The 127,740-nt window shown below is 42.7% G+C and overlaps 8 protein-coding genes across 15 annotated transcripts; 3 read left to right on the top strand and 5 right to left on the bottom strand.

Annotated features, from left to right (window-relative positions):
• Nucleotides 1-3,825: 3,825 nt before the first annotated feature.
• On the bottom strand, nt 3,826-13,214 carry LOC110508929 (protein ABHD8). Of its 2 annotated transcripts, none has more exons than XM_021589844.2 (5): nt 12,475-13,214; nt 7,580-8,379; nt 7,054-7,224; nt 6,532-6,748; nt 3,826-6,302 (listed from the first exon to the last, which is right to left on the bottom strand). In XM_021589844.2, the coding sequence occupies exons 2-5, from the start codon at nt 8,368-8,370 to the stop codon at nt 6,087-6,089; spliced, it is 1,395 nt and encodes a 464-aa protein (XP_021445519.2). In that variant the 5' UTR covers nt 8,371-8,379; nt 12,475-13,214; the 3' UTR covers nt 3,826-6,086. The 2 variants fall into 2 exon arrangements, with proteins under 2 accessions (XP_021445519.2, XP_021445520.2); XM_021589845.2 differs by lacking the exon at nt 12,475-13,214 and adding an exon at nt 8,937-12,102.
• Nucleotides 13,215-13,876: 662 nt separating this feature from the next.
• Nucleotides 13,877-15,383, top strand: LOC110508928 (mitochondrial ribosomal protein L34). Its single transcript, XM_021589843.2, has 2 exons — nt 13,877-14,057; nt 14,494-15,383. The coding sequence occupies exons 1-2, from the start codon at nt 14,002-14,004 to the stop codon at nt 14,810-14,812; spliced, it is 375 nt and encodes a 124-aa protein (XP_021445518.1). The 5' UTR covers nt 13,877-14,001; the 3' UTR covers nt 14,813-15,383.
• Nucleotides 15,384-15,690: 307 nt separating this feature from the next.
• On the top strand, nt 15,691-19,926 carry LOC110508927 (DET1- and DDB1-associated protein 1). The gene is made up of 5 exons (XM_021589842.2): nt 15,691-16,294; nt 16,716-16,796; nt 17,020-17,071; nt 17,274-17,335; nt 17,459-19,926. The coding sequence occupies exons 1-5, from the start codon at nt 16,286-16,288 to the stop codon at nt 17,561-17,563; spliced, it is 309 nt and encodes a 102-aa protein (XP_021445517.1). The 5' UTR covers nt 15,691-16,285; the 3' UTR covers nt 17,564-19,926.
• A 190-nt stretch (nt 19,927-20,116) lies between these two features.
• Nucleotides 20,117-40,824, bottom strand: LOC110508926 (anoctamin-8). 2 transcript variants are annotated; one of them, XM_021589840.2, is made up of 17 exons: nt 40,553-40,824; nt 34,626-34,736; nt 33,848-33,980; nt 32,038-32,176; nt 31,819-31,915; nt 31,616-31,732; nt 31,286-31,413; nt 27,776-27,937; nt 26,822-26,974; nt 25,091-25,217; nt 24,387-24,442; nt 24,178-24,252; nt 23,410-24,072; nt 22,972-23,163; nt 22,499-22,630; nt 21,913-22,023; nt 20,117-21,483 (listed from the first exon to the last, which is right to left on the bottom strand). In XM_021589840.2, exons 1-17 carry the CDS (start codon nt 40,698-40,700, stop codon nt 20,809-20,811), a joined length of 3,219 nt encoding a protein of 1,072 aa, XP_021445515.1. In that variant the 5' UTR covers nt 40,701-40,824; the 3' UTR covers nt 20,117-20,808. The 2 variants fall into 2 exon arrangements, with proteins under 2 accessions (XP_021445515.1, XP_036821846.1); XM_036965951.1 differs by lacking the exon at nt 40,553-40,824 and adding an exon at nt 39,830-39,981 and having other exon boundaries at nt 20,122-21,483.
• A 13,140-nt stretch (nt 40,825-53,964) lies between these two features.
• On the bottom strand, nt 53,965-61,986 carry LOC110508925 (plasmalemma vesicle-associated protein). 2 transcript variants are annotated; one of them, XM_021589839.2, is made up of 6 exons: nt 61,014-61,986; nt 60,091-60,169; nt 58,723-59,423; nt 57,041-57,647; nt 56,869-56,958; nt 53,965-54,132 (listed from the first exon to the last, which is right to left on the bottom strand). In XM_021589839.2, the coding sequence occupies exons 1-5, from the start codon at nt 61,401-61,403 to the stop codon at nt 56,894-56,896; spliced, it is 1,842 nt and encodes a 613-aa protein (XP_021445514.2). In that variant the 5' UTR covers nt 61,404-61,986; the 3' UTR covers nt 53,965-54,132; nt 56,869-56,893. The 2 variants fall into 2 exon arrangements, with proteins under 2 accessions (XP_021445514.2, XP_021445513.2); XM_021589838.2 differs by having other exon boundaries at nt 56,898-56,958.
• An 8,646-nt stretch (nt 61,987-70,632) lies between these two features.
• LOC110508217 (nuclear receptor subfamily 2 group F member 6) lies at nt 70,633-90,526 on the top strand. 2 transcript variants are annotated; one of them, XM_036967077.1, is made up of 5 exons: nt 70,633-71,482; nt 71,795-72,575; nt 73,933-74,027; nt 79,220-79,795; nt 87,952-90,526. In XM_036967077.1, the coding sequence occupies exons 2-5, from the start codon at nt 72,307-72,309 to the stop codon at nt 88,224-88,226; spliced, it is 1,215 nt and encodes a 404-aa protein (XP_036822972.1). In that variant the 5' UTR covers nt 70,633-71,482; nt 71,795-72,306; the 3' UTR covers nt 88,227-90,526. The 2 variants fall into 2 exon arrangements, with proteins under 2 accessions (XP_036822972.1, XP_036822971.1); XM_036967076.1 differs by having other exon boundaries at nt 79,217-79,795.
• Nucleotides 90,527-90,646: 120 nt separating this feature from the next.
• Nucleotides 90,647-112,181, bottom strand: zgc:154006 (Occludin_ELL domain-containing protein). 2 transcript variants are annotated; one of them, XM_021589837.2, is made up of 8 exons: nt 112,073-112,181; nt 108,853-109,622; nt 108,308-108,469; nt 97,392-97,546; nt 92,834-93,064; nt 92,403-92,574; nt 91,765-91,806; nt 90,647-91,503 (listed from the first exon to the last, which is right to left on the bottom strand). In XM_021589837.2, exons 2-8 carry the CDS (start codon nt 109,600-109,602, stop codon nt 91,402-91,404), a joined length of 1,614 nt encoding a protein of 537 aa, XP_021445512.2. In that variant the 5' UTR covers nt 109,603-109,622; nt 112,073-112,181; the 3' UTR covers nt 90,647-91,401. The 2 variants fall into 2 exon arrangements, with proteins under 2 accessions (XP_021445512.2, XP_021445511.2); XM_021589836.2 differs by lacking the exon at nt 112,073-112,181 and adding an exon at nt 111,677-111,869.
• Nucleotides 112,182-112,445: 264 nt separating this feature from the next.
• LOC110508922 (MARVEL domain-containing protein 2) lies at nt 112,446-124,539 on the bottom strand. Of its 3 annotated transcripts, none has more exons than XM_021589834.2 (6): nt 124,342-124,536; nt 116,753-117,949; nt 113,800-114,008; nt 113,445-113,616; nt 113,088-113,138; nt 112,446-112,765 (listed from the first exon to the last, which is right to left on the bottom strand). In XM_021589834.2, exons 2-6 carry the CDS (start codon nt 117,869-117,871, stop codon nt 112,649-112,651), a joined length of 1,668 nt encoding a protein of 555 aa, XP_021445509.2. In that variant the 5' UTR covers nt 117,872-117,949; nt 124,342-124,536; the 3' UTR covers nt 112,446-112,648. The 3 variants fall into 3 exon arrangements, with proteins under 3 accessions (XP_021445509.2, XP_021445510.2, XP_036822968.1); XM_021589835.2 differs by having other exon boundaries at nt 112,644-112,765; nt 113,107-113,138; nt 124,342-124,539; XM_036967073.1 differs by having other exon boundaries at nt 112,644-112,765; nt 113,081-113,138; nt 124,342-124,538.
• Between the last annotated feature and the right edge of the window lie 3,201 nt (nt 124,540-127,740).

Here is a 127,740-nt window from a genome sequence, read left to right as displayed (position 1 = left end):
TTTTATACATTTTTGCAAACATATTGAAAATGATATACAGAAATATCTCATTTACTTAAGAATTCACACCCCTGAGTCAATACTTTGTAGAAGCACTTACAGCTGCGAGTCTTTCTGGGTAAATCTCTAAGAGCTTTTCCACAATTGGATTTGCCCCAAACATAACACTTTGTATTCAGGACAAAAAGTTAATTGCTTTCCCCCAAACAAATTCACTATTACTTTAGTGCCTTGTTGCAAAAAGGATGCATGTTTTGTAATATTTTTATTCTGTACAGGCCTCTTTCTTGTCACTCTGTCAATTAGGTTAGTATTTTTGAGAAACTACAATGTTGTTGATCCATCCTCAGTTTTCTCCTATCACAGCCACTGAACTCTGTAACTGTAAAGTCACCATTGGCCTCATGGTTAAATCCCTGAGCGGTTTCCTTACTCTCCGGCAATGGCGTTAGGAAGGACGCCTGTATTTTCGTAGTGACTTGGTGTATTTGATAACCAATCCAAAGTGGAATTAATAACTTTACCATGATCAAAGAGATATTCAATGTCTTCTTTTTTTATTTGTACCAATCTACCAATACAGAAGGTGGCCTTCTTAGCGAGGCACTACACTATTATTGCACACAGAGTAAGTTGATGCAACTTATTATGTGACTTGTTAAGCACATTTTTACTCCTGCATATATTTAGGCTTGCCATAACAAAGGGGATGAATACTTAATGACTCAAGACATTTCAGCTTTTCATTATTAATTCATTTTTAAACATCTCTAAAAACATCATTCCACTTTGACATTATGGGGTATTGACTGTAGGACAGTGACAAAAACATCAACATTTTATCCATTTGAAATGCTGGTGGAACACAACAAAATGTGGAAAAGGACAAGGGGTGTGAATACTTTCTGAAGGCACTGTAAGAGAGACTGGGTTAAAACTAGATTATCATTGGTTGATGCATGATCATTGACAACGATGAGACAGCCTACAGGGAGGAGGTCAGAGACCTGGCAGTGTGGTGCCAGGAAAACAAACTCTCCCTCAACGTGAGCAGAACAAAGGAGCTGAACGAGGACTACAGGAAAAGGAGGGCCGAACACGCCCCCATTTACATCGACAGGGCTGTAGTGGAGTGAGTCAAGAGCTTCAAGTTCCTTGGTGTCCACATCACCAACAAACTATGGTCCAAACACACCAAGACAGTCGTGAAGAGGGCACGACAACATATATTCCCCCTCAGGAGACTGAAAAGATGCACAGCTGCACCACCGAGAGCATCCTGACCAATTGCATCACCGCCTGGTATGGCAACTGCTCGGCATCCGACCATAAGTCGCTACAGAGGGTGGTGCGTATGGCCCAGTAAATCACTGGGGCCAAGCTTCCTGCCATCCAGGACTTCTATATTAGGCGGTGTCAGAGGAATGCCCAAAAAATTGTCAAAGCCTCCAGTCACCCAAGTCATAGACTGTACTCTCTGCTACCACACGGAAAGCGGTACTGGAGCGCCAAGTCTAGGTCCAAAAGGCTCCTTAACAGCTTCTACCCCCAAGCCATAAGACTGCTGAACAATTAATCAAATGGGCACCAGATTATTTACATTATTTACATTATTATATTAGATTTGCATTATTTTACTCTGCTGCTACTCGTTGTTTATTATCTATGCATAGTCACTTTACCCCTACCTACTCATTCAATGTTTTATTTTTATTTTTTACTATTTTCTACATTGAGGAATAATAGTGAAGACATCAAAACTATGAATATAACACATATGGAATAATCTAGTAACCAAAAAAGTATTTAAACAAATCAAAATATATTTTATATTTGAGATTCTTCAAATAGCCACCATTTGCCTTAATGACAGCTTTGCACACTCTTGGCATTCTCTCAACCAGCTTCATGAGGAATGCATTTCAATTAACAGGTGTGCCTTAAAAGTTAATTTGTGGAATTTCCTTCCTTCTTAATGCGTTTGAGCTAATCAGTTGTGTTGTGACAAGGTAGTGAGGCTATACAGAAGATAGCCCTATTTGGTAAAATACCAAGTCCATATTATGGCAAGAACAGCTCAAATAAGCAAAGAGAAATGACAGTTCATCATTACTTTAAGACATTAAGGTCAGTCAATACGGAAAATGTCAAGAACTTTGAAATATTCTCTAAGTGCAACCGCAAAAACCGTCAAGCGCTATGATGAATCTAGCTCTCATGAGGACCGCCACAGGAATGGAAAACCCAGAGTTACCTCTGCTGCAGAGGATAAGTTCATTAGAGTTACTAGCCTCAGAAAAGGCAACCCAAATAAATGCTTCACAGAGTTCAAGTAACAGACACATCTCAACATCAACTGTTCAGAGGGAACTGTGTGAATCATGCCTTCATGGTCGAATTGCTGCAAAGAAACCACTACTAAAGTAGACCAATAAGAAGAATAGGCTTGCTTGTGCCAACAATGGAAATTAGACCGGTGGAAATTTGTCCTTTGGTTTGGAGTCTAAATTGGAGATTTTTTGGTTCCAACCGCCGTGTCTTTGTGAGACGCGATGTGGATGAACGGATGATCTCCGCATGTGTCTTTCCCACCGTAAAGCATGGAGGAGGAGGTGTTATGGTGTGGAGGTGCTTTGCTGGTGACACTGTCTGTGATTTATTTAGAATTCAAGGCACACTTAACCAGCATGGCTACCACAGCATTCTGCAGCGATACACCATCCCATCTGGTTTGGGCTTAGTGGGACTATCATTTTTTTTCAACAGTACAATGACCCAACACACCTCCAGGCTGTGTAATGGCTATTTTACCAAGAAGGAGAATGATGGAGTGTTGCATCAGATGACCTGGCCTCCACATGCCCCTGACCTCAACCAAATTGAGATGGTTTGGGATGAGTCGGACCGCAGAGTGAAGGAAAAGCAAACAACAAGTGCTCAGAAGGTGGGAACTCCTTCAACACTGTTGGAAAAGCATTCCAGGTGAAACTGATTGAGAGAATGCCAAGCTGTCATCAAGGTAAATGGTGGCTATTTGAAAAATCTCAAATTTCAAATGTATTTTGATTTGTTTAACACTTTTTTGGTTACTACATGGTTCCATATGTGTTATTTCATAGTTTTGATGTCTTCACTATTATACTGCAATGTAGAAAATAATAAAAAATAAAGAAAAACCCTTGAATGAGAAGGTGTTCTAAAACTTTTGACCGGTAGTGTACATATACAAATGACCTCAATTACCTTGACTAACCTGTACCTCCACACATTGACTCGACACTGTTACCCCTGTATATAGCCTCTGTTATTTTATCGTTACTTTTTTTGCTTACGTTTATTTAGTAAATATTGTCTTAATTCTATTTTCTTAAAACTGCATTGTTGGTTAAGTTAAAGGCTTGTAAGTAAGCATTTCACGGTAAGGTCTACCTGTTGTATTGGGCGCATGTGACAAATACAATTTGACTTGATATGATTTGATTTGGTGGCATCTTTCTGTGAGGAGGTGAAAAGGCTTGTTTCTTATGATGGACAAGGACATCTCCTTTAGGCAATATGATGGGGCAAAATAAAGAACACTGAGCCACATAGTCAAAAATGTTACGATATAAGATAGCCTCACAAGCCTAACAGGAGGGGGGCTCCTGGGGGGGGTACCCAGGCCTCAGAGCCAGTAATGTACACTCAAAGCCATCGTTACTTTTGTCTGTCACAATAAAATGGTCCTAATTCATTAATTCACACATTCATTTACATTCAATCATTTTCATTCATTAATTTTCATTCATTCAGTCATTAATTCACAGAAGAACAAAAACAACCATATAATGTAAACATTTGTTTTATTTCATGCCAGGAAAGGCACATTCATACACTCAACTGAACATGTCCATATATCTGAACTGTATGCACCTACATTCAGGCAGTGCATGAGTTCTGATGTCTAGGAATAAATGCATTAATGACATTTACACATTTTGAACCACAAATGATAGCACACTGGATAGGAGAGACTGTTTTTTTAGACATTATGCGGAAGAAGCGAATGTGCGCCCTTCAATCCATATAGCTGTCGGAACAATCTATACAGAGCCTAAGCAGACTGGATCAGCAGCACTTCATGGTATTTTTAACAGTCTACATGAATACATCTTCTTTTCAACAGCCAATTCAAACTCATTTGTTCCTCAACCTACTTGTTTCCATTACTTATGCATTATCTTTCTGTACAGTTCATAACTCATCTCCTTAGAAATTGCATAATCATCTCTGATCCTTTCTCAGGATAATGCATATGTGAGTAAAGCATGTTAACAGTCCGAGAGATTGAATCAGATACATGTGTTACTGTGCTTCCTACTTCTTAATCACAGATCAAATCACACACTCTCATTATGAGACAAGAAAACGTTCACAAATGAGCACCTGAAAACTTATGTCCTTTAGCTTATTATCATGGACGAACTTTGACATTGCAAGCACAAACAGATTGACTGGAGGGTAGTGGAGGACAATGCTTTGCTATACTATCTGGTAGACAGAAGAACAACATCATTCATAATGGTGTTATATCAAATTCAGAGGCAAAATTAGTTGCCCTATTGTTAGTTGAATAACTAGCATCAGTATTTAAAAATAATTGTTATGGACTACTCTTACATTATTTGGATTGCCTATCACCAACGCTTTGGTCCAACTTCTCCTCTGTCCATAATGCCACTTAGATTATACTCTCAGAGGACAGGGGAGGTTTTTGGATTTCTCAACTGTATATTGACAAGAAAATTCTCTAATATCTTAAAAGCCTATTCATGCAGCAACTTCAAATAGTCCAGTTAGGTTAGATAATTCATAACGTAGACACAGAGTAAGCATAGGTTTCTAAATGCATAATATCAGATAACACCGCAAAATGTTCTTGAGGCAAAATGCTCCATGTTGTGTATAGATGAATCACTATGTTTCAAAAGCTGTATCCTAGACTGCAGGTGTGAATGAATGCACAGACAGATACTGACTGCAACTGACAGATATTTAGTTTGCTTAAGGACATGTTTTAACAGCTTTACTTTGGCTTGATTATATTTTATGAGGTTGTTGAACTTGTATGGCCCATTTGTTTAGGTGTGTGGTGTATGTCTTGCAGTAACTTGTTGCCATAACAATTACCAATCCATCCACCACGTCCATCCAGTCAACACTTTAGTCTATAACCTGCTTAATAGGGGATGATTACCATGATGATGACCTCATGCAAACTGGATCGCAATGTGGCATGACAAATCTTACTCCCATAATACACCAGTCACTCATTGACTTGTATTTTTTAATTGTAATTTTTTTGAAAACATTTATTTAACCTTTATTTAACTAGGCAAGTCAATTAAGAACACATTCTTATTTTCAATGACGGCCTACCGGGGAACAGTGGGCTATCTGCCTTGTTCAGGGGTAGAACGACAGATTTTTACCTTGTCAGCTTGGGGATTTGATCTAGCAACCTTTCGGTTACTGGCCCAACCCTCTAACCACGAGGCTACCTGCAGCATTGTCTGGACAGTTTCACAGTTTCCCAAGTGAATTATTTTCCGCTTTGAAGTGAATCCATAATATGGACCCAGTTTTATAAGATCATCATTTCGTCAGGACACCAATCAGCAGTGAAATATTACTCACAAGATAATGGATGATAGGTAGCAAGGCGATCCACACACCATTTAATGGTCATGCCTTCCTCACTTTGGTTCACAATGGTCCACTCACCAACCAAGTTTGGTACTCGAGAGAATTACAAATGGATGTTGTGTTTTAATAACATCCTCTGGACCCGAGGTCTGTCTGATTACATACACCACATGATGAAGCACAGACAGCTGTCAAAGGGGAAAGAGAAACACGCATCTCTGTCAGATTCCTCTAGATAACTCTAGCTTGGAGCACCAGGTGCCTCCCCTCCACTTCCACAACAAACTCTGGCCCAGTTAATAACAGCTCTCAGCCTGCGAGCAGCCTTAAGACCACGTGCCACCTGCCAAAGACAGGCCCTCGGATTGGGTTTGGTCATGTAAAATGAGACTCATTATTGGTTATTTGTCCATGGGCTTGTTTGGTTTTGGTGTCTGGGCGACAACACCATTGACTATGACAGTCTTGTCAGGATCAGTCTTGGCGGCGTTCTTTTTGGACATGTCAGGCTCCCATAGGAAAAACTCGTGCAGGAGGGTGTTGACTGTGTCAGGGCACTCCATCATCACCATGTGACTGCCCTCCTCGATGACTTTCAGAAAAGCAAACAGAAGGATCTGAAATTAAAAGGATAATAGCTACAGTCAAGATATACATTTTTTTACAATACGATATTAGTCATTGAATATGATGGGCTTGATATAGGGACTGTTCGTAATTCATATCATAATTTAATTTCATAACAACTTCAAATTGAATTGATATAATGTATATTTTATATATGGGTAGTAGAGCTTCCTTACTCAATAGACATGGATTGGTATTCATAAATGTATGTCTCCTTACCTCGGCCATGCGTTGGTCCTCATCAATGGGCACAAACTTGTCGTACATGCCGTGCACCAACAGGATGGGCACGGTTAGCTCAGCGTGGTACACCTCATCCCCCTCGGGCCAGTACTGCCCGCCCATCATGGCACGCAGCACGAATGGATTCACGTTGAAGGCATTGCCCTGCTTCAGCAGCTGCTTCTCTTTGGCTCCCTGATGGGCAAACCCAGCCCTGAACATGTTGGAAAGACTCATAGCCATCAGTATTACTTGACATTCGAAATTATGTGTTACAGTAAATTCCTCTTACTCTTTGTATGCAGTAGAAGCTAAGCATTGACACTGTACACTACAGTATACATTCTGTACGAAGAGTATCTTGGTTTTGTTTTGTCTACAGCAATAGGTTGTTGTTCTATTTGTAAAGCGATGTGTTGTCATTTTGTCTACAAATGTTGTTTTGTCTGGAAATGTGTTGTTGATTTGTCTGCACTTCAATATTGTTTTTTCTACAAATAGAAGAGATGATTTCCTTACTTGAGAAAGCTCCAGGCCAGGCAGGGAGACAGGCAGTGCAGCACACAAGAAGGCAGCTGGAAGATGGAACAGAGGCTGGGCTCCAGAGCTGTGGGCCCCCCTCCATTGATCATCACTACCTTGTGAACCTGGTCTGGATACTCATGGGCTAGGAAGGTACAGAACGATACCCTGAAAGGGATATAATCAAACGTGTAAAAACAATGTATTGGGAACCTGCTGTCTAATTGGTCCCTTCATCATCACATCGTCATAACCCTGTTCTTTGATTGGTCCCTTCATCGTGACATCGTCATAACCCTGCTCTCTAGTTGGTCCCTTAATTGTGACATCGTCATAATGCTGCTCTTTGATTGGTTCTTCTTCATCAGTCATTGTCAGCACCAGTTTATTATGTGTTTCAAGGCATGTTCAAATACTGTTATTCATTTACTATCATGATATTCCGTCTGTTAATTGACCTAAGACATAAGATGATACTTGGTAATCAATTGACCGTTCATAACAGAGAAGCAAGCATACTGACCCATAGGAGTGCCCAATGAGGATGTTGCGTTTACGGGCGTATTTCTTGAAGATGGCACGTATGTCTTCGGCCAAGGCGTAAAAGGTGTAGGCCGCCGCAATGTGGGGGGCCGTGCTGGCCCCGTGGCCCGCCAGGTCAGGTGCGATGATCTCATACCCTAGCCGCGAGAAGAAGTCCAGCTGGCTGCCCCAGATGTCCAGCGAGCCACCGACCCCGTGCACGAAAAAGAGCGCCACGTCCGAGTGCGTCCCCTTGCAGCTGGAGATCTCCCTCTCCGAGTCAATCATCACCATGCGCTTGGGCTTTCGGCGGCGCCGGCGAGGCGGGGGCGCGGGTTTCTGCTCCCCGACCATGGACAGGGGAGGCGCAGGTTTGGGTTCAGGAGATGTGGGCACTTCCTTATAGTCGGCCAGTTCCACCTCCACGGTGCTGCAGGGCTCCAGGTCTCCATTCTGGCACTGGACAATCTCAGAGTGCAGCACGTCACCAAGGTTCTCAATGACTAGCTGGCCGTTGCGGTAGACAGTGATCTTGCGCTTGCAGTGCACACTGCTACTGTTGTTGCTGTTTCCACTGCCCTTCTCCTGCTCTTGCTCCTTTACTTGGTCCTCCTCCGTCACTACTAGTGCCCGGCGCTCGGGCATGATGTGGCGAACCCTGAGGACTCTCCCAGGCTTCACTTCTACAAACTCGAAGGTGTCCGCTGGCTCAGAAGAGTCGACAGGCATCACCAGGCTGGCAGCCTTCCCAGTCAGACAGCACAGGATCCCATCTGTAATGCTGGTCAGCATGGTGCCTGCCTGCAGAGACAAATCCATGAGAAATGCCAACGAGCTATCTTTTTCATTGAGAAAATGACATTTTCAAATGGATAGGTAGTAAGTACTGTGGTAAGAACATGAGGTAATCACAGGAGGCTGGTGTCATTTCAATTGGGGAGAATGGGCTTGTGTTAATGGCTGGAACGGAATAAGTGGAACGGTATCAAATACATCAAACATGGTTTCCATGTGTTTGATGCCATTCCATTTGCTCCATTCAAGCCATTATTATGAGCCGTCCTCACCTCAGCAGCCTCCACTGTAGGTAACATAATCTGAGTGTCGACAAAGTCTCTGATTATAACATACCGTATATACACAACAAACATAGTATAACAACCTAAAAAGGAGTTCCCCCTGGCTCTCACCACAACAATTCACCAAACAGAAAACTACAAAACAGTTATTTGTACATGACAATTGCTCCATGATAAACACCCTAGGGTTTCTCAATCATTAAGCTTTCAATTCAAAAAGTACCAGTTTCACACTGGGTTCAACATCAGTCCATATAAAACAGTAAAAACAATACCCACTTTGTCTTAGTGTGGAGAAGCAGAATCCATTCACATAATGACCTAGACACAAACTAAGAATAGACAAGGCTCTTCTAAAATGGCCCCTGGACCCTAGGGTATAAATAGAATGTTAGCAATGGCACAGCTGGGTTCATGCCAACTGCTCACTGGCTGTATGTATTCCATGTGCCAATAGGGTTTGGTTTTCAGTACACCAGCAGACGATGGTCTTTCCGAAGACGGTTATGTCCAATAATGGCTCAAGAGGTTTTTGGCAGTCGGGTACTGGAGTATTTTATATCACACTGTTTAAATATAGATACATAGACTGTCAACAGGAAGCAGAACGGAAGTGGCATATCAACAATATGTGTTGGAACTTGGATCCAGACTTCATTGTTTCCTATGTACAGTAACTGTGTCTCTGCTAACGTAACCTAATTTAAACTGTTGGTCTATCGTTTAATTATCTTATGTAAAACTGGAGTTTATGATCTATTTATGCTTAGAAATTATGATCCCGGCCATGCAAGACATTTGATTGAGTTTCCAGTCAATAACGTTCACCGATATGATTAAATCATGCTCATAGCTACAGTCAGTGAGGTCTGGGGAAAACTACCACAGCCATTTTCAATTCTCAGGAAAGTGTTGCCTACACAACAGGGAGGTTTTTCTAATGATGAGTTTGTGGAAACCATTCCTATAAAAGCTGACCTGACACACTGGCTTTAATCAACATTTATATTTTGCTCCTGTTATTCACACCAAGGTCACACCATTGACTTATATAAATGTCAAGCCACACACACGCGGACGCACACACACGCACACACACACACACGCACACGCACACACACACACACGCACACAATAATAATGGCAGAGCTCTGACGGGAAGGGTGATGTGACTCAAGTTCACCCTTCTCTCACTCACTACCCACCTCCAATCACCTTCAACCCCGGATTCATATTCTAGCTTTACACATTATTTATACACAATAAGGGGAGATGTGTCTAAATGATTAATACTCGCGGGTGCATTTTAAACAGACTAAGTCTCATTGTTCTATCTCTTTACTCTTACATGTAATTGAAATGTCCATCTGTGTAATGCTTGCCATTAAAATGCTGAATAGCAGCATATAAAACTGCTGTGTACGTATATTCCAATTCCCGACCCAGATGTGTATGCTAATCGCTGACGCTGACCTAGCGAAGTTTATTAAGAAAATGAGGTGCACTGGGAGATGAGAGGCTTCTTATGCCAAAAACAAGTTTTGTTTAGCTTAACGATTTTGAGAGTGCAGGTTTGGCGAAGGTAAGTTAATGAAGTTTGGTTTAATATACCGATGGGACATCAGAAAGCAGGTAATAGGGAGAGAGGAGGGGCCATTGATCCTGGTAAATGACACCTCTGCATGAGGTGCAGCTTATTGCTCACTCTATCCCTGCCTCCACACACACAGGGGAGTTCATTAACGTATTGAAGTGGCACACAGGGATCAATGTTTGGCTGAGGGGGAGAGGGATTGAGAGAGGGAGTGAGATGAGAAAGAGGGAGTGGAGGAGTGAAGGTGGATAAGGAGAGGGAGGCAGGGACGGAGATGGTGCGAGAAAAAAGGAAGGAAAGAGAAATAGAGTGAGAAAGACGGAGAGAATTTATCGAGAGTGTTGTGAAGGTTGATGCATCCTGTACTGTCCTGTTTCATCCAGGAGCCAAGTGAAATGTGTGATTGCCTTTCCTTGGTGGGTCAATATGGTGAGCTGCTACAAGCAGTGAGTGAGTCATTAATCATATGAACATCTGCTACCATCACAACATTCAATAGACACATCTAAATGTGTATTTATTTAACGTGATGACCTCTAAATCATTACATTAAGTTTAGGGTTCAGGATAGTGGATAATATGTGTAATAGCACTGCGAAAGCCATGACATATAGGCATATACTGCATCTCCCTTATGTAATAGCATATCATATTGAGGTTATTATATCATCTGATCGTATCAGGCATGATATAAGACTGAACAGAAAGTATGTTGGAGGTGGACTTCCCTCCACGGGGTGAGGTGATGATTGATAAACCTCGAAGAGACTTGCACTACACTCGTGTGAATACTCTATCCGCACACCGTAGCTCACTAAACAACGCACCGTGGTTCGCCAAAAAAAGGGTAGTCTCGGTTCCGATTCAATTCGTGCCGTGGTGCGGTTGGTGAGAACGCAGTCCGTACAATGGAAAATACTATGGTTATTGTTTGACTGCGAGCATTTGATGAAATACACGCAGCATCATAACCTGAGATCTCTGAAACGTTCGGTGAGTAGCAGCGCATTTAAGAGCGCATCCGATGAAGATTAGGGGATACCGGGGCTATACCAAGGATATAGGCTACTGAATTCACGTCGCAGTGCTGTTTCCTCCCGTCAGCCCAAAGCGAAAGTAATATGAAGATTGCGACAAGTGATGCTTCATGATAATCACAAAGGGTTTTAACGTGAGCATTTTTGTCTAATAAACAAATTACTGGCAGGGACACGTGTTTTTTTTTTTAGGAATTGTAGTTCGTTTACATTTGGCAATGTGAAACCAACCGGACCAAATTATAAAAAATACAAACGATAATAACAATAGTCGAACTCTGATTTGAACTATAGCTCAAAACTATGCGCGAAAACGACCTAAAATGCAAAGGACCATTCGACTCAACGTTCCCTGACATTTAATCCCACGTATTAAGGTCGAAAATTAAAGTGAGATTTGAATATGAATTCTCGAGCATTCTCGAACATGCAACGTTATGGTTGTGGGTTCGATTCCCGTAGTGGCCCAGAACTGTAAAAAAAAAAAATACGAAAATGTATGCACTCACTACTGTAAATCGCTCTGCATAAGAGCGTCTGCTAAATGACTAAAATGTCAATTGCAAGTGGACTGCCTCTATATTCTCTCACCCATGTTACTCAGCCATTTTACTATTTGATCTGCAATGCAGAATTAGGTTGATTATCAAGCGTCATGTTTAACACACATTTGGTAGGCTATGTGCTCTAGTTTTCCACCCACACACTAGGCCTCCAGTAGCCTAATACAGTATTCAAAATACCTGCTTTGGAGGACCACTGAATCTACGATTACAATAATGTATCAAGTCTGTAAAGAAATGCAAATGTGCAATTTATAACTGCAATTTGTACTACCTATAAACATATAATGTACCACAGAGCGCAGTCAAATTCAGGTAAAACAATTGAGCATACGATCATTTTTTTTTTTTTTTAATTCAAAACTATTATGAAATATTTAACCATTTGCCAAATAGCCACTACAGTAGCCTATATATATGGTAAGATACAGTATATACCAACAACATAAATCAATATTGAGTTGGTGTGTTGCGCATTAATGCATCATGATTGACATCTATTTATCTGAATTCCCATTATGAAACACAAAATATACTGTTTCAGATATGGTATCAATTTGAAACAACATATAGTAATAACGTTTACTGGTGCACACAGGCCTATTTTTAAACGAAATTCTTACCTTACTGATGATGATTAAGGATGATCAGAAATATGATGCTCCTCTCCCATAAAACGATAGTCAATAGGTTGTTTATAATTAACTGCAGCTGAAAAGTCTGTTGCATTGGTTGCAATATTAGTATAATTCAAAAGCAACCTGCCAGATGGAGAAGTTGATAATTGTCTTTACCTAGAGATGGTTTACATCTTACCAATCAAACAAATGGAATAAGGCTTTAAATCGAAGTAATGCACACTAGGAAAGTGTGCCAATTGCAATTTTAAAGTGACCATAGTAATGACAGATAGCAATGCTTTTTCCATCAGCATCCTTCCGCGCTGCGCACACGGGCAAGATGCTACCAACCCTTTTGCCCTTGTTGTTTTCCGCATCCACGGAATTCTCCTCTCAGCTTCCTTCTGCTGTTGAATGACAAGAAATATAGCGAATAAGCCACAAACATTGGTTCTACTAAAGCCAATAGGATGTCTTGTATTCCTGTTGCTGAGGCCGGGTGGGGAAATGATCAAATCAAGAGATTCACATTCCATAGGCATGTGTGTGTGTGTGAGTGTGTGTGTGTGTGTGTGTGTGTGTGTGGGTGCGTGTGTATATGTGTATGTGTGTCTTGATTTTTATATAAGTCAATGTGACATGTAGCTAGATGGGTGAATGGATGGATGAACCCATACAGATGAAATAGAAATGTAGAAAAACATGTGGAAAAAGATGTGCGTGAGATGAGCAGCATCAACACTGCAGCATCTGGGACTACATGACTCCTTCTTCTGTCTGGTAACTAGATCATTGGCCAGGTCCTTTCAAGGGGAGTCCTGTAGCATCCTGCAGCCTTCTTCAAGAGGTCACAGCGAAATCAGAGAAATAACTGACCTCCACCAGCCTCTCCACTGCTACAGGTGGAATTGCATTATTCTTCCTATTCCAAGCCGAAATGAACCATGAAAGACATTTAAGAGAATTAGAAAAGCACCTGCATGGCAAGATGGTGCTGGGGGCCATGAAAAAGGTTACCTACAACCCCCTGAAGTTTCACAACTTAATTATCATCTGAATTATCAAAGAAATGGCACATAAAGTTGTAATTAATTTAGCATAAAAAGCATAAAACAACTACTCACCCACGTGTGTAATACTATCATATTCGAAGCTCTGGCTGTAAGCGATAACAGGCTGTAGAAAATATGTTACTATAAGTAATATATCGAAATGCATGGTGATAAATAAAACATGCATTTAGATATATGTTGTAATATATCTATGAAATAGATAAAATGATTTTTAAAACGTTAAAATACAAGTACTTAAATACGCATGTATTTGTCAAAAAATCTCCAGACTTTAAGTGGATTATCTCCATTTCAATTCAACATCTTTGCGTTCAAACGCTTGTGACCTTGCACTTCGATTGGATGAAAAACGAGAGCCAATCGTAGCTCTGAATGGAACGAGGGTGCTTAGCAAATACCCCAGTGGCCTAGCTAGCTATCCTAGTCAGCGATAAAGCCGTCTAAAATATTGTCTAAAATGAATATTATCAGGTCGTCATTTTTCCGGTTTCATGGAGTGATATGCTTCACCAGGTAAATTAGCTACGATCTTCTAATGAATATGAAAAGTGTATGTTTTAGAAGTCCTCGTGGCATGACATGTTCGGGTTCCTCGTATACTAGGTAGCTAGCTACTGTAAGATGGCTAACTTTCTGGATATGTGAATGATGTTGCTGGCTTTCTTTGCACGTTTGATGCCACCCTCCACGTCTTACCACATCAAATGTGTTGCATACATGGTTGGATTTACTTTAAAAAATGTTTGAATGTTAAGTGAACTAGCTATCCATGAACTGATGCTAACTAACTCTCATGACAAAGTCTGCTTTAAAAAAAAACTAAACTAGCTATACATTTTCACAAACCAACAGCCATATTTTCCTAAAGCTTGAATGCGTTCCCACTCTGCTGAATAGTTTGCATGGTTAAATCATAAAACTAACATCCCGTACGTTTATTATCAAACAGGATTGTTGCACCACAGCTTCCAGCATCCAGTGGCCACCAGCCACGAGCACTGAGTGGTTGGGTGCTGTCCCGGGCCAGTTTACCTCCCCAGACCTCTCGGTGTGGACCTCTCACATCACAGGCAGAGGGGGCAGGGGTGTTTCAGCAACTCCCCTGGTACCACCAGCAGATTCGCACAGGGAAGCGGGGCACAGAGTATCAGCCCAAGAATATAAAGCGTAAGAGGACCCATGGCTGGATCAAGAGGATCAGCACTCAGGGTGGCATCGAGGTGATTCTCCGAAGAATGCTGAAAGGGCGAAAATCCCTGTCACACTAAGCACCCAATGGACAAACGTTTTTTGGTGAACTTATTGAAGTACCCAGGTTTTGCCACCACTGTTGAGAAAAAGCATAACAACTTCAAGACTTACTGGCCCAGTTGTGTGTAGAACTGAATGTCAGTTATTGGATATGCGAAGGCAGATGTTTGTCCATGTAAATATATATATATATTTTACACACTTTGACAAATGTTTTCCCATCATGTATTTCAGCAACTATCTTGTAGAGGCTTAGAAGTAGTTCAGAGCCTTGCTGTTGCAATCAGTGAATTTGAAATGGCTTATGACCTTGTTAATTCATGCAGGATGAAAGTTGTGATAAAAGACCCAAAGTTGTACATGTCAACATACAGTGGTAGGGTTGAACTAGGTCCAGAATTTGAATATTGTACTTTAATAAATAGGTGCTGGGTTATAAGCATCTGTGCTATTCAGTTGCTGCTATAGATATAGATAGACCTTCTGACCTTCATCAATTTTAAAGCTAATACACGTGTCATTCAAGTCTTTGTCTTGCTCAAATAAAAGCTGTCTTGAGTTTCTGAATAAATAAACTTTGTAAAGTTGCATGAGCGTGTGTAGTTGGTACAAGTCAGTGGGGTTTGAGATGATGCAACAAATTAAATATATACATTTCTGGGAATAATATCTACTTGTTAGGAAATTACCAATTTGAAAAGATACTTGAAATTAAAAAATAATTAATTTGTTGGTACTGCGCATGTTTCTGACCACCTTGTTGCCGTGACGTTACATGTGAAGGCATCTGCAGTAAGGGTCAAAGCTCCTCTTCCCATTGGCGGGCTGGTTTCTCACGGAAACACTAGTGGCCCAATGAGCATTGTACTATGTCATTCTACGATTGTCCATCTTCTCCTGTAGCCAATGGAGCATCAGACAAGAAGACGAAGAACGCCCATACACGGACTAGGAACAGAAATGGAGTAGATGGACTTGTTATTTTATACCGCAGCTCTTGTTACGCTAAGTTGCGTGCTAAGCTAGCAATCAATCAATGAAGTACAGTATGCTTTGTAATTCGATGCAACACAGTTTTATTAGTGTCTAAGTCAAAACTAATTTGACAAGTAACACATCTTTATTTGATTGTAGCATATTCTATTCGAATTTGTAAACAACCAGTGATTTCTTAGCTACGACAAAACACTGGCTATAATAGTAGCTAGCTAACGTTAGCGAGTTGCTAGCTGGAGAGACAAGCTTGGCTAGTTAGCTAGCTGGTGGTCAATTGCTAGTTTATTAAATACTTGGAAATGACTTGGAATTTATGTACATATTCGATGTACTTTGTGTAATCTTGAATATTTGAGAAAGCCACGGCTAAATATCACATTTCATAGCTAGCTAAGCAGGTTCGTGTTGTTGCTAGCAGATTTTCCACGCGCATCAGCTAACGTTAGCTAGCAACTTTTTTTGCCTGTGTCGTCTTTCTGGGGTGAAAAGCCACCATGGATAAGGTAACGTCTCTTTAATTTATTTTAGGTAGTTATCAAGCTAAACATGTAACAGTTACGGTATGGGGGGGCAGTTGACTGCTAACTAACGTTAGTTGGCTACCATGTTTTTAGTTTGAACTCGCTTACGTAGTTAGGAAATGTGTTTACTTTTGGATCCTCAACTGACTTAGCTAACTGGATATGACAGTTAGAAAATAGACATTGGGCTTATATCATAAAACATATTGTCCCTTGCTAACTACTCATCTTATTTATTATCTCACTAACTAGCTATGTCATTTGTGTAGGTACAGTAATTGCTCAGTTGGCTATCCCAGGAACATGTTTCCCAATCCTACTGTTCAGACTTGAAGCATCCTAAAAAGTTTGAAAAGTCTGTCAGCCTGGGTCATTTCTCACACTTGCCACTTTTCCTAAACAGGCAGATTTTTTAAAAGGACTACCTGTCTTCAACAAAAGCAATTTCAGCAGATTTCACGCAGACTCTGTCTGCAAAACTTCAGTAAGTGTTATCCTAGCCATACAATTTCTGTAAGTCAATGCAATCTCAAATGAATGGGATTGTTTGTCATTTCACCTGTATTGGAGATCATGAAATGCTAAAGTCCAAAATAGATATTGTGCCAAACAATGCCATCATTTAGTTGAGCTTTGTTATATTTACTGATGTTTGAGACTTATACTTGATTTAAACTCTTTATCACTGATTTCTGTATTTGTTTCAGAACCGGAGGCCCTCTGTGTATCTTCCAATTCGGGAGTATCCATCAGAACAGAGTGAGTGTCCCCTCCGATTCAAATGGTACTCTGACACAGTATCTGTGCTGTTGCCACAGTATCTGTGCTGATGTGTACTTTGGATGAGAATGGTGTGAAGTTTGAGTAATAAAGGTTACACATTATTGATCTATATTTACATCGTTAATGCATTCTTTGTGATTTATATTGGTTTTGATCTAATATATATATTTCCTTCAAGTCATTGTCACAGAGAAGACAAATATTCTATTGAGATACCTTCACCAACAGTGGGACAAAAAGGTAAAGTAATGGGAAAGTTGATACCTTGGAAAGTCATAATGTATTGTTCCTTTACATGATATGGGCACTGTATTGTTTCATATATGTTAGCTAGTTTTCCAACCCCTCTCCATGTCTTAACAGAATGCAGCCAAAAAGCGGGAGCAGGAGCACAGTGAAGGGGAGAACACTGCACCTCCCCGGAAAATTGCCAGAACGGACAGTCAGGAGTTGAATGAGGACTCGTAGAGTGCTGTGTCATCAACATGCAACACACACACAATTATGGATAGAGAAGCACACAAGCAAAGTGCATTTGACAGACCGGACAGACCACTGCCTACATTGTTCAACATGAACTTGGGACGCTGACAGTTTTGTCTCTTTGTATTTTATTTCCTTTTGTATTTTTCTTTTCTTTCCCTTAACTTCGATTGGCACATAGCTGAAAAGTTCTTCCTTGATAACAAAAGGCAAAATAACATTATCTCCTCCCCCTAAAATTCATTGTTGCTTGACCATGTTTCTACATTTCTATTGCTCTGTTTGCTTTCATTAATTTAGTTGTACTTCATCTGTACTTTGACCTGTGTTTTTTAAAGTCATGTCCATTTAATCTATTAAATTGCATGCCATTTATATCCTTCTGGGCTTGGAGTGAATAGAATATGGTCTCCATTGCCTCAGTTTAAGTTTGTGATTATACTGTTACACTGAAAGATGCATGAGAGATCCCCAACAATTATTACGGTGACTGGAAAATGACGACAGTGTTTAGACTTTAGATTGAATTAGTCTCAGGTTGTTATGGGGAATGCTGTATTCGTGAAGGTGTTGATGTCTCTCCTGGTTTGAGTGATTAATTGCCTTAATGGAAACGTGTTTCTTGGTCATTTAAGGAACCTCCCTCTGTTTACATTGTGATGTCATTGGAGGAAATACACACTGTTAATGAGAGTGAGGATATGGAGAATGCTTCCACGGGGTCATATTGGGGCTCATTTAAAGGCATACCAAATGCAAACCTTTAGAGCTCGCCAGCTTGTACTCCTAAAAAACTGAGCCCCAAAGGTGTTATATTCCTATGGGAGAAAGAATGGGGTTTTGGTATAAATGGTTTAGTTCAATGAGATAATGAGTAAGTTAACATGACTTTTTTGAATTATGAAGCCTTTATGTCCTTGTTTTAATTACATAAATGCTTAAAAATTCACAAAAAGTGACATTAGCTGATTAATGTTATTTCATAAAAGAAAAAGTATACGATTTCCAAAACCCCTCCCAAATCCATATTCATTTCCCCATAGGCTTTGGCCAACGAGCCATGACTGAGTTAGTGCCTACAAAAGACGCCATTACTATTGCTCTCTATACAGTATAAAAACAGACCAATTTTGTAGCAACGCATAACAAATGATGCTCAATGTGTTTGTCAAAACTTTGTTTCCCCTTAGACTAGCAGCTAGATTGCCATCACATCTAGAAACATAAGTGTTTGTGGATATTATAACACTTATGACTGTTAACATGGTATGGCTCCACAAGTAAACCTATAGCTAGCTGCCAAGACTAAACTTGGCTCAGGTACTTTGATGGCTCCACAAGTAAAACCATAAGCTGCTAAGTTCCAACTTGGCATAATCGATCTGTGTGAACCTATAGTATATGTCTTGCTTTAGTCAATATGTGGGATACATGTGCAATTCAGGTGTATACAACCTTGTCTCAAAGTGGTCTGCCGTATAAGGCGTGCTGTTAAACTGTTAATGTGGGGCATAGTTGTGTTTATAACATTATCGACAGCTGTAAATACACAAGTGGAGAGTATTGTTCCTGATCCGCTCTCTATCCTTCTGCTGCTACTTACAAAGATCTGGTATTGTCTAATGAGTCGTTAATCCTGTCCAAAACTATGAGTTATAAAAGTTTGTGTGTATATGGTTTGCTTCTTCAGACCATTATCAAGTAATAGTTCAAGGACTTGCAGGGTCCAGAACCTTTAGATAATTAGATCCTTGTATCATACCTGTTTGAATGCATGTACAGTTTAAACTCTGCAGGCCATATGTTTAAGGTGGTGTCAGCTCATCTTGTTTGAGTTTATCTTGAGGCTGGCTGACGATCAGCTACCATTATGTTCCTTGGTGAAGCTAGCTGTCTACATGTGTTAATGTTGAGAGTTCTTTCCAAGTGTAGACACGTGTTTTGAAGATGATGCACTCCCTCCCTCATTCAGTTCTCAACCGTAAACTGTGTGATGACCTGTATAGACATTGTGTGCTGTGATTTAAACTGTGTGAATGTGGGGCCATGCCATATAAAAGCACTTGTCTTGGGACCTTACTCCTGTTGATTTCAATGAAAACGCTTTAAATATTTGCCCATGAAATTTTGAGGTCATTTTTTGACCATTGACCTTTCCAATGGGCAAAAGTTTATTGATTGTTTCTCTTTAAAACCAACAGCTGCAAGCTAAAAAAAAACACATTTTTTGGTTGATTCCATATGGCAATGACCCTCTGCAAAGATGTGCTTTCAAGAGTACTTTATGTTTCAATACTTTGGATCGTTGGTCTCAATAAAGTGATCTGGGAAGTGTCAAGTTGCTGATGAACGTTTGTTTGTACTGTCTGAGCCTCCATGACGTTTGTGTTTCCTTATAATATTGTAATTCACCAAAACATTTTGCATACGCGCAAAGGTGGCTAGTAAATGAATATAACTACAGACGACAGGAATAGGCAGGCTACATGATAAAGTTGCCATGGTAGCTGTGTTAAAAATGTGATGCGTTACATTTTCTGTGGTCTCATGATGAAGTTTATTGAAGTGCGTTTTGCATCATTGAGGTACATTCACTACTTCATGTAATAAAATAATTCATAGAAAAACAAAGTCAAGAAAAATAGAATATCTCTTACAGTCACAGTGAATGTACTTATTCTGTCCTATTGCAGGAATATATGATGGCTTGGTTTAGAAGGTGCTGAATAACTGAAGACATTTATTTCAGGCATGCAGATGATTCGCCATGCTTTTAAGACATCAAATCTGGTGAATGGATTGACAAAATCTTTACTGGAAACTGCCATCCAGATCTTACAGGAATGCTTTACGATTATCAGAACCACAAGTCATGCAGTCTTATAACTGTATTTAATGACGGTACTTGGGCTTCATTCAAGGGGTTAAACTGTTACAATTTGTACATAGTATCCACTTATACAGTCAGTATATAGAACAGATATAGCCTATATTTACTGTCATTTGGATTGTGGAGAATTATCCCAAAACCTGCTGCATTCTGACCTTACATTTCATAATTTAGCTTGTTCAGGATGACCTACAGGAAGTGCATTTACCACGGTGACATTTTAACAAGGATAACAATTTTATCATACTCTCCATCTAACATGGTGACATTTTAACAAGGATAAAAATGTATCGTACTCTGCTTCCCTTTCTTAAACGTTCCATGTTGCCATGACGATGGACTAACACTTGGAGCCAGAATTGTCAGTATCGCTAGATAGTCTCGTTTCTCCCTTCTCGCTCTCAGACGAGGGTAGCTCCTCGCCTGACGGAGTTGTGTTCAAGTCCTGCCTGGTGGGCTGGGTGTTAGGAGCGGCCTGGGGGCCAGAATCACCTGGTTTGGACGGCTGAGCTCCGTTTGCACACACCACTGCGCCCTCTGACCTGCTGAAGCTGAACAGCTTCCCTGGGCTGAAGGTCCTGCTGGGGGATTGAGACTTCTCCTGGTTCATGGAACCAGTCGTCACCACGGTCCCCGGCGCTGGTGTTACTGACAACGGCTCCTTCTTCAACTCCGGAGACTTCCGGAACTTGAAGCTGAGGAAACCTGGTAGTTTTGCTTCTGCCCCGGTTGGGGACTGAGGGGATCGGGCCGTGCCCGTAGAGAACTTCCCCTGCTGGGGGAAGATCTGCTTGAGCTTCATCACGTTGTTGTTGCCCAGCAGAGAGCTGGGTCTCTTGGGCTTGTCCCCAGGCTTGCCCTGTGTCTTGTCGTGGTGGTGCTGGTGGTCAGCCTTGTGGTACTCGCTCTCCTGCCGGGCCTCGGCCTGGAGCTCAGCCTGACGCTGCAGCTCCTCCTCCTCACGCCGCCTCCTCAGCTGCTGCTGGAAGTGCTGCTGGGCCTGATGCTCGTGCTTCTGCATATGAACAAGGTAATATGCAATATGTGGCATAAAGAGAGCAAACACTTTCTATGACCAGCTTTGGTTCGTGTCATGACTGTGTAAAGTGAAACACCATATGCTGACATCAACTTTCATGACTGTATGAAATCTGTTAAGTAATTAAATTATAATGACAGTGTTATGTAGGCCAACGTTACTGGAGAGTTCAAGTGAAGTGTCAGAGGCATATCCTTTTGATGCATTCGGTACAAAAAGATGCCCTGATGGACTCAAACATACTACAGTGTCTGTATGATGCAGGCATACACGATTCAAATATTTGTTTAAACGCTAAGAAGACACATAAAGGACACAAACTTGGAGGATGATAGTGATAGACGCGGACAGTATATAACAGCTTGCTCTGTGGATTTAGCCGTGTTTCAACCTATTCAACTGCACCTTGAAAGCCTCCCTTCGACGATACTCCAGCTTGGCCATCTGGTCTGCGACCCATCCAGGGATATCAGGGATGGCCACATGGATGACGCATTTGAGGAGGATGGCAAAATGCTGTCAGTCCCAAAACAACAAACAAACAAACAGTGACATAAAAACACAGAAAAGTGTAATTCCTCTATACCAGAGTGGAGAGTGTGACGATGCCATGCTGTGTGTGTAGAGGGAGCTGCTTGATCTTTTCAAGCCGGCAAGATCAGTTGGTATAGCCTAAGACTCTTAATCACAGGGTTGTGGGTACGAGCCCCACGTTGGGCTCATGCCTTTCAGCAGCTCTTGTTCTTCTCAATTACCTGTCAAGTCTTTTTCAATTTTAAAAGACAGCACAATATGCATCTACATTATTGTACAACGCTGAAATTGATTTTCAAAACAAAATGCCGTATTTGAGTGAAGGCTGTTGACTTGTGCTTAAACAGCCCCCCCCCCCCCCCGCATTGTGTTATAGTCCGTACTCTGTGTGATTTATGTACAGCCTCCTTGGTTTTGAGAAAGGTGCTAAAACACAATGTCCACTGCATTATTTTACCTCCAGTACCACGATGGAGATGATGACCATCTCTGGGCTCAGCCAGGGGAAGAGACGCTGCAGCTGACCACACTGGCCAATGAGGTAACAGTTCACCATGATGGCTATCAAGCCCATGGCCTCCATTGCAGTCTGCACACAGAAAGAGAAGAGATTAAAATATCTCAGAGGGAAATTATCTTTATGAAAGAAATAGCTGTTGTCTTGCGTTTTTGAAGAATTGCATGATTTTAAAATGGTTCTCTAAGTTTAAGCTTAATTCCAGGTGAGGTAAATATGTATTTAAATATATGTCCTGGGACATACTGTACCATGATAAACTAATAATTGGAGAATAGGAGTGATAGTCTATGATTTTTGCCTTTTAAATCACAATGAATAAGATTACAGGCACTAGGGGGAGCTAATCCTAGATCAGCACTCCTACTTAGAGATGTCTTTGAACACGAGCCCAGATGTGAGCGACCACTAACCTGCCACTGTCCGATGCTTTCCACCCTCTGGCCAAAGGGCCTCTGCAGGCCAGTACAGAGCTTCAAGGCGTCACTCCGGATCTCTATAATGTTGTTGATGAGTGCGCACATGGCAGCCAATGGGAAGGCAGAGGAGAAGAGCACGACGTAGCCAAACTGGATGAACATCTCCTGGTAGTCCTGCAGGGTGTCCTGTTGGGTCAGAGGTCAAAAATCTAAGTCATATAACTGCATGGGCTGTCATTGAATAGCATTTGTGTTTAAATCACTTTTTACTTCAAATCTGAATGCACTATGCTTTGTATGCACCAAATACTAACTCAAGTCCATTCAAATGAAACTAAACATGTGTACAATATAAACCTAATGCACTGTGTTGCATTGATACACAGACAGCAGATCCAGTTCATAACAACAGATCTGACAACTTAGCCATACCTCATACGTCTGCATGCAGCTCTCCATCTCTGCTTGGGTAAGGATGACAGACTTGGGCTCCTCAGGCGGGTCAATCCAGGACTTTGTGGATTCTTTCTCTGGGATTGGATTTTTCCGTCTCTGACATACTACTGTGTCATAGCCACTTGGTGGGGAGACACTAGTCTCCTTGGTCTCAGATAACTCATAGTCACTGTCATCGTCGCCCATCTCAAAGATGCTGGAAGGATCCATGCCCTCCTCCACCATCGTGGGACTGTCCTCCGGGAAGCTGTCCTCGGGCTGGGTCGCCATGGCAACATCCCTGGCAACATCCACCTTCTCATTGAAGCTAATCTTCCGCTGCCTCAATGTGTCATTTATGTCCCACTCTTCCTCTGTGAACCTGTAGCCAGCCTTTAGATCTCCTCTCTTGTTCTGTTCTGTCTGTCCATTCACAGGATGTGTGGCAAGGCCTTTGGGGCCTAGCAGTGATTGGATAGTCCATGAAGCCTGGGCCTTTCCTAGAGCCAGGCGGCTGTACTTGATCACTATGGCCTGGAGAACTTCCCACACGATCTTGGGAGTAAATACTCCTAGTTTGTGGTGCTCGTACAGATAAGGCTGGAGCACCTCCTTGATGTTCTGGAGAAACTGGCGGAAGATCAGGAGAGTGGCTAGCATCTGTGAAGAGATCATTTGAGTGATTCTGTTATTGCTGATCTTTTAGCGAGAATAATTTTGTACAATCATGTTTTCCATTTTTCAAACCTAATTGACAGATTTTACCTCCTTCAGTCGCTCCATGTCCTTGAGGTAGAATCCGATGTAGAAAAGGCTAAGGTAAGAATTTATAAACTCAAACTGCAAAATGAAGAGAAGGAGTCTGAATGAGACATGACATTTATAAACATATATACAACAGTGTTAGTCAATAAAACACCCTTTGGGTAATAGAGAACAGTAGGAATAAAATACACATGAAAAGTCTAACTTACAAAAAACATTTTAATGATGAGATTATTCTCATAGGCACTCTGAAGTCTGTAGTTCTCTGTAACAAAGTGATAAGAATCATTAAAATACATCGCTCCATTTGATACTGATTACTGAACAAACCTGTATGATCACTTTGTACTAAACCTGAAGAGATCAGAGCCAGTATTCGTAAAGCGCTTGCCTTGTAGATGACATGAACAGGGAGGACCTGATCCCAGATCACTACTCCTACTCTGGAGTCGGGCCCTCACTGCTAGTCTGGAAAACCTGACCCTAGGCAACACATAGGGTCTGGTTTCAATCTTTTGGCATAGAGGAACTATGTCACTGCCTACGTCGTTCAGGGGAAAATATTCCGGAGACTCTCCCATCAAACCACGAGGCAGACATGCCAGAATGTGGCGATTCAAAACATAAGTTTGCAGGCAAAACCATTACAGTTGTTTTAGTGAAGGGTAGTTGATGTAAACTAGCCATTTGTGAAATGCACTCTAAAAACAACCTCTGTGATCTCAATCTTGCTAGCTACTATTTAGTATTTTATTCAAGCGGATAAAGTAGTGATGTAGGCAGTGATGTGGTTCATGTCATAAAGAGTTCATCATTGAAACCAGATCCTAGTCGCTGTTGCCTAGGTCAGGTCATTGCTCCGATCATTCCTCACCTGTTGCTCATATCAGTGAATCTCAGCTGAACGGCTTACCCATATCATTGAGCCAATGGGCGATCTTCCTATACACCTCACCACATACAGTCACAACGATGGCCAGCAAAATTTTAGGAATGAATCTTGTGATACTGGGTAACTCCTTAATTTCCATCACAAACTCCTATAAAAAGAAAGAAGAGATCAACCAAAAAAATAGACAAATGTAATTACAGCAAGACAGGTTAATTAACCCTTGAGCCATCATCTTTGATCTTAAAAGCACTTATCCCTGAAAAGTTGTGATTTAAACGGCAGTACACACTAACCATTTCTGACACTAAGGGATCCTATAGAGCGATTGTAATTTAAAGGACATATTCCCACGTTAGTCGAGACTGCATTTACGGTAAAAGTTGCATACAGTGCATTCAGAAAGTATTCAGACCCCTTTTTTCACATTTTGTAACTCGTCTCCCAGTCCCTGGTGCTGAAAAACATCCCCACAGCATGATGCTGCCACCACCATGCTTCACCGTAGGGATTGCGACAGGTTTCCTCCAGACGTGACGCTTGATATTCAGGCCAAAGAGTTCAATCTTGGTTTCATCAGACCAGAGAATCTTGTTTGTCATGGTCTGAGAGTTCTTTAGGTGCCTTTTGGCAAACTCCAAGCGGGCTTTAATGTGCCTTTTACTGAGGAGTGGCTTCCGGCGGGCCACTCTACCATAAAGGCCTGATTGGTGGAGTGCTGCAGAGATGGTTGTCCTTCTGGAAGGTTCTCCCATCTCCACAGAGGAACTCTAGAGTTCTGTCCGAGTGACCATCGGGGTCTTGATCACCTCCCTGACCAAGTACCTTCTCCCCTGATTGCTCAGTTTGGCCGGGCAGCCAGCTCCAGGAAGAGTCTTGGTAGTTCCAAACTTTTTCCATTTAAGAATGATAAGAGGCCAATGTGTTCTTGGGGACCTTCAATGTGGCAGAAATGTTTTGGTACCCTTCACCAGATCTGTGCCTCGACACAATCCTGTCTCGGAGCTCTACGGACAATTCCTTCAACCTCATTGCTTGGTTTTTGCTCTGACATACACTGTCAACTGTGGGACCTTATATAGACATGTTTACTGCTGCTCTTTAATTATTTGTTACTTTATTTCTTATTTTGTTAGGTATTTTTCTTAAAACTGCATTGTTGGTTAAGGGCTTGTAAGTAAGCATTTCACTGTAAGGTCCACACCTGTTGTATTCAGCGCATGTGACAAATAAAATTAGATTTGATTTGTGTGCCTTTCCAAATCATGTCCAATCAATTGAATTTAACACAGGAGGACTCCAATCAAGTTGTAGAAACATCTTAAGGATGGTCAATGGAAACAGAATGCACCTGAGCTCAATTTCGAGTCTCATAGCAAAGGGTCTTGAATGCACTGTACAGTATGTCGGCTCAATCAGAAATTACATGTACATTTGTTTTGCGCAATATTGTACTGCTGAACCTCCGCGATATGGATTGTATCGAGCCCTAACGATACTTAGTGCTTTTTGACGAAGGAGCTCCTTTGAAACATGTCAACAATAAATATTATTAAAGAGAATTAAGCTGCAGTCCTCAACCTTCTTTCAATACTTCAATAGTGGACCATGCTTGATTCCGATGGCTAAGGGCTTGCTTCAATCTGTAGCACGGTTTAAATTTAAAGGTCATTTCCTACTGTGCCGACATATGCAGCGTTTAAAAATGCCTTTAAATGTCAATATAGCTATTTTCTGTTGATTTCTGTCTCTTACCTGCATCTCCAGACAGACAAGCATGGCCAGGAAGACAAAGCAGAGACAGAGGAGACAGATGGGGAGGCTGACCATCCACCTGAAAATCGTCCTCTTCCAGGGTGGGTAGTAAAACTCCTCACAGTCTGTTATGGGGCTACACCGCTTTACACCCTGAAAAACACACACACAGTCAGACACACACCAACTAAAATGCTTAGCACCCAACGTGGGGCTCGAACCCACGACCCAGAGTTTCACACGCTACCAATTGAGTTAGCCGGACCTAAGGAGGACAGAGACAACTTCCCCTTTAGAAACCCCAGGACCCCTTGGAATTCACACAACACTCTCCAAACCTATATCTCATATTACTTATCCCTGTAGACCTCTAAACTCTGGCCCTCTAGACCCGTAAACTCTGGCCCTGTAGACCCATAAACTCTGGCCCTGTAGACCCCTAAACTCTGGCCCTGTAGACCTGTAAACTCTGGCCCTGTAGACCCCTAAACTCTGGCCCTGTAGACCTGTAAACTCTGGCCCTGTAGACCCCTAAACACTGGCCCTGTAGACCTGTAAACTCTGGCCCTGAAGACCCGTAAACTCCGGCCCTGTAGACCCGTAAACTCTGGCCCTGTAGACCCCTAAACTCTGGCCCTGTAGACCCGTAAACTCCGGCCCTGGGACAGCTGAATGAGGTTGCTGATGGAATTTCTACTTTGGCCATTGTCCTGAAGGAACCAAACAGCACTGGTAGTAATCTAAGATCGGGATTCAATCCATGATGCGTTGTAGAGCGCTGTCGACAATGTGTCTTTTAAAGGGAATGTTCTCAACGTCTGCAGACATTCATGGTAACAGGGCAGATTTCAGCTCAATCGGAAAGTATCTTTAAATGTCAAGTGCTCTACAACGTGCCCAGATTGAATCTCGGCCTAACTCTGAATGAATAGGATGCAATAACAAGACGCTCACCCGAAACTGGGGTCTAGGATCTTCAAGGGACTCGGCAGGAGTGTCCAGTGTTCCCCACCTGTATGCTAGCTCAGCTTCTCTCCGCTTCCACCTCTCCAGGAAGAGTGTCGCCCACACCACGTTGAAGAGGGCAAACACCACACAGCAGATGTCCTGGCTGGTCTGTGGGGGAGTGGAGAAGTGAGTGAGCCACATGAGATACATACAGAATAGGGGAATCTTTCTACTAAATATCAACAAAAAATAACACTGGACATGTATCACAGAGCACAGAGATGGTAAGTGCTATGGTGGGTGAAATACAGTTTTGTAGTCTAGGCCAACACATCCATATTTTTTCACATTAATTTTTATGTGGTGATTAGGAGAGAAAACACATACAAATAGATTTCAACAAATCCAATCAAATCAAATGCATTTACAGTGGGGAGAACAAGTACTTGATACACTGCCAATTTTGCAGGTTTTCCTACTTACAAAGCATGTAGAGGTCTGTAATTTTTATTATAGGTACAATTCAACTGTGAGAGACGGAATCTAAAAAAAATCTAGAATATCACATTGTATGATTTTTAAGTAATTAATTAGCATTTTATTGCATGACATAAGTAGGAAAACCTGCAAAATCAGCAGTGTATCAAATACTTGTTTTCCCCACTGTATATAGCCCTTACATCAGCTGATATCTCAAAGTGCTGTACAGAAACCCAGCCTAAAACCCCAAACAGTAAGCAATGCAGGTGTAGAAGCACGGTGGCTAGGAAAAACACCCTAGAAAGGCCAAAACCTAGGAAGAAACCTAGAGAGAAACCAGGCTATGAGGGGTGGCCAGTCCTCTTCTGGCTGTGCCGGGTAGAGAGAAACCAGGCTATGAGGGGTGGCCAGTCCTCTTCTGGCTGTGCCGGGTAGAGAGAAACCAGGCTATGAGGGGTGGCCAGTCCTCTTCTGGCTGTGCCGGGTAGAGAGAAACCAGGCTATGAGGGGTGGCCAGTCCTCTTCTGGCTGTGCCGGGTAGAGGGAAACCAGGCTATGAGGGGTGGCCAGTCCTCTTCTGGCTGTGCCGGGTAGAGAGAAACCAGGCTATGAGGGGTGGCCAGTCCTCTTCTGGCTGTGCCGGGTGGAGAGAAATCAGGCTAGGAGGGGTGGCCAGTCCTCTTCTGGCTGTGCCGGGTAGAGAGAAACCAGGCTATGAGGGGTGGCCAGTCCTCTTCTGGCTGTGCCGGGTAGAGAGAAACCAGGCTATGAGGGGTGGCCAGTCCTCTTCTGGCTGTGCCGGGTAGAGAGAAACCAGGCTATGAGGGGTGGCCAGTCCTCTTCTGGCTGTGCCGGGTGGAGATACAAGTGAGTCATTTGAATAGTTACATGTAGTCTAGTTCTAGGTCTGTTCGTGCTATCTTGCAAACTCCTACACTCTGTCATTGTCAGATTATGGACAAGGCTAAACTACATTGTGAGTCTTAGGAAAAAAGGTGCTACTTAGAACCTAAAAGGGTTAAATAACCAAATCCCTTTTTGCTCCAGGTAGAGCCCTTTTGGGTTCTATGTAGAACCATTTCCACAGAGTGCTCTACATGAAACCCAAAAGGGTTATACCTGGAACCAAAAAGGCTTGTACCTGGAACCAAAAAGGTTATCCTATGAGGACAGCTGAAGAACCCTTTTGGAACCCTTTTTTCTAAGATTGCACTATTGACAGGTACACTACTGGTCAAACATTTTAGAACACCTACTAATTCAAAGGTTTTTCTTAATTTGTATTATTTTCTACATTGTAGAATAATAGGGAAGACATCAAAACTATAAAATAACACACATGGAATCATGTAGTAACCAAAAAAGTATTTAACAAATCTAAATATATTTTATATTTGAGATTCTTCAAATAGCCACCTGTCACACCCTGACCATAGTTTGCTTTGTATGTTTCTATGTTTTGTTTGTGATCTGAGTGGGCATTCTATGTTGTGTGTCTAGTTTGTCTGTTTCTGTGTTTGGCCTGATATGGTTCTCAATCAGAGGCAGGTGTTAGTCATTGTCTCTGACTGGGCACCATATTTAGGTAGCCTGTTTGGTGTTGGGTTTTTGTGGGTGATTGTTCCTGTCTCTGTTTGCACCAGATAGGGCTGTTTCTGTTTTTCACGGTACGTTTATTGGTTTTTGTAATTGTTCTTTATCATCTTGATTAAAGATGTATAAAGATAACCACGCTGCATTTTGGTCCGCTTCTCTTTCACCAGAAGAAAACCGTTACACCACCCTTTGCCTTGATGACAGCTTTGCACACTTTTGGCATTCTCTCAACCAGCTTCACCTGGAATGCTTTTCCAATAGTCGTGAAGGAGTTCCCACATATGCTGAGCACTTGCTGGCTGCTTTTCCTTCCCTTTGCGGTCCGACTCATCCCAAACCCTAACCCAACTTAATGAAGGTCAGGGGATTGTGGAGGCCAGGTCATCTGATGCAGCACTCTATCATTCTCTTTCTTGCTAAAAAAGCCCTTACACAGCCTGGAGGTGTGTTGGGTCATTGTCCATGTTGAAAAACAAATGATAGTCCCTCTAAGCCCAAACCAGATGGGATGGCGTATCACTGCAGAATGCTGTGGTAGCCATGCTGGTTAAGTGTGCCTTGAATTCTAAATTAATCAAAGACAGTGTCACCAGCAAAGCACCACCACAACATAACACCTCCACCTCCATGCTTTATGGTGGGAAATACACATGCGGAGATCATCCGTTCACCCTCACCGCGTCTCACAAAGACACGGCGGTTGGAACCAAAAATGTCATTGGACTCCAGACCAAAGGACACATTTCCACCAGTCTAATGTCCATTGCTTGGGTTTCTTGTCCCAAGCAAGTCTCTAATGAACTTATCCTCTGCAGCAGAGGTAACTCAGGGTCTTCCTTTCCTGTGGTGGTCCTCATTGAGAGCCAGTTTCATCATAGCGCTTGATGGTTTGTGTGACTGCACTTGAAGAAAGTTTCAAAGTTCTTGAAATGTTCCATATTGACTGACCTTCATGTCTTAAAGTAATGATGGACTGTCATTTCTTTTTGCTTATTTGAGCTGTTCTTACCATAAAATGGTAAGAAGCAAATAGGGCTATCTTCTGTATACCCCCCTACCTTGTCACAACACAACTGACTGGCTCAAATGCATTAAGAAGTAAAGAAATTCCACAAATTAACTTTTAAGAAGACACACCTGTTAATTGAAATGCATTCCAGGTGACTACCTTATGAAGCTGGTTGAGAGTGTGCAAAGCTGTCATCAAGGCAAAGAAAGGGTGGCTATTTGAAGAATCTCAAATATAAAATATATTTTGATTTGTTTAACACTTTTTTGTTTACTTTTGTACATGATTCCATATGTGTTATTTCATAGTTTTGATTTCTTCACTATTATTCTACAATGTAGGAAATTGAAAAATAAAGAAAAAAGCCTTGAATGAGTAGGTGTTGACCAGTGTGAGATCTCCATTAGGTAATGTGATGCTGCACCACCTACCTGGTCAGCCTCAGCCAGGATCCACAGCAGGAAGCCGATGACTGCAGGGTACAGCATGGAGTTGGTGTAGAAACCCAGCCAGGCAAAGTACATGCCAATCTTCACCCCAAAGTAATCACAGATGTCATCTGACACACAGACATGACACCAACAACATGACAGACACAATGGGTTATTGGCTTCGGTTAGTAAATTAGATTTTTAAGAAATGTGTATCTTTCCATTGATATTGTATTTGTAGTGCAAATTATATGATCTTATTCTATGATAGAATGATCAATTTATTGTAACAATTAAGCATGCTATATTGTCTCAACAGGTGCTGCTCACCCAAAGGCTGTCTCTCACAGACAGCTTGGACCCATGACGTCATCAGCTGACTGAGGATCCGTTGCTCGTGTAGAGGAAACAGTTGATAGATTACTCCTCTGGCCATCAGCTCTGGAACTGATCAGTCAATAACAAAGCTGTCTCAGATTTTATTGTGATGCTGAAGAGTCAGGCAATGAGTAAATACAAAAACAATTGTTTACTGATTGGTTGTCCCTCCAGGAAGTGGAAGTTGTGAAGGACTTCTCCTTGTTTGGCTCGCAGGTTGTCCAGCCAGTACTTGATGATGCTCTGACGCTCCTGAAGAAAAGATGTGATCGAACAACCACGGAGTTTGTGGGAACAAGGTAAAAATCAGCAACAGGACATATATCAGAGCTGTTTAAATATGTTTGGAGATCATAGCCATAACTGATACGAACCTGGGAGGTGAAAAAGCACAGCTCGCTCTCTATGTTCTCGTATATATTATCCTCTGCACAGGAAAACCTATGTGTTCCACCTCCGTATTGTGGTTTGACCACTTTGCGCATCCCCGTCAGCTCTGCACCACGCAGCAAGCTGAGGAGAGGAAGACAAGAGGGGAGAAGGACACAAAGCTTTATTTGACAGTCCTGTTTCAGACGCTATTTACCTGGTCCCATATCTGACTGTTCTGTCTTGTCAACTCCTCCTATGGTCATTGTCAAACCAACCAACAGAGCACAAACAGATCTGGAACCAGGCCACTATTTATGAATGTGATGTTTACGAATGATGTGGTAACAATATTTTTTTATTTCACCTTTATTTAACCAGGTAAGCTAGTTGAGAACACCTTTATTTAACCAGGTAAGCTAGTTGAGAACACCTTTATTTAACCAGGTAAGCTAGTTGAGAACAAATTCTCATTTGCAGCTGCGACCTGGCCAAGATAAAGCATAGAAGTTCGACACATACAACAACACAGAGTTACACATGGAATAAACAAAACATACAGTCAATAATACAGTAGAAAAAAGAAAACAAATTATATATACAGTGAGTGCAAATTAGGTCAAATAAGGGAGTTAAGGCAATAAATAGGCCATGGTGGCGAAGTAATTACAATATGGCAATTAAACACTGGAATGGTAGATATGATCCAAAAGATGGATGTGCATGTAGAGATACTGTGGTGCAAAAGGAACAAAATCAATAAATACAGTATGGGAATGAGGTAGATAGATGGACTGTATACAGATGGGCTATGAACAGGTGCAGTGAGCTGTGAGCTGCTCTGGCAGCTGGTTCTTAAAGCTATTGAGGGAGATGGGAATCTCCAGCTTCAGTGATTTTTGCAGTTCGTTCCAGTCAGTGGCAGCAGAGAACTGGAAGGAAAGGCGACCAAAGGAGGAATTGGCTTTGGGGGTGACCAATGAGATATACCTGCTTGAGCGCGTGCTACGAGTGGGTGCTGCTATGGTGACCAGCGAGCTGAGATAGGGCGGGGCTTTACCTAGCAGAGACTTGTAGATAACCTGTAACCAGTGGGTTTGGCGACGAGTATGAAGCGAGGGCCAGCCAACGAGAGTGTACAGGTCGCAGTGGTGGGTAGTATATGGGGCTTTGGTGACAAAACGGATGGCCCTGCGATAGACTACATCCTGTTTGCTGAGTAGAGTGTTGGAGGCTATTTTATAGATGACATCGCCGAAGTCAAGGATCGGTAGGATGGTCAGTTTTACGAGGGTATGTTTGGCAGCATGAGTGAAGGAAGTTTTGTTGCGAAATAGGATACCGATTCTAGATTTAATTTTTGATTGGCGATGCTTAAGGTGAGTCTGGAAGGAGAGTTTACAGTCTAGCCAGACACCTAGGTATTTGTAGTTATCCACATATTCTAAGTCAGAGCCGTCCAGAGTAGTGATGCTGGATGGCCGGGCAGGTGCGGGCAATGATTGGTTGAATAGCATGCATTTAGTTTTATTTGCGTTTAAGAGCAGTTGGGGGCCACGGAAGGAGAGTTGTGTGGCATTGAAGCTCGTCTGGAGGTTAGTTAACAGTGTCCAAAGAAGGGCCAGAAGTATACAGAATGGTGTCGTCTGCGTAGAGGTGGATCAGATAATCACCAGCAGCAAGAGCGACATCATTGATGTATACCGAGAAGAGAGTCGGCCTGAGAATTTAACCCTGTTAGGTAACGACCATATAATTAACATTTAACCATTACAATTCCGACATAAATGTCATGTAAGAAGTGGAGTGTCTTACTTCTCAAATGTGGTTGTAATAAAGAATGCGTAGCCCTGTGTGTGTTGATGCTGTCGGATCTGGATTGTAACTTGTGGGATTCCCAGTCGGATGTGGTTCAGCAGCCATAGCAAGGTGTGGTCGTCTATGGTGTCTACAAAGGAGTAAATTGTCAGTTTCTATGTCAGAATTTGTATTTCATTTATTTAAATCTATATACAGCCACAGCCTAATTGCCATGAATTAATACTGAACCTCTGTCACAGTCATTCAATGCTTGACATTTTTTTAACACTTCACATTGTAGTAATTCATCAGACTGATCACAGACTCTTGGAACATTCAAATAAGGAGGCTGCATCAACAACATTCTTCAATGCTTGACAGAGGTAGCAACGGTAACCGTGGGAGGGTGGACCCATGAAAAGGTCAATACAATCAAATTAGGTAACCGCCCTAGTGTTTATGGGGTCTTCATTTCATCCCATCCTGCAAGAATGAGTGTAATAATTCATATCCAACCCAATTTTAGTTGGGATCCATGTGGCAAACTTGCTTTGACCAATGAGATCCATTTGTGTGAACCCACACAGCATGTGTGCAGAATTATAGAGTGCCTAACTCTGAAACAAACATACAGGTAATGGATATTATTCAATCGTCCCTGCGGACTGTTCTGTGTCACATCAACGAGTGATTGGCTCATTGCCCACATCGGCCAATAAGACTCCCCCTCGAAGTTTCCCATCATGATTGAGGAGACTGAACCGTGGAAGGTGAAGGTGGTGATTTAGCGTACCTGAGAATGTCATTAGGATATCACAGTCTTCCGTGGGCACCATTTTCAGCCAGGATTTATGGGACATGATGTACTGTCTGGCCTGCGAGAGGCGTTTCCCAAACAAATGATCTAAAGGGGAAGAGGTAGAGGGGAGGAGAGAGAGAGAGATGGAGGGTAAGAATAGTCCACATACAGTGAAATGGGGACATCATTTCTGGTCCTAACTTGTAGACTTGTTTACGTGCTGCTGTGCGGTTTGTTGCTAACTGCCAACTTTACGGTTTTTACTTTTTAATTAACGTTTCATATTTACATTTTTTCCCTCCCAACTTTTTCACCCGGAAGTTTTATCGTCAGGACCTCCACCAGCCGAAGCTAAGTAGTAACATTAACCTTCCAATTGCTGTATTCATAATATAAAGGAGGACGCCTGATGGTGAGGATAGCTGTGCTGCAAGCCCAGCTTCAGACACAATCGTTAGGAAAGGGTCATTTAAGTGTAGGAAAGGATGAAACAGCGTCTGTGCCACAAATAAGTACAGATAGTATAAATCCCCTCGCACGGTCCCCGCAGCAGGACAACTGTCTCATGGCTTCTGGAAGGAAATGCAGACAGAAACTTTCAACCGGTTCTCCCCGTTAAGCAACCGGTCGGAGTCAGAGGCCGAGCCTTCTCTAATCTCTGCTCCTCCTGTTACGGGGTCTGAGACGCCGAAGCCTCCCACCATTAGCTCTGACAAATTGAAAATCCTAGTCATTTGTGAATCCATTACCCGCAGTATTAGACTTAAGACAAATCATCCAGCGATCATACACTGTTTACCAAGGGGCAGGGCTACCGAAACTGATGCTCATCTTAAAATGGTGCTGGCTAAAACTGGCGAGTGTAGAGAGTATAGGGATATTGTTATCCACGTCGGCACCAACGATGTTAGGATGAAACAGTTAAGGTCAACAAGCGCAACATAGCTTCAGCGTGTAAATCAGCTAGAAAGATGTGTCGGCATCGAGTAATTGTCTCTGGCTTCCTCCCAGTTAGGGGGAGTGATGAGCTCTACAGCAAAGTCTCATAACTCAATCGCTGGTTGAAAACTGTTTTCTGCCCCTCCCAAAATATATAATTTGTAGATAACTGGCCCTATTTCTGAGACTCACCCACAAACAGGACCAAGCCTGGTCTGCTGTGGAGTGACGGAATCCATCCTAGCTGGAGGGGTGCTCATCTTATCTACGAACATAGACATGGCTCTAACTCCCCTGGGTCCACAATGAGATAGGGTGCGGGCCAGACAGCAGGCTGTTAGATTAGTGGAGTCTGCCACTAGCACAGTCAGTGTAGTCAGCTCAGCTATCCCCATTGAGACTGTGTCTGTACCTCAATCTAGGTTGGGCAAAACTAAACATGCCGATGTTCGCCATAGCAATCTCACTGGAATAAAGACCTCCATTCCTGTCATTATTGAAAGATATTGTGATATCTCAAAATAGGCCTACTTAAATTACCTTTTAATGGCGTCAGACCGAGGCTCTGCATCTGTCCTCGTGCTCCTAGACGTTAGTGCATATTACCCAAGTGCAAGCCTCTGGCTTCCTGTTAAGGCTATTTCAAGGTTTTACTGCTAACCTACAAAGCATTACATGGGCTTGCTCCTACCTGTCTTTCCGATTTGGTCCTGCCGTACATACCTACACATACGCAGGCCTCCTTATTGTCCCTAGAATTTCTTAGCAAACAGCTGGAGGCAGGGCTTTCTCCTATAGAGCTCAATTTTTATGGAATGATCTGCCTATCTATGTGAGAGACGCAGACTCTGCCTCGACCTTTAAGTCTTTATTGAAGACTCATCTCTTCAGTAGGTCCTATGATTGAGTGTAGTCTGGCCCAGGTGAATGGAAAGGCACTGGAGCAACGAATTGCCATTGCTGTCTCTGCCTGGCCGGTTCCCCTCTCTCCACTGGGATTCTCTGCCTCAAACCTTATTACAGGGGCTGAGTCACTGGTGCTCTTCCATACCGTCCCTAGGAGGGGTACGCCACTTGAGTGGGTTGAGTCACTGATGTGATCTTCATGTCCGGGTTGATGCCCCCTTTTTGGTTCGTGCTGTGCGGGAGATCTTTGTGGGCTATACTCGGCTTTGTCTCAGGATAGTAAGTTGTTGGTTGAAGATATCCCTCTAGTGGTGTGGGGGCTGTGCTTTGGCAAAGTGGGTGGGGTTATATCCTGCCTGTTTGGCCCTGTCTCAGAGTATCGTCGGACGGGCCAGTGTCTCCCGAATCCTCCTGTCTCAGCCTCCAGTATTTATGCTGCAATAGTATGTGTCGGGGGGCTAGGGTCAGTCTGTTATACCTGGAGTATTTCTCCTGTCGTATCCAGTGTCCTGTGTGAATTTAAGCATGCTCTCGCTCTCTTTTTCTTTCTTTCTTTCTTTCTCGGAGGAGGACCTGAGCCCTTGGACCATGCCTCAGGACTACCTGGCCTGATGACTCCTTGCTGTCCACAGTCACGCTGGTCGTGCTGCTGCTCCAGTTTCAACTGTTCTGCCTGTGGCTATGGAACCCTGACCTGTTCACCAGATGTGCTACCTTGTCCCAGACCTGCTGTTTTCAACTCTCTAGAGACATCAAGTGCGGTAGAGATACTCTGAATGATCGGCTATGAAAAGCCAACTGACATTTACTCCTGAGGTGCTGACCTGTTGCACCCTATACAACCACAGTAATTATTATTATTTGAACCTGCTGGTCATCTATGAACATTTGAACATCTTGGCCATGTTCTATAATCTCCACCCGGCACAGCCAGAAGAGGACTGGCCACCCCTCATAGCCTGGTTCCTCTCTACGTTTCGGCCTTTCTATGGAGTTTTTCCTGGCCACCGTGCTTCTACACCTGCATTGCATGTTGTTTGAGGTTTTAGGCTGGGTTTTCTGTACAGCACTTTGTGACATCAGCTGATGTAAAAAGGGCTTATAAATACATTTGATTGATTGATTGATTGACATGGGTGACAGATGGAGAGGGAGGATTCTGCCAAAATGCCAAATCCTCATTGTCAGCTTCCCCATTCTTCTGCCCATCAACAAGGCCAAAGCAGTGTGTTACTGCATTCCGCTGTCTGAAAGTTAGAAATGGACACAGGGCCTCCCGGGTGGCTCAGTGGTCTAAGGCACTGCATTGGTCTAAGGCACTGTGCCTTCAGAGACTCTGGGTTCGAGCCCAGGCTCTGTTGTAGCCAGCCACGGCCGGGAGGTCCATGGGGCGACGCACAATTGGCCTAGCGTCGTCCGGGTTAGGGAGGGTTTGGCCGGTAGGGATATCCTTGTCTCATCGCGCACTAGCGACTCCTGTGGCGGGCCAGGCGCAGTGCACGCTGATCAGGTCGCTAGGTGTACAGTGTTTCCTCCGACACATTGGTGCTTCTGGGTTGGATGTGTGCTGTGTTAAAGAAGCAGTGCGGCTTGGTTGGGTTGTGTTTCGGAGGACGCATGGCTCTCGACCTTTGTCTCTCCCGAGCCCGTACAGGAGTTGTAGGGATGAGACAAGACAGTAACTACTAACAATTGGGGAGAAAACGTGGGTAATAATAAAATAAATGGACACAGATCATCCCAGATCAGAAAGTATTAGACATGATCATTTTCTACATTGGCATGATTGAAAAAGAGTTTGGCTCCTCTTGTACAACACAGGGTCTGTGTATTTAAGTTGTTTGTACAACAGAAGATAATGCACACAGTATTTACTCTACTAAGCTGCAGTACTTGTATGGTAGCTTTGGCGCACTGCAATTGAAAACCAACCACTACATGGGAGGTACTAAACACAGGATCTGCTGATTTTAAAGTGTCCAACTTAATCCAGTCAAACCACGTGACACCAAATAAGAATGAGAAACGTTGACTGGCAATCCCATAAATGTTCTGTTACTGACATGTCCTCTAAAATTCCCTGCCATCTCTCTGTCTCTCTCTCTTTCACTTTCTCTGTCTCGCACTGTCTCTCTCTTTCACATTTACACCCACACACACACCACTAGGCTGATTTAGGGGTTGGGTTAAATACAAAAGACACATTTCGGTGGACGCATTCGGTTGTGCAACTGACTAGGTATCCTCTTCCCCTCCCCTAACGTGTGAGCCATGTCTAGATTGTGAAGTGAAATTAATCTTGTCTCTCTAACCAGGTGCCACTGTAGGGCTTTAGTTATGAACAGCATCAACTACTCTATCATTCCCCATTCTTACACAACTAAATTGTATACTTTTATCTTCACTGCCAACACTGTTTAAACCTAGGTACTGCTATAGTGCTGGGACTGCTAGGTCTACTAGTAGCAGCGTGTCAAAAGCCATCTATCAGCAGATATAGGAAATGGGGTCATGTTCCTTTGATTGTACCTACTGACTTTACTGTGGTGCTCTTTTCCTAACCAACACTTTTACATTATGATCAACACAATTCTGCCCAATATAAATTACAGGCCAATTTTGTGTGTGTGAGTGTGTGTACTGAATGGAGGATAATAGTCTGACTGTAAAACATGTAGAAATGCAGTCCAAAGCCTACTGAATGTGGGTTATCCCCATGTCCCCTCATTCAATAGCATATCTGGGCCTGTTTTCATTTGCGTCTCAGAGTAGCAGAGCTTATCTATAATCGACAAGGCTAAACTGATCCTAGATCATCACTGTACTCTCAGACGCTTTATGAATACAGGCCCTGAGCATTGAGTCATTATCCCCCATCAAGGACAACTTTAGCATTTTTGCTAATTAGCAACTGTTCAACTACTTGCTACTTTGCAACTACTTAGCATGTTAGCTAACCCTTCCCCTAACCCTTTTAGATAACTCTTTGCCTAACCCTAACCCTTAACCTAACTCCTAAACTTAACCCTAACACCTAGCTAACGTTAGCCACTTAGCCAACTAGCGAGAATTCGTAACAGAGCATACGTTTAGAAAATGTCGTAACATATTGAACGTTTTGCGAATTTGTTATGTATATAATACAAATTGTAATTCTAAACATATGAAATGTGTGATGGACATCCACAAATGGACTAAATGGAATGTCTCTGATTTACATTTAGAATAATACCAAATGCTCTGAGACCAGTTTGATCTCCATCTCCAAATTGATAATAAAGCCATGTCCCGTGCCATACAGTTTTTTTTTGGCACTGCTGCTGATGACTTTCTTCAACCGTTGCAAAACATACCAGTCAGTTAGCTCTCGCCTCTACCACGTTGTGACAGCATTTTCAAAAACAAAAGGAAGTGCGGTAAAATGCGTCTGAGATGGTTCGGATGACTGCCGGCTTGCTGTGATATTGTGAACTGTGTGCTGAGTATTTGCGTAAGAAGTGTGGACGTGTAAGACGTGTGTGATTGCTTAACGTATGCACATTGCGCAATCAATTTTTTTCAAGACAAAGTTAATAAAATAGCCAATTTTGGCTACTCAAATCCAACATGAAATATTTAGCTTTTAATCGTAGTTTCCGTTTAAACTCCCTTGTTTGACTGCTAGATTACTGAAATAAATAACGTAATCTATTATTTATTACAATACATAGCTGACATCATAACAAATATAATAGACTGAAATGCAGTCCCATTGCCTTGGACCCATAGGCTAGGCTACACCTGTGGGACCACAAAAGACATCTGCCACATTCGGCCCTGCTCATCGGAATGCGCACAATGCTACCGGACGCGACGCACCAAAAACAAAAACAATCGTGGCATGTAGCCTAATATGAACGGTGTATGAGATTAACCTCAAGTACTGGGGTAAATGGCATTTTGCGTGAATGTTTGAGAATACTGCATCATAGTCTCGTACTACCACAAATAGCATTAATCATTTTCCTCCCTACAACCATCTAACTTGAATTCATGCACCTCACGACGACAAATACTCTATTCCTCAAGACACTCACCCAGGACACCGAACGACATTGAATACGTCTGTTTTTGCTTAGTTATCTTGTCGTCTTCAGTGGGCACCATCCTCTCCCCTACCCTGTCGCCGTCCGCGGTGCTGTTTACAGACGCGGTGGGATCAGGTGCCCCAATCGTCACGATCATGGTGCATTAAAAGACAGCGCTACAACTATGGAAGGTGATGTTGCATGAACATTGTATGAACAGGGTTGGTGATACCCGCCTACCCTACCTGTTCGTGCTATGACCTGACCCTGGCAGAAAGAGTTTGGTTGTAACAGGTTCTCTCTCCCTTGAGCGTTCATATGGAGAAGGTCTGGCCGTGTATTCATAAATAGTCTCAGATTAGGAATGCTGATCTATGATCAGGTCCCTCATGTCCATGTAACTCATTCATTAATATGATTAAAAATACAGAACTGATCGTAGATTAGCACTCCTACTCCGAGACACTATGTATACGGGCCCTGATTGTACTGTAGAGCCAAAATATCAAACCATTCAGAGTACTTTTATCTCAAAAGGACCCCTTACCTCTAATCAAAATGATGTGATCTGCAAGTCATTATTATAGATGCTCACGAAGAGAGTCTTTGGATAGACCTATGAGAAACCCGTATTTGCAATAAATATAGTTTGTGTTTAAAAAGCCCCTCTGGGGTGCACCGATTTATAGGAGATACTTCTCAATGCCGTTATACTTTCAGATTCTGCAGTACAGTGTCATGGCCGCTAGAGAGCAGTCGTGTTAAAGTATGACAAAGACAGACGCTTCTTGTTGGTATAAAGGGCAAGAGACAGGACATCCCGATGAGGTGCCAGCCTGCTTGCTACCTTGAGGCCCTAACTAAACTCCTACAGGGAACACTAGGTAAATGATCTGGGCCCGTATTCATAAAGTGTCTCAGAGTCAGAGTGCTGAGGTCCAGCCTGTCCATATAATCATATTCATTATGATCTTAAAGGCAAAACTGATCCTAAATCAGCACCCGCCTACTCTGAGATGCTTTATGAATATGGGCCCAGGTAGCAGTGCTGCTGCTGAGCTGAGTAAATGCTCTGTAATCCACTGTCTCTCCCTACTCTGGCAGAATAGCATAGGCATTGGGGCTTTCTGGTTGATGGCTAATCAATGGGGTTGATAGAGTACAGTAAATCTAGTCTGGTGACATGGCAAAATCCAACTGAATTGCCGTTGAGGATGATTGTTAATCTTGTTGGGCTTTTGTTGGGGAGAGGCTATTAGTCTATGTAAAGGAAAACATTTTTGTATTAAGTATTCATTGTAAATGTTGGTTTAGTCTTCATTTGAATAGGATTATAACATTCATGTTGCAATGCAAGTGAGGAATTCAGCATACTTTTTAAATTGCTTACAATAACTTGACGATTAAATATGAAAAGATACCAGGCTTCTGAGCAGCGTTACAGTACTGAAAACTCGTAGATGACTGGGTCAGCTCAAATTAATCATGTAAGAGCCAGATAATGCCAAATTAACAACGGTTTAATTTTATTTATTTTACTAGGTAAGTTGACTGAGAACACATTCTCATTTACAGCAACGACCTGGGGAATAGTTACAGGGGAGAGGAGGGGGATGAATGAGCCATTTGTAAACTGGGGATTATTAGGTGATCGTGATGGTTTGAGGGCCAGGACACCAGGGTTAACACCCCTACTCTTACAATAAGTGCCATGGGATCTTTAATGACCTCAGAGAGTCAGGTTACCCGTTTAACGTCCCATCCGAAAAACAGCACCCTACACAGGGCAGTGTCCCCAATCACTGCCCTGAGGCATAGGGATATTTTTTAGACCAGAGGAAAGAGTGCCTCCTACTGGCCCTCCAACACCACTTCCAGCAGCATCTGGTCTCCCATCCAGGGAATGACCAGGACCAACCCTGCTTAGCTTCAGAAGCAAGCAAGCAGTGGTATGCAGGGTGGTATGCTGCTGGCTAATAAGTCAACAGGGGCAGGCAATAGACAGGTCAAGGCAGGCAGGGGTCAGTAAACCAGAAGTGGGGCAACGGTACCGGACGGCAGGCAGACAGACAGAGGTCAATAATCCAGAGGTGGGGCAAAGGTACAGGTCGGCAGGCAGAGTGGTCAGGCAGGCAGAGTGGTCAGGACAGGCAAGGGTCAAAACCAGGAGGGCAAGAAGAAGAGAGACTGAAACCCTGGTTGACTTGACAAACAAGACGAACTGGCAACAGACAAACAGAACACAGGTATAAATACACAGGGGATAATGGGGAAGATGGGCGACACCTGGAGGGGGGTGGAGACAAGCACAAAGACAGGTGAAACAGATCAGGGTGTGACACACATTTACAGATGTGATTGATAGTAATGCAATGACAAGTGATTGACCTGACATGAGAAGCCAATTGAGCTCAGGTTGTGTTTGACAGATCCAGGGACACCATCGAGGCCCATTGCTTCCTTCCACCTGCTGCTGCTTCCACTCTTAACCTCACCCTCAACTATCAGCAAGAGAGAGGTTTTGCCCTCTAATGTGTTTACTAGTCAGGCGGCCATGGGACTGAAAGGGGCCAGGCAAATAGGAAGTGTAATTAGCAACGTTAGTAGCCAGAGACAAAAGGGGTCAGAGTTCTGCAACCCCGGGTAGGAAGGAGGTAGCAATTATAAGCGGCCATTCCATTCTTGCAGTTTGGGTGGAGTGGGGAGATGTGGCCCCCTTGCCTTTCTGGATCTCAAATTGTCACTAAAGATACCTAGACCAGAACAAACCCAGAGCAAACCCAGCATTCTCAGACATCATTGTGGCTCAAATCTGCATTTTTTAAAACCTAATTGGCCTCAGATACCTGAGGACGCTCAATAGCAAATGACCGGTGGCAGAGATGACAAGCAGAGATGACAAGCAGAGATGACAAGCAGAGATGACCTAAAAAGGTTATTGCGAATAGTACCCATCACACTGAACCTACAACACGATAGAGGGATAAGCAGGCAATTCTTCATATATCAAATTAAGATGAGGTTTAAAGGGGACTTTAACCTAAAGTACATATCAAAGTTGTCTACTTTTGTTGGCTGTTGTTGATTGATCCAGTTTTAAAGTCCATATTTGAGTTATTTGGTTAGTTTCAGCAGCATCTGTCTACTAGCTACTAGCTAACATTAGCTTCATAAGGCAAAACATTTACAGAATGCATCCAACAGCACACCTCTGGGCAGAGCTCAACAGGGGATATTTCCAACCCACAGTTAGCCAAGTTGGCTAGCTATAGTTATTTTTTTTTACAGTTAGCTTAGTTAGATACCACTCCTACACTCATAGTTTTGCTAACTACCAAAAACACTGCTTCATGCCTCCAAAAATCTTTACATTTAGTTGATTGTGACATATCCACTTAATAGGGCATTCAGGCCTGCTTTGTGCTAACCTGCAGTGCAATTTGCACAATCATGCATACGCCTGTGTGAACTCTATCACATGGACATTAAAGTTGCAGTACTGTTGAAGTTTCAGTTATTTAAAAAAAATAAAATCAGGATTGTGATAGTATGAAATTGCAGTGGTTTGCCAGTAATGTCAGTAGTTTTGATGTCTCTACCTCAGACATTTTCCATCGAAAGAGACTGTTGTCCAGTGTGGCGGAGTGTGCCAAAATGGAATCAGACCAGAACACAGACCTACATTCTCCTCTTGGCTTCTCATGGTGAACTGGAGGTACATTGGTTCTGACTGGAATAACATCGATATTAAACAAAGGATTTCCTTTTTCATTTAGACAGGAAAGAGGTCTCACTTACTGAATTTTATCATTTATCAATTGTCACCCAGTCAAACCACTTTAAGCTTTTCAATTAATGGTTTGTTCCCTATCTTGAATTTTATGCAGCATAGAGGTTTGACAACTATGCTGCAAAAATCCGAGGTAGTTGGGAACAGATTTTTGATGTCCCAATCATAGAGATCCTATTAAATTACTCAAATTATTCTAAATCCTAATTCTATTGTCCCAATACCATGGCATCAGGTTGATGAACTGATATACAAAACAAAAATTGACGCATCAATCCGTTCTTTTGAATTTAAACTATTATATAAAAATGTTGCCACAAAAATCATGCTCAATATCTGGTACATTGAACAGTCAGCCTTAGGCAGACTTTGCCACGTGGAAACAGAATCAATAGATCATCTGTTCTGGTACTGCCCTTTGGCGGCATGCTTTTGGAGTCAGGTCCAGGAGCTGTTCATTCAAAATGTCTGTGTTCAGATGGACCTACAAACGATACTGTTAGGCGATCTGAAAAACCACGATCAATCAATGGAAAATATGATTACTCGCTTAGGTAAAGTTAGAATTTTTCCAGCAATTTTTCCAGCAATTTTTCCAGCAATGTTCATTCAAAATGTCTGTGTTCAGATGGACCTACAAACGATACTGTTAGGCGATCTGAAAAACCACGATCAATCAATGGAAAATATGATTACTCGCTTAGGTAAAGTTAGAATTTTTCCAGCAATCTCAGTAGATGGTACAAATAGAGAGTCAAGCCCCTCGTAAGACATCACGGTAAAATATATTTATGTATTGCAAAAGGAAATAGTAAAATGGTAGTGTACTGGGAAAGATGGGTTAGTCTGGACATTTGAGGATTGAAATTAAGATTGGAGCAATTGATTGATTGGCCAATACAATTGGGAGTCCAGTGTGATTAGGAAAGAAAAGAGTGTGCAAAACTGTCATCAAGGCAAAGGGTGGCTACTTTGAATAATCTCAAATATAATATATACAGTGCCTTGCGAAAGTATTCGGCCCCCTTGAACTTTGCGACCTTTTGCCACATTTCAGGCTTCAAACATAAAGACATAAAACTGTATTTTTTTGTGAAAAATCAACAACAAGTGGGACACAATCATGAAGTGGAACGACATTTATTGGATATTTCAAACTTTTTTAACAAATCAAAAACTGAAAAATTGGACGTGCAAAATTATTCAGCCCCTTTACTTTCAGTGCAGCAAACTCTCTCCAGAAGTTCAGTGAGGATCTCTGAATGATCCAATGTTGACCTAAATGACTAATGATGATAAATACAATCCACCTGTGTGTAATCAAGTCTCCGTATAAATGCACCTGCACTGTGATAGTCTCAGAGGTCCGTTAAAAGCGCAGAGAGCATCATGAAGAACAAGGAACACACCAGGCAGGTCCGAGATACTGTTGTGAAGAAGTTTAAAGCCGGATTTGGATACAAAAAGATTTCCCAAGCTTTAAACATCCCAAGGAGCACTGTGCAAGCGATAATATTGAAATGGAAGGAGTATCAGACCACTGCAAATCTACCAAGACCTGGCCGTCCCTCTAAACTTTCAGCTCATACAAGGAGAAGACTGATCAGAGATGCAGCCAAGAGGCCCATGATCACTCTGGATGAACTGCAGAGATCTACAGCTGAGGTGGGAGACTCTGTCCATAGGACAACAAGTATATTGCACAAATCTGGCCTTTATGGAAGAGTGGCAAGAAGAAAGCCATTTCTTAAAGATATCCATAAAAAGTGTTGTTTAAAGTTTGCCCCAAGCCACCTGGGAGACACACCAAACATGTGGAAGAAGGTGCTCTGGTCAGATGAAACCAAAATTGAACTTTTTGGCAACAATGCAAAACGTTATGTTTGGCGTAAAAGCAACACAGCTCATCACCCTGAACACATCATCCCCACTGTCAAACATGGTGGTGGCAGCATCATGGTTTGGGCCTGCTTTTCTTCAGCAGGGACAGGGAAGATGGTTAAAATTGATGGGAAGATGGATGGAGCCAAATACAGGACCATTCTGGAAGAAAACCTGATGGAGTCTGCAAAAGACCTGAGACTGGGACGGAGATTTGTCTTCCAACAAGACAATGATCCAAAACATAAAGCAAAATCTACAATGGAATGGTTCAAAAATAAACATATCCAGGTGTTTGAATGGCCAAGTCAAAGTCCAGACCTGAATCCAACCGAGAATCTGTGGAAAGAACTGAAAACTGCTGTTCACAAATGCTCTCCATCCAACCTCACTGAGCTCGAGCTGTTTTGCAAGGAGGAATGGGAAAAAATTTCAGTCTCTCGATGTGCAAAACTGATAGAGACATACCCCAAGCGACTTACAGCTGTAATCGCAGCAAAAGGTGGCGCTACAAAGTATTAACTTAAGGGGGCTGAATAATTTTGCACGCCCAATTTTTCAGTTTTTGATATGTTAAAAAAGTTTGAAATATCCAATAAATGTCGTTCCACTTCATGATTGTGTCCCACTTGTTGTTGATTCTTCACAAAAAAATACAGTTTTATATCTTTATGTTTGAAGCCTGAAATGTGGTAAAAGGTCGCAAAGTTCAAGGGGGCCGAATACTTTCGCAAGGCACTGTATTTTGATATGTGTAACACTTTTTTGGTTAGTAGATGATTCCATATGTGTTATTTCATAGTTTTGATGTCTTCACTATTATTCTGCAATGTAGAAAATAGTAAAAATGATAAAAAAAACCTTGGAATGAGCAGGTGTGTCCAAACTTTTGACTGGTTCTGTATATATACAGTATATTACATTTGAATGTTTTCCACCAAGTCCTCCAACCAGGGGAGAGGAAGGTAAAGGCATAATAACAAATAAATACAAATAAACAAATATACATACAAAATATTGGTTAGAAATTATGCAGGTAATGTTATTTGATAGATCAAATATACTTGAAATGTCATGTATTGTCATGTTGTGTCCTGTTCCTGTTCTTTCTCTTCACCCTGTCTCCCTCTGCTGGTCGTATTAGGTTACCTTTTCTTCCCCTCTTTCCCCCAGCTGTTCCTTGTCTTCTCTAACTACCTCGTTCACCCCTTTTCCCACCTGTTCCCTTTTTCCCTCTGATTAGGTCTCTATATCTCTCTCTGTTTCTGCTTCTGTCTTTGTCGGATTCTCGTTTGTGTTACTCATGCCTGAACCAGACTATCGTCGTGTTTGCTGCAACCTTGTCCTGTCCTGTCGGAATCTGCCTGTTCATCTAACCTTGTCCTGTCCTGTCGGAATCTGCCTGTCCATCTGAGCCTACGTGTGTTTCGTCATTAAAGAAACTCTGTTTTGTTAATTCGCTTTTGGGTCCTCATTCACGCACCTGACATGAAATCTATCTCCCCGTTATATCCGTTAATTTCATAGCTGATCTTTCCCCCCATTTTATCTGCTAATATCATAGCTGATCTTTCCCCCCAGAAAATAGTTTGCTCACACTGACATTCTTTGTTAGTTATTTACCCCCCTTTTCTCCCCAATTTCGTGATTTTCAATTACGATCTTGTCTCATGGCAGCAACTCCCTAACGGGCTCAGTAGAGGCGAAGGTTGAGTCATGTGTCCTCGGAATCATGACCCGCCAAACCGCGCTCCGTTCTGACGACTGACGACCGAAGTCAGCCTGCAGGCACCCGGCTCGCCACAAGGAGTCGCAAGAGCGCAATGAGCCAAGTAAAGCCCTCATTAAGTGTATGGAAAGTTGTGGTCTGTTGCCAACCCAGGGGGTATTGTTAATGTTGGGTTTTGTATACACCGGTGTTTGTACATATGTATGATCTTAATTTGATCACTCAGCACAGCAGGAAATGTAAACTTGTAGCGTATTTTAATTTTAAAAACACTTCTAAAGTTTGTCATTTCCACTTGGAATTTCAGACTTGATTTGCCTTAATGAAAAATGTAATTATAATCCACATAATATTTCACATTTCCCGTTGTTGCAGGATTATTTTCCTGCTTTGGCAAAGTGTCTCAAATTAAGATCCCACATCTGTACCTTTCCCTCCCATCTGCCCCAATTGGTCTGACAGGTTGGCAGATAAACATAAACATGCAAATGGTCTTCCAGTAATGTCAGTAACGTTATTATACTCACAATGGGTGACGCAAATGGGGACAAACAAATAATATCCGTCTTGGATGGGTTACATGTTTTTTTTCTGAAATCTGAGGTGTGGCATTCAAAGTAGTAGTGGAGAGTGAGGTAAGTTGTCAAACTGTTCATACCTCCAACACTAGAGGCGCTTTCTCCAAAATCAGATAGTTACTTTGTGTGACTACATGTTCTATGGTCAACTTCCTGTTCATGTGGTCAAGGTCACTCTGATCTGAGGTGAGCACAAGTTTCTTATTTTTCCCCTTCAAAAGTAAAAAATTGGCACTTTACATTTTATGCAATAAAATTAGGTATGAATGTTCAAATTGATGATTTTGCACTGAGTAGAGGAGACAATAACGTGTCTTTTGATACTTTAGTTGCAGTCCTATGTTGAGCTAACCTTGAGATTTAGCCAACATTAGCACACATGTCAGTTTGGTGCAAGTTGTCTCAATGACCTTGGGGCAAGTCTTCACATGTGACAACTTGCCCCAGTATACATAGGCACATAGAACATGCTCAAAAAACATTGTGATATTGTGTAATCAGCTCTGATAATAGTATTTAATGTTACTAAATTTATTATTTTATATATATATATATATATAGTTTAGAGCAGCAGACATATCCCTGGACTACACAAGACAGGCTCTGGCGTGTGTGTGTGTGTGTGTCTACTAACACACTACATGCCTACTGTCTGAGACAGTATATCCACACACACACACACATACTACAGTGTCATGAATTTAGTGTGGCGTTATGAATTGCATTGTGGCAACAAGGATAGTAGACAGGGAGGTGGGCGTAATAAGCCTGTAATGAACATGTAAATGCAATGAGGAAATGTATTTTTGAAGGAAAGAAGAAAGGAAGGAAGGAAAGAAAGAGGGGATGGAAAGAAAGATGGTAAGAAATGAGAAAAGAAAGACAGAGAATGGCAGCACACCACCTGCCATAATGTTAAAGGCAGTGAGGGAGGTGAAGTTTCAGAACAAATCAATCAGGAGTACAGCGAAGGATTTTGACATAAATTACCGTACTCTGACTCGGAATTGTCAAAAGGTTACCAGAGAAGAAATTGAAAGTCAGACAGCCATGCCAACAATAGTGGTTGGCTATACAAAACCACTGCAGGTTTTTCAACCTGATTTGGAGATGCAGCTTGTTCAGTATATTACTAGGTCAGCTGATATTTATTTTGGTCTGTCGCCAAGTGAGGTCAGAAGACTTGCCTACCTGTTTGCTGTGGCACAACAGCTGAAGTTCGCGCCAATGTGGGCAGAAAAAGAAAAGGCTCGGAGTGGTTCACAGGCTTCTTAAAGTGGCTCCCAACGCCTTCGCTGAGAAAGCCAGAGGCAACTAGCCTTGTCAGGGCAACTAGCTTCAACAGAGAAAATGTTAATGCTTTCTTCGACAATGTAGCAGAAGTGCTACAGAGATATCAGTTTGGACCAGGAGACATATGGAATGTCGATAAAACTGGGGTGACCACTGTACATAAACTTGACAAAGTGATGGACAGACGTGAAAGTAGGGTCACTGACCTCCGATGAAAGGGGAACCCTCGTCACACTGGCCTGTGCTGTTTCAGCCACAGGGAATAGTATATCTCCATATTTTATATTCCCTGTGTCAACTTCTGCGATCATTTCCTGATCAACGGGCCACCTGGCAGCAAAGGAGGGGAAATCCCTCTGGGTGGATGAAAGATGTGCACTCTGTTGACTTCCTTAAACATTTTGTCGAGCATACGAAGTGCTCAAAGGAGAAGCTCTGTTTACTCCTTTTGGACAAAACCACGAGTCTCATCTGTCCATTGATGGACTCAATTATGCCAAAGAAATGGCATAATTATGCTGTCATTCCCACCCCTTTGCTCTCATCGGCTTCAACCCTTAGACAGGTCTGTCTACGGGCCGGTAAAGAGGCACATCAACACAGCGTGTGATGCCTGGATGAGGAACAATCCTGGGAAGACAATGTCAATTATGACATTCCTGTGATTGTGGCAATCGCCTATCCTCTGCCCACAACCCCCTTGAACATTCAGGCTGGCTTTAGGGTGGCTGGGATACAACCTTACAACAGGGATGTATTTCTGGAAACTGAGTTTGCGCCATCCTACGTTACAGATCACCCCATTCAGAACCCATCCCTACCAGGCCCCAGCACCGTCCTGCCAGGGCACAGCACTATTCCAGCCCTGCCAGGCCCCAGCACCAACCTGCAAGGCCACAGCACTATTCCATCCCTGCCAAGTCCCAGCACTGACCTGCCAGCTCCCAGCACCAACCTGCCATGCTCCAGCACAATTCCAGCCCTGCCAGGCCCCAGCACCAACCTGCCAGGCCCCAGCACTATTCCAGCCCTGCCAGACCCCAGCACCAACCTGCCAGGCCCCAGCACTATTCTATCCCTGCCAAGTCCCAGCACCAACCTGCCAGGCCCCAGCACCAACCTGCCAGTCCCCAGCACTATTCCATCCCTGCCAGCTCCCAGCACCAACCTACCATGCTCCAGCACAATTCCAGCCCTGCCAGGCCCCAGCACCAACCTGCCAGGCCCCAGCACTATTCCAGCCCTGCCAGACCCCAGCACCAACCTGCCAGGCCCCAGCACTATTCTATCCCTGCCAAGTCCCAGCACCAACCTGCCAGGCCCCAGCACCAACCTGCCAGGCCCCAGCACTATTCCATCCCTGCCAGCTCCCAGCACCAACCTACCATGCTCCAGCACAATTCCAGCCCTGCCAGGCCCCAGCACCAACCTGCCAGGCCCCAGCACTATTCCAGCCCTGCCAGGCCCCAGCACCAACCTGCCAGGTCCCAGCACTATTCCAACCCTGCCTAGCACGAGCTCAGACACAGACTTGCCCAGTACTTATGCTAGCACCAGGTCATCCTTACCCAGCATTGCCATTGCTGACAGTGGACTACGAACTGCAGAGGACATCTGGTCATTTCCAAAAGCTGGTCCCCGAAAACCAGCTTGCGAAGAAGGAAAACGGCACAAAACAGCTATTCTAACTGACACACCAGTGAAGCAGGCCCTGGAAATGGAAAAGAATAACCCACCATCTAGCAAAAACAAGAAGCCAGCTAAAAAAAGAAAAATCGTAGAAGAGTTCATTAGATGAAGAAGAGTGCTTCTGCCTCGTCTGTGTGAAGACATCTTTAATCAGCCTTCCAAAGGAGACTTGGGTGACGTGTGTGAGATGCAACAAATGGGCCCATGATGCTTGTACCTCAGACCAGGCAATTTATGTCTGCCAGAACTGTGACTCTGAAGAGGAGTCTGATTAGTCAGATACGGATGGATGTGTGTCGTATAGGCTGTTACAAAACTGTGCATTAGTGCATTAGTGTGTTTAAACACCACGTCTGTTTTGTTAAGACATTAAACATTTAAGCAAGTTATCTGCAGCATTACATTACATTCCAATTCCAACAACCGTGGATCTATGTGGATCTATGTGGATCTATGTGGATCTATGTGCACACCAGAGAACATTCGATGTGTTCGTGGCACTTAATTAATGTGTGCTCTGCATGACAGCGTGATTGTTTTTATTGAAAGGCATGATTTGCCAGATTCTCTAGGCATGATTGTTTTTATTTTGACTTCTTTAATGAAGTTGAATTTGGTTTTGAATTTAAAATTAAAATCAATATTCACAATTAATTAGTTGTTGATAATCCAATGTGACAACTTACCCGACGTGGTGTGACAATTTACCTGCTGATGGGGCAAATTGTCAGAAGTACACACTCTCTATTTAACGGTCTACAATTCCCTACTGAAATAAGATATGAAGATGTAATGAATCCAAAATATGTTCCCAAGACTTCCTTCTTTTGTTCGGTATGACATTTATACCATTGCGATGTATTGTGCCAAGTAAATGTTAGACAGCATGAAAAGTGTGACCACATACCTCGCTCTCCCCGACCTTAAACGTGGAAGTCATCACACTTAATTCATAGAACCAGGTTTGCAAGAAGTACTCCTTAGTTTTTAATAAAAGTATATACAGTACATTGAAAACAGCTTATGTACAGCTTTTATGAGTTTCTCCTGACTAAATAAACCTATTCAATTAACATACATTTGTGGCTGGTTATCAAGGACATTCAAAACAATGGAATACATGAAGCAGCAGAAATTATTTTATGATACTGTATATTACAATGCAGCTGCTGTCGGTAGAAATGATATTATACATACTGTACCAGTCAAAAGGTTGGACACACCTACTCATTCAAGGGGTTTTCTTTATTTGTACTATTTTCTACATTGTAGAATAATAGTGAAGACATCACAACTATGAAATAACACATATGGAATCATGTAGTAACCAAAAAAGTATTAAACAAATCAAATTATATTTTATATTTGAGATTCTTCAAACCCTTTGCCTTGATGACAGCTTTGCACACTCTTGGCATTCTCTCAACCAGCTTCACCTGGAATGCTTTTCCAACAGTCTTGAAGGAGTTCCCATATTTGTTGAGTACTTGTTGGCTGCTTTTCCATCACTCTGCAGTCCAACATCCCTAACCATCACAATCGTGTTGAGGTCGGGTGATTGCGGAGGCCAGATCATCTGATGCAGCACTCCATCACTCACCTTCTTGGTAAAATTGCCCTTACACAGCCTGGAGGTGTGTTTGGGTCATTGCCCTGTTGAAAAACAAATAGTCCCACTAAGTGCAAACCAGATGGGATGGCGTATCACTGCAGAATGCTATAGTAGTCATGCTGGTCAAGTGTGCCTTGAATTCTAAATAAATTCCTCCATGCTTCATGGCGGAAACAACACATGCCTACCTACTCTGCGTCTCACAAAGCATGGCGGTTGGAAAAAAAAAATCTAATTTGGACTCATCAGACCGAAGAACAAATTTCCACCGGTCTAATGTCCATTGCTTGTGTTTCTTGGCCTAAGCAAGTCTCTTCTTATTATTGGTGTCCTTTAGTAGTGGTTTCTTTGCAGGAATTTGACCAGGAAGGCCTGCGCAGTCTCCTCTGAACAGTTGATGTTGAGATGTGTCTGTTACGTCAATTTATTTGGGCTGCAATTTCAGAGGCTGGTAACTCTAACGAAGTTCTTGAAATCTTCCACATTGACTGACCTTCATGTCTTAAAGTAATAATGGACTGTCGTTTCCCTTTGCTTATTTGAGCTGTTCTTGCCATAATATGGACTTGGTCTTTTACCAAATAGGGCTATCTTCTGTATACCACCCTTACCATGTCACAACACAACTGACTGGCTCAAACGCATGAAGGAGGAAATAAATTCCACAAATGAAGGCATTCCAGGTGACTACCTCATGAAACTGGTTGAGAGAATGCCAAGAGTGTGCAAAGCTGTCATCAACGCAAAGGGTGGCTACTTTGAAGAATATAAAATCTATTTTGATTTGTTAAAAGAATTGGTTACTACATGATTCCATATGTGTTATTTCATAGTTTGATGACTTCACTATTATTCTACAACATAGAAAATAGTAAAAAATAAAGAAAACCCCTGGAATGAGTAGGTGAACTTTTGACTGGTACTGTATATTGACAAACCAGAACTCAATATGAGGAGACTGGGTTTTATAGGTTTTCCTCCATTTTCCTCTGAAATGTCATGGATTACCCAGAGACTCTGCAGACAAGAAGAAATAACAGAGATCCTTGTTCAGTTAATTGCATTGACTGCAGTCAGCAGGCTTTTTGTTAAACATTTCTCGCATATCCATGCCTCAATGGCTTGCCCTCTTACATCATCTAATTTACAATTCATAAACAATACATAATATACAATTCATAAACTTAACCCCCTATTAAGATGTTTAGGGAATCTGTAGAGTCAACAGATTTACCACAGAATTGAAGTTTCAATAGGCCAATTTAACTCCTTTTCTTTTTCATTTTTTAAACAAACGTTTTATTTATTAACCACCCTCTTCAGAGGACAAATATCTTTCTTTGTTTTTATAGCTTTTCTGCTACATGTACAGTTGAAGTCGGAAGTTCACATACACTTAGGTTGGAGTCATTAAAACTCATTTTTTCAACCATTCCACAGATTTGTTATTAACAAACTATAGTTTGACACAAGTCATTTTTCCAACAATTGTTTACTGACAGATTATTTCACTCATAATTCACTGTATCACAATTCCAGTGTTTCAGAAGTTTACATACACTACGTTGAATGGGCCTTTTAAACAGCTTGGAAAATTCCAGAAAATGATGTCATGGCTTTAGAAGCTTCTGATAGGCTAGTTGACATAATTTGAGTCAATTGGAGGTGTACTTGTGGATGTATTTCAAGTCCTACCTTCAAACTCATTGCCTCTTTGCTTGACATCATGGGAAAATCAAAAGAAATCAGCCAAGACCTCAGAAAATAAATTGTAGACCTCCACAAGTCTGGTTCATCCTTGGGAGCAATTTCCAAATGCCTGAAGGTACCACGTTCATCTGTACAAACAATAGTACGCAAGTATAAACACCATGGGATCACGCAGCCGTCATACCGCTCAGAAAGGAGACGCGTTCTGTCTCCTAGAGATGAACGTACTTTGGTGCAAAAAGTGCAAATCAATCCCAGAATAACAAGGCCCACAGTAAAACAAGTCCTATATCGACATAACCTGAAATAATGACCATCTTTATGCTTGGAGGAAAAAGGAGGCGGCTTGCAAGCCGAAGAACACCATCCCAACCGTGAAGCACGGGGGTGGCAACATCATGTTGTGGGGGTGCTTTGCTGCAGGAGGGACTGGTGCACTTCACAAAATAGATGGCATCATGAGGTAGGAAAATTATGTGGGTATATTGAAGCAACATTTCAAGACATCAGTCAGGAAATTAAAGCTTGATCGCAAATGGGTCTTCCAAATGGACAATGAACTTCCAAAGTTGTGGATAAATGGCTTAAGGACAACAAAGTCAAGGTATTGGATTGGCCATCACAAAGCCCTGACCTCAATCCCATCGAACACTTGTGGGCAGAACTGAAAAAGCGTGTGCAAGCAAGCAGGCCTACAATCCTGACTCTGTTACACCAGCTCTGTCAGGAGGAATGGGCCAAAATTCACCCAACATAATGTGGCAAGCTTGTGGAGGGCTACCTGAAACGTTTGACCCAAGTTAAACAATTCAAAGGCAATGCTACCAAATACGAATTGAGTGTGTGTAAACTTCTGACCCACTGTGTTGAAAGAAATAAAAGCTGAAATAAATCATTCTCTCTACTATTATTTTGACATTTGACATTCTTAAAATAATGTGGTGATACTAACTGACCTAAGACATGGATTTTTTACTAGGATTAAATGTCAAACTGACAAACTCTTTAATCCCAACCCTCAGCCACTCTCAGCCCATCCCACCTATCACCATAGACCAACCCTCAGCCACTCTCAGCCCATCCCACCTATCACCATAGACCAACCCTCAGCCACTCTCAGCCCATCCCACCTATCACCATAGACCAACCCTCAGCCACTCTCAGCCCATCCCACCTATCACCATAGACCAACCCTCAGCCACTCTCAGCCCATCCCACCTATCACCATAGACCAACCCTCAGCCACACTCAGCCCATCCCACCTATCACCATAGACCAACCCTCAGCCACTCTCAGCCCATCCCACCTATCACCATAGACCAACCCTCAGCCACACTCAGCCCATCCCACCTATCACCATAGACCAACCCTCAGCCACACTCAGCCCATCCCACCTATCACCATAGACCAACGCTCGGCCACTCTCATCCCATCCCACCTATCACCATAGACCAACCCTCAGCCACACTCAGCCCATCCCACCTATCACCATAGACCAACCCTCAGCCACACTCAGCCCATCCCACCTATCACCATAGACCAACGCTCAGCCACTCTCATCCCATCCCACCTATCACCATAGACCAACGCTCAGCCACTCTCATCCCATCCCACCTATCACTATAGACCACCCTTGTTTGGTTTCCATGTGCCATATATTTTTCAATTGTGCTGTGATGTTTCACGTAATTTTTTTACCTTTCTTAATCGTTTATTATCCACAGATTGTGAGCTAAAGATTAAAACATTTCATACAAGTATTATTATATTATTTATTGACTGACTGGCTTTTTTGTAAGGTCAATTTTAAGTGCATGTTGTGATTTTTTTAACCAATTTCACTACTTAATATGGAGCAAAAACTCATCTCTAAAGTAAAGGCTCTATGACTCATTACAAATCAACATTTGCTTTGTCACATTTAGATTACATTCTAATGTCATAATCAACATTTGTCTCAGCCACGTTGAATTAAATGTTCCAGTAAGATGCTAATCTTGGCATTCTTAGCAACAGAACTTAATACATTTATTTAAGATTCACTTAAATACCCAGAGGGTATATGAACTCACTCTGAGCCGGAGTCGGCATTAGAATACTGCTGCAGTTCTCGTAAGTGTTGATTGATATGTGCTGTAGAAACAACAGAACAACAACATAAGCCATTGTCCATAGTATATCACAGTGTTTATAAGAAGTGATTTTTATATCTTACCTAAACCTTTCGAGCCGTCCATTCCTGAACCGTTCATCCTTGTGGCGCCTGATGATGACGAAGCACTTGACCCGGACCTACCCAGTCCTGTGTTGTCGTTTCCTGTTGCAGAAGCACCCCACCCACCAGTTCCAGCACCCAATTCTGTTCCAGCGGTTGACCCCCTTTTACCTTGCCCTGTTACACTAGACCCTTCCCCACCCATCCCTGTGTTACCCATTCCTGTGGAACCCCACCCACCTGTAGCCTCCAAACCCATTTCGGTTGGCCCCCTGTTGCCCTGCCCTGTTGCACTCAACCCTGCCTCCCCCATCCCTGCGTAACTCATTGCACCCAACTCTCCTGTCGCGCCTGTCCCTGTTCGACCTGCCCACACTTTTTCTGGCCCTAACGAACCCAATGCAGTAGAACTTGAACTTGACCCTGTCCTTCCCATTCCTGTATTACCAAATTGGTTAGTTGAGCCTGGCTTGTTACCTGTCCCTGTCCCATCTGCCCCTGCACTGCCAAATCCATTCCCAGTTGAGCCAGGGTCACCCATCCCATGCCTGCTACTCCAGGGTCCAGTCTGATTTGGTACGGACATTCCTGGGTTACCCATTCCGGTCTGAAACATAATAAGACAAAGAAAATAATGTTTAGTTAGTACCGGTATGTGAAACTACTTCAACATATAACAATGCTGTTTATCTAGCATATTCAAATATAATAATTGCACAAACATATCATGTTTATTATTACATGACCACCAATTGTATATTATAGACTGTGGCACTTTACCAGCCAGTGGGGGCTTTACCTGTCCTCGAGTTCCCTGCATTGTTTTTTTGGAATGAGATTGACACTTCCTCCAGTATCATAGTGGGACCCCTGCTAGATTGATGAGCTTGGTACTGGAGGAAGTGTCATAGTGTCTATTCTGATCATACACATTTTATGATCAGAAGTTTATGAAGGCATAAATGTATGAAAGCGTGTATACTTATCTTTTTAAATGTATGTAGTAATAATAAAAAATTAAAAAGCAGGCAAGTTAAATCCTTATGGGGTGGCAGGGTAGCCTAGTGGTTAGAGTGTTGGACTAGTAACCGAAAGGTTCCAAGTTCCAATCCCTGAGCTGACAAGGTACAAAATCTTGTTCTGCCCCTGAACAGGCAGTTAACCCACTGTTCCTAGGCTGTCATTGAAAATAAGAATTTGTTCTTAACTGACTTGCCTAGTTAAATAAAGGTAAACAAACATTTACAATTGCAGCCTACACTGGCCAAACCTGGGCCAATTGCGTGCTGCCCTATGGGACTTATAATCACAGCTTGTTGTGATACAGAGTGTCTGTGTTGACATCTCAAGCACTGAGATGCAGTGCCTTAAACTGCTGCGCCACTCAGGAGCCCCCCAGTTTAATGTAAAGCACGACGACAACAACCTATTGCTTACATTTTCCACTAATGTATTTTATTACAGCTAATTGTCATAAAAAATCTTATGAGGAGCTCCTGCAGCTCTCATTTACATGGTTAGATCTTTTGACCAGCGTGCCAACTCTATCTCTTCACACTAATGACGGAAACCATTTCTGGCCCCAGTTTGACTTCTAAAGGATTTCTGTTGTTATCTACCGCCACTTATCAATGAGTTGGATGAAAGCCTGGTGTAATACCACGCGATAGATATTCCCTTACCCTGGAGCCACAGTTGACCAGTGAGGTGTTGAGGTTATTCATCTTGTCCTTGAGAATGCCGATCTCGCCCTCCTTCACCTTCATCACCGTCTCCTGTAGCTCCTTGTCCCCCTGCAGCCTTCTGCTATCCATCAGCAGCCTCTCCGTCTCTCGGTCGTATTTCTCCTGGGTCTTCTGAAGCTTCTCGCGGTGCTCCAGGGCCATGGCACTGCGGTTGTAGCTGCACCAGTCGTAGACCTCCTTCAGCTGGTCTTTATCTGCCTGCAGTCTGGCACTGCAACCCTCAATCTCCAATATCTGAGAGCCCACCTTGTTCAGGTATTGCTGGAACTTGTTCTCCACCTCGCGGGACAGACCCGTGCAGTTGTTGCGGATCTGGTCCAGGTGGTGGAGCTGCTTCTCGCAGGTGAGCAGGAAGGGGCTGACATTGGGCAGAAGGTTGTCGATCTTCAACAGGAAGGCTTTAGAGACGTCGGAGATGCCGGCCAGGGATTGGACAAAGTCCTCCTTGCACTTCTTCCTGTAGCCCTCCAGTTGTCTCTGCAGGAAGGTCTTGTCCCTCCGGAGGAAGATGGCCTCCAGGGTCAGGGTGTCCCGGTCCATGGCTGTGTTCTCCATCTCCATCCTCATGAACTGCACCGTCTGACTGAAGTTGGAGCTCACTAGCTTTAGCAACTGCTCCAGCTGCTGGACCTGGTTTTCTTGCATATTATTGTTGTTGCATATAAACGTTTTGGAAGAACATAAAGAAGAAAGAAACACCTTTTATGTTAATACTTCGGAACCAGGATCAGATTTAGTCCGGGATTAAATCCGAGGAGCACTGTCGGTATTGCACCTTTTAAAGGCAATGTTCCTGCGTTTGCGGAGATTGCATTCACGGTGCAGATGTGGGCGCAATAGAAATGAACCTTTAAGTCTAAGCTCGCTACAATGCAGCTTGGATTGAATCCCGGTACTGCATTGGTTTTAAGTCAATTCAGAATGGCGAATAAATAACTTTTATTTTAATTTCACTATTTGTATTCTCACTTCTGTAACAACAAAACAGTGAAGACAAAAGATCATTGCAAAGTTGTAATTTGCACCATGCATATTCTTGTCCAAAGAAGTACCAGTTAGGAAACCCACTGGGCACAGATGTCAATTTAACATCTATTCCACGTTTGTTCAACGTAATTTCCTTTACATGACGTGGAAATAATGTTGATTCAACCAGTGTGTGCCCAGTGGGAAGCTAATAGGTTTAGGAAAGCTTAGCTGTGAATTATTAGAATGAGATTCCGAGTGGACGATTGAACATGAATACTGTATGTAACACTAGTGCAGAGCAGAGCAACAAAGCAAAGTTTCTTACAGGTCTCTTACCATTTGGGGGCATGGCCCTGAAGCATTGGCTCATTCTAAGTTGAATCTGACATATTCCCTTATCATTTTCACACTGAGTCTGTGGATATTAATAACAGACATGCATCAGCACCACATTTTGTCTACCAATAATAATTTGAGTGAAAATTTCACCTACAGATTTAGGATCTGCAGAAACAGAAAATGTGAATTATTATGTGCATTATATACATCTTTTTTAATTATGGACATGTTTTGTAGAGGTTGATCCCTTTTTCTGCCCCTGAACAAGGCAGTTAACCTGCTGTTTCTAGGACATTGAAAATAAGAAATTGTTCTTAAATGGCTTGCCTAGTTAAATAAATTGAAGTACTACACTGTTGAATTTTCTGCTGTGAAGAACCATTTCCGCAGCAACAGGGTGATCAAATTAAGATACGGCATCTGTACATGCACATTATTGTTGACACTGTTGCAAAAGAAGATATATATATCTATAGAAATGATGAACAGTCAAGTTTAAATCTGAATATACAGTGACTAGTGATTGTTAATGTTTATGACTGTAGGACCACTGTTTTAACCTTTTCAGTTATATTTGCTGAAATTATCTGAAATGATTGATATGTTATATGACATGTATGAGATATTTGAATGTAATATTGTTTTATGCTAAATTACACTCAAATCAAAATCATATAGCACGTTTTGTTTTCCTATCCACTAATACAGCTAAACTGGCATTTTGATATTCAGTAAACCAGTCACTGTTATCCGACTGTATATAATGTACTGCTGTCATTGTAATGCATATTCAAAATCGACATATTGAAAATCCACCCAAGTTTTTCCAAATATTCATGCCAAAAATCCAACACAACCTCACAAATCCCCTCTAGCATTGACCTGTGAACATTGATGACAAAACCAATCTCAGTTCTTACCACTAGTCCTTTGAGATTGGCGATGAACATGCCAGACCCGTTTGCCACCTGACGCAGACTCATCATATATTTGTCGTTGCGCATCTTGTCAGTCAGGGTGGCGTTCAGGAGCTTCGTCAGGTTCTTTCCCTGCTGCCGGAGGTTGATGTTGTCAATGGAGAGGTGGTTGAAGCTCTTCTCCAGGTCCTTGACCCGGCTCTCGGCCGCCGCGTCTGGGGAGCTCCCGTAGACCAGGAAGAGCACCAGGCTGACGATGATGAGTGACTGGATCAGAGAGGAGAAGAAGAAGACAACCCTCATGTAGTAGCCACAGCTCTTCCCTCTGGGCTTCTGGATCTTCCTCCTGGCCTCCAAGCCAAACTTGGCCTGGGAGTAACTGCTTTTGTACATGGCTGTTTAGCCGCTGAAGCACAGTACAGTACAGAACACCCTTACTGAGAAACAGCCAATCACAGACCGATTTAGAGGGTTCAAATGGGGTCCACTTCTTGAGGACCAAGTAGAGAGCGTTAAACCACAAGCACTGAACTCTTCTTTCCCAAACAAAAAGCCAAATAAATAGATAAGATGGGAGATATTTTAGGCAGACCCTGGTAGTGGAGACATCTGATGCAAACCCTGGTAGTGGAGATATCTGATGCAAACCCTGGTAGTGGAGATATCTGATGCAAACCCTGGTAGTGGAGATATCTGATGCAAACCCTGGTAGTGGAGATATCTGATGCAGACCCTGGTAGTGGAGATATCTGATGCAAACCCTGGTAGTAGAGATATCTGAGGCAAACCCTGGTAGTGGAGATATCTGATGCAGACCCTGGTAGTGGCGATATCTGAGGCAGACCCTGGTGGTGAAGATAGTATCCCGCTTCTGAGCTAAGGTAGCACACATTGACAGCCCAAACAGTAAAGTTCCAGTTTTCTCTCCTGAGCGTAATATGGTGTGAAAGTGAGAAGACAGGATTATGTTTGAGGTGTAAACATGGTCAGGAGTTTAGAACCGCCTCACCACACTTCCCACTCTGGGAACTCCTTCCTTGACATCATGTCAGGGGTTAGGGATAACATCACGCACACACACACACAGGAGGTGATTCAGACCACATTCACACAACCCTAGCCCCATGTGGTGCCAGCTGCCCCTTTGTTTGACAGGTAGCCTAGCGGTTAAGGGCATTGGGCCAGTAAATGAAAGGTTGCTGGTTTGAATCCAGGAGCCGATTAGCTGAAGATCTGGTGATGTGCTCTTGAGCAAGGCACTTATCCCTAATTGCTGCTGTAAGTCACTCTGGATAAGAGGGTCTGCTAAATTACTAAAATGTAAATGTCAGCACATGTGACAAGAGATAATGGTCCTGAAATGATCTGCTTTGAATGAGATTATAATCTTAGGTACATTTTAGGAAAAGTCTTCAGGTGTAACAGTCCTATTTAACAAAGTGTGCCTACACTGTACTAACACTTTACCAGTCTACATAACTAAGATTTATTAGTGTGCCTACACTGTACTAACACTTTACCAGTCTACGTAACTAAGATGTATTAGTGTGCCTACACTGTACTAACACTTTACCAGTCTACATAACTAAGATGTATTAGTGTGCCTACACTGTACTAACACTTTACCAGTCTACGTAACTAAGATGTATTAGTGTGCCTACACTGTACTAACACTTTACCAGTCTACATAACTAAGATGTATTAGTGTGCCTACACTGTACTAACACTTTACCAGTCTACATAACTAAGATGTATTAGTGTGCCTACACTGTACTAACACTTTACCAGTCTACGTAACTAAGATGTATTAGTGTGCCTACACTGTACTAACACTTTACCAGTCTACATAACTAAGATGTATTAGTGTGCCTACACTGTACTAACACTTTACCAGTCTACGTAACTAAGATGTATTAGTGTGCCTACACTGTACTAACACTTTACCAGTCTACGTAACTAAGATGTATTAGTGTGCCTACACTGTACTAACACTTTACCAGTCTACATAACTAAGATGTATTAGTGTGCCTACACTGTACTAACACTTTACCAGTCTACGTAACTAAGATGTATTAGTGTGCCTACACTGTACTAACACTTTACCAGTCTACGTAACTAAGATGTATTAGTGTGCCTAGGTATTAGGGACACTTAAATTGGATGTTTTTTGTGTCATATATGATGGTCTTCAATTTTTCTTGATTTTAACACTACATCAACCTTTACCTTCTCTGTGATTAGTTGTAAGGTCAGGAAAGGCCACTGTTAACCAGTATGTGGGGTGGTTAGGTCCATGAATCTTCCCCCTCTTGACAGGTAAATGCTCCATTAACGTTTGTTCTGAAGATATGATCTGTTCTGAAGATTTGATCTGTCTATATTATCTTCCTCCATAAATCAAAATGGCACATTGTGAAGACCTACTGTAATTTCCAAGAAAAAACAACAACTGTTTTACGGCATTATGAACATGGTTTCCGGTGCACGGCACCAGAAGTGTCAGGACCATAGCACATGTTGTTCCACAGACATTCTCATTAAGTATCGGAGCCAGCGGCCCTTTGATGCTCTGCATCTCAACCCAACTTGCTGACGTGGGCAGCTGACAGTCAGTCTCTCAGGACACCCCAAACACAGCAGCAGAATGAAAGCCAGAACTTGTCCTGCCTGCCAGCCATTGTTGCCGTGCCAACCCTGTCTTCAGAGGAAGCAATAATTCACCAAGGAATTGGCCATCTCATCTGAGTTGTTACCATCGGGACAGATCACAGATAAAGCATGGGAACAAAAGCAGGAAATCAGGGACAAACACAGAAGTACACACAAAATGTTGAATATTGAGAATGAAATGGGCTGTTTATCTGGAGCATAAACAACTGGTATTTATATAAACAGCTGATATTTTGGGGAGGTGTTGGAACGTTCCGTATTTAAATGTTTCCCTGAGTGTGTCTACCTCCTAGAAATCTATCAACTCCTCCACTGTAATCTTGAAGGCGGCCGTTTAGGAACATCACAGAACAATATACTACTTTTAGTTTCCACCATATCTAACACTTTCAGACCTCAGAGGGAGAGTCTACAAGGCAGGATCATTAACATGGATTGTTATTGAATTAGAATTTGACCTCTTTCTTTTTTCATGTATCAGGTATTTGCAATTCATAGATTAGATTAGAATAACTTTATTTATGTCCATAACACATACTGCCACCTAGTGTTAACTGCAACTCCTGCTCCCAATTTTCCCTCCAACCAACAGAACATCAGAGAGAATTTTAGAAATGGATGTGTCATGGAAGGATGGAATGAACGGGCTTCTTGGAGAAGAAATAAGTAAATATCAACAAATTTGAAGGATATACATAAAGATGGTATTCCGTCAAGGCAGAAAAACATCACAGAACGTCCCAGTAAAAAGGTTGCATTTACTTATTCATGGTTGGGCTTGTTTAGATCAGATTATTTGTCTTTAATTAATCATGGCTTGAACCACTTAGATTTTCTACAGCAGTGCATTATTTACCAGAACTTGCCCTCAAAACATAAAAAATGTAGACAAACAATAAATGTAGCTTGAGTTACTGTGTTCTCGAGACCTAGTAAACTCAGAAAGTTTTTCTCCACACTGAATTACACAAATGATGGTGTGATTCTCCTCTTTAAAAGATTTTAACATGTAAATCTTGATGGGGCAAAAAAAAGAAGTGAAATGCATTCCAGCAAAGCCACTACACAACACAACACTAAACAATACGTTAGTTGCGCTATAGAGGTGACAAACGGTGCCTCCAAACTGTTAGGGCCTGCTACACCTGGCTATCAGCAGAACCTTGTCTGGCAGCGAAGCAGTTCATTCTGCCTCATTTACTGCCTTTAAAAAAAACACAACTGTTATGCCTGACTTGCTTAAACAAATATGGTTTCCAATGAAAATTGAGATGTCCAAACTATGGCATAAGGGGACGACAAGCGGATAAGAGGCAATCCGTAATTTTGATTAAGACAATGAGCGAGCTAGGACGCTAGTGTTTATAACTATTTGTTTAGCACTTTTGAAATGTACAGCAACAGAATTCAGAACATGGGCCATTCTTACAGTGCTCTCCCTGTACACCAAGTCAGAACCGTAGGATAAATAAAGGGGGCCTATAAGCAGACAATGAAAGGTCTTACAATATTCAATGATAACATTTCCCTAAAACAGGTTATAGGCTACATGTGCACCACTACGTCAGAACAGTAGATGAAATTAAGAGGGGTAAATAGACCAAATTATTAGGATGAGACACATGGGGTGCTAACATCTTATTATACAACATACACTTAGTATTACTTTCTTAGCTACAGTATACATATCTCCCAGGCATATTACAACATTTACGAAGCAGCATACAATACATTTGTGGACTCACATTGTTGTGCTCGGCTCACTTGAACAGGAAGGTGGCTCGGCGGTTCTCCAAGTTAACAATTTTGTTGAGCGCGGCACAAATCATGCTTCATTGACATCATGGCCAATGTTAAATGTTATCATTTTAAACTTGGAAAAGAGCCCCTTAATCCCAGATTTGACCAAACAGCCACTGTCACTGATTCCTTCCAAACCACTTTGCGATTTCCAACTTGTTGTGTAATGTTTATGTCCAATCTATAATTTATTTTCAATATTTATCTTCATGTGACAAGGATTAAAAAGGATTTGACAGTAGATGGTTTGTGATAAGACTCCTGTATTCATAGGGAGTGAGAGGTATTTTGAATACTGTATGCATCAGAGGAGGCTGGTGGGATGAGCTATAGTAGGACCACTGGAATAAATGGAACTGAGTCAACCGTGGGGTTTCCATGTGTTTCCATTGATTTCATTCCAGTCTACGATGAGCTCATCTTCCTATGGCTCATCCCACCAGCCTCCTCTGTTATGCATATTCCATATTTCAAACCATGCCTTTTAAACCATGGGATTGAGAACTTAGTAATGTAAGGATTGGTTTCCTCCAAACACCTCAACTCTCATCAGAGGGTCTTCTGTTGAAAAAAAGACTGATGAATCCCCGACCTTAATCCCTCCTCAGTCCAGCAGATGTTTTCCTTTGACTCGGACAAAGGGCTTTGTTTTTATTACCAGGCTTGCCCATTCCTGTGGGGTCAAAGGTGATGCCGGTCTCAGAGAGAAGCTGTCCCTGCAGGTCAAACAGTTTGACAGTCATTGGAGCGCGATGAAATGTCCCCCTCGTGTAAACGTCCATTATCAGTTTGTGTTGAAAACCTAGGCTACTTTCCATATGCCGCTAAGCTTGAGTACACATTCATCAACACCCAGGGTTCGAATAACACATTGACTATTGGGAGTGCCTTAGGCTGGACCAGTGTTGCGATTTCTAATGTTTACAGGGGTGTCCTGGTTTGTTGTTGGAGTACCCAGCACCCACATAACCCACAACAACAACACATTTTGTGTGAAGGGTTCATCATGTCAAAACAAAATAGAGCCTCACAAAAAATGGAGCAAACTATTTCTGGAAGGAAACTGTCCAGTTCTGTCCTCTGTCATCAGCCAAGGATCAGTCGGCTGGTTGGACCTGCAGTAATGGAATCTCAAATGACAGAGATGTAATTGATGTCCTTTAGGGGATGTATCTGTTAAACTAGTATCTGGTATCAGGAACTAGTATCAGTATCAGGTTACACTTAGTTGGAAAGCCTTGTAGTATGTAATTATGCCATACTACTACCACTGTGTGTGTGTGTGTGTGTGTGTGTGTGTGTGTGTGTGTGTGTGTGTGTGTGTGTGTGTGTGTGTGTGTGTGTGTGTGTGTGTGTGTGTGTGTGTGTGTGTGTGTGTGTGTGTGTGTGTGTGTGCGTGTGTCATTTGCAGTCTTGCCTTACTGGACCGCTTGCAGAGAGTAACCATGTTTCTGATTGGCGGTTCAAAGACCAAGGCACCCCATCCTCAATAGACTCACACCCTCAATGCACACACACGCAGAGGCACACACAAAGCATATGAGCATTAAACAGATACACACAAATTGTGTTATACTAAATCAGACATCAGAGGCATGCCAAACAGTAACTGCATCATCGGTTTGATCTACAGGAGCTATAATAGAAGGAGGTTGAAGTGAGGGGCCTAAATTGGTGTGACGGTTGAACAAGTAGACTCTCAGGAATGTACCAAGCCCTTGCTATGGTAGCAGCATGTTAATTAGTAGTAATTTAGCTTGGCAAACTGCTGCTGTGGCGGTTGAAGCCAGGAGTAGTTTAACAGACTTTAGCTAATGTAACGCTAATGTCTGATTTTAAGAAATGATTGTTATTTCATAACGCAATTTATGTATGTAATTCTGTATGTAATTCTGTATGTAATTCTGTATGTAATGTATGTATGTAATGTATGTATGTATGTAATTATGTATGTAACTCGTCTCAAAAGGATTGGTCATGAAAATGTTGTGGAAGAAAAGGAAGGTCAACAGTTTCAATATCTTCCCCCCCACACACACACAGTCACTCCCACACACACACAGTCACTCCCACACACACACAGTCACTCCCACACACACACAGCCACTCCCCCCAACACACACACACAGTCACTCCCACACACAGTCACTCCCCCACACACACAGTCACTCCCACACACACACAGTCACTCCCCCACACACACACTCACTCCCACACACACACAGTCATCCCACACACACACAGTCACTCCCACACACACACAGTCACTCCCACACACACACAGCCACTCCCCCCAACACACACACACAGTCACTCCCCCCAACACACACACACAGTCACTCCCCCAACACACACACACAGTCACTCCCACACACACACAGTCACTCCCACACACACACACAGTCACTCCCACACACACACAGCCACTCCCCCCAACACACACACACAGTCACTCCCATGCACAGCCACTCCCCCCTCCCACACACACACATACAGTCACTCCCACACACACACGGTCACCCCCCCCCACACACACACAGTCACTCCCCCCAACACACACACACAGTCACTCCCACACACACAGTCACTCCCACACACACACACACAGCCACTCCCCCAACACACACACACAGTCACTCCCCCCAACACACACACACAGTCACTCCCACACACACACAGCCACTCCCCCCAACACACACACACAGTCACTCCCCCCAACACACACACACAGTCACTCCCACACACACACAGTCACTACCACACACACACAGCCACTCCCCCCAACACACACACATACAGTCACTCCCATGCACCCCCCCCCCCCCCCCCCACAGGCACACAGCCACTCCTACACACACAGCCATTCCCACATGCACACGCACACACAATGCCACTCCTACACACACACACACACACACACGCACACACACACACACACACACACACACACACACACACACACACACACACACACACACACACACACACACACACACACACACACACACACACACACACACACACACACACACACACACACACACACACACACACCACACAGCCACTCCCACACACAAGAAGCCATTATTTGGCTAATCTTGACCAACAATGGAGGTGCCAATCAACAGGCACATTGTCTCCTTTAATGGGACTTTCATTCAGATTAACATACACCTCTGATGACCCATTAGCCACACAGTGACCAGGACAATGCTACACTTTCCACACATACACACACACAGCCAAAGGGAAGGGTTTGGGCTCAGGAATTTCTTAGAATTATCTGTATGTTCTAGATCTAGACAAAGAAAAAAGATAAGTTGGTGTTAGTTACACTTTTGTAGGTACAACGTCTTTCTGTGTCAGTTAAAAATGTATCATAGATTCATGACGTTTCTCTGCACTTTTAGCCAGGATTGGTTTTCTTCTCTCTGCCTTTGTTTCTTTATCTAGGACAGGCATCATCTACTAGACCATCCCGGAGAGGCAGACCCACAAAGACTAACAGTTTAGGAAAGGCATCATCAACTAGACCATCCTGGAGAGGCAGACCCACAAAGACTAACAGTTTAGGAAAGGCATCATCAACTAGACCATCCTGGAGAGGCAGACCCACAAAGACTAACAGTTTAGGAAAGGCATCATCTACTAGACCATCCTGGAGAGGCAGACCCACAAAGACTTATCCTGGAGAGGCAGACCCACAAAGACTAACAGTTTAGGACAGGCATCATCAACTAGACCATCCTGGAGAAGCAGACCCACAAAGACCAACAGTTTAGGACAGGCATCATCAACTAGACCATCCTGGAGAAGCAGACCCACAAAGACCAACAGTTTAGGACAGGCATCATCAACTAGACCATCCTGGAGAGGCAGACCCACAAAGACCAACAGTTTAGGAAAGGCATCATCAACTAGACCATCCTGGAGAGGCAGACCCACAAAGACCAACAGTTTAGGAAAGGCATCATCTACTAGACCATCCTGGAGAGGCAGACCCACAAAGACCAACAGTTTAGGAAAGGCATCATCTACTAGACCATCCTGGAGAGGCAGACCCACAAAGACCAACAGTTTAGGACAGGCATCATCAACTAGACCATCCTGGAGAGGCAGACCCACAAAGACTAACAGTTTAGGACAGGCATCATCAACTAGACCATCCTGGAGAGGCAGACCCACAAATACTTATCCTGGAGAGGCAGACCCACAAAGACTAACAGTTTAGGACAGGCATCATCAACTAGACCATCCTGGAGAGGCAGACCCACAAAGACTTATCCTGGAGAGGCAGACCCACAAAGACTAACAGTTTAGGACAGGGATCATCTACTAGATTCAGACGCAGGCCGATTTGTTTCTTGAGTGAATGGTCGGGGTCCTGGAACGTAATTACGGGCTCCAGTTGGGGAACCCTGATCTAGGATGACCCTGGGCTTAGCGAGGCAAGGGTGAGTAAGTCTGCGTGACCTTTGGGGTTAACCTCGGACATGAATCACCATGTGCTCCACAAAGAAAGGGGATAGAGGACCTTTGTGAAATGGTGATGACCAAAACGTGGCGTTTTCTTTTAGCACAATGAGGTGGGTCTTAAGCTGTCTATTCATTGGCCAGGAGATAAGATCAAAGTGCAGGCTATGATTTACAGGGTTAATGCATTACACTGAGAAAACATGTGTAGGCCTACTTCATATTACTGAGGTCAAAGGTTGTAGAGTAATCTATGCTTTGTTATTGACATTATAGGAGGGATTCAGGTGTGAAATGTTACAATTTCAAGTAGTCTATTGCATAACTCTTCTGTAGGAACAGAGTAAATAAACAAGTAACTTGACAATTTGCCATAGAAAGCCCACCCAATGTGTTGGGAGCTGAGACAGAGCCATGTCTGGTGTATTTCCTGGAGGGCTTTGAGTTGTTTGCCATGGTCGGGGGTAGCTCTGGCCGTGTGCTTAGAGTCAGGCCTTGGGGTCATGCCTCTCTCCGAGGAGAGCGAACCTCCACATTCTTTTTCTCTGTGTGTGATAAGCCCCACAGCCCACTCTTTGCTCTTTGACTTCAATGTCCATATAAGGCAGCTGGTGCCATGGCAACCACAGGGCTTGAATAGCAGTGTCAAATCCCTGAGCACACACATGCCCCCATCCCCCTCCCTGCACACTCCCTCCCTCTCTCTCTCTTGCTCTGCTAGCTCACACACACACAAGCTGAGGAAAACGGAGGGAGAAACCCATAGACACAGAGAGAGAGGACGGTCTGTGTGGTGCCTTACAAAAGCCAATCTGTCAAGAGCCTAGTCTTCTTTTTAAATCTCAATTCAATTTGGTGGACTCTGAGGAGAGAAAGCCACATCCCTTCCCCCTCGCCTGCCTCAGCCACGGGAAGCACCCACACGGTCGGAGCACAGGGCTAGGCCGCAAGTCGTTAGTGCTCGGTGGGCAAGCACTGACAAAAGACTGGAGGGAGAGGCTAACACGGATGCTTAGAAAGCAGTTTCTCTGACTTCTGAAGGGTGGAAAGGACGCTTTTAGGATTTCTAACCTAATCCGTGCAGTCTATTTTTGGAGGGACTGAAACAGACTGGTCTAGCCACTACCACAGAGGATATTGCTACAGCCTGTCTCTTGCCTCCCTCTGGAACAACAAACAAGGAAGAGAGGGCACTTCCTTGAGTTGAAGACCATTTTAAAGAGAGCCAGAAAGACTGGTTGATTTAGTAAAACAGAGGGGGTAGACCGTAGCCACGGCTAAGACTTGATAGTAGTTCTTTGTGTGCCTTGAGGATATAGCCACATACAGTGTGCTGTGAAACATCAAGTTGTTTTGCTAGTGGTGACCTGGAAGGGCTCGTTTTGTCAACCAGAATGTTGGTGGTGCTCAGAGGATTGCTGGAAAATCTGTCTCTTGCCTCACTCTGTCTGTGCCCTCCCTCTCCATGGCTGCAGGGGTGATCTAGCTAAAAGAAGACGTTGACATATTATATGAATATACTTGCAACGGTAAGCATACAATACAAGGCTTTTGTATTATTTCTCTCTAATGCCAGGATATAAGTAAGATATTGCAGAAAGGCAGCAGGACTCCACATACACTATAATGAAGGTAAACTGCATGACAGTTTTACGAGGGGTGGCCACTGCTCCAGGGCTAGCGCGGTCCTTTTTCAGCCATTATTGTTGCTAGAGAGAGAAGGCAGAGAGAGAATCGAGAGAGGGTTTCCCTCTGTAATCATGTGCAAAGTGCGAGTGAATGGGTTGTGTTTTGGTCTCTTTTTTGAAAATGTGTGTTTGATTAATTGTTTCCTGTGAAAGGTTCTGTGTCTTGGCTGAAGTGTAAACCATTCGACTGAACAGCAAGCTCCTCTAAAAGACAGCCGTCGAAGGATTTGGTGCCAAATAAATACATAACAAAAAACACAAAAAGAGTGACTAATTCAATAAGGAGAAAGAAGAAAACTGGGCATGGGGCAAAACAAAAGTTTCTAGAGTGAAAAGCGAAACAATTTCCAGGTCATAGTGGAAGGGGAGGAGACAAAACAGCTCTAGTGGTTTTTTTGGAACAAACATTCTACACCATACAATTTTTACACCCATTTATACTCTACATTAAAAGAGGGTGTGGGTAATTTTCTACCTTTGACTATTTAGTTTCTGACCCACTTTGAGGACCAAAAAGCCAAAAGAGAATATTTTATGAAAAGGCAGAGAATCTTCAAATCTTGAACTCTGAACAGAGAGTTCACAAAGGAAATCAAAAAGTTTAGACAGCAGCAAACAAAATTGTTGGCTGTCACTCATTCCTTCTGTGGTCTGCTAACCAAGCAATGGCCATGGTGAGTGGGGGCTGGGGAGACCCCAACGGGGGCACCAACGGGCTGGGGGAGAAGGGCTATCTGAGGGGAGAGGAGGAGGACGGTTCGCCCCAGGCCGGGGGCAGCGACATGGAGGTCGGGGACGAGGACAAGGCGTGTGTGGTGGACTGTGTGGTGTGTGGGGACAAGTCCAGCGGGAAGCATTACGGTGTGTTCACCTGCGAGGGCTGCAAGAGCTTCTTCAAGAGGAGCATCCGCCGCAACCTCAACTATACCTGCAGGTGAGACTCAATGGATAATTGTGATGATGATGTGATGGATTCTCAAAATTGATGGATAATTATAATAAGCTATTTACACTGTAACGTTGGAATTCACCTCTTCCTCCACCAAACTGTAACACCCGTCTGGGTAATTCTTATTAATAGCCTTTATTTCTGATTCCTTAGTTTGTCTGTTATCAATATCCCATCTGTACAGGCAAATGGATGCAAATAGCTAGAGTGAGTCATGCATTAATACATAGTTGACTCTGTGCAGAGCTGTTACAATCCACACAGCAGTGTCTTTACTGGATGTGACTCATCACTCACTTAAAGGAAAAATACACACAAAAAAATATCTTTCTGTATTTCTTTAATTAGTCCACTGTTGATACAGTCCCCAAATGTTTTGCATGTCAACAGTCATGTTTTCAAGATGCTGGACTTTCAAGAGGCAAAGTGTCATATAATGCATTGTGCATCATCACCATGATGTGGCCGGTGGCACTTTGCTTCTTGAAAGTCCAGCATCTTGACAACTTGACTGCAAAACATTTTGCGACTGTATTAACAGTGCATTTTTTTAAACCAAAACATTGTTTTTGAGTGGATTTGTTCTTTAACTGTGTGCCTTTCACGATATAAAAGGTATCTGAAGAGAATAGCTGACTTAAAAATAGTATTACACTCCATCATTGCTTACTGGCAGACGTCTTGATTGTCAATATTATTAGTCGAAAACAATATGGGGTTGAACAGACACCTCTATTGTATTTCATTGTATTGTTCAACTCTGTATTGTGATATTTTGTATTGTATTGCAATGTGATATTTATTGATTTACATTGTTTCCTCCATGTCCAAGAAGATGTCATACAAATGCACACGTTTTCTTGTACAAAACTATCCTCGAAGTGAGATAATTGAGTTTCCCCACTGTGGTCTAGTCATCCCTACATCAGCCACTCTGCCCATATAAAAAAAAATCCATGAGCATGATACAATATTAATGCCATGGATCATCTAAGGAAAGACAGGGATTGGGCCATACACACTTATATAATCTGATTCTGTAAACCAGCAGATACCTATAATATATTTAAATAGAAGCTTATTTTGTCTCGCATCGTGTTTTATGCTTCAACTTTCTACATCTACCCTCTAGATACGTTACGCAACCATGCAGTCTGGTAACTCACAACTGCCTGCAAATGTTTTCTATCATAGGTGACCTTTCTCCATTAAAGTGATAGCAGTACACATACACTACTATAGATTTTGCCAAGGGTTTGTAGCTGTAACAAGTGTCAGCAAAGCTAAATGTCATTATCATTGCTGTGTGGATTGGCAAAACATGTTATGATCTATATTTCAGGTCGAATCGAGAGTGCCAGATCGACCAACATCACCGCAACCAGTGCCAGTACTGCCGCCTTGAGAAGTGCTTTCGCGTTGGCATGCGCAAAGAAGGTACTTATCCTGTCCACATACAGTAGGACCTTCCTTTACCTATATACTTATCCTGTCCACATACAGTAGGACCTTCCTTTACCTATATACTTATCCTGTCCACATACAGTAGGACCTTCCTTTACCTATATACTTATCCTGTCCACATACAGTAGGACCTTCCTTTACCTATATACTTATCCTGTCCACATACAGTAGGACCTTCCTTTAGCTATATACTTATCCTGTCCACATACAGTAGGACCTTCCTTTACCTATATACTTATCCTGTCCACATACAGTAGGACCTTCCTTTACCTATATACTTATCCTGTCCACATACAGTAGGACCTTCCTTTACCTATATACTTATCCTGTCCACATACAGTAGGACCTTCCTTTATCTTTATACTTATCCTGTCCACATACAGTAGGACCTTCCTTTACCTATATACTTATCCTGTCCACATACAGTAGGACCTTCCTTTACCTATATACTTATCCTGTCCACATACAGTAGGACCTTCCTTTACCTATATACTTATCCTGTCCACATACAGTAGGACCTTCCTTTACCTATATACTTATCCTGTCCACATACAGTAGGACCTTCCTTTACCTATATACTTATCCTGTCCACATACAGTAGGACCTTCCTTTAGCTATATACTTATCCTGTCCACATACAGTAGGACCTTCCTTTACCTATATACTTATCCTGTCCACATACAGTAGGACCTTCCTTTAGCTATATACTTATCCTGTCCACATACAGTAGGACCTTCCTTTACCTATATACTTATCCTGTCCACATACAGTAGGACCTTCCTTTACCTATATACTTATCCTGTCCACATACAGTAGGATCTTCCTTTACCTATATACTTATCCTGTCCACATACAGTAGGATCTTCCTTTAGCTATATACTTATCCTGTCCACATACAGTAGGATCTTCCTTTAGCTATATACTTATCCTGTCCACATACAGTAGGACCTTCCTTTAGCTATATACTTATCCTGTCCACATACAGTAGGACCTTCCTTTATCTATATACTTATCCTGTCCACATACAGTAGGACCTTCCTTTAGCTATATACTTATCCTGTCCACATACAGTAGGACCTTCCTTTAGCTATATACTTATCCTGTCCACATACAGTAGGACCTTCCTTTACCTACATACTTATCCTGTCCACATACAGTAGGATCTTCCTTTACCTATATACTTATCCTGTCCACATACAGTAGGATCTTCCTTTAGCTATATACTTATCCTGTCCACATACAGTAGGACCTTCCTTTAGCTATATACTTATCCTGTCCACATACAGTAGGACCTTCCTTTATCTATATACTTATCCTGTCCACATACAGTAGGACCTTCCTTTAGCTATATACTTATCCTGTCCACATACAGTAGGACCTTCCTTTAGCTATATACTTATCCTGTCCACATACAGTAGGACCTTCCTTTACCTATATACTTATCCTGTCCACATACAGTAGGATCTTCCTTTAGCTATATACTTATCCTGTCCACATACAGTAGGACCTTCCTTTAGCTATATACTTATCCTGTCCACATACAGTAGGACCTTCCTTTACCTATATACTTATCCTGTCCACATACAGTAGGACCTTCCTTTACCTATATACTTATCCTGTCCACATACAGTAGGACCTTCCTTTACCTATATTTGTATGTGTTCTATGCAGAATATCAGGTTACTTTGACATGGATGTTCAAAGACATGAACTCCAGTCAATAGACTGTATCCACAGCCAAATGTATGTTCTAAAAAAAAAACGATTTTTTAAAACATTACATTGACCCATAGTGTTGTCACATACAACTACACTGGCCGTATCATGGCTTGCCATCCATGCAGGCTCCATGCCGTGTCCTTTGTCATCTAATCTAGTGCCTGCGTGAGCGACTAGGATACAAGGAACAAGCCACCTGCGGCCCTGTGCACCAGTCTTTCACACACATCTCTGTCTATACCTCAACTGTAGTCGGAAGTCCCAGGTGATGAAGGACTGTATATGCAGTGGTTGGTTAGTTGTTTTTCCATAGGCCTTTGATTATAAATATTACATACCATCTGTATAGTAGTGGTTCCACTGTTACCCTGGTTGCCATGTCATCTTACACTGTAAGCCTATTGAAGCCCTAAGTAGAACATAGTATCCCTATGCCATTGATATGAGGCATTATTGTATGATAAAGAGGCTGTAGCCCAAAGTTCCACAATGAGTATAGCCCACAATATTAATGACTCTTTCCCTTTCAAGGTCACATTACTCACCCAATGGCTTTAATACGTCAACTACAGTTAAAGTCGGAAGTTTACATACACCTTAGCCAAATACATTTAAACTCACTGTTTCAAAACTCCTGACATTTAATCCATGTAAAAAATGTCAGAATAATAGTAGAGAATGATTTATTTCAGCTTTTATTTCCTTCATCAAATTCCCAGTGGGTCAGACGTTTACATTCACTCAATTAGTGTTTGGTAGCATTGCCTTTCAAATCAAATAAAATTTATTTATATAGCCCTTCTTACATCAGCTGATTTCTCAAAGTGCTGTACAGAAACCCAGCCTAAAACCCCAAACAGCAAACAATGCAGGTGTAGAAGCACGGTGGCTAGGAAAAACTCCCTAGAAAGGCCACAACCTAGGAAGAAACCTAGAGAGGAACCAGGCTATGAGGGGTGGCCAGTCCTCTTCTGGCTGTGCCGGGTGGAGATTATAGAACATGGCCAAGATGTTCAAATGTTCATAAATGACCAGCATGGTCAAAAAATAATAATCACAGTAGTTGTCGAGGGTGCAGCAAGTCAGCACCTCAGGAGTAAATGTCAGTTGGCTTTTCATAGCCGATCATTAAGAGCTCCTGCTGTCTCTAGAGAGTTGAAAACAGCAGGTCTGGGAAAGGTAGCACGTCCGGTGAAAAGGTCAGGGTTCCAGTTGAAACTGGAGCAGCAGCACGGCCAGGTGGACTGGGGACAAATCATTTTAATTGTTTAACTCGGGTCAAACGTTTTGGGTAGCCTTCCACAAGCTTCCCACAATAAATTGGGTGAATTTTGTCCCATTCCTCCTGGCAGAGCTGGTGTAACTGAGTCAGGTTTGTAGGCCTCCTTGCTCACACGCTTTTTCAGTTCTGCCCACAAATTTTCTATGGGATTGAGGTCAGGGCTTTGTGTTGGCCACTCCAATACCTTGACTTAATTTTCCTTCCTTTTGGGAAGTGCACCAGTCCCTCCTGCAGCAAAGCACCCCCACAACATGATGCTGCCACCCCCGCAACATGATGCTGCCACCCCTGCGCTTCACGGTTGGGATGGTGTTCTTCGGCTTGCAAGCCTCCCCCATTTTCCTCCAAACATAACAATGGGCATTATGGCCAAACAGTTCTATTTTTGTTTCATCAGACCAGAGGACATTTCTCCAAAAAGTACGATCTTTGTCCCCATGTACAGTTGCAAACCGTAGTCTGGCTTTTTTATGGCGTTTTTGGAGCAGTGGCTTCTTCCTTGCTGAGCGGCCTTTCAGGTTATGTCGATATAGGACTCGTTTTACTGTGGATGTAGATACTTTTGTACCTGTTTCCTCCAGCATCTTCACAAGGTCCTTTGCTGTTGTTCTGGGATTGATTTGCACTTTTCACACCAAAGTACATTCATCTCTAGGAGACAGAACACGTCTCCTTCCTGAGCGGTTTGATGGCTGCGTGGTCCCATGGTGTTTATAGTGCGTACTATTGTTTGTACAGATGAACGTGGTACCTTCAGGCATTTGGAAATTGCTCCCAAGGATGAACCAGACTTGTGGAGGTCTACAATTTTTTTCTGAGGTCTTTTTTCTGAGATTTCTTTTGATTTTCCTATGATATCAAGCAATGAGGCACTGAGTTTGAAGGTAGGCCTTGAAATACATCCACAGGTACACCTCCAATTGACTCAAATGATGTCAACTAGCCCATCAGAAGCTTCTAAAGCCATGACATCATTTTCTGCATATTTCCAATCTGTTTAAAGTCAATTTAGTGTGTGTAAACTTCTGACCCACTAGAATTGTGATAGTGAATTATAAGTGAAATAATCTGTTTGTAAACAATTGTTGGAAAAATTACTTATCATGCACAAAGTAGATGTCCTAACCGACTTGCCAAATCTATAGTTGTTTAACAAGAAATTTGTGGAGTGGTTGAAAAACAAGTTTTAATGACTCCAACCTAAGTGTATGTAAACTTCTGACTTCAACTGTATAGTTGGACATATTAAATACCTTAACTATGGCTAGAACTATTTAATACCTTAACTATGGCTGGAAGCATTAAATAGATGAACTATTGCTGGAACTATTTAATACCTTAACTATGGCTGGAAGCATTTAATAGATGAACTATGGCTGGAAGCATTTAATGGGTTAACTATGGCTGGAACTATTTAATACCTTAACTATGGCTGGAAGCATTTAATAGGTTAACTATGGCTGGAAGCATTTAATGGGTTAACTATGGCTGGAAGCATTTAATGGGTTAACTATGGCTGCAAGCATTTAATAGGTTAACTATGGCTGGAAGCATTGAATAGGTTAACTATGGCTGGAAGCATTTCATACGTTAACTATGGCTGGAAGCATCATAGCAGTATTTGATACAGCCACCCTCTCATCCTCACAATGAGGGGAAATTAATTCATTTTCTTTCTAAGAGCAATAAATATGAAGACAAAGGCCAGAGTAAGCTTTTATCCCACTTTTGGTAATACAAATATTTGCATTGTAAAAGATGAACACCTCCTGAGGAATATTCATCTTTGAGGAAAATATATTTTAATGTAGAATTCTGCTGTCTTTGTTTTATTCCTCGAGTTAACATTCACTTGGAGAATTCTCAAATAATGTGAGTCCTCTGTTTCGCCCATTGTTGTTTAGGTATCTGTCTGTGACCCATGGTGGCCACTTTAATCTGGAATTATATGGTGTTAATCTGGTCAAGACCGTCTGTTGATAATCTGCCAGACCTCCTACTGCGAGAGAGCATGCCTGACTCATTTTCAACTTCTCCCCCCTGCCCTCCCTACTTTTCACCCTAAATCCTAATCACTTCCGTCCTCCCCATCTCCCTGCATCTTCTTAACTCCAACCCCAACCCATACCCCTCCCCCTTTGTGCCTCCATCCCCACCCCAGCAGTTCAGCGCGGACGTATCCCCCCCTCACACTCCAGCCTCAGCCCCACGGGCACCCCAGTAGGTGGTGGTAGCGGCGTCGGAGTGGCAGAGTTTTACAACAACAACGGCGGGCAGCCCGTGTCGGAGCTCATCTCCCAGCTGCTGCGTGCCGAGCCCTACCCCAGCAGCCGCTACGGCCACCAGTACAACCAACAGGGTCAGGCCACCGGCGCGGGCGGGGCCGTTATGGGCATCGACAACATCTGCGAGCTGGCAGCCAGACTGCTCTTCAGCACCATCGAGTGGGCCAGGAACATCCCCTACTTCCCAGAGCTACCCGTGTCAGAGCAGGTGGCTCTGCTCAGGTTGAGTTGGAGCGAGTTGTTCATTCTGAATGCAGCCCAGTCCGCCCTGCCCCTCCACATGGCCCCGCTGCTGGCCGCGGCGGGCTTCCACTCCTCGCCCATGTCAGCTGAGCGAGTGGTGTCCTTCATGGACCAGGTGAGGGTGTTCCAGAACCAGGTGGACAAGTTGACCCGGCTCCAGGTGGACTCGGCCGAGTACAGCTGCCTCAAGGCCATCGTCCTCTTCTCACCAGGTGAGTTATCTTTTTTATTTTATTCTCACTATGTGGATTGAGAATTTAGTTTTAGATGTTTTTGGGACACGTTGAGACTTTACAACATGCATTCCTGACTTTTCAGCCTACATTCCTGACTTTTCAGCCTACATTCCTGACTTTTCAGCCTACTACATTCCTGACGTTTCAGCCTACTACACTCCTGATGTTCAGCCTACATTCCTGACTTTTCAGCCTACTACATTCCTGACTTTTCAGCCTACTACATTCCTGACTTTTCAGCCTACTACATTCCTGACTTTTCAGCCTACTACATTCCTGACGTTTCAGCCTACTACATTCCTGACTTTTCAGCCTACTACATTCCTGACTTTTCAGCCTACATTCCTGACTTTTCAGCCTACTACATTCCTGACTTTTCAGCCTACTACATTCCTGACTTTTCAGCCTACTACATTCCTGACTTTTCAGCCTACTACATTCCTGACTTTTCAGCCTACTACATTCCTGACTTTTCAGCCTACTACACTCCTGATGTTCAGCCTACATTCCTGACTTTTCAGCCTACTACATTCCAGACTTTTCAGCCTACTACATTCCTGACTTTTCAGCCTACTACATTCCTGACTTTTCAGCCTACTACACTCCTGATGTTCAGCCTACATTCCTGACTTTTCAGCCTACTACATTCCAGACTTTTCAGCCTACTACATGTTGAGACTTTTGGCTACTGTGCATACTTAGATATTCAAACATGTAATTTGCATGATGGGACGTTTGACTTGCATATAGGGTTGCAAGGGGAGGGTATATTACTGGAAGCTCAAAGTTCTTTGTAATATTATCAGATGACAATGAGTGGCCTTTTGGGTAATTCAGATTATAATTCAGATTTCTCAGTCCAACACCCACATGTACAGCCACACACAGCCCCGAACGCCTCCCCTTTCCATTACAATCGTTGGATTTAAATCCATGAAAACTAACGGCATAGAAACCGTAAATGACTTGGTAATATGAAATACATTTATTTCAACGGCAGAATTCAAAAGCTATTTTGGACTGACCAACTGAGATATTTTACTCATATGATAGGTAAGATATACATAGCCTTACAGAGTGCCTATCCAACAGACAATCTCAGAAAAATATATCAACTATTGGAAAGTTGGCTGTCAGAAGTATTACAATGTGAATGTGCATTTAATCCGCCTGTCTGCATATTCCAAGACATGGTGTATGAGGATTCAGTGAGATACCAGATGGGTTGGACGATACATTTCTTTGAAATGTATACTTAAACTGGAAATCAACCAATCCTCCATTTTTAACACAATGGAAATGTCAAATGCTTTATTAACTAAATGTTGAAAGTGCATAGGAGACTGAGAGAAACAAAATGGTGCAGTTTGAGGCCATGTGGCGGAGAGTGATGTGGGAGCTGGAGATGTGGGTCTGGGCAGGTGTGATGTAGCTGAGGTTTGTGTGGGTCTGTATATTGTCGTTTGTATGTGTATGTTTTGTATTTAAAAATGTATGTACAATCTTACCCAAAATAAATAACTTTCAAATCCAAACAAGGAGAGAGGTCTCAATCAAGAGAACCAATTAAACCCGATGCACTACTTCGGAGCAGTCATGTATATACATGTGGCTCCTGAGTGGCGCAGCGGTCTAAGGCACTGCATCTCAGTGCTAGAGGCGTCACTACAGACACTGGTTGGATACCAGGCTGTATCACAACCGGCCATGATTGGAAGTCCCATAAGGCGGTGCACAATTGACCCAGTGTGTCTGGGTTTGGCTGGGGTAGGCCATCATTGTAAATAAGAATTTGTTCTTAACCGACTTGCTTAGTTAAATAAAAGGTTCAATTAAAAAAACATGCGGTGTCTGAGGGTGGCGCTGTTACTAAATAGTACATGCTTCAAGCAGACCACCATAGTCCCTGTGCCCAAGAACACAAATGCAACCTGCCTAAATGACTACAGACCCGTAGCACTCATGTCCGTAGCCATGAAGTGCTTTGAAAGGCTGGTAATGGCTCACATCAACATCATTATCCCATAAACCCTAGACCCACTCCAATTTGCATACCGCCCAAACAGATCCACAGATGATGCAATCTCTATTGCACTCCGCACTGCCCTTTCCCACCTGGACAAAATGAACACCTATGTGAGAATGCTGTTCATTGACTGCAGCTCAGCGTTCAACACCATAGTACCCTCAAAGCTCATCACCAAGCTAAGGAACCTGGGACTAAACACCTCCCTCTGCAACTGGATCCTGGACTTCCTGACGGGCCGCCCCCAGGTGGTGAGGGTAGGTAGCAACACATCTGCCAAGCTGATCCTCAACACTGGAGCGCCCCCCTCCTGTACTCCCTTTTCACCCACGACTGCATGGCCAGGCACGACTCCAACACCATCATTAAGTTTGCAGACGACACAACAGTGGTAGGCCTGATCACCGACAACGACGAGACAGCCTATATGGAGGAGGTCAGAGACCTGGCCGGGTGGTGCCAGAAACACAACCTATCCCTCAACGTAACCAAGACTAAGGAGATGATTGTGGACTACAGGAAAAGGAGCACCGAGCACGTCCCCATTCTCATCGACGGGGCTGTAGTGGAGCAGGTTGAGAGATTCAACATCAACAACATTGGTCCAAACACACCAAGACCGTCGTGATGAGGGCACGACAAAGCCTATTCCCCCTCAGGAAACTAAAAAGATTTGGCATGGGTCCTGAGATCCTCAAAAGGTTCTACAGCTGCAACATCGAGAGCATCCTGACCAGTTGCATCACTGCCTGATACGGCAATTGCTGAGCCTCCGATCGTCAAAGACCCCAGCCACCCCAGTCATAGACTGTTTTCTCTACTACCGCATGGCAAGCGGTACCGGAGGTCCAAGTCTAGGACAAAAAGGCTTCTCAACAGTTTTAACCCCCAAGCCATAAGACTCCTGAACAGATAACCAAATGGTTACCCGGACTATTTGCATTGTGCGCCCCCGTCCAATCCCTCTTTTACGCTGCTGCTACTCTCTGTTTATCTTATATGCATAGTCACTTTAACTATACATTCATGTACATACTACCTAAATTGGCCCGACCAACCAGTGCTCCCGCACATTGGCTAACCGGGCTATCTGCATTGTGTCCCACCACCCGCCAACCCCTCTTTTTACGCTACTGCTACTCTCTGTTCATCATATATATATGCATCGTCACTTTAACGATACCTACATGTAGATACTACCTCAATAAGCCTGACTAACAGGTGTCTGTATATAGCCTTGCTACTCTTTTTTTCAAATGCCTTTTTACTGTTGTTTTATTTCTTTACCTACACCTCTCGCACCATTGGTTAGAGCCTGTAAGTAAGCATTTCACTGTAAGGTCTACCTACACCTGTTGTTTTCGATGCACGTGACAAATACACTTTGATTTGATGTGCTCATCTGTACTTGACTCATGACCTCTGATAAAGATCATCCCTGACTCAGTGGTGTTAAAAGGAAAGCTTAACATTCTGAAACATGGAACACATGAGACCACTAACTACTCTGAACCTAGAGGGAAATCTACCTGAAAATTGGAGCGTGTGGATCCAGCCTTTAATTCAACCTTTATATAATCGCCAGTGGCATCTCGGAGAAAGCCGAAATAGTGAAATGTGACACATTCCTGCACGAAGCCAGAGATGATGCAATCAAGGTATTCAATACTGTAACGACCCTGGGTTCATAAGTGTGGATATCGACTCTGCCGCCTGAGCATGCTTTTGCGGCACAGTTGATAGTGCGCTGGACTTCGGGCTAGAAGGTCAAGGGTTCAAGACCTGCGCCCTGCTGTTTCATTACATTGGTGTCAGAAGTGATTGGGCCTTGCATCCACGACAGTGTGTGTGCTTGGCCAGTGATCGCGTTCCTATAAGAGGAAAAGTCGCAACTTCGGGCTAGATGGGGTTCGAGACTTGCTTCCTGCCTGTTTCATTACAATACCTTTGATTTTGAAGATGATGTAGATGTATTAAAAGCGCTTTTCTGAAAGTACTGTGAGCCAAGAACAAATCTGACGTGCAAGGACAAACTGAGTCAATTGATGCTTACTGACTCATCTAAAAAAAAGAAACAAGTTTCAACAATTCGTTCTTAACGTGCATGAGCAAAAGAAAACACAGAATTTGAAAAAAGTTCCTCGATAAAGATAAAGAGAGGTTGCATGGACAATGCTCACGTTGACGGTACAAATATGAACCAAAAGAAGGGTCCAACATAAGGTCAGATATGCGAAGCAAATCACAGGAAAAAATCCATTACGCCAAAATGTGCTCCTCATGCACACAGACAGAAAACCGGAGCATTCACGGGATTTACAGGGAGATGACAGCACGAAATTAGGACATGTTCATTGGGACAATTGAAGTGAAACAGAGTGAAGTAAAATTTGTTGCTGAGCTAGTGAATATCAATGAGAAAAATACTGAGAAAGAGCAGTGAACAGAAACACTGTAAATAAACAACCATAAGCTTACTGTTAAGCTGGATACAGGAGCTGAGTGTAACATCTGTCCGTGAGAGACTTGAAAACGCTGAAAGTGAAGGGCGATTCCATGCAAAAATCCAACTGCAAACTAGTGACGTATTCTGGCCACCAGATGGAGCCAAAAGCAAGAATAGACTGAAATGTCAATACAAAGAGAAAGTGACTGAACTGGAATTTCAAGTGATAGAACAAGATGCACCTGCAATACTTGGAAGATCAGCTTGTCTGCAAATGGGCTTAATGCAGAGAATATTCAAGCTTGAACAAAGGACAGAGATGGACATTTTGAATATGAAGATTTATTCACAAGACCTGGATGTGTTCCGGGAGTTCATCACATACAAATAGACGCAGAAGTTACACCAATGGTTGGTTAACTCATCCAGAAAAGTACCTGTAGCACAGAACTGCGTGGAAAACATGGATGTCGTCGTCAGTAAAACTGAGCCTACTGAATGGGTAAACAGCTTGGTGACAATCGTGAAGCCAAACAAAATACGGGTATGCATGAACCCACAGGATCTAAACAAAACCTTCAAGAGAGAACATTTTCCTTTACATACCATTGAAGAGGTAGTTGCTGAAATGCCTATCGCCAAGGTACTTTCAGTAGTTGATGCAAACCAAGGATTCTGGCAAATCCAGCTGGATGAAGAGAGCTCCCGACTGGGAGGTACGCCGTTTGGGAGGTATTCATTCAAGAGACTGCTGTTCGGAATCGTGTCGTCTCCAGAGGTCTTCCAGAGGGGCCTCGCCCAGCATTTTTAACTACTGGAAGGTGTTGTAAACATCATGGATGACATTCTTGTCTGGGGTGCTGACACAGAGCAGCACGACAGACTGAGAAGCATCAACTTGAAACTGAATAAGGACAAGTGCAAAATCAGAATGACAGAAATTCGCTACATTGGACATGTGTTAAGCAAAGAAGACCTGAAACCAGACTCCAAAAAGGACAAAGCAATACAAGAAATGCCAGAGTCAGAGGACAAAGCCGTGCTTCAGAGGTTCATGGGAATGTTGAAGTCAAGATCCCTCAGACTGTCAAAAGAGAGACGCTCCAATTGAAAAAGAGCTACTGGCGATTAGTGTACGGCTGCGAGAAGTTTCATCAACACCTGTATGGAAACCAGATCCAGGTGGAGTCGGATCACAAGCCCTTGGAAACAATCTTCAAGAAGTCGCTCCAGAAAGCACCAGGCAGACTGCAGAGAATGCTGATGAGACTACAGAGATACAGTCTACATGTGACAGACAAACCAGGAATGGAGATGCACTGAGACGAGCATACCTGAAGGAACAGATAAAGAAATTGCTGGATGGTGAGCTGGATGTTAACTACATCGCTCATCAACTTCCTGTTTCAGAAGAGAAACTGCAGCAATTCAAAACAGCAACAGCAGAAGATGAAGAGTTAAGACTGGTCACAGAAACAGTTTCAAAAAGGATGGCCAGACAAGAGGGGGGAAGTTGCAAAGAAAAGACGGCACTACTGGACCTTCAGAGGGAACTTGACATACTCAGATGGACTGCTGTTCAGAAGTTCAAAACTTGTTGTTCCTCAGAAAATGAAAGAAGTTCCTGAAGCACACATGGGAGTCATCAAATGTAATAAACTAGCAAGCATGTTCTGTCCAGGCATGTCTAAACAGATTGAAGATGTTGTAACAAAATGTGCAGTCTGCAACTCACACAAAAACAACAACCAAGAGAGCCACTCATGTCTCATCCATTCCCAGAGAGAGCTGGGCCAGTTGCAGTGGACCTCTTCCATTACAACGACACAGAATATCTACTATTTGTGGATAACTACTCAAAATTCCCAGAATCTCCCAGCTCAGTGGGACAACAAGTAAACACATCATTACAGCACTAAAGTCGATCTTCGCACGGCATGGGTTGCCCAACATGTTGTACTCCGACAATGGAAGACAGTTGGTGAGTCAAGAAAGGTTCTCTACCAACAGGGATTTCAAACATGTCATGTCGAGGCCTACATGTCCACAGTCAAACGGCCAAGCTGAGACAGCAGTTCAGACTGTGAAGAACCTGATGAAAAAAAGCATGAGACAGCAACGGCGATCCTTACATAGCTCTCATTGAGTAAATAAAATGTGCGTACCTGGAATGGCTCAGGGTGGCGCTATTACTAGTTAGTACATGTGATCATCTGTACTTGCACTTGACCCATGACCTCTGATAAAGATTGTTCTTCTACCCTTATCCCTGCCTCAGCTAATATATTACAATATTGAATTCCTAAACGGCCTCCTTTCCAGACCAGTTTGGTCACAGCTCTCCCTGCGCTGTGAGTCTCGTGGGTCACGTCTGCACGGCTACCCAACTGGTACCAGTTGTGAAAACGGTTGTGAAATGTTATTGCAGTTAATTGAAAAATAATGTCATTGTTGTTTTATTTTTCTTCATTAATTAGGCTATTTTCTCTTGAACCGTATGGTCTATCCACTAGAAACTCGTGGACAAAATTGACACATACAAAATGTATTCATATATAGTATTCATTTTTGTAACAGTTATTCAAGTATAAATTACCTTAGATTACCTGTTAATTAACAAAGTTGGTTAAATTTACATTAGCTTTGCAACCCTACATCAATACTTATCTTATTTTTTTACTAACATGCTGAGACTTTAACATTTCTAATGGGAAAACATACACTGAGTGTACAAAACATTAGGAACCCCTGCTCTTTCCATGGCATAGACTGACCAGGTGAATCCAGGTGAAAGCTATGATCCCTTGTTGATGTCACCTGTTAAATCCACTTCAATCAGTGTAGATGAAGGGGAGGAGACAGGTTAAAGAATGATTTTCAAGCCTTGAGACATGGATTGTGTGTGTGTCATTCAGAGGGTAAATGGACTAGACAAAAGATGGAAGTGCCTTTAAACGGGGTATGGTAGTAGGTTCCAGGCCCACCGCTGCTGGGTTTTTCACACTGTATCAAAAATGGTCCACCACCCAAAGGACATCCAGCCAACTTGACACAATTGTGGGAAGCATTGGATGGGCCAGCATCCCTGCGGAAAGCTTAAGACACCCTGTAGTCCATGCCCAAATGAATTGAGGCTGTTCTGAGGACAAAATGGGGTGCAACTCAATATTATTATCCTAATGTTTTGTTCACTCAGTGTTTCTCTTGGTGTTGTCTAAGGATACCAAAGCATCTGCTGGTCAAATGACAAAACCTGAACACAGGTGTACTGGTAGATTTGAGGAGAGTGGCACCCTCTCCTGGCATGACAGTACAAGTGCAGAGTATAATCACAGGCCAAAATGTGTTGTAGTGGATATTGTAATTGAAAGGTCTGCACTGCACACTTACCCAAAGAGTGTTAACATTTTTACATGTCAACAGTTGTGTGCATTATTTTGCTTCAAATGACCTAAATCAAGACTACATCAACAAAACATACAGATGAAACAATGTGTAGAAACCAGGAGAACAGAGGAGGTACAACCTGATATTTTTTAATTTTTTAAAAATTTGTTGGTGCCAAACAGATTTCTGTATGTAGGTTCCCGCCTCAGTTAAGTACTGCTCCCTCCCACTCTACTCACCTCCAGTCTCTGTCATTCCCTCCTTCCCTCTCAGATGCGTGTGGGCTGACAGACCCGGTCCACGTGGAGTCTCTGCAGGAAAAGGCCCAGGTGGCTCTGACAGAATACGAGCGGATGCAGTACCCAGGTCAGCCGCAGCGCTTCGGCCGCTTGCTCCTCCGCCTGCCCGCCCTCCGTGCCGTGCCCGCCAACCTCATCTCCCAGCTCTTCTTCATGCGTCTGGTGGGCAAGACACCCATTGAGACGCTCATCCGTGACATGCAGCTCTCCGGAAGCTCCATCAGCTGGCCCTACGTCCCTGGTCAGTAACCCCCAAAATTAGGTCTCCTTCTGGGCAGTGACGACAAGGACCGCAGGTTCCTCTGAATCATCATGATCCATCTGTGTGATCCTATGCTAGCGCCAGCTGGACATCATACATACTGTACTGTCTCCATGAACTGAGCTCTCCATACCAGCCTAGTGCCAGCTGGGTCTATTGCCAGCACACTGGTGCCAGCACACCTGCTGTGCCCCGTTATGGCGACCTGAGTCAGCCATGCCATCCGCATGCCATAGTGACACCTTACATACAGACATTACTCTCCTGCCAATAGAGGTCACTGGAACCTAATTTTCCACATCTCATTGCCTTCAGTACAATGACTGTCAACGTCAACATCAGACATTGGAATTCTGGTAGAAAACCTGTATTATGGAGCTATTAGTCTGTTCCATTCTGATCCTTAAGGCTGGTTTATACTTGGTCTAACAACATGTCTATAGACAAATAGAACGCGACAAGTGTCTCTGGTCAAAATAACATTTAATTTGTACTCGGGTTTAAAGTTCAACGTTGACCTTGTCGCAGAATCCGTTGTCATGGTTACCTGACTGAGACAGCAACAAGACAGTGCACAAGTTCTCAAATTCTTTGGTTGAATTCCCTGCTTTTATTTCATCATGCTCACAACCATAAGCTATTTTCTGTAATTAGCTAGCTAGCTTTCAATTACCTTGTAAATAATCATCTTGTTGAGTTTATTTTCCTGTAATAATTAATACAAATTTGCTAAAGTTAAGACGTTGTCGACAATGACAAATTTGATGTCGGACGACAATAGAATGCCCATGATGTCACTGCGACAACTTTCTACAGACATGTCGATAGACCGACTATAAACAAGTCTCTCACTGAAGGGTCTCCACCTAACTTAGAGGGTCCTCCACCATGTCTCACTCCTATCCCTTCAGATATGTCAACACAAACTTGATAGGAGGAAACGGGGAGGTGCTAAGGGTTGAAATGAAACTGGAACAAGAAATTACACCAAAATCTTTATCGTCCACAGAAATTTCACCAAAAACATAATTGTCCTTGAAGAGGTTCTAGATTTGATATTTGAACTAGTAGATCAGCCAGGCAGATGAAGTGGAGAGACTTACAAATGGGACTCAGTGACTGTTTCCATGTATCACTCATAGGGATCTTAATTGTTGCATTGGGCAACTTTTAAAAAGACACAGTTAAATGAATATGGATTGATACCGCACAAGACAACAGAATGCTAACGATTGATTTCTTCATAAGGCAACCTCTCTGTCATTGTTGTTCACCACAAACCGCCTTCTTTTCAATGACTGCTTTTTCAATATTCAGTATGAATTAGGACACTGCAGTAAGAGTAGATCATTCATCTGGACATGTTCTTTCCAATCAACACTGTTTTTTCAATAAGGACGGATATTTTAACTACAACAGATGACGAATGCAGCTGATATGAGTGACAGGCTGATTGTTGAAACAAAAACGTATGTAATCAAAAAGGTTGTGGCCAAATGGTTCACCTACGACCTATGACCATACTGAAAACAAAGAGCAAATGCTGTTGGTACTTTAAAAATAAATCACATCAAAACCTATTTTACAAGCTATACGAAGTGTACATATTGTAAATGTAGGGAACCAAAGGCTTAACTGGTGTTGATGGTATAATTTTTAGAGGCCATGTTGTCTTGCTGCATGTCACAATGTTGTTTTTGCTCTGTTAAACGTTTTAAGAGGTGTTTCATCTCTACCAAATGGGATTGGAGAGTAGAGTTCATTTTTTTTAATGATGAGTTCACAGGTTCTTTTTTTAAAACCTTAATATTTTATGTAAAAATACCTCTACCATCCCTTGAGATGTGTTAAAAAAGATGTGTCTCCATGGCGGTGAAGATGACACTGGTGCAGAACAAGAGGCTACTCCTGAGCCCATTCTGTTCCCAGCACAAAGCAATGCATCCTAGGAACTAACTGTACAACACTTAGGTAACATGGGACTTTATTGTCATGGCTGTATGGCAATGGGACTGCGCTTGGAGGCTACGATCCCAAAACATCACACTACCTGCGAGAGACTGAGAATAGGTCCAATAGCCTATCGGTGACTAGGAATTACCTCATGCCTTTCAAAAAGATGTGGCATATCCTCACCCACTGACTCACTCAACCACCATATCACCCAGAAAAATGACAAAATATACATGTACTAATATTAATGTTTTACTATATTTTACTGTTGTTGCTGAGTTCTTTAGATTTGGAATTGTTTGTGTATGAAAGCATTATTAAAAGGCCAAAATGACATGGTGTGTCTGTGGTTTCTTTCCCTAGTCAGTTACATCCATAAGAATGTCCGTTAGATCTGGGCAATATTTTTGTACTCAGAAATTACTACTGTAAAGTACACCCTTAAGAGATGTAATACAATGCATTACATTTATTAATGTCTGAAAACAATGTATAAACCATGGGAAGACTAATTGATCAACAAACCTGTTGAATTTACATCAGACTCTCTTCAAAGAAAAACTATTGTAAACATTTTTAAGAAATGTCTGGAATTAATGTACTGCATGATCACATTGCAAGACAAAATATTCTACAATAATTGTATATTTCATTATAAAATATGTAAGTTGTTATTCTTCATTAAATACATTAAAGATAGAATATTAGAATGCACACTTTTTTGTAGTTAGTAATCGGTGAAAACATACTTTTGCAATGTTACACAGAGCAGACAAAAGAGACAAGAACAGATCAGTACAACATTTATAAAACAACAAAACAGACAAAAATTACACAGGAATATTACATCTCTTACAAAGCACAAGAATCCATAGTAAAAATGTAACAGAATGAATCACGAAAATGTCTCAATCATGCCCTTACAACAAACCTTCACCTCAAGTCAAAGGTTTCCCTTAACATACATGTTCAATGTGGTTGTTTCAACCTCATCATCTACTTATTGTAAGTCATTTTCCGAGAAAGAACCATTCAACTGTTGCCTTTTCAACCTGTGTGAAGCGGCATCAGTCAAAGTTACTATTGTTCACCATCAAACAATATCCCATAAGAGCATGTGTTGGTGTCTTTTGTGGAGTCCTGCTGGACTGGTACCATGTAGTCTGCTGTATGGAGTAGTTGTGGATGGTACAGCAGACCCAGGCTGCTTCAACAAAGGCCATTGTCATAGTTCTTCACTAGGCGCTTGATGTGGAATAGGTTCTGTCTCAGGTCTTTGCTTCGCTGCTTCTTGGCTTGATAGTCTGCTGTCTGCAGAGGAGAAATAACACACTACAGACCTTAGATATCAGACATTTACAATGATATATCAATTGGTCAAGATACAGTCAGTGAATAATATCATTACATAATACACATTATATAATATATTCAATTATAATATATTTATAAATGACATATTATAAAGTTAATATCTCCCAAAATGAAATAATTGTTCCTAAAATAAATGGAGAAAGCTGACATATAGGGATGAATTATTGATGAACAGTAACTTGAGCGATTATAACTCACCCGCTTCAGGCCCTTGAGAAGGTTGTATTCATCAGCCACTCCCTAAGATATAAAGGATAACTCAAAAACATTACTGCTCAAAGGGGGGTTATTCATTAGCCACTCCCTAAGATATAAAGGATAACTCTCAAAAACATTACTGCTCAAAGGGGGGTTATTCATTAAAGTCAGTTTATGCGCAACGATGAGGCAAACACACAAATTCCTTTTCCAACTCAAGGCTAGTTGCCGCCGCATTTCCAACTAAACCTCTTTTATTATTTGCATATCATTTAACTGATTCATTCAACTAAAGAGAAAAGGTTAAAATACCACCTACTCCTTAGTAGTACAAATTTGAGGTGAAATGATCGAATGCTTGACTCCTTTTACTGGGAGAGCCGAGTCTTCCCCTTCATCTGATTTTGTTCTCAAAAGTAGTTATAAATGTATTTCTTTAAAGTCAGCTTTTGTGTGTGTGTGTGTGCTGTAATGGTGCTTGTATCAATGAATTAGCAAAACTTAAATTATGAGATAATAACGATGTAGTTGAAAATTATACATTTCTACGCGAAATATCAGGAGAATATTATACCGTAAAGAAAACACAGCCATATTGTTTTTTTGCCAGAAAATGTAACAGCATATGTTTTCTTTACCTGGTACTTCGCAGTCCCCTCCTCCAGGGTATCCAGCTCTCGGCTCAGCTTGTGCATCTGTTCACTGATGTCATCCATCTCGGCACACAGGCTTTTGTAGCTCGCCAGGTCGGAGTCAAACTCTTTCTTATACTGTCGTCGTTGCCTGTCTGATGTTATCTCAGGGTACATGCTGAAGAGACACATTACACAGGAATAAAGGAGACACAGGTCATTCCATTTAGATCAATGCTGCCATTTTATTGAACGCTTTCTTGAATGTAGAGAGCTTTGGAACAAAATGGCTTTCTGTCATGCTTTCCCACAAGCATATCTGACACAGCACACACAGCAGATAACGGTTGGATACTGTCTGTTTTAATGTTTAATCTATCACGCCATCCCTCGTTCCATCCATTCATCCATCCATCTTCTCAACAAATACAGCCCACCTATGCATGTGGTCACTTTGGTCTTGGTCCAGTTCATTACCAGTATCCCCACCAGTGGTGTAGCCGGTCTCACACTGGGTCTCCTCCTGGGAAGGGGGGGTAGGATCCCGTTCCCTTTCCCTGTGAATGGGGTACTTCTTCAGGCTCTCTGCCTCCACAGAGGGGCTGGAGCTGACCCTGGTGTGCCGGTACAGGGGCTCAGGCACACGCCCATTGGTGTTGTCATAGTAACTGGAGATAATATCAAACTGTCAATAAAGCTAGTTAACCTTTATAACTATATGATTACATTATGGTGTTATTCTTTGGACCATTCAGTCAATACTGCATGAACACTGGGAAAGTAATTTATCTGTATTGACAGCAAAGCAGAAGTTGAAGGTGGCAAATTGATAACCAGCAGGCAGAGAAAATCAAATTTTAATAAAAAATAATTTATTCATTTTCAAACTGTTATAACTATTTTTGTATCATTTTCCTGTTACAGCCGAGGGTGAGTAGTGTGAGTAGTAGGGTTCTGGTAATATTATTGTTACCATTAACAATCCTGTGACTATTTATTATACAACTTTGGTCTATTCGGCTAGGACAAGGCCTGGATTAAATCAGATCAAACTTTAACCGGCGATAGCCAACACCCACATAGCGGATGTTTTGCCGGTGTCGGATGCCCCGAGTGGCACAGCGGTCTAATGCACTGCACCTCAGTGCTAGAGGCGTCAACACAGACCCTAGTTCGATTCCAGGCTGTATCACAACCAGCCGTGATTGGGACTCCCATAGAGCGGCACACAATTGGCTCAGCGTCGTCCAGGTTAGGGTTTGGCCAGGGTAGGTCGTTATTGTAAATAAGAATTTGTTCTTAACTGACTTGCCCAGTTAAATAAAGGTTAAGTAAAAAAAATTATAAATAAACGCAGAACTGCGTTGAAGTCATCAAATCAGTGAGCAGCTGCTCTTGATCATTGTCACGAAGCCACACCCGTCCCCCTCATGTTAGAAGATCAGAACGAGAAAGTGTAGGCTATATAGACATAATTACGCTAAAATGTAAAATAATTAAAGAAAATAATGAGGATTTTGTTTGCCTAATCGAGGTATAGATTATATCACACATTCCAGTGCTCAAACGTGTAAACAAGGCTACATGGTATTTCTCTTAATGCACTCCGTACAGCCAATGGCAATGCCCACTTTAGGTATAATACCAGGAGCCGCTTGTGGATTTGACAGCTCTAACACAGTTCCACCTCCGACGTCGCCAAAACAACGCTATGCAGATGTTGGCTAAAGCGGATCTGATTGAATACATCCCTAAGACTATTCAGCCTAGGTCAAAACTATTCACTCTACATCAAGACTATTCACTCTACATCAAGTCTATTCACTCTACATCAAGACTATTCACTCTAGGTCGAGACTATTCACTCTACATCAAGACTATTCACTCTACATCAAGACTATTCACTCTACATCAAGACTATTCACTCTACATCAAGACTATTCACTCTACATCGAGACTATTCACTCTACATCGAGACTATTCACTCTACATCGAGACTATTCACTCTACATCGAGACTATTCACTATAGGTCGAGACTATTCACTCTAGGAGGAGACTATTCACTCTACATCAAGACTATTCACTCTACATCGAGACTATTCACTCTAGGTCGAGACTATTCACTCTACATCAAGACTATTCACTCTACATCAAGACTATTCACTCTACGTTGAGACTATTCACTCTACATCGAGACTATTCACTATAGGTCGAGACTATTCACTCTAGGAGGAGACTATTCACTCTACATCAAGACTATTCACTCTACATCGAGACTATTCACTCTAGGTCGAGACTATTCACTCTAGGTCGAGACTATTCACTCTAGGTCGAGACTATTCACTCTACATCGAGACTATTCACTCTAGATCGAGGCTATTCACTCTAGGTCGAGACTATTCACTCTACATCGAGACTATTCACTCTAGGTCGAGACTATTCACTCTACATCAAGACTATTCACTCTACATCAAGACTATTCACTCTACGTTGAGACTATTCACTCTACATCGAGACTATTCACTATAGGTCGAGACTATTCACTCTAGGAGGAGACTATTCACTCTACATCAAGACTATTCACTCTACATCGAGACTATTCACTCTAGGTCGAGACTATTCACTCTAGGTCGAGACTATTCACTCTACATCGAGACTATTCACTCTAGATCGAGGCTATTCACTCTAGGTCGAGACTATTCACTCTACATCGAGACTATTCACTCTAGGTCGAGGCTATTCACTCTAGGTCGAGGCTATTCACTCTAGGTCGAGACTATTCACTCTAGGTCGAGACTATTCACTCTAGGTCGAGACTATTCACTCTAGGTCGAGACTATTCACTCTAGGTCGAGACTATTCACTCTAGGTCGAGACTATTCACTCTAGGTCGAGACTATTCACTCTAGGTCGAGACTATTCACTCTAGGTCGAGACTATTCACTCTAGGTCGAGGCTATTCACTCTAGGTCGAGGCTATTCACTCTAGATCGAGGCTATTCACTCTAGGTCGAGACTATTCACTCTAGGTTGAGACTATTCACTCTAGGTCGTGACTATTCACTCCAGGCAGAGACTATGGGAACTCACTATGGGTCAAGGCTCCAGACAATCCTCCCAGACTAGCCTATTTACTTAGACTGGACTATTACATTTACAGTACCAGTCAAAAGTTTGGACACACCTACTCATTCAAGGGTTTTTATTTATTTTTTACTATTTTCTACATTGAGGAATAATAGTGAATACATCAAATCTATGAAATAACACATATGGAATCATGTAGTAACCAAAAAAGCATTAAACAAATCAAAATATATTTCATATTTGAGATTCTTCAAAGTAGCCACCCTTTGCCTTGATGACAACTTTGCACACTCTTGGCATTCTCTCAACCAGCTTCATGAGGTAGTCACCTGGAATGCATTTCAATTAACAGGTGTGCCTTGTTAAAAGTTAAGTTGTTTCTTAATGCGTTTGAGCCAATCAGTTGTGTTGTAACAAGGTAGGGGTGGTATACAGAAGATAGCCCTATTTGGTAAAATACCAAGTCCATATTATGGCAAGAACAGCTCAAATAAGCAAAGAGAAATGACAGTCCATCATTACTTTAAGACATGAAGGTCAGTCAATCTGGAAAATGTCAAGAACTTTGAAAGTTTCTTCAAGTGCAGTCACAAAAACCATCAAGCGCTATGATGAAACTGGCTCTCATGAGGACTGCCACAGGAAAGGATGACCCAGAGTTACCTCTGCTGCAGAGGATAAGTTCATTAGAGTTACTATCACACTTGAAGGTAAGACCCAGATGCAGACTGTGTGTAAGATGCAGATGGGTGTAAAGGTACAGGACAGCAGGCAGGCTCAGGGTCAGGTCAGGCAGAACGGTCAGGCACAACAGTCAACCAGAAAACTCGTAAACAGGAGCAAGAAAAAAGGTGGGAGCAGGGAAACAAAATACTGGTAGGTTCAACAAACAAAACGAACTGGCAACAGATAAACAGAGAACACAGGTATAAATACACAGGGGATAATGTGGAAGATGGGCGACACCTGGAGGGGATGGAGACAAGCACAAAGACAGGTGAAACAGATCAGGGCATGACAGTTACCAGCCTCAGAAATTGCAGCCCAAATAAATGCTTCACAGAGTTCAAGTAAACGACACCTCAGCATCAAATGTTCAGAGGAGATTGCGTGAATCAGGCCTTCACTGTCCAATTGCTGCAAAGAAACCACTACTTAAGGACACCAATAATAAGAAGAGACTTGCTTGGGCCAAGAAACATGAGCAATGGACATTACAGGTGGAAATCTGTCCTTTGGTCTGATGATCTCCGCATGTGTGGTTCCCACCATGAAGCACGGAGGAGGAGATGTGATGGTGCTTTGCTGGTGACAGTCTGTGATTTATTTAGAATTCAAAGTATACTTAACCAGCATGGCTACCACAGCATTCTGCAGCGATATGCCATCCCATCTGGTTTTTCAACATCCCATTGTCCTGTTTTTCAACAGGACAATGACCCAAACAAACCTCCAGGCTGTGTAAGGGCTATTTGACCAAGAAGGAGAGTGATGGAGTGCTGCATCAGATTACCTAGCCTCCACAATCACCCGACCTCAACCCAATTGAGATAGTTTGGGATGAGTTGGACTGCAGAGTGAAGTAAAAGCAGACAACAAGTGCTCAGAAAATGTGGGAACTCCTTCAAGACAGTTGGAAAAGCATTCCTCCTGAAGCTGGTTGAGAGAATGCCCAGAGTGTGCAAAGCTGTCATCAAGGCAAAGGGTGGCTACTTTGAAGAATCTAAAATCTAAAATATATTTTAATTTGTTTAACACTTTTTTGGTTACCACACGATTCCATTTGTTATTTTATAGTTATGTCTTCACTATTATTCTACAATGTAGAAAATAGTAAAAATAAAGAAAAACCCTTGAATGAGTAGGTATGTCCAAACTTTTAGACAATATCAAACCCTATGACTCACACATTGCCATTGTAGGTCTCCTCACTGTAGATGCTGACTGTTCCGGCTCCGTCTGAGACAACACTGTTCTCTGTCCTGAGGTCAGGGACGGTCTTCTCTGATAAGATCACAGTAGGGGCCCGCTGAGTGCTCTGCCCCTCTGCAACATAGTCCACCTGAAACAATGTAACAACATTGCTATTAGCCTAAATATTTCATATGGATATTGGTATGATAGTGCTTTTGAGGGTGTTTTGCTGTGTCCTGCCTCGAACACTATGAACCAGAAAGTCTCATGCATCTTAACCAGAATGTCCTTGACATTCTCATAATTATACCGGTCTTACCCTGTAGACCACTTATACTACCTACACTATATACAGTGTCTTGCGAAAGTATTCACCCCCCTTGGCATTTGTTCTATTTTGTTGCCTACAACCTAGTTAAAATTGATTTTTGGGGGTTTGTATCATTTGATTTACACAACATGCCTACCACTTTGAAGTTGCAAAATATTTTTTATTGTGAAACAAACAAGAAATAAGACAAAAAAACGAAAACTTGAGCGTGCATAACTATTCACCCTCCCCCCAAAGTCAATACTTTGTAGATCCACCTTTTGCAGCAATTACAGCTGCAAGTCTGTTGGGGTATGTCTCTATAAGCTTGGAACATCTAGCCTCTGGGATTTTGCCCATTCTTCAAGGCAAAACTGCTCCAGCTCATTCAAGTTGGATGGGTTCCGCTGGTGTACTGCAATCTTAAAGTCATACCACAGATTCTCAATTGGATTGAGTTCTGGGCTTTGACAAGGCCATTTAAATGTTTCCCCTTAAACCACTAAAATATTGCTTCAGCAGTATTCTTAGGGTCATTGTCCTGCTGGAAGGTGAACCTCCATCCCACTCTCAAATCGCTGGAAGATTGAAACAGGTTTTCCTCAAGTATTTCCCTGTATTTAGCGCCACCCATCAGTCCTTCAATTCTGACCAGTTTCCCAGTCCCTGCCAATGAAAAACATCCTCACAGGATGATGCTGCCACCACCATGCTTCACTGTGGATGTTGTTCTCGGGGTGATGAGAGGTGTTGGGTTTGTGCCAGACATAGCGTTTTCCTTGATGGCCAAAAAGCTACATTTTAGTCTCATCTGACCAGAGTACCTTCTTCCATATGTTTGGGGAGTCTCCCACATCCCACATGCATTTTTTTCTTTTAGCAATGGCTTTTTTCTGTCCACTCTTCCATAAAGCCGAGCTCTGTGGAGTGTACGGCTTAAAGTGGTCCTATGGACAGATACTCCAATTTCCACTGTGAAGCTTTGCAGCTTCTTCCGGGTTATGTTTGGTCTCTGATGTTTCTCTGATTAATGCCATCCTTACCTGGTCCGTGAGGTGGGCGGCCCTCTCTTGGCAGGTTTATTATGGTGCCATATTCTTTCCATTTTTTATAATGGATTTAATGGTACTCCGTGGGATGTTCAAAGTTTCTGATATTTTTTTAATATATTTTTTTTCCCGTTCTGTGAGCTTGTGTGACCTACCAGTTCACGGCTGAGCTGTTGTTGCTCCTAGACTGTTCAACTACACAACCCTGATCTGTACTTCTCCACAACTTTGTCCCTGACCTGTTTGGAGAGCTCCTTCGTCTTCATAGTGCCGCTTGCTTGGTGGTGTTGCAGACTCTGGGGCCTTTCAGAACAGATGTATATATACTGAGATCATGTGACAGATCATGTGACACTTAAATAAAGTTCCCCTGTGTGCAATCTGACTAATTATGTGACTTCTGAAGATAATTGGTTGCACCAGAACTTATTTAGGGGCTTCATAGTAAATGGGGTGAATACATATGTACACACCACTTTTCATTTTTTTAAAGTTTTTTTGAAACAAGTCATTTTTTTCATTTCACTTCACCAATTTTGACTATTTTGTGTATGTCCATTACATGAAATCCAAATAAAAATCCATTTAAATTACAGGTTTTAATGCAACAAAATAGTAAAAACGCTAAGAGGGTGAATACTTTTGCAAGGCACTGTATACAGCAGTATGTTTACACCCTTTCAAATCAGTTGATTAGGCTATTTCAGCCACACCAGTTGCTGACAGGTGTATAAAAATGAGCACACAGCCACGCAATCTCCATAGACAAACATTGGCAGTAGAATGGCTTTACTGAAGCACTCAGTGACATTCAACGTGGCACTGTCGCTGAAACACGTTCTCTAGAGTGATGAATCACGCTTCACCATCTGGCAGTCTGACAGACAAATCTGGGTTTGGCAGATGCCAGTAGAATGCTACCTGCCCGAATGCATAGTACCAACTGTGAAGTTTGGTGAAAAAGGAATAGTGGTCTGGGGCTGTTTTTCATGGTTCGGGCTATGCCCCTTAGTTCCAGTGAAGGGAGATCTCCCAACATCAGTGCCCGACGTCACTAATGCTCTTGTGGCTGAATGGAAGCAAGTCCCTGCAGTAATGTTCAAGCATCTATGGGAAAGACCTCCCAGAAGAGTGGAGGCTGTTATAGCAGCAAAGGTGGGACCAACTCCATATTAATGCCCATAATTTTGGAATGAGATTTTTGACGAGCAGGTGTCCACATACTTTTGGTAATGTAGTGTTTATTCAATTGATGTAGTTCTGTCCTTGAGCTGTTCTTGTGTATTAAGGATCTGTATTGTGTCATGTTTCATGTTTTGTGTGAACCCTAAAAAGACTAGCTAACAAATACAACAGGACTTTCTGGGAACACTTTTTTGAACCACCAGTGTATCATGCATTATAGACGGTGCCTTCTAATAATTGTTATGAGCAGTCATAACAGCCGATGGTCAAGGCTCTTACAAAGAAAACCTTTAATGCATTCATAAAGGCTGCAAATGTATTCATAATACATACCATAGTTGTCCTCGGATGGCATAACCCAACATCAAGCTCTTCCAGCAATGATCTACAACATCATTAGGAGCAGATAGACTGAACAGTCTGTGGAGACTAGAAGTCTGTGACATGGATCAGATGGGCTGCCGGCATCATTGTTCCCAGCTGGAATACGTGTATGACCTCAAAGGCACTGTCTAGCGAAATCCCTGCACAGTCAGCAAGTAGTAGTCATTTAAAAAAAATAATAATATGGTTTATTTTAATATAACCACAATGTTCTTTCAACATGGGGATAATTCATTTTTTTTTAAACTAAAATTAACAAAAAAATAAGCTCATTTTCACCGAAACCATTTCTGTGAAATGAAGCGATACTATTGCGCCTTGCAGACAGATTGATTAAGAAGCGTATGCTGTAGAGGTTTGCAGCAACACCAAGGCAACTCAATGCTTTAATACATTATACATGACATTTGCATTATATATGCTTCCCTGCAAGGCAAGCAGCTCATTGCAATGAGGGTGCATCGGGTTAGCACCACACAAGAAGCTGCCAGATACTTGGGGTAAGATATAGGCCACAGTGGAATAATTGATTGCGAATACATTTTCTAACAGTTTGAGATCTATAGCACGAGATGTAATACATTCTAGCAGAGAAAATGGAGGAAGTGGGGCTACTACGGAGTAAATTAATTACTGCTATACATGTGGGTACCAGAGTGAAGAGCCTATCACTATCAGTGCTCTGATAGCACTGATATTCTCACTGTCTATAATAACTCAACGTAATGAACTCTCCAGGGACCCAGACAGGTGATGTATGAAACCAGCTCCTCACAGGAAGCCAATACTGTATGCTCTATTACGAGGTTATAATATTTTAGTGAATTGTTTGCACTAGGAAATATCATTTCTGAATAAGGGAATGCAAATATATTTGCTAAATCATATTTATTTTTGGATTCATGTTTTACAAGCTGTCTAATTGCTCATTCAATGCAATGTTTTTTGTGATAAACTAAAAAAACATGTCCAAATGGCCAATGTGTGCCATATACCTGCTTTAAACAACTCAGGGCCTGGATTGGCCCGAAACCATTTTGAGTAAATACACAGTTATGATAATAGGGCCCCATTACCTTTTATGGGTCCTCACAATGCCTGTTATCACCTGGCTGGTTAATGATCAGTCTGAGTGAAACCAGGTGTGCCATAAACAAGCACCTGACAGCCAGTGAGAAGTGGTAATGTTCAAATAAACTACAGCTGAGAGGAAGTGACGAAGCGGATAACTGGGCCCCAAATCAGTGTTCTCCAGCAGGTGGAGTTTTTGTATGGCGGTCAATGAGAGATTGCCGAATTTGGTCAACAAAACATTGAATGGTTTATTTGATCAAATAGAAATGTCTTAATGATTAGGTTGTTACGAATGACCTGATATAAGTAGTACACGTGACATCCCAGCAATTTTGATAAAAAAACCTTTATATCGGCGTTGTGCCTGGTCATCGTTAGTTACCACAGCGACAAAGAGAAAAACCCTTTGTGGCAACTAGTGGAAACCATTCACTGTTAAAATAGAAATACTCAAAACACCATCATTGTACAGTAAATCCATGAAAAGTAGTGCACCTAAGGTGAGATCTGGTGTTTGTATAAGGGCACAAGGCGAGACTCAGATGCAGACACGGGAGGCAGATGGTTTGTCTTTGAGGAGATACAGAGTGGCAGGCAGGCTCGAGGTCAGGGCAGGCAGAATGGTCAGGCAGGCGGGTACAGAGTCCAGGAGGTACAAAGTGGCAGACAGGCTCGAGGTCAGGGCAGGCAGAATGGTCAGGCAGGCGGGTACGGAGTCCAGAAAACAGGCAATGGTCAAAACCGTGAGGACTAGCAAAAAGAGAATAGAAGCAGGAGTACGGAAAAACTCGCTGGTTGACTTGAAAGACATACAAGACGAACTGGCACAGAGAGACAGGGATAAACACAGGGATAAATACACCAGGGAAAATAAGCGACATCTGGAGGGGGTGGAGACAATCACAGGGACAGGTGGAACAGATCAGGGTGTGACAGTTTGAATGTAACCCCATTCACTTTTTCCACATTTTGTTACTTTACAGCCTTATTCTAAAACTGATTAAATTATTTGTTTTCCTCACCAATCTACACACAATACCCCATAAAGACAAAGCAAATCTATTACAAATAGAAATTACAAACAGAAATGCCTTATTTGCATAAATAAGCCATTTGCTATAAGACCCAAAATTGAGCGCAGGTGCATTCTGTTTCTATTGGTCATCCTTGAGCTGGTTCTACAACTTGATTGGAGTCCTGTGGTAAATCTGTTTTAAATTCAATTGATTGGACATGATTTGGAAAGGCACACACCTGTCTATATAAAGTTCCACAGTTGACAGTGCATGTCAGAGCAAAAACCAAGCCATGAGGTCGAAGGAATTGTCCGTAGAGCTCTGAGACAAGATTGTGTCGAGGCACAAATCTGGGGAAGGGTACCAAAACATTTCTGCAGCATTGAAGGTCCCCAAGAACACATTGGCCTCCATCATTCTTAAAGGGAAGAAGTTTGGAACCAACAAGACTCTTCCTGGAGCTGGCTGCCCGGCCAAACTGAGCAATCAGGGGAGAAGGTACTTGGTGAGGGAGGTGATCAAGACCCTGATGGTCACTCTGACAGAGCTCCAGAGTTCCTCTGTGGAGATGGGAGAACCTTCCAGAAGGTCAACCATATCTGCAGCACTCCACTAATCAGGCTTTTTTTGGTAGTGGCCAGACGGAAGCCACTCCTCATTAAAAGACACATGACAGCCCGCTGAATGCCAAGCGTCACGTCTGGAAAAAAATCTGTTACCATCCCTACGGTGAAGCATGGTGGTGGCAGCATCCTGCAGTTGGGATGTTTTTCAGTGTCAGGGACTGGGAGACTAGTCAGGATCAAAGGAAAGATGAACGGAGCGAATAACAGATCTTTGATGAAAACCTGCTCCAGAGTGCTCAGGACCTCAGACTGGGGCGAAGGTTCACCTTCCAACAGGACAACGACCCTAAACACACAGCCAAGACAACGCAGGAGTGGCTTTGGGACAAGTCTCTGAATGAGTGGCCCAGCTAGAGCCCGTACTTGGACCCGATCGAACATCTCTGGAGAGTCCTGAAAATAGCTGTGCAGCGACGCTCCCCATCCAACCTGACAGGGCTTGAGAGGTTTGATTTGATTTGATTTTAATTTGATTTGATTTGAGAGGATCTGCAGAGAAGAATGGGATAAACTCCCCAAATACAGGTGTGTCAAGCGTGTAGCACCATACCCAAGAAGACTCAAGGCTGTAATTGCAGCCAAAGGTGCTTTAACAAAGTACTGAGTAAAGGGTCTGAATACTTCAAATATTTCATATTTTTTATTTCGATACATTTCCTAAAGAAATCTAAACCTGCTTTTGCTTCGTCATTATGCAGTATTGTGTGTAGAATGTTGGGGGGGGGGGGGGGCATTTAACACATTTTAGAATAAGGCTGTGATCTACCAATATGTGGAAAAAGTGAAGGGGTCTGAAAACTTTGTAAATGTACTGTATTTCAAAACAAGTACTCGGAGCCACCCAAAAGTGGTTCTTCAGTATGAATATTTGTGTTTTGAAAACAATTGTTGGTGTTTCAGTGCACGTAAATGTTTTGGCAGACTGTCTTTCATATAATCATTTTTTTTTTAAATTGCAAATGGCTTATAGCATAAATATTGATTGATTATACATTTTGATAGAATTTTCTGTCAGTATTTTAATAAAACATTTAAAGAAGACACTGGGAACTGAATACTTTTCCTATGGTAGACTTTGGCACTGATTATAGGCTACAGTTGCCAGGGAACTTTGTGAGATTATAAATAATTATACAATCAAAATGTTTAGGGTTATGTAAGCAGAAGTAACAAGGTCAAATAAAATGTTATTGGTCGCAATCACATATTTAGCAGATGTTATTGCGGGTGTAGCGAAATGCTTGTGTTCCTAGCTCCAATAGTGCAGTAATATCTAACAATACACACATCTAAAAGTAACATAACATGTATAAAGTGAGCCTTCATCGCTGGTAATCATGTGAGAAAGTGGATGTGAACCCAGGTCCCCTGCTTGTCAAAACACTGCCTTAGGCAACTCAGCCAGTCTTCAGAAGGAACTGGTTGTGCTGAACCACCTGTGTTACACTGATCACATGGAGCCTGATTCAGGCTTAACATGGACTGAATAAAACATTTACTGAAGTCCCAAGTGCACGTTAAATCAACTCATCTCAAGTCTGAATAGGGCCATTCATACCTTCATATCAGAAGACAAATGTTTAGATTAAATCAAAAATGTGAACTTCAAACATTGTGCTTCTGTAGTGTTCAGAATTGCCCCAGTCTGAAGCACAGCGGTGGAGGGAGGGCAATCAAAACTCTATGGTCAAGTATAAAAACAGGCAAGTTTGCAGGCACCTTCCCTGTATTTGGATCCTTCACAAACTCCGACAGGTGAGCGCAAATAAGAACATTTATTTTGTGTAGCATTTTGGATGCTAATTGTCTAAGTAAAAGAGACATTTTGTTTCATTTATCAGTTTTTTTTATGCTACATGTAATTAATTGACACGTCATTGTTTGCACCTTTCGTGCACTTGTTTTATATGCAAATGAAGGCCCGTTTTTGAGATAATACTGCTGGCTTGTTTGCCTACTAGCTTTATGAGTTTATTTTTATTTTTATTTTATTTTATATAGCCCTTCGTACATCAGCTGATATCTCTGATATCTCTCAGTTGTATCTACTGTTTGATGTATACCCTACACTTAACAGCCACTGCTATTTTAGCCTGATCTAGCTTTGGCCTACTACACCACGTGTTATTTCATCCCACTTTTGACATTCATATTGTTATCTTGTTGCTATATTTGCATAGCTTAATCAAGTATTTGCTTTTTGCATGTTATTATGTTTAATACTTGTATTCATATTGCAATTTATTAATATTATAGCATTGATAACCTAATTTTAAATTCATGCACTATCATTATTGCTTGTTATTCTTTTGCTATTTCTGTCTCCCTGCAGAAAATCATACACACATATATATATATATATACATATATATATACACACACACATGATACCCACCGGCTGGCCAATCAAGACCAACATCAAAGACTAATGCCAGCTGAACTGTCAACTGTCAATCATATAATCTAACTCAACTGTACTGTGACTCAATTAATCTAAACAACCTTCTATACCATGTACCATCATCAGAATTTAAAGACTCAGGCTAGGACATTAGCATAATGGATGACTCGTGGATCGCATTGAGCCCTGGGCTGAAGTGCTTTTTGCCCTCCAGAACGTCCTCATTTCATCGGGGAATGGACTCTACAGGTGTAGGATCTTAATTTGAGCCAGTTTGCTACAGCAGGAAAATAATCCTGCAGCAACAGCAAATGTGAATTATTTTGTGGATTATAATTAATCTAATTTTTTTTGTAGAGTTTGATACATTTTTCATTAGGGCAAATCTGACATTTTAAAGTGTAAATTACAAACTTTAGAAGCCTTTTTAAACATAGTGTAACGATTCTCGTTGGTGGTGGAAGGAGAGGAGGACCAAAATGCAGCGTTGTAAGTGTTCGTCATATTTTAATTGGAAAAACTGAACACTACACAAAATAACAACAAAGAGAAAATTAAACAGTTCTGCCAGGTGAACAGACACTGAACAGAAATTAAACACCCACAACCAAAATGGGGAAAACCGGCTACCTAAGTATGATTCTCAATCAGAGACAACGAACGACACCTGCATCTGATTGAGAAACATACTAGGCCAAACACATAGAAATATAACAACATAGAAAAAAGAACACAGACTACCCACCCCAACTCACGCCCTGACCAACCTAACACAAAGACATAAAAAAGGAACTAAGGCCAGAACTGTTTTGGTCGTTCTCTTTGTTATTTTTGTTATTCCCGTGTTCATTTAATATATATGGACACATACCATGCTGCACCTTGGTCCTCTCCTTCCGACAGCCGTTACACATAGAATACACTAAAAGTGACTCTTTTCTGCTGTGCAGGAAAATTCTCAGCAACAAACATTATGAAATTAAGATCCTACATCTGTCAAGTTGGTTGGATGTCCTAAGGGTGGTGGACCATTCTTGATACATACGGGAAACCCAGCAGTGTTGTAGTTCTTAACACAAACCGGTGCGCCCGGCACCTACTACCATTCTACTTTGTCCGTTCACCCTCTGAATGGCAAACATACACAATCCATGTCTCATCTTAAAAATGATTATTTAACCTGTCTCCTCCCCTTCATCTATACTGATTTAAGTGGATTTAACATTTAAAAGTACATATGGAATTGTTTTAAGATGGTCATACCATCGTTCATTTAGCTATTCAATTTTGAATGTTAGGACCCCTTTAGGTATAAAAATAATAATTTGAAATGATTGAATTTGGCCTTTACAACTAGCCCCTAGAAATGGACTGAATAACACGTTCATAAATGCCAAAAAAGACAAGTCAAAAAATAAATCATAAGGAATAAGGTTTTGAAGTGTCTGTCCTATATCAAGGAGATATAAGAAAGCTCAAGAAATGTTTTATTTTTTTGTGGACACATATTTAACCCCTTATTTTTGTTGACACAAAACTACCTCCATACATCCATTTGTTTGTATGGGAAACATTCAGACGAGTCCTGTGACACTGGGTTCCATTCAGACAAGTCCTGTGATACAACGGAGAGCACCATTGTTTTCGTAAGAGTCTCCCCTTTCCATAGAGTGGAGAAGTTTGTAGGCCAGGGTTCCCCAACTTATTCAGACACCAATCTTTCTGAGCAAAAAATTAACTTTTTGTGACATAAAAGACTGTAAAAACACAAGGAAATCAGCTCCGAGTAATTTTAATTGAAGAAATCTGTGACAGACAAAGAGGATTTCAGGTTTTCGGACAGGGCCTTAAATTTGGCAGAAGCAATCGGGCCTGGGTAGGGTTGAGTCTGAAGGCATGGGTAGGACTCAGGCGTAAAATTCATACCTGTGCAGGGCTCTAGTTAGTGCTCCCAATCTCTGGCAAGGTGTTGCACAACTCTTGATGATGTGGTGTTACATCACACCGTCATGTTTCAGAACACCTCAGGATGAATGTTTCAGTCCACCTTAAATCTGTCTCAATACACTCAGAACCATGTGTTTCAATACTGCAGCAAAGTTACCGTTTCATCTCCCTTAAGGTGTTATCAGTTCAGTTGCCACTAGTTTTAGTGTTACAAAGCACTTCATTTTTAGTGTTGTGCCTGGTGTTTACACGCATGTACCCCCTCTCATTGGCTAGAATGGTCCAACCTGACCTTGCCTCCTCCGAACAGCCTTCGATTTTTAAAGACATTTGTTTTCATTGTTAGAGAGGCCACTTGAGTATTTGGTCAATATAATGGATAATCTGTGACCACAGTCACCTAATGATCACACCACAATGCCATGTTTATTCTTCCAACCACTATGTTGAGAGCGTTTATAAACTGGGTGGTTTGAGCCCTGAATGCTGATTGGCTGACAGCCGTGGTACATCAGACCGTATACCACAGGTATGACAAAACCGTTATTTTTGCTGACCTAATTATGTTGGTAACCAGTTTATAATAGCAATAAGGCACCTCGGGGGTTTGTGGTATATGGCCAATATACCACGGCTAAGGGCTGTTCATAGGCACGACACAACACCTCCTCGGGCCTTATTGCTTAAATATCACCACACCACAACACAATGTTTATTCTTCCAAACACTTTCTTGAGAGCTTTGCTATTGATCTAGTTATCCAGGTGACAATTTGGGACACAAAGGAATTCATTGTAACGCACTTGGTCAAACATGTCAACTGTTTGTGATGTTCTTGGCCAACGTGAGTAGGAAAGCACTACTGCAGTGAATTTCTGCCCATTCTTGAACCGCAAGAAATCAAATTTTCCACTTACCCAGTCCTGTACATCATTTCGTTCAGGTGGTCTGAGCAGAGGTCGGTCCCAGATAATGTTGGGTTTGCCGTGGCGCCAGATCTTACTGCGGGTTTTGTAGGCGTAGTATGCAGCTACACACAGTGCCACCACTACTAAGAACCCAAGCACCAACGCCACAGCCTGAAACGGAGGGTAAATTAGATGTGTCCTCATTACTACATATGATTAATTTCTTTAGGTGAATGAAAGAGTATCTATATATGATTAGCCACAATGATTGCCATTTATTACAACAGCTATCCAACTGAGAAAACAAAAAAGGGTCAAAAGTATATCATAGCATGTTATGTAGTAGTAAACTGTTAAGGTTTATAAAGTAAAGATGTACAGTGCTCTCCGTAATTATTGAGACAGTGAAGCATTTTTTCTTCAGTCTGCACTTTAACCTCATAGTCATTTGTTTGATTTCAAATCCAAACTTCTGGAGTATAGAACCATAAGAAGAAAAAATGCTTCACTGTCCCAATAATTACGAAGGGCATTGAAGTAAAGCTTTGACCCACCTCTTCAGGGTCCATGTAACAGTAGTGTTGGAGATACTGGTTGTACATGGGGAAACCCCCAGGGAACCCTGCTCCCACACTCCCACTCAGACTGGGGCTTCCCTGCATGTTCTGGCACATCATAAGCATGGGGTTATAGAGCATGCTCTGAGAGCTCTGCGACATGGGGTTGACACCGATCACAAACACAATGTCAATGATGCCCTGCAGCACCGCCAGGACAACGTCACAGACTAACACTGTCAGGTAAAACCTCCGACCACGCATAGCAGGCGACCGAGAAAAACTCCCCACAAGGAATCCCAGAGAAACCAGGAAGTTAATGGCCGCCATGGATATCATGGCTGACTTGGCCGAATACGGGGTCATGTAGGAGCTGGAATAGCCATAGCTGCCTCCGTAATAGCCACCAGTGCCACTGCCAACCCCCATAGACCCTGTTCCATAGCCCCCCATTCCTATTCCTGTTCCGTGCATGTCCCAGACCAACGTGGAGGCTACACAGGCAAAAATGAGGAAACACAAGATGACTGTTGCTCCTTCCATTGTTTTGACAAGCCCAGGAGCAGAGAACCATTTGTAGAAGTGTTGAGGCCTATCTTCCATATAGAATGAGTCAGGGGGAGGAGGGTAGGGGTCAAAGTTGCTCCTTGGGGAGTGTACACTTCTGTGGGTGTAGAATCCATTGGAGGTAGCAGTGTAGGGAGGACTATAGATGGGTGGGTTGTCATAGTGCCGCGGCTCATACATGATTCAGAGAGAAGGGAGGCCTGCAAAACAAGACATACATTTTATTATGTCATACTAATGTACTATCATAACAAATCACATCTTATCGCAAATTCTATAAATGATATCATGATATCAAATGACATCAAGTGCTATTACATCCCATTGGACTGACACATTGGACAGATCTGGAGTGTCTCTCTTCTCTCTGTGTGTTTGCCCAACCAACGGTATTCTCATTAGTTTTGTTGCCAACAACACTCCCTCTCTCTCAGTGAACAGCACAACTCATCAGTCCACTGCAACTCAACCCAGTGGACCTCAATAATTTAGACAGCCAGAAGCAGCAGTGTGTGCAGTGATGCGTGGTGTTTTCCACTGTGCTCTCTACCTCTCAGCTGCTTCAGCCCAGGTGTCATGTGTCCTGTCCGCATGTGATGAATATACAAGGGGAGGGTACAATAAGCTATGTAATGATGATAGTGACTATGCCCTCACAGTTACATCTGACTGTCACCACTCTAACCTGAGCTATGTTTAGGTCTAGACATACACACACACACGCACACGTTGGTTTTACTATCCAAGTGGGGACCAAAACATTTATTCCCATTCAAACTACTATTTTCCCTAACCTTAACCCTAACCTTAAACCCAAACCCCTAACCATAAACCTAATCCTAACTCCTAACCCTAATTCTAACCCTAACCCTAACCCTATACCTAACCATAAACCTAACCCTAATTCTAACCTTATACCTAACCCCTAACCATAAACCTAATCCTAACTCCTAACCCTAATTCTAACCCTAACCCTATACCTAACACCTACGCCTAAAATAGCATTTTTCCTTTTGGGGACAGTGAAATGTCTCCACTTGTCAAATGTTCCTTATGTTACTATCCTTGTGAGAACTTTTGGAACTCAAAAGGATAGTAAAGTTAGAACACACATCTGTGGTCTCTGATAGGCAGGATACAGTAAATAATTCACGAGCTGAACTCATGAAAGGCTGACAGGCATCAAAGCAAGCAAGTTCAAGGCTTCAGTCATACAAAATACACGATACTGCTATATTCACTGGCCACAGTCCATATCCTGTATGAAATTATTATTAGTAATGGTGAAAACTAATTAAAAAATGTTTTTGCATACAATTCTAAAAATAGGCCTGCACACCACAGTAAAAGCACAAGAATATTTGCCCAACTAAAAAACATCCAGGCCTATAAATATAAACATGAGGGTCTAGTTTCTTTTGCCTCTTGTGTGGCATGAGCTCCAAAAGGCCTTAAAGTTGGTAGATGTGGTGCCTTTAGGACAGGGATGGTCAACTACTGATGGATGTGGGGGCCGCCATTTCAGTGGTGGGATAAGACTGTAACTACCAATTGTGTATCACGAAAAAGTGGTAAAAAGTACAAAATAAAGAATAAATAAAAAATATACAAGTCAGCTGACATAGGCTAATTAAGTGCCGTCAGTGACTGACATTACAAGAGATAAACTGCTGATGCATATCAACAATTCGAAATTGCACCTTGTGTATTGTACAGTTGAGATGGTTGAGAGTTGAATAGTAGAATACACAAGGTGCAATTTCTACAAAACAAAAACAATGTGTTTTATTTTTGAGGGGGGAAAGGATATGTGGGCCTACATAAATTGCCCATCCCTACTCTAGAGCGATTCAGGCTGATGTTCGTTTTACATGATTGTGTTTGCTTTTCATGTGCTGTGTAAATGATGTGTAATAGATATCTAGTGTAATTGTTGTTTGTTGATGTGTTGTTTATTAATGTGTTAGACAGGTCGTCATTGTAAATAAATAACAATTTTTTCATAATTTACTTACCTGTATAAATAACGGTGAAATAATATAAATTAACAAGAGAAAGACTAAAACAACGCAACCCGTAAACGTTTAGCAGCTTTTGTGCTCACACAAACAAAAAAACAAAGAATTGTATCCTATGTGCTACTTTAATTTTCCACGGTTTATCAGATGGAGTCATTACATTACATTCCAAATTCCGTGTCACCAACACAGCCTGTCAAACATAATTGTAGTACCAACTGATAACGTTCACTTACCTGAAACGTCTTTAGGCTAATGTTACTGAAAAACGGTCATTGTGCACAAAAAAAGTTTAACATTACATCTATTATCACTTCGAATATAGGCCTACTTTTCGAAGCTTTTTAACGCATGTAGGCTACATCTCCTGAAACTATTAAAACGTGTGCACTGCCTGTTCTCTTGGCTGCACCAATGCGCATGGCGGTGCGCAAGGATCTCAACCAGTCTATGGTCTCAACACAGTAGACTTTTCAAAAACTATCGCGCTCTCCTTCAAAATGTGGAGACTGGAGGGAGAGAGCCTACCTTAAACTGGATGTCGCTTATCACGTTTTTCCAGATCAGTAATATGAAGGTGGAGGAGAGATACAACACATCTGGAAGAATGTGCATCTGCTGTATAGGCTTACCTGCAAAACTCTTGACAGGAATAGATTTTCATAAAAAATAAAACATGTTACTAAAACAAATGTTTTTTTTTTGTATTCTTATGGATTCTTTAAAAAACGGAAGTATTGCATATGTCATTGCTGTGTTAGTGGATTGTTGGTTCCCTACTGCCCTTTTAACGTTTCATATTTAACAATTCATATAAAGAAAATACAAAAAACTATCCACGTTATGTAGTGTATATGTAAAGCTCTGCAAATGCAATGCTAGTCAATGAAATGTGAATTGACCCTGTTAGCATTGTCCACAAAAGTCCAAAGGTACACAATTGCGCTCTGGGTTGGTTTACGAGTTCATTCACTCCACGACTGAAACTCACTGACAATATTTCTGGGCAAGCAATCTTTACAGTAGCACAAAACATGTTGTAGACTATAATGGAACAACACACAGTTACTGATTTGTACAGACATTTGCTGAAATCTAAATAAACAACACACCAACAAAAACAAATGGTGCTTAAATAACGAAACAATCAAAGGCGTGACAGGAACAGAATAATGATGGTCCTTTTGTTCCTTCTGTGTGTTATTTCTTCAGGTCCGACCCTTTGCCAAGCTGTCTTGGTCGAAATTGCGGATCCTGTTCTTGATGTGGCCTAATTTAGCTTTCAGATAGTCACAGCGTCCCTTCTTCTCCAGGAAGGCAGGGTTCTGTGAAGTCAAAAATAAACACACATCGTGTTGACTGCAGCTCCATCACTTCGCATCTTTCTCCACAGCCTGATTCTTTTTGTAATGTAAGCGGTGTTAAATGAGAAATCTAGAGGCCCCGTTTCAAAGTAGCAGCAATATTATTCACATGAATGGGCAGCTTTATTGAAAAAGCAAATATTACCTGGGTGTTTACACAACAGTAACAATTCTACTACATCTCAGTTGAACGTTAAAATGACTGCTGAATGATTTTCGAAATTGTTTCAGCGTAAGTGAGGAAGCGTGAGTGGAATGTTAGGGGTCTCCATTCACCACATACACTTTTGTTTTGCTCATACTTCTTCAAAATCCGCTGGATTCTCTTCTGCTCCTAGATCATGGACAGAAAAAACACCCACAATTAAATTGGTTAAAAGGATGAAAGATATTCATGTTTAAAAATTATATTCTGCAGATGTCACATGCTATTTTTAGTGGAAGCCTTTGTGCAGGGCATGGAATGGAATGGATTGTACCTCTCATTGCTCAGTGACAGTGACAATGAGATAACAAAATATATATTGAGTTCAAGTGTCGTTACACTTCCAGAGAAAAGGAAAGGGGTATCATATCATAGTGAGATCGAAAACACCATCGAGGCTCAGGCCCAGATTTGCAGTTAGATGAAATCACTCACCTCATGACTATTTCCATCTTTGAGGAGTTTGCCCATCATGGCATCCAGCTCTCTGAACTTCATGAAGGTGGTACTGATGTCTTTGTGAAGGTCCTTGTACTCCTGATACTGGTCATTAAAAACAGCTTTGTATTTTTCCCTTTCTTCCATAGAGAAGATTTCTGGATATTTACTGAAGGGATAGGGTAAGACACAAGGCTATGTTAGATAATGTCTTATTACATATCATTATTGCACCTCGTACAATTGAACCAAATATGAGCACTTCCTGTTGCTCCATGTGTACCTCAGCACGAGAGCCTCACATCCTTACCCAAAATCAGTTTCAGGATATTAGGCAAATCCTCTCACTCACATTATATAGTCTGCGACGACTCTGGGCTTCTCGGCATACCCTGTGGGGTTGGCTCTGTTCCGGCTGCCTGGCTCCTCCTGATGGAAATCTGTGATGTGCAGGCGTTTGGTCGCCCTTACTGAGCTGTCCATCTCATCCTTAAACACAATCCTCTTGGTCTGGGGATGAGGAGGTTTGGTCTGGGCAACAGAGATGGACCTCAGATGCTCCTGAAGCCAAAGTTGAAGAATTATGTATCATGCAACAACTCCAAAGCATCCAATGACACATGTACACTGTGATGAAAGGGTAAAAACAACCTGCCTCATGTTGCCTGATATGGTGATTGCAACTGTGTGAAGTTATGTACAGTACCAGTCAAAAGTTTGGACACACCTGCTCATTCCAGGGTTTTTCTTTATTTTTACTATTTTCTACATTGTATAATAATAGTGAAGACGTTAAAACTATGAAATAACACAGGGAATCATGTAGTAAGCAAAAAAGTGTTTAACAAATCAAAATATGTTTCATATTTGAGATTCGTCAAAGTAGCCACCCTTTGCCTTGATGACAGCTTTGAACACTTTTGGCATTCTCTCAACCAGCTTCATGAGGTAGTCACCTGGAATGCATTTCAATTAACAAGTGTGCCTTGTTAAAAGTTCATTTGTGGAATTTCTTCCTTTCCTTCTTAATGCGTTTGAGCCAATCAGTTGTGTTGTAACAAGGTAAGGGTGGTATACAGAGGATAGCCCTATTTGGTAAAATACCAAGTCCATATTATGGCAAGAACAGCTCAAATAAGCAAAGAGAAACGACAATGCATCATTACTTTAAGACATGAAGGTCAGTCAATGCGGAACATTTCAGGAACTTTGAAAGTTTCTTCAAGTGCAATCGCAAAAACCATCAAGCGCTATGATGAAACTGGCTCTCATGAGGACCGCCACAGGAATGGAAGACCCAGAGTTACTTATGGCGCAGAGGATAAGATAGCCAGAAGCAGCATACCACCCTGTATCCCCCTGCTGGCTTGCTCTGAAGCTAAGCAGGCTTGGTCCTGGTTGGTCTCTGGTTGGTCCCTGGATGGGAGACCAGATGCTGCTGGAAGTGGTGTTGGAGAGCCAGTAGGAGGCACCCTTTCCTCTGGTCTAAATAAAGTATCCCAATGCCCCAGGACAGTGATTGGGGACATTGCTGTCTTTCGGATGGGACGTTAAACAGGTGTTCTGACTCTCTGTGGTCACTAAAGATCCCATGGCACTTATCATAAGAGTAGGGGTGTTAACCCTGGTGTCCTTGCAAAATTCCCAATCTGGCCATCATACCATCATGGCCACCTAATCATCCCCAGCTTTCAACTGGCTCATTCACCCCCCCCCCCCCCCCCCTCTCCCCTGTAACTATTCCACATGCTGTTGCTGTAATTGAGAATGTGTTCTCAGTCAACTTACCTGGTAAAATAAGGGTAAAAAAAAAAACGTTCCTTAGAGTTTCCAGCCTCAGAAAGCAGCAATTAACTGCACCTCAGACTGTGACGCACAGAGTTCAAATAACAGACTCATCTCAACATCAACTGTTCAGAGGAGACTGCGTGAATCAGGCCTTCATTGTCGAATTGCTGAAAATAAACAACTACTGAAGGACACCAATAAGAAAAAGAGAGTTGCTTGGGCCAAGAAACATGAGCAATGGACATTAGACTGGTGGAAATCTGTCCTTTGGTCTGATGAGTCCAAATTTTAGATTTTTGGTTCCAACCGCCGTGTCTTTGTGAGATGCAGAGTAGGTGAATGGATGATCTCTGCATGTGTGGTTCCCACAGTGAAGCATGGAGGAGGAGGTGTGGGTGCTTTGCTGGTGACACTGTCGTAATTTATTTAGAATTATAGGCACACTTAACCAGCAAGGCTACCACAGCATTCTGCAGCGATACGCCATCCCATCTGTTTTGCGATCAGTGGGACTATCATTTGTTTTTCAACAGGACAATGACCCAAAACACACCTCCAGGCTGTGTAAGGGCAATTTTACCAAGAAGGAGAGTGATGGAGTGCTGCATCAGATGACCTGGCCTCCACAATCACCTGACTTCAACCCAATTGAGATGGTTTGGGATGAGTTGGACCACAGAGTGAAGGAAAAGCAGCCAACAAGTGCTCAGCATATGTAGGAACTCCTTGAAGACTGTTGGAAAAGCATTCCAGGTGAAGCTGGTTGAGAGAATGCCAAGAGTGTGCAAAGCTGTCATCAAGGCAAAGCTGTCATCAAGGAAAAGGGTGGCTACTTTGAATAATCTAAAATCTGAAATATATTTTGGTTACAACATGATTCCATATATGTTATCTTATAGTTTTGATGTCTTCACTATGTAGAAAATAGTAAAAATAAAGAAAAACCCTTGAATGAGTAGGTGTGTCCAAACTTTTGACTGGTACTGTATATATTTAACTATATTGTTCAACTTTATCAATAATATGTATTTCGTCTTCCTACAGAGATAAAACACATGGTAGAGAATCATAATTTTTCTAAATGTTGTCTTCAATTGAAAAACTTATTTGGCTACTCCTTCTGCTGTTGTTTTGAGATCTATGGCATTTTTTTACTCATTCCACTAAAAACAGCTTGATCTGACACCAGTCCCATAACAACTTCCAGATGGCAATTTTTTTATTACATTTTTTTTTTAACAAGGCCAATCTGTTAATCATAAACAAATTCTTATTTACAATGACGGCCTACCCCGGCCAAACCCTAAAAAGGACGACGCTGGGGCAATTGTACGCCGCCCTATGGAACTCTCAATCACGGATGGTTGTGATACAGCCTGGAATCGAACCAGGGTCTGTAGTGACACCTCTAGCACTGAGATGCAGTGCCTTAAACCAATGTGCCTCTCAAGAGTGGCCATTCTATTGCCCATTCTGTTGCCAATGGGCAATGGAAATGCCATTAGTCAACCACCTACCTGGCTCTCGAAGAACTCCATCTCCCTGCGGGTGGCCTCATGCCTCCACATTTTCAGACACACCAGGAAGCTGATGAGGTACATCAGCATGTTGATGAAGATGAAAGCCGTGCCAGCCATCTGTCCTCCGTCAACCCGACACAGGCTGGACATTATGGGGTTAATGCCAATGGTCATGTAACACAACCCCCCACGTTTGAGGTCATTCAGGTACACGATACCAGCCGCCATGTAGAGGAGGAACAGGGCGACGTTGATGATGCCTTCTGTGAGCGGCCACCAGGGTGAGTCCAGGAGAATGGTACGGTAGTACATGGTCAGCCCTATCACCAGTAGGAGGATGGTTACAATCCACGTCACCCCAACCACCGCCATCACGAATGGAGTCATGGGTCCATTATAGGAGTTCCCCGACGTGCCATGACTATTGTTATACAGTCCATAGGCGTTCGACCACTCACTGTCCTTATAGATGTAGGCACAGACACAGGCAAGGACCATACCCCCAAAGAGAAGTTCAAAACCAGCCAGGAGTCTTAGTAACCCAGGCCAGGATTTCATATAGGAGTACTTAAGTTTGTAGACTTCCACCTTCTCCGCATAGTACTCAGCTGGATGGATACTGGTCAACTCTGATTCCTCTGGAAGATAATGTAGTTGGTCATTGTCTATGGGACTGTCCCTCAACAAGGGCCTACGGGAACTCTTGCTGGAGGTCCCCAATGAGTCCTGAGTGTCCCAGTACCTCCTCTCTATTATTGGGCTGACAGGTGGACTCACCCTGGACCCATTGGGCACAATCTTGACCCCATTGAAGCTCAGATCAGAGTCTGCATCACCTTTCCCCAATTTGTGGAGAATACTGCCCCATGATTGGATGAGGAGGGTTCTCAACCTGCCCTTTAGGGTCCCCTCGTCCTCACCATCACCCTCTCCTTGTACATGTGGAGGAGTGATGGATGAGTGGGCAGTGGAGTTTGCATCATGTGAAAGGTTATCCTCAAAGTTTCTCTGAGGTAGCTCTGCTGGGCCATTGTTCGAGGAGATCCTCTTCGAAGAGGAGTTCCCATCCACACTCTCAGGGTCTCCGCTCTTGAATATCTTACTCCAGTTTTTCATGCTATGGGCTGATATACAGTCAGTGGGCTTATTTAATCATTGATGAAAGATGAAGTTAATTTTCTTGTCGTAGAGGAACTGTGTGAATCAAAAAGGAACAAAAAACAAAACAGGCTTAGGTCTACTGTAATAGGGATTTAGCATTTTTGAATATGTAAGCTGTGTATTTTTTCACACTTGTAATAATTGTTGATATTGACTAACATTTTGACCAATTAATCCTGTATTTACATTTTCATTTGAATCATTTTGTAGACGCTCTTGTCCAGAGCGACTTACAGTTAGTGCATTGATCTTAAGATAGCTAGGTGAGACAACCACCTATCAAAGTCTTAGTAAGTACATTTTTCCTCAATAAAGTAGCTATCAGCAAAGCAGTGCGACACTCTTCGAAAAAAAGGTGTTATCTAGAACCTAAAATAGTTATTCAGGTGTCCCCATAGTCCAAGTCGATATTCATGTACTAAGAAGGAATTCCCCTCGACTACGACCAAAAGATGGGGAAAACAAACATTATTTCCCATTGACCGCCATTGTAAAAGAGCCAACTTCGTTGTCAATTTTTTGTTATACAGAAATAACAAAACATGCCGAAAAGCTGCTGTGTTGTTCAATGTAACCAGGTCAAAAATCTCTACCTACGGTTCGCAACGCTCCCACATAGGGAAATAGATATTGCAAGAAGAGCGCTGTGGCTTCAGGCTATTCGGCGTGGTAAATGTGTGGACCTAGTGTCCAAGGAGGCTACACGTAGCCATGTGTGTGGAAAACATTTAATCACAGGTAAGACATTTAACTTGTTTAGTATAGTATGTTTGTAACTCCACTCACTAGTTACAACTGTATACAGTGGTGGGAAAAGTACCCAATTGTCATACTTGAGCAAAAGTAAAGTTACCTTAATAGAAAAGGACTCAAGTAAAAGTCACCCAGTAAAATACTACTTGCTGTAAGTAAAGTTAAAAATATATACTTAAGTTTCAAAAGTAAATGTAATTGCTAAAATATATTTAAGTATCAAATGTATGAGTATAAATCATTTAAAATTCCTTAAAACTCCACCACTCAGACATCATTTACAAACTAAGCATTTGTGTTTAGTGAGTCCGCCAGATCAGAGGCTGTAGAGATGACCATGGATATTCTCTTGGTAAGTGTATGATTTAGACCATTTTCTGTCCTGCTAAGCATTTAAAATGTAACGAGTACTTTTGGGTGTCAAGGAAAATGTATGGAGTAAAAAGTACACTATTTTCTTTAAGAATGTAGAGAAGTAAAAGTTTTAAAAAATATAATTGTCATGACTATTCCCGTTCGGGTGGCACTCGTCACCGGTATACGATCCCTTTTCCCCTTTTCGTTTTGTCTAATTGTTTTCACCTGTTCCTTGTTTTGGGTTGAGGTTATTTAAGTTCAGTTAGCCCGCCTGTGTTCGTGTGGGCTTGTTTGCTGTTTTTTGGTTCAGGAGTGTCCTGTCATTTTGTAGTGTTTTACACCTGTGTTTGGCTTTACCCTCTTTTGTTTGCTGTGATTGTTCCGGAATAAATGTTTTTTCCTAATCCTCTGCGCCTGACTCCACACACATCACTCTTCAAATCCTTTTTTATTTATTGTACCTTTATTAGGCAAGTCAGTTAAGAACAAATTCTTATTTTCAATGACAGCCTAGGAACAGTAGGTTGCCTGTTCATGGGCAGAACGACAGATTTGTACCTTGTCAGCTCGGGGGTTTGAACTTGCAACCTTCTGGTCACTAATCCACCGCTCTAACCACTTGGCTACCCTGCCGCCCCAGAAGCCTGACAGAAGCCCGCACCATAAACTATGGTTCATTTGTTTCCCCAAATTTTCTCCTTCTCTCCAGCACAAGGCGCTAGTCGATTCAGGCGAAGCTGGGAACTTTATAGATCGCGGACTCGCCCAGAGGTCGTGCACTCCTTAGACAGCCGACCATTATGGTCAGGGCTGGTCAAGGTGGCCACGGTTCCACTGGAGATGATTACGCAGGGGGATCATAAGGAGCTGATTAGTCTGTTCCTTATCGATTCACCTGCTTTTCCGGTGGTGCTGGTGGTTCCCTGGCTGGCTAGTCACAATCCTAGGATTTCATGGAGACAGGGAACTCTCCAGGGGTGGTCTGAGGAGTGTTCAGGCAGGTGTGTAGGAGTTTCCATCGGTGCTACGACGGTGGAGAGTCCAGACCAGGTTTCCACCATGCGCATTCCCGCTGAGGATGCCAATTTGGCTATCGCCTTCTGTAAGAAGAAGGCGACCCAATTACCACCCCATCGACAGGGGGATTGCGTGATAAACCTCCAGGCAAACGCTGCACTGCCCAAGAGTCACGTATACCCATTGTCCCAGGAGGAGACGTTGGCTATGGAGACATATGTCACGGAAGCTCTGGGACAGGGGTACATTCGGCCCTCCATGTCACCCGTCTCCTCAAGTTTCTTTTTCGTGAAGAAAAAGGAGGGAGGTCTGCGTCCGTGCATTGATTATCGAGGTCTCAATTCCATTACGGTGGGTTTTAGTTACCCACTACCTCTCATCGCTACGGCGGTGGAATCATTTCACAGAGCGCGGTTCTTCACGAAACTGGACCTCAGGAGCATGTGTAATCTGGTGCGTATTCGGGAGGGAGATGAGTGGAAAACCGTGTTTAGTACCACATCTGGCCATTATGATTATCTCGTCATGCCGTATGGGTTAAAGAATGCTCCAGCCGTCTTTCAATCCTTTGTAGACGAGATTCTCAGGGACCTGCACGGACAGGGTGTGGTGTTGTATATTGACGATATCTTGATATACTCCGCCACACGCGCATGTGTCTCTGGTGCGCAAGGTACTTGGGCGGCTGCTGGAGTATGACCTGTACGTTAAGGCTGAGAAATGTGAGTTTTCCAAACAAGCCGTTTCCTTCCTGGGTTATCGCATTTCCACCTCGGGGGTGGTGATGGAGTGTGACCACGTCAAGGCTGTGCGTAATTGGCCAACTCTGACCACAGTAAAGGAGGTGCAGCAGATCTTAGGGTTTGCCAATTACCTCATTGCTGAAGAGGGGTGCGTTTACAGTGGTCGGCAGAGGCGGACAGAGCTTTCCTCCGTTTGAAGGCGCTGTTCACCGACGCTCCGGTGTTGGCGCATCTGGACCCCTCTTTGGCGTTCATAGTGGAGGTGGACACGTCCGAGGCTGGGGTTGGAGCCGTGCTCTCACAGCGCTCGGGTACCCAACCGAAGCTCCGCCCCTGTGCTTTTTTCAAAGAAGAAGCTCAGGCCGGCGGAGCGAAACTATGATGTGGGGGACAGGGAGCTGTTAGCTGTGGTTAAAGCCCTGAAGGTGTGGAGACACTGGCTCGAGGGGGCTAAGCACCCTTTCCTCATCTGGACTGACCACCGTAACCTGGAGTATATCCGAGCAGCTAGGAGACTGAAGGTGGGCCATGTTTTTCACCAGATTCAGATTTATGATCTCGTATAGACCAGGTTCCCTTAACACTAAGGCCGACGCGCTGTCCCGTCTCTACGACACCGAGGATCGGTCCATCGATCCTACTCCCATCATTCCGGCTGCGAGGCTGGTGGCACCGGTAGTATGGGAGGTGGACGCGGACATCGAGCGGGCACTAACCTGCGCCTCCACAGTGCCCGGAGGGTCGTAGGTACGTGCCGCTTGTTGTCCGTGACCAATTTATTCGGTGGGCTCATAGTCTACCCTCGTCGGGTCACCCGGGGATTTTGAGGACAGTGCGAAGTTCTGGTGGCCCACCTTAGCTAAGGACGTGCGATTCTATGTCTCCTCCTGTTCGGTGTGCACCCAGAGCAAGGCTCCTAGGCACTTGCCTAGAGGGAAGTTACAGCCCCTCCCTGTTCCACAACGGCCATGGTTTCATCTATCGGTGGACTTCCTCACTGATCTTCCCCCGTGTCAGGGAAACATGACGATCCTGGTTGTTGTGGATCGGTTCTCTAAGTCCTGCCGTCTTATCCCGTTGCCCGGTCTCCCTACGGCCCTACAGAAGCTCTGTTCACCCACGTCTTCCGGCACTACGGGGTGCCTGAGGACATCGTTTCTGATCGGGGACCCAGTTCACATCCTGAGTGTGGAAGGCGTTTATGGAACGTCTGGGGGTCTCGGTCAGCCTGACCTCGGGGTATCACCCGGAGAGTAATGGGCAAGTGGAGAGAGTGAACCAGGAGGTGGGTAGGTTTCTGCGGTCGTATTGCCAGGACCGGCCAGGGAAGTGGGCGAGATACGTTCCCTGGGCTGAAATGGCCCAGAACTCACTCCGCCACTCCTCCACCAACATGTCACCGTTTCAGTGCGTGTTGGGCTACCAGCCGGTCCTGGCACTGTGGCATCAGAGCCAGACCGAGGCTCCTGCGGTGGAGGAGTGGGTGCAGCGCTCTGAGGAGACCTGGAGGGCTGTCCAGGAATGACTAAGACAGGCGAGTGGACGGCAGAAGAGGAGCGCTGACCGTCACCGCAGTGAGGTCCCCGTGTTCGCACCGGGGGACAGGGTCTGGCTCTCGACCCGAAACCTGCCCCTCCACCTGCCCTGCCGGAAGCTGGAAACGCAGTGTGTGGAGCCATTTAAGGTCCTGAGGAGGATAAATGAGGTGTGTTATCGATTACAACTCCCTTCGTATTATCGTATTAACCCCTCGTTTCATGTGTCTCTCCTCAGGCCGGTGGTAGCTGGTCCCTTGCAGGAAGGTGAAGTACGGAAGGTCCCTCCACCCCCTCTGGACATCGAGGGGTCCCCGACGTACACTGTGCGGGCTGTGCTGGACTCTCAACGCCATATTGGATCCATCTATGCTGAGGGAATTCCATCTCCTCCATCCGGATCGCCCTGCGCCTCGCCCTCCGGGTCGTCCTCGAGGCCGGTGTCGGCGCGCTGCGGGAGCCGTGCGTCGGGGAAGGGGGGGGGGGGGGGGTACTGTCACGACTATCACCGAAGGTGGCTCCCCTTCCCGTTCGGGTGGCGCTCAGTGGTCGTCGTCACCGGTCTACTAGCTGCTACCTATCCCTTTTCCCCTTTTCGTTTTGTTTGGTCTAATTGGTTTCACCTGTTCCTTGTTTGGGGTTTTGGGTTGGGGTTATTTAAGTTCAGTTAGCCCGCCTGTGTTCCTGCGGGCTTGTTTGCTTTACCCTCTTTTGTTCGCTGTGATTGTTCCGGAATAAATGTTTTTTCCGAATCCTCTGCTACCCATCACTCTTCGAATCCTGACAATAATTAGTAAAGTAAAATACAGATACCCCAAAAAACAACTTAAGTATTACTTTAAATAATTTTTGCTTGGCTGTGTAGTCAATTTGTTTGTGTTGTTGGTCTTGGCTAGCTTAATGTTCCAGTTGGTAGGTAGTTATCACTCACTCACTCACTCGAGTGGCTGCTAGCACCATCATGAAAAGGGTCATGAGGGAACCCCTAAAAGATTTTGTTTTTCTACGAGAACGCGTTAGAACAGGCAATGTTGAAAAGTCATCTTTAGACATACTTTTCTTAAATGTAGCTTTGTAATTGACTAAAACAAGCAGACAACAAGAAAATAGTGTCTGAAAAAGGTCAAGTTTTTGCTGTGAGCCAATGGGGTAACCTAGGTAACCACAGCTTGTTTTCCCCACAGGCAGACGGGGCTGTAACATTCTATTTAATACTAACTGGGACTGTAGGAGAACCCTTTGAAGAACCCTTTTTGATTCCAGGTAGAACCCTTTGAGGGTTGAGTTCTATGTACAACCCCTTACAAAGAGGGCTCTACATGAACCCCAAAAGAGTTCTACCTGGAACCAAAAAGGGTTCTACTATGGGGCCAACCAAAGAATCCTTTTGAACCCTTTGCTAAAAGTGTAGAAAAAAGTGTGAGTGTTAGTGCAAGAAAATGGGTGTTAAAGTTTATCGCTTATTTTTCCCTATATGACATCATGTTCTACTTACCCCTCTTTATTATAATGATGTGGCACAGATATGTTACTATAGGTCAGCTAAAAATAGAGCTCCACAAGAATGTTTGATCTTGAGAAAGAAAATTACTGTGGTGGAATGTTTGTGAAACACTTTTTCTTTACAGCACATAAATAGCCTCTCCCTCACAGGAGTCTGAGGAAAACTCATTTATCACATTGTGCAGTCAATGTCAGAAACAGTTCAGGTTCTCAGCGGGAACATGCTGTTTCCAGCTCCTCGCTTCCAACTCAAAAAAGGAGAAAACAAAATTGCTTTCTGGTTTAAACTGTGCATTTCTACATTTCTACCTGCTACAACTCACAAGACAAAAGAGGCTTAAAACTTACCTTTGGCTCACAATAAACTGACACGTAAGCTTAACGTCTACACAAATTATCAAACTATAACTTCAAATAAAGTCCTAATTAAATCCCTCTATGATTTTCTATACATGGAAAGTCAGGTTTATATGTGATGTGGAAGTTAGAAACTTCCTTTAAAATGTAGGCAGCTTACCTTGTTGTTGCTAAGGACAAGTTCCACACGGGCCAGTTCTGAGTAGCACAACTGTGATGCAGAAACTGTGATGCAGAAACAGTTCTCAAAATGATGTGATGCAGAAACTGTTCTCAAAATGGCTGCCCCTACAGCAGGCCCAGCCAGCTCCTCTCAGGTGACTCAGCTGTGTTATCGCAGGCGGTCGAGCTGAGAGGGAAGCAGAGCTTGAATATTAAACCTGACCAGCCCTTGTGTTGGTGCTGCCGGGTGGCTGGCACCGCTAGGCTAATCTCTGTGGGAGAACGGCTATAAATATTTACATACAAAACCTAGATAGTGACAACTCTGAGAGAACACTGCTCAAACTTCTCTGACGCTGAGTGTATTTCACCTCAGCAGGTGTTTTGAATGTGTTTTGGAAGAGAATAGTATTTGATCTCAACAGGTGTTTTGAAAATGTTTTGGAAGAGAATAGTAATTTACCTCAACAGGTGTTTTGAATGTGTTTTGGAAGAGAATAGTATTTTACCTCAACAGGTGTTTTGAATGTGTTTGGAAGAGAATAGTATTTGATCTCAACAGGTGTTTTGAAAATGTTTTGGAAGAGAATAGTAATTTACCTCAACAGGTGTTTTGAATGTGTTTTGGAAGAGAATAGTAATTTACCTCAACAGGTGTTTTGAATGTGTTTTGGAAAAGAAAATACTTCTCTATTAAAGAATTATGTTTATTCTGAAAAAGGTTATCTCCGGTAATACCAAATCTATTCTGTGAATTCATCAGGGGCATCTCTCCAGTTTGATATCAATCCTACCCTATTAATCATATTACAACCACTATCTAAGATCTGCAAAATAGCTTATCTCATTATCTATAATTCAATTATATTCTCATAACCATAAACATAGCCTAAGTCTGGCACTAGAGGCCAGCATACTCCAGTTATTAGGTTTCCCTCCCTCTCGCTCTCTCGCTCTCTCTCTCTCACACTCTCTCTCGCCCTTTCTTTTTCCACTCTCTCGATTTCTCATTCCCACTCTTATCCCCAATTGCACAGAGAGCACAACCCCAGCAGCGATGTTCTTGCCTCTCATGACCGTGTTTTCTCAGTCATGTGTAAAAAGGCTTTGGGCCTGATTCCTCCCCACCTACTTTGGACATGGCTGGATTACAGGGCTGTCTTTACTGACTCTCAGCTTCGTCAGGTTCAGTGGAACGATGCAGGGCCTGAATCAAACCGGCAGCTAGTAACACCTCACCTGTAGTGAGGTGTTTCCCTCCAGGGTTAGAATGATCTAGGAGCTGCTGACACTGAGCTAACTAGAGCTCGCTTCCCTACATTGATATAGAGCTGCTATAGAGTGTAAGGTATGACATTGGTGCCTTATGCTTGTCTCTTTGTGTGTATTTTCATCAGAATCTGCCACTACTGTAACATTAGCCAAAACAATGGCCAGTGTTACCTGTATTGACTTGATGCAGCAATCCAGCCATCAGTCAATCAATTTGACTCAATCTTACACCACTCACAAAGGTTTATGTTACATTCCACACCATTTCCGTGTGAAATAAGATTTCAAAACCTAATGATATCAAGATATCCTTCCTGTCTTCTCTCAACTTTGCACTTAGTGCAATTCAATTCTGTGGAACTCACTAACATTCCAACTGGCACGATCACGAGTGTGGGTAGGAGAGTGCACTGTGCAATGACATTGTTTAGTCATCCAGCTAGCTTTTCCTCCACAGTCAACAGTATTGTACATGTGTGCACAGTGTGCACATTGATATGGGGAGAAACCTCAAGGCAAGGACATCTGAAGTGTGTACTGTACAATATTCCTCTATTCAGCTGCTGTTGTGTTGATGTTGTGTTCTTGAGAAAGGTGAAGGCCACTTGTTCAGTTGAGAACAATGTCCAGAGCACTGCAGATAGAAATGTAACATAGATAGAGAATGAACAGATGGGAACTCTTTTCCGCACGACAGCCGATCTGATCTGTTTAATACGTTACGTTTCTTCGTTACAAATATTGTTTTTGTTCTAAGTGATCTTCCCTGTTTATTAAATGTCATTTATTGGTTTCGGTGACTTTCATCACTTAAAAGAGGTTGATGTATTATGGGATGTCAGAGTGTTGCCTAGTGATGTCAGTGTTCAATATTACCGTAGATGGACATGTTCTGAAAACCAATTTGCAAAATTGAAAACATTTTATGCGAGGCTTTCTGAACGAGAAGTGAGATATGATCATAGATCTGAATTTATAGCCTTGGTTGAAGTGATCGTGTGAGATGGAGGACATGTTCAACACACGCGCAGAGGCACGCACTGCTTCACGGATCAGGTCCTGACTCATGGCTCGGGGCGCCTGAATGGGCGTCTCTCTCTTCACAGCTAAATTAAGCAGAGAAGCCACAGCAGCCTGCCACAGACAGACAAGCTAATTTGTAACATTTCATCCTGTTTCCCTCAGACCTTCTCCGGGTGAGCAGGATGATGGATGTAGAAATGGGAGACGCTCTCTCCAAGAAACATCTCCACAGAAAGCCCCTATACTCCTCCCTCTTCTCCTCACCACTGTCCATTGAAAAAAAAGGCTGAAAATGTGGATCAATTCCTATCCTCTTTGATATCCCCAAGTGTATGCCCAACCACATTAGCCGAAAGTGATTGGAGCAGCATTAGCATATTGCAGCTGGTAGTAACCTCCGGGGCAGACAGGGAGAGGCAGTGGAAACATAATTGAATAAATGTCTCCCTCTGCCAGCGCTGACATCCCATAGGGACCTTTTCACACTCCAAGTTCTCGGTGAGGGTTACATCATACAGAGGGGTGACACTTATTGGAAAAGAGGTGTGTCATAATTTCTCCCATCGGCCACTCTGTATAATTAGCGTCGAAAGGATCATTTTATACATGTGGACATAAATAGCCTCGTTAAGCCGGGCCCGTACATTAATGGGTGTGGCCCCGTAGCCTTGCATTTGTGACGACAGCTCATAGTTTACCTTGGAACTGGGCCTAAGATGTCGGATGTCCCCCAGAACACTGTGTTTATGTTTCTATCAATAAGGACTTTGTGATCATGTTTTAGGACGTTCCCTTCCACAGTGTTTATTTACGGGAGTAGCGCAAGTCGTCTGTGGCTTACACGGGACCATTCTGGCTCTCTGTCAGCACTTGGCACAGTATGTTCCAGTTTCTCTGCTCCTGGAGGCTCCCCTCAAAAACAAAATTGCTCATGAAAAGTTGGCGAAACTGTAAAATACTGTAGTAGGATTTACGGAGGTTCCTAATAAAAAAGAAATCGAAGTAAAAAAACAAACAACTAAAGTGACATAAATCTAAATGCAAATCGTCAAGCCATCCAAAAGGTTTTGCTCCATCGTCATTTTTGCACAGAACCATGCAA

Source organism: Oncorhynchus mykiss, chromosome 28 (assembly GCF_013265735.2).
Source record: "Oncorhynchus mykiss isolate Arlee chromosome 28, USDA_OmykA_1.1, whole genome shotgun sequence".
NCBI lineage: Eukaryota > Metazoa > Chordata > Actinopteri > Salmoniformes > Salmonidae > Oncorhynchus > Oncorhynchus mykiss.
Note: the sequence above shows the minus strand (reverse complement) of the source record. Positions and strands in the feature narration are given on the sequence as shown.

Excerpts from the sequence above, each read along its gene's own strand:
- LOC110508922 (XM_021589834.2), bottom strand. The coding sequence starts at position 117,871 with ATGAAAAACTGGAGTAAGATATTCAAGAGCGGAGACCCTGAGAGTGTG. Across the intron at positions 114,009-116,752 it reads TGGAGTTCTTCGAGAGCCAG|GAGCATCTGAGGTCCATCTC; the intron begins GTAGGTGGTTGA and ends CTTTGGCTTCAG. Across the intron at positions 113,139-113,444 it reads AAGATGGAAATAGTCATGAG|GAGCAGAAGAGAATCCAGCG; the intron begins GTGAGTGATTTC and ends TCCATGATCTAG.
- LOC110508217 (XM_036967076.1), top strand. The coding sequence starts at position 72,307 with ATGGCCATGGTGAGTGGGGGCTGGGGAGACCCCAACGGGGGCACCAAC. Across the intron at positions 72,576-73,932 it reads AACCTCAACTATACCTGCAG|GTCGAATCGAGAGTGCCAGA; the intron begins GTGAGACTCAAT and ends TCTATATTTCAG. Across the intron at positions 74,028-79,216 it reads CGTTGGCATGCGCAAAGAAG|CAGTTCAGCGCGGACGTATC; the intron begins GTACTTATCCTG and ends TCCCCACCCCAG.
- LOC110508927 (XM_021589842.2), top strand. Across the intron at positions 16,797-17,019 it reads ACTCTGTCTGCAAAACTTCA|AACCGGAGGCCCTCTGTGTA; the intron begins GTAAGTGTTATC and ends TATTTGTTTCAG. Across the intron at positions 17,336-17,458 it reads ACCAACAGTGGGACAAAAAG|AATGCAGCCAAAAAGCGGGA; the intron begins GTAAAGTAATGG and ends ATGTCTTAACAG.
- LOC110508926 (XM_021589840.2), bottom strand. The coding sequence starts at position 40,700 with ATGATCGTGACGATTGGGGCACCTGATCCCACCGCGTCTGTAAACAGC. Across the intron at positions 31,414-31,615 it reads CTGTGAGAGACAGCCTTTGG|ATGACATCTGTGATTACTTT; the intron begins GTGAGCAGCACC and ends TCTGTGTGTCAG. Across the intron at positions 24,253-24,386 it reads TCATCATTAAAATGTTTTTT|TTTGAGTTTATAAATTCTTA; the intron begins GTAAGTTAGACT and ends TTCATTTTGCAG.
- LOC110508928 (XM_021589843.2), top strand. The coding sequence starts at position 14,002 with ATGAATATTATCAGGTCGTCATTTTTCCGGTTTCATGGAGTGATATGC. Across the intron at positions 14,058-14,493 it reads GGAGTGATATGCTTCACCAG|GATTGTTGCACCACAGCTTC; the intron begins GTAAATTAGCTA and ends ATTATCAAACAG.
- LOC110508929 (XM_021589844.2), bottom strand. The coding sequence starts at position 8,370 with ATGCTGACCAGCATTACAGATGGGATCCTGTGCTGTCTGACTGGGAAG. Across the intron at positions 7,225-7,579 it reads CTCATTGGGCACTCCTATGG|GGTATCGTTCTGTACCTTCC; the intron begins GTCAGTATGCTT and ends TATCCCTTTCAG. Across the intron at positions 6,303-6,531 it reads AGGACCAACGCATGGCCGAG|ATCCTTCTGTTTGCTTTTCT; the intron begins GTAAGGAGACAT and ends TTTTAATTTCAG.
- LOC110508925 (XM_021589838.2), bottom strand. The coding sequence starts at position 61,403 with ATGTACAAAAGCAGTTACTCCCAGGCCAAGTTTGGCTTGGAGGCCAGG. Across the intron at positions 60,170-61,013 it reads CCAATCTCAAAGGACTAGTG|ACTCAGTGTGAAAATGATAA; the intron begins GTAAGAACTGAG and ends TAATATCCACAG. Across the intron at positions 56,959-57,040 it reads GGACGGCTCGAAAGGTTTAG|CACATATCAATCAACACTTA; the intron begins GTAAGATATAAA and ends TTGTTTCTACAG.
- zgc:154006 (XM_021589837.2), bottom strand. The coding sequence starts at position 109,602 with ATGTATGAGCCGCGGCACTATGACAACCCACCCATCTATAGTCCTCCC. Across the intron at positions 108,470-108,852 it reads GTTACATGGACCCTGAAGAG|GCTGTGGCGTTGGTGCTTGG; the intron begins GTGGGTCAAAGC and ends CCTCCGTTTCAG. Across the intron at positions 97,547-108,307 it reads GAAATGATGTACAGGACTGG|GTGGACTATGTTGCAGAGGG; the intron begins GTAAGTGGAAAA and ends ACATTGTTTCAG.